At 44.6% G+C, this 140,403-nt stretch overlaps 8 protein-coding genes across 8 annotated transcripts; 3 read left to right on the top strand and 5 right to left on the bottom strand.

Moving 5' to 3' along the window:
* Positions 1 to 791: 791 nt before the first annotated feature.
* ctxn1 (cortexin 1) lies at positions 792 to 1,064 on the top strand (the record flags this gene model as incomplete). Its single annotated transcript, XM_080010909.1, has 1 exon — positions 792 to 1,064. One exon carries the CDS (start codon positions 792 to 794, stop codon positions 1,062 to 1,064), a length of 273 nt encoding a protein of 90 aa, XP_079867035.1.
* A 6,054-nt stretch (positions 1,065 to 7,118) lies between these two features.
* On the top strand, positions 7,119 to 12,777 carry LOC307237975 (ceramide synthase 2-like; the record flags this gene model as incomplete). The annotated part of the gene is made up of 10 exons (XM_080010793.1): positions 7,119 to 7,285; positions 8,275 to 8,392; positions 9,793 to 9,911; positions 10,315 to 10,372; positions 10,509 to 10,559; positions 10,684 to 10,776; positions 11,502 to 11,630; positions 12,083 to 12,192; positions 12,313 to 12,469; positions 12,574 to 12,777. 10 exons carry the CDS (start codon positions 7,119 to 7,121, stop codon positions 12,775 to 12,777), a joined length of 1,206 nt encoding a protein of 401 aa, XP_079866919.1.
* Positions 12,778 to 20,952: 8,175 nt separating this feature from the next.
* LOC307237840 (homer protein homolog 3-like) lies at positions 20,953 to 34,566 on the bottom strand. The gene is made up of 10 exons (XM_080010614.1): positions 34,179 to 34,566; positions 33,858 to 33,906; positions 29,433 to 29,589; positions 27,922 to 28,053; positions 27,291 to 27,395; positions 25,964 to 26,097; positions 24,425 to 24,581; positions 22,229 to 22,336; positions 21,293 to 21,373; positions 20,953 to 21,183 (listed from the first exon to the last, which is right to left on the bottom strand). Exons 2-10 carry the CDS (start codon positions 33,878 to 33,880, stop codon positions 20,998 to 21,000), a joined length of 1,083 nt encoding a protein of 360 aa, XP_079866740.1. The 5' UTR covers positions 33,881 to 33,906; positions 34,179 to 34,566; the 3' UTR covers positions 20,953 to 20,997.
* Positions 34,567 to 35,549: 983 nt separating this feature from the next.
* On the bottom strand, positions 35,550 to 62,431 carry LOC307238369 (regulator of nonsense transcripts 1). The gene is made up of 24 exons (XM_080011304.1): positions 62,066 to 62,431; positions 61,291 to 61,427; positions 58,989 to 59,078; positions 58,705 to 58,872; positions 57,858 to 58,038; positions 52,785 to 52,946; positions 52,104 to 52,191; positions 51,702 to 51,800; positions 50,801 to 50,909; positions 50,373 to 50,532; positions 49,607 to 49,725; positions 49,346 to 49,510; positions 48,241 to 48,355; positions 46,941 to 47,084; positions 42,962 to 43,175; positions 42,746 to 42,863; positions 42,493 to 42,649; positions 40,159 to 40,301; positions 39,862 to 40,036; positions 39,347 to 39,428; positions 39,011 to 39,172; positions 38,576 to 38,844; positions 38,306 to 38,428; positions 35,550 to 38,201 (listed from the first exon to the last, which is right to left on the bottom strand). The coding sequence occupies exons 1-23, from the start codon at positions 62,234 to 62,236 to the stop codon at positions 38,309 to 38,311; spliced, it is 3,348 nt and encodes a 1,115-aa protein (XP_079867430.1). The 5' UTR covers positions 62,237 to 62,431; the 3' UTR covers positions 35,550 to 38,201; positions 38,306 to 38,308.
* Positions 62,432 to 63,163: 732 nt separating this feature from the next.
* On the bottom strand, positions 63,164 to 66,888 carry LOC307237966 (pyroglutamyl-peptidase 1-like). The gene is made up of 6 exons (XM_080010783.1): positions 66,779 to 66,888; positions 65,975 to 66,027; positions 65,690 to 65,806; positions 65,251 to 65,483; positions 64,302 to 64,526; positions 63,164 to 64,185 (listed from the first exon to the last, which is right to left on the bottom strand). Exons 1-5 carry the CDS (start codon positions 66,807 to 66,809, stop codon positions 64,319 to 64,321), a joined length of 642 nt encoding a protein of 213 aa, XP_079866909.1. The 5' UTR covers positions 66,810 to 66,888; the 3' UTR covers positions 63,164 to 64,185; positions 64,302 to 64,318.
* A 2,498-nt stretch (positions 66,889 to 69,386) lies between these two features.
* On the top strand, positions 69,387 to 71,334 carry jund (JunD proto-oncogene, AP-1 transcription factor subunit). Its single transcript, XM_080011619.1, has one exon. The coding sequence runs from the start codon at positions 69,646 to 69,648 to the stop codon at positions 70,579 to 70,581; it is 936 nt and encodes a 311-aa protein (XP_079867745.1). The 5' UTR covers positions 69,387 to 69,645; the 3' UTR covers positions 70,582 to 71,334.
* Positions 71,335 to 74,713: 3,379 nt separating this feature from the next.
* Positions 74,714 to 86,570, bottom strand: LOC307237842 (ras-related protein Rab-3A-like). The gene is made up of 5 exons (XM_080010618.1): positions 86,460 to 86,570; positions 83,099 to 83,323; positions 80,604 to 80,722; positions 78,126 to 78,250; positions 74,714 to 74,948 (listed from the first exon to the last, which is right to left on the bottom strand). The coding sequence occupies exons 2-5, from the start codon at positions 83,321 to 83,323 to the stop codon at positions 74,758 to 74,760; spliced, it is 660 nt and encodes a 219-aa protein (XP_079866744.1). The 5' UTR covers positions 86,460 to 86,570; the 3' UTR covers positions 74,714 to 74,757.
* Positions 86,571 to 95,292: 8,722 nt separating this feature from the next.
* pde4ca (phosphodiesterase 4C, cAMP-specific a) lies at positions 95,293 to 119,156 on the bottom strand (the record flags this gene model as incomplete). Its single annotated transcript, XM_080011256.1, has 15 exons — positions 119,028 to 119,156; positions 105,715 to 105,906; positions 104,149 to 104,185; positions 103,057 to 103,130; positions 102,926 to 102,978; positions 102,351 to 102,463; positions 98,694 to 98,787; positions 98,144 to 98,319; positions 97,935 to 98,033; positions 97,681 to 97,845; positions 97,204 to 97,303; positions 96,473 to 96,627; positions 96,269 to 96,391; positions 95,966 to 96,148; positions 95,293 to 95,793 (listed from the first exon to the last, which is right to left on the bottom strand). The coding sequence occupies exons 1-15, from the start codon at positions 119,153 to 119,155 to the stop codon at positions 95,293 to 95,295; spliced, it is 2,193 nt and encodes a 730-aa protein (XP_079867382.1). The 5' UTR covers position 119,156.
* Positions 119,157 to 140,403: the final 21,247 nt, after the last annotated feature.

Genomic DNA, 140,403 nt, shown 5'->3' with positions numbered 1-140,403 from the left:
GTCATTTATTTTAAAACATAATTACTGTTTGATTTATTTCAAAAGGTCAAAAGGGTCAAAAGGAAGCGACTCGGTTCCCAGACACAGATCTCAGTCGGATGTCGACCGGGGAAGACGCCGCAACGGGGTCATGTTTTAAACTTCTGGTATTTGTACAGGCAACGTTTACTCATGCTTAGTGTTTTCTTGACCCCCCTCAGATGGTCCGCGGAGCGATCCACCGCCTGGAAAATCAGCTTAAAACATCTGCGGTGAATAACCAGAAGAATGAAGAGTTTCCAGATGGATGCAGAGCGGTCTAAAAACATCATGTTCCTCCAGCACAGTACGATCTAGTATATCTGCAACCATAAAGCTATAGATCGTACATGAAATATTATCCATTACTCTATTGATATTGCCCAGGCAACATCCCCTCGGCATTATTTGTTGCCAGTTCCTCTTGACGGAGGCGTTCTCCGGTGGGAGAGAAGACACCAGAACACAGCCCTGTTCAATTTAATTAGGGTTCCATGAGCACGTCCCAGCATGCTGCAACATTCACTAGAGAGTTTATTCATTTGTTGCCCTGACTGGGTTTTTTGAAACCGTGCTTTGGACAGCGGCGTATTATTCAAATCCGGTAAAAAAAAATGTTGGAATCAGTTGCATTGTTGCTTCTGTTCTCACCTCTTGATTAGGTTCAAATATCTGACCTTTCAAAGTTGTTGTGAAGCGTTTCTGTTTCTGCTGCTTTTCGGACACAGTCTCAGCCTTTTCTAAGAATACCAGTCTCTCCAACTCCCGCCGAGATGAGTGACACTAACTACTGGGTGGTGGACTACGAACTCTCGTCCCCCGCTCCAGCGGGGTTTCCCAGAGTACCCACAATGCAGCAGCCCGTGGTGCACGGCGAGCAGGGAACCGCCCTCTGCTTCGTGGGCCTGCTGCTGCTCCTGCTGCTCTTCCTCCTCGTGCGCTGCGTTCGCATCCTACTGGACCCTTACAGCAGCATGCCGGCGGCCTCGTGGACGGACCACAAGGAGGGGCTGGACAGGGGGCAGTTTGACTACGCGCTGGTGTAGACGGAGGGAGGGGCGGATGGGGTGAAGGGGTAGGTGACGAGTAGAAGTGGGGCGGTTTGTAATGAGAAGTAGACATTAGATACCTTCCATGCCTTTTTTTTTCTCTTCGTTGTAATATTTAAAGAGTAATAAAACACACTATTTTTTTTTTAATGTTAGCATCTTTGTATTCCCCCCGTATAAAGACAAGCATTTATTCCGGTCTTGATTCCCAAATTTTGTTTTTAACATAATGCAGTGAGAGAAACCGTCACACTTTGGCCCCATCCCAAGCGATATCATAGTTCCTCAAAGGAGGTACTATGATATCATCTGATACCAATGGCTACGTCTCAATGGCAGAGTCACCCACTGCCATTCTGCTCTATCCTTTTTACAATCTATCCACAAGATGCATTTTCCGGGCTAACACCAGTGTTTTATTCCTCTTTAAGTTTTTAATAATTTTGTTATTTGACCTGATAACATGTAAACAGCATATTTTGTTATAGACTAGCTGCGTCTCAGGTCTGTTAACGTTACTATACAGGCTTCGCAACCATTCCCTTTAGAAAATGCACTGGGTAGGAATCAGCCAGGGGAAGAAAGAAGAAAGGAATAATTGAAACAAAAGGTAAGGGGGGGTCTATATGTTTTTATGACAAATTTCACATGAAGATGAATTAACATGCTTGAACCAGGGAAGCAGGGAAGAGATGGAGATGCAGTGTTGGACCAGTAGAATGAGTCTTTGTTTCATTTTAGATTTGTGTTGTTCTTTGACGACTCCCAGACTACTACTACCACTGAGTGAGCGGGAGGCATCGAATGAGAGGGATATGACATGTGTTTAGGAAGTACCAGTGGAGGTAGTTAAGGGAGAACAACACTTATTACACATTATAGATTGGGAAGTAAGGAGAAGTTGTAAGTGTATGAATTTTTACTTGTTGAAAATATGTCAAACTTTAACATTTGAAATAAAACCTCTAAGGTGGCCTCCATAGTGGGGCATCTTTTTACAAATGACAAATGGACCAGAGGTCTTAAAAGATATCGTAGAAGTCTGACTCTATTCAGCATGAGTAATATAACATCAGCTCAGGAAAGTGTTCTGCTGGATATTTTTGCCTGAGATTTTCACCACATTTAAAGATAAGCCTCAGGTAAAACGACTTTTTATTTGGACAAAAAAGTTACTTTAACAGCCCCTGTAGTTAAAGGCACAGGGTTAGGGTCAAGGTCAGGGTTAGAGTTAGGGTTAGGGTTAGGGTTAGGGTTGAGACAAGTGCTCAATCAGTCTTTTTTCCAAATAATTTTTGACTAATTTCCTTTTCTACTGAATATTTCTCTGCCTGTAAAGTGCACATCTCTGAGCCGCAGGAGATGCTACAACACTATATCAAGTTACGGGCTTATGAATAAATGTTGTCATCCCTTTAAAGACCTTTTTTCACATGCGGTGTGAAGGATTGTTTGCTATCGCAGATAGCACAATATAATATAATATAATATAATATAATATAGGTCTAAATGATACCGTTTTCCTCACTTTCAGCTTTAGACTTCTCGCAGTGAAATCAGGTCAACAGTGCCTTTCATGGGAAACAAATAAAGTATTTTGTAGTTGGTGATGCAGGTTAAACTGTAGTTCTTCTTTCACTGCTCCTTTTGCTGAATGTAACTGTATTGTTTCCACCTTCGCAACCTGGATTTGAAAGTGTATCATTTTGTAAATGTTTGCAGAAACAGGTTCGTTTTGACTGTTAAATTTCAACGGGTCGATGATATAACCCATTCATGTAATTACATCAACATTACTGTGTCATTTCAAAATAATACCAAATGATTTGTATGTGGTCAAAATCCCGGATGTTGTTCACTTTCGTTACGTATTTCTAACTTTTGTTAAAAGCAAGTTTTCCCTTAGATGGAATTTTGTTTTGTAACGAAATAAAAGCTTTTGTCAGTCATTGTTGCTGGCAAGGTTTATTTCTTTAGTTTCCCGCACGCACGCACGCACGCACGCACGCACACAGACACACACACACACACACACACACACACACACACACACACACACACACACACACACACACACACACACACACACACCCATTAACTTTAATTCAAAGGGAGGCTGTCCCCGGCGTTGCCCTTAGATCAATATCAGTGAAATTTAGCGCAAATATAATCAATTGCATAATCAATTGGAGGCTCGTAAAAAGAAAAGAGAGTTAACTCACCAGCACTGGTCCTCACTCGGGCACATCGGCCCTGATGAAACATGAGCACACACTGGAGTGATTTAAAGGCCCCCCTGATGAGAGGGCCTTAAGAGTCCATGGCCCTCGTTTTATCGCACATGGTGATCTTGTGATGCCAAAATAAGGGATTAAATCCTCCCCGTGGTGACGTTATGCTGCCTGTTTGTTTATTTTTTATTTTTTAATCAGATCAGTTTCATTGTCTTTTTTTGTTTTCAAAATGTAAAAGAGCTCGAGCAAAGGCAGTAATATCTATGTTAAAAAAAAAAAAGAGAAATGTATTTGTTTTATATTTACATTTATGTAGAAATAAATATATAACATTAAATACATTTGGTCAACTGTGACTAAAGTGCCCAGCAATAGTAACCCTTACCACTACTGATCTCTAGTGGACGTTTACGGTAGTGCACCAACACCTGCGTAATTACCAGCCGTCACCATGCAGGTATATTTAATTTTAGCCACTCTATCGTTTAAATTCTTCTGTGCGGCGTCCATTAGCCAGATAATCGCACAGTAATGTTATATATTATACTATTTGCTTGTTTTTTAATCTGAATGTGAACGTGTTGCCGTAGCCTCGGCGCCCGACATGAGACCCCGTTTATAACTCCGCCCACTTCTCTATTCTATATATTAAGCAACTGTCACTGTTTATTTATTTTTTTACACAGAAACAGCTTTCAGATTGTATTGTGTACTTTCCTGGTTACCTTCATTTTTTTTTTTCTTCTATATAGTTGGTCCTTTGTAAACACACATATATCATCGTTTTCCAAACTCCAAAATGAATAGGTAGAGTAAAAAAAAACCACAAGATTAACATATAAGCGCAACCTCTCAGCTGTGTAAAATGATCGCCGTTAACTGTGGGTAGAGGTCGACCTCCGCGCTCCCGACCCTCTTAGTGCGCGAAGCGTTTGGCGGGTGAAAATGTGCCTAATTGGCACTTCCAACAGCGACCAGAATGGAGAACAAAGGCAACTCCCAAAAGTGGAGTCCCATTAGTGGTGGTGCCAGCAGCTCCGACAACGGCCCATTCATTCAGACAAACACACGTTTTATCCTCCGAGGAGACAATTACGGCTGTCCAGTTGTGTTTATAATCACACTAAGGCCAAGCAGGTAAATACGTGTCCTCAAAACCACGCCCATTTAGTAGCGCGTTTGCAAAACTGCACGCACACGCACACGCGCACACACACGCGCGCACACACACACACACACACACACACACACACACACACACACACACACACGGCAATCATACTGGGTGTTTATGCACTTCTCAAAACAAGTACAAAGCAACACAGTAAGATTAACCTATGTGTGTGTGTGTGTGTGTGTGCGCGTGCATATCTGTGTGTGTGTGTGTGTGCGTGCGTGTGTGTGTGCGTGTGTGTGTGCGTGCGTGTGTGTGTGCGTGCATATCTGTGTGTGTGTGTGTGCGTGCGTGTGCGTGTGTGTGTGCGTGTGTGTGCGTGTGTGTGTGTGTGTGTGTGTGCGTGCATATCTGTGTGCGTGTGTGTGTGCGTGCATATCTGTGTGTGTGTGCGTGCGTGTGCGTGTGTGTGTGTGTGTGTGCGTGCGTGTGTGTGTGTGTGCGTGTGTGTGTGTGCGTGCATATCTGTGTGTGTGTGTGTGTGCGTGCGTGTGTGTGTGTGTGCGTGCGTGTGTGTGTGTGTGTGCGTGTGTGTGTGTGTGTGCGTGTGTGTGTGTGTGTGTGTGTGCGTGCATATCTGTGTGTGTGTGTGTGTGTGTGTGTGTGTGTGTGTGTGTGTGCGTGCATATCTGTGTGTGTGTGTGTGTGTGTGTGTGTGTGTGTGTGCGTGCATATCTGTGTGTGTGTGTGTGTGTGTGTGTGTGTGTGTGTGTGTGTGTGTGTGTGTGTGTGTGCGTGTGTGTGTGTGTGTGACAATAAGGAAAGGAGAAAGCTCTGAGAAGCGACGATGCTATCAGCAGACGGGAGCCTGTTTCCTCGTCTCCCGATCATCACAACGCATAGAGGAGGGCGTGTGCGTGCGTGTGTGCGAGTGTGTGTTTTGTGGCTGGGGGAGATTCAAGGTAGGGGGAAGGGTGTCTGTTTATGTGCGGTCTAAAATGTCATTTAGAAGTGTGTCAACGGGCAGGCCGTATCTCCTGAATTATTTCCCATTCCCTGTCATTCCAGACTGCTCTCCCAGTAGCAAAAGCTGTTGACTCTCATTCTAACGTCACCCAATTTTCTCCTGGATCACTTCATAGGTAAACAAAAGTGAAAGGTTAAAGTTTATACCGCTGTCATAATGCTCTGGTCCTGCTTGGACTCACATTTGGAAAAAAAAGTATAATTAAGTGTGTGATCTGTAAGTACCATTAGTATATTTAGTATACTTTTTTGTAGTCACAGTTAATATACTCTGAGAGTTAAAAGGAAACCACTTAAGTTGTACTTACCGTGTTAGACACTGTGCTCAAGATGTGCTTAAATATATCATTAATATATTTTTGTGTATTTTTGGTAGATATTGACCAAAGGAACACACTTTTAGCAAGCGTACTAAAAAGTTAAAGTTAGGTTAATCTTTCTACAATTAAAACACAGCATATGATGACTAGTATACTAAATCTGTACTTTTAATTAGCATAGGCCTACATAAAAGTTAACAAGCGGAACGAGAAAAACACACCGGTAGTGTGCGCACAAAAAAAAAGTACAAATGTCTAGAAACACGCCTTCAACACACATCATCGAAACAAAACAAAAAAAAAATCATTTCATGTACGGATTATGATTATTTTTCCCGCATTCGGGCAATCAACGCCGCATATTTCTTATGGATCATACAGGTTCATGGTTCACGTCTGAACTGAAGGTGTCCCTCACGTCGGACTGTCGTCAATGAAATTGATTCGTATCGATAGCAGCTCGTCTCCGCGTCGGCCTCGTCGACGCCGTCGCCCAGACCCGCCCCCGTGCAGCCGTAGCCGCGCCCCCTCGCAGCCGAGCCGCATCACCTGCCCCGGTAGGTCGGGCCCAGTCGCCGGGGACGCGCACACATCTCTTGACTGTCCGGGAGTCGAGCTTCATTTGCACCAGTTTCCCGGTCATATTCCTCTTAGAGAAATCCACAGGTGAGCTTTTTTTTATTTATTTTATTTTTTTACGTTTTTTTTTTGTTTTTTTTTTACACTAGATCACCAGATATATGGAAATCATAATGTCGATAGAAATATGAATTGTTACGATGTGGAAAAGTGTTCACATCTTGTTTCAACAGTAACTGAAATGTGAGATAAGTAGAGTCACGTTTCTAAAACCATTTTACCAACCTGTAGTAGTAGATCACATTTTGAAGACCGAAACCTCTCTCTCTCTCTCGCTCTCTCTCTCTCTCTCTCTCTCTCTCTCTCTCTGTCTCTCTCTCTCTCTCTCTCTCTCTCTCTCTCTCTCTCTCTCTCTCTCTCTCTCTCTCTCTCTCTCTCTCTCTCGCTCTCTCTCTCTATATATATATATATATATATATATATATATATATATATATATATATATATGCACATGACAACTTCACAGTGACGTTGTTTAAGCTGCACTGAAGATTTTATCAGGTCATTGTCATGGCCTATCTCACACGGGTATCATCACTTCACATCAGACACCCTTACACGTCAGAGAGAGAGAGAGAGAGAGAGGGAGAGAGAGGGAGAGAGAGGGAGAGAGGGAGAGGGAGAGAGGGAGAGAGGGAGGGAGGGAGAGCAGAGAGCCTCTTGTTCTAGTTCCTGTTCACTGCCCTCTCTGTGTTTCCAGCTCTTCATCCCGAGTGGAATGGACCTCCTCCCAGACCCGTGGAAGCAGGAGTACTGGCTTCCTCCGGGCGTGACCTGGGAGGACATGGGGCAGCTGCAGGACTCTGAGCGCCCTCGACCCCAAGACCTCCTGGTGGCTCTGCCTCTAGCCCTGGGCTTCGTGGCCCTGCGCTGTGTGTTTGAGAGGTAGGTGGACACCACAGTTTGGGCTCTGCCCTGAACCTGATTTGCCTTTGTGTTTCATAAAGACCCAGCAACAAAAAAAACAACTCCCCCTCCTCAGCAGAAGAGGAGGTGTATCAAACACTTGACTTAATTCCTAATTGTGAAATAGCGAAAACAATATTGGATGGCATTATTATCACAAATGATTCATCATTATCGACAATAGAAACAAATCTCTCAGCAAGAGAGAAAAGCAGAGGATAAGAAAATGCAATGAAACGGAGGAAGTTTATGAAAGTGTTCTTCAAACCATTGGAAAGAACACCAACGCATACTGTATATTCACATGCAATACGTTGTTTTCCTCAAATGGTTATATCGGAATTAGACATGATGTCCTCAATTTCCCGCGGGGATTAAATAAAGTGTTATTCCATCTGAAGTTGCAATTACATGACGAAAACCTCGCGGTGCTACTTACGTAAAACGTTAAAGATACTGCAGAGAGCGAGCGAGAGGGGAAGGTGTTGGGAGCTAATGGTGCACGGACAGCAGCTCGCTGTCCCTGGGGATTCTCCGGGTTGGGGCTCCAGTGAATGGAAACAAATATGGCTGAAGCAAATTCAAACACCAAATTTGCTTAGCGTCTGAAAGTTCAGCCGTACACAGGAAGGCATTGTGTAGCTCTGGTGTATGTTGTGCTAACCCGCCGACCCTGCCCCCATCCTACACGCACGCACACACACACACACACACACACACACACACACACACACACACACACACACACACACACACACACACACACACACACACACACACACACACACACATGTGACAGTCTCTCTCAGGGGAACCCTGTTCCAAGGTGTTTGCATGCAACAAACACCACCCTACAGTATAAGCACACACTGTGTACTAGGGCAATGGGATGCATTTTAAGAATGGCACCCAGACTCTGCGCTTTGTCAACATTTGTGTAAGTCTCCCTTTGTTCTCTTTGCCCACAGGTTTTGTGCCCCTCCCATCGGCAGGTGTTTGGGGGTAAAGAACAGATTGCAAATCGCCGCAGTGGCTTCTCCAAAGCTGGAGTCCTTTTACGCCAAGCAGAGCAGACAGCCGTCCCAGGTCAGTACGGCGTGAATGACGCACAGTGGCAGATAAACGTCCTCTCAGTCCGGGAGACCGACGTCGTCCTGTTTCCAACGACCCCGATCAACACTCTTCATCTCATCGAAAAAGTGCAGCGAATGCAACACAGTGCAGGACATTTTCAAAAGCTGAATTGCGCAAAATTGTCTTTTACCCACAATATGAAAAACAACCTTCAAGTTAAAATCAATCAACCACCCGCTCACTCCTGCAGATCATTTCTGTCCTGAGTAAGAAGTGTTTGTCAACAGTAAACATTTAGTCCATAAGTGGGCTCACGTCCGACCAATAATGTGATTGCGATTTAGTATGCTTTTTTTTTTTTTTTTGTTCCTTATCTTCTGTATTATTCACTAAACACGAGCATTAAATCATTCTATAGTATGACCAACACAACATTGGACACAGTCATTAAATGAACTGTTCTTTCCTGTAGGCCAGGCCTACGTGTCATAATGAAATGTATTGATGCATGAATTGATATGAATAACATATCTTTATTTAACTATTGAGTTGTAAATCAAAAAACCTTCAATCTCAGTAGAATATCAGCTGATTGATTTCACTTCAAGCCTTGTAATTCTTCAATTAGTCTGAAAATTAACATTCGAAAATGTTTTAGTGTTTCAGCACAAATGTATTATTTTTTATTAAAATGTTGCGCGCATACATCCAATTGTGCTCAGGGACAGCTTTATACTCATTAAATAAAAAAATGCAAAGTAAAAAAACAAACAAACAGACGCATTATTCTCGAAGAGGCTCCGGATCTCACCAGGGGGCCCCGCGGAGGGTTAGAACAATCGCTATAGGCGGACCGGCACGGAGAAAGTGTCCCCATTATGCACAGTTTCGATTCCATTAAAATAAAAACACACTGTTCTGGCACGCCAACCGCACCTCATCGCTGGCGTGAGCATCACCACTGCCGTCGACCCTATTGGTTAGATTGTGTAACATAAAAAAACATCACTTCTTTACTATTATTTTTTTTAATCGCAGGCTTTGCGATTTGAAAATTGCGTTCGGCGTCGGTTTGAATTCGATCAATTGTTCAGCCCTGACACCAACCACGCCGAGGGGCAAAGCGGTGATCCACACCATGTGAACGCTGTGAACCGGCCTTATGCCTTCCACCGCGGCCCCAATTTTCTTCCGCAATCGCCTCCGTGCGAATCGACACAACAGCAGAAACACAGGCAGACATACCGCAGCCCAACTGACTGACCGTGCCGGGAGACATCTTGACGATTTGTTGCCACGTTGAGAGTTATTACATGTCATTACTTCAGCCGCCTCCTGACGCACGTTTGCGGTGTCTCCCGTCATCCCCCCTGCTCTGAATCTCACTCCTTTTCCGTCCATCTTGGCTCCAGAGTGAGATCGTTACCTTGATGTCCCAGTGCGGCCGGACCCAGAAGCAGATTCAAACCTGGTTCCGACGTCGTAGAAATCAAGACCGGCCCTCCCACGCCAAGAAGTTTGCTGAAGCTGCGTACGTTTTATTGATTTTGGGAACTGCAATGATATCTTATTGTGCTTATAGTGCAGCTGCAGTTTGTAATTGCCCAGCAGCGTGAAAGGCCTTGTTGGGACGGCAAAGTTGGCACACGGCTGCCTTGCAAATACATATCCAAATTTATTCCATCACCGCCCATTGTAAAAAGATAGGATCATGACCTTGAAAAACCCTGGGGGGGATGGGCAACGGTCATTTACCAACGGACCTTAGATGTGAAAAGTATTATGTATACCATGTTACAGTGCAGTTCATAAGTTAGCGCAGGGAGGAGGAAATGGTGTAGAAATTTAAAAGGAAAAAGGTCAAAATGCAGGTTGTTGCTTTGCATTGCTCTTTGAGTTGATGTCACTTGTAAAGCTGTTGCATTCGTTTTCAGCTGGAGATTCATCTTCTATATCACAGCCTTTTTGGCTGGACTTGCCTGCTTAGTCGATGTAAGTACTCCACTGCGATGTTTTTCAGGATTCTCCACAAAGTCTTTTCTGGCCAATGAGTCAGGTTGATATACACTTTAAACAAATCTGCTCAAATAATGGGAGCAAAAAAAAACTGTCTTTCGTCTCTTTCTAGAGACCGTGGTTCTGGGACCAAAAAGAATGTTGGAGCCATTATCCACTCCAGGTGAGAGCAACATCTAACTGTCAGTTAATGATATTTTGGAGTAAAAACAGTTAAAAACTCCATAAAATTGTTACTATATGAGTGCAGTGTTTGATTTTGTGTTTGGTCTGCATTGTGAAAACAGCCAATGGAAAGAGCCCATTACTGGTACTACATGCTGGAGCTGGGCTTCTACTGTTCACTGCTCCTACGGATCTCTGTGGATGTCAAAAGGAAGGTGAGTCCCTCTGGACCTAGACCTTGCCTTGGTACTGGAACTGTGTGTAGTTGGATATTTCACCGTTTTTCACGAAGAAAATCCTCCAGTTCTTTGAAGGAGTTGGCGTTTGGAAGCCACTTGGTTTTAGAACCTCTCAACTTCCCATAGAGGTCCATTGATGTTACGGTTTTGGAGGATTATGTAGGCCATGGGAGCTGGTTGTCTGCTTCTTGGGGTGGATGAAACCACTCTTGAATTTGTTCAGCCATATGTTTATAGGCCTTCTCATCATGGAATATGGTCATGAGAGAACAGTGGGACCCGCTCTTTTCAAATGGCCTCATAGTCCTGAGCTGTTCTGTGCATTTATTGGACCCAACGGCTCCCACAAGATGGCTTCCAATACCATTATAGCAATGTTAAGAAAGAGCTGAGGATCCTTGTGCAATATCCTGCACAGTATGACTTCAACATGGAAGAAAACCACCTGATCCCAAAGTCTCTGATGGTGTTTATCCAGCTCATGTTTCATACTCATGAGTTCCACCAAGTTCACTTCTGCTTTAATGAATAAAACAATACTTTGCACATGGTTTCATGGCTGGAACTGATGGAGAGGAAAAAAGGTTAAAGGGCCATTGTAAATATCTACCTCATTTGTGTTCTTTGGCGAGGAAGGACACACGGAAGCGACACAGTATTTTATCCATGGCGAGGAAACCCTGTTGCTACTCTCTTCACAGGACTTCAAGGAGCAGGTGATCCACCACTTTGCCACCATCTTTCTGCTGGCTTTCTCTTACTGCGCTAACTACATTCGCGTGGGCACCCTTGTCATGCTGCTGCACGACTCCTCTGACATCGTGCTCGAGGTAACGTGTGAAAGCTTGTCATGTTAAGCAATGTCCAATCATGTGAATATTGGCTTTCCTTTAGTCCAGCTAGAGGAAGTCATTCAGCCTGTCATCAGGCCGGGCTGATGTTGCAAAGTAAGAATCCTACTGTGGGATGATGTAATAGGCTCAGTGTGCATGTCCTGCGGCCCTGAATGACCACAGGTCACCCAAAAGTTGAGCAAAGCAGAAAAGTGAAGCCAAAACCATTTGATCTAATGTTGCTAAATGTCTGTGAAGGTGTTTTTCCTGGATATGTTCTGTGTCTGAACCCTACCCATGCTACAGTGCACAGCCAATGTCTATTTGCCCTTTTGCTTCATTAAAGCCTGCCTCTTGGTTCCTATGAACTATCTTTATTGTCATACCGTCACACATGGCATATTGCATTTATTTTTTTTGAGCTTCTTTTATTCTTTGCATTCCTTTAGTCTGCTAAGATGCTCAACTACGGCACCGGATGGAGGAAGACCTGTGACAGGATGTTCGTTGTGTTTGCGTCGGTCTTCCTTGTGACTCGCCTCGTGGTCTTTCCCAGCAGGTGAACTTCCTCTCCCCCCGTGACTCGTGGCTTATCCAATCATGAAGATGTAACAGTCACGCAAAACCAGTGCCTTGTGAATAAACCTATCTTCACGGACTTTTATGACTTCTACCGCAGGATCATCCACACCACCCTGGTGCTGTCCATGGAGGTCTTTGAACCCTTTGCGGGTTACTACTTCTTTAACATCCTGCTCACGGTGCTGCAAGCGCTCCACATCTTTTGGGCTGGACTCATCTTACGCATGGCCTACAAGTTCCTCTCCTTGGGCAAGGTGAGAATCCGTTCCAAAGCCAAATACGGGACCAAATAGCTTTGGTTAATTGCTTTTGAAATATGTAATGAATATCCAACCCTTTTGTTTGCCTCTGGCCACAGTTGGACAAAGATGAACGCAGCGATGAAGAAAGCGAGGGAGAAGACGAAGAAGAGGAAAAGGATAAAGGCGGAGAAGAGACCGAGGGCGAGGAGAACAGTTGGGAGAAAAGTAAAAATGCCTTGAATTCCAAGTTGTCCATGCTGACGAAAAGCTGTGTCTTGAACGACTTCACCCACCGTAGGGCTTCCGTGGCTGACAGGTAGCATTAAACCCAGTAAAGTTGAGGGAAGCGGCAGACATTCATTTTGGTTTTGACCAAATTTATACCCCAGCGCTGCTTCCCTCTGTTTTAAAACATAGAATGAAATAAGACGGATGTCGTTTTTGAACCTGAACCCGGTGCAGAACGCCTGTCCCAAGACTTCAGACGGCCAAATTGTTATTTCGAAATGGTGCCTTCTTCTTGCTTGCCTGTTCCTTGCCCACTTGACCCAGGAAAAGGGATATTTTTTGGAAATGTTCGCCCATATCAGACAATTTACTGACCACAAATAATTACGCTGAGTTATCAGATTCACCGTGACTGCCTTTCACATATTGTGTGTCCGAGCTTTACATTCTTGCCGGGAAAGGCGAACCCCGCCACCAACAACGGAAACAACATTTGCCCCTTTCCTATATGAATCCGTAACATTGCTGAATAAAAAAAAATCTGGCACAGGCGGTAGGTAGTTATTCCCACATTGGCCTCCTTTACAGAAAGGTTCTGAGTGGGAGTCTGTTCCAAGATAGATGACTGTTACAGATACATTACGTAATGCTCGCGCGAGAGGAGTTTGATATCACGCGAGAATAGACACCAAAATCGGTTTCCTTTTTAGACCGGCGATTTGATCCCCGTCTCCCTGCTTCTCGGGGAGACGGACTTGGTTCCCTCCGCTGACTGAGAGGGGACAGAGTCCCCGCCCCCCAGACTTAATAACCCTAAACCCAAAGTTAATACATCGGTGTGATCATTTTCAACCTGTCCTACACTCTCTGTCTCCGGAGAAGGAGCGTTCTCCACCTGTTCCACCTCTCCCTGTCCACTCGCTCCCTCCGGCTCCGTGCTGTGGTGCAGCCGGGTGACAAGGGAAGAGCTTGTCCCTGATGTCCCGGCACCGCACCCCTAACTGTAAAAGACACGTCTAGGGTCTGAGCAATATTTTTTAAGAATTTAAACAACCCAATTTAAGAATAGAAAGACCTGTCTTTGTAGAGACTGGACGCGTTTCTGTTTCTCGTCTTTGCAGCCGAGCACTATGGTTCGGATCGGACTCACCATTTTTCCGAATGTTTTTTTTTTCTTCCCGAAAACAAATAACTTTTAATATTTGTACGAAAAAAATATTCATAAAAACCTACTAATTGCGCTTTATCTGGATTCGTCTCCACCCCTACTTCACGGCAATGTTACTGCTCCCATTCCCACACAATTCCAGTCACAGCTGTACCAGCATTTCCCTGTGAATTATAATACTTGGCGAGTGAGGAAATTTACGGAACAACTTTTATGGAACATCGACACAGGCTCCTTTTCCCACATGGCGCCAATACGGAACATTGCCAGTAGATTAACAGCTTTCAGTGCAAATGGGAAAGGGGCATTATAGAGGAGCACATTGCATAACACAAATACAAACAATACATGTTTCTTATCAAATGTCAGTTAAAAAAAGGTATTTATGTATGTATCTATCTAATATAGGGGTTTTTTTTAAACAAAATATTCTCGTGGATTTCCATCTTAAATGAGAAATGAATAGAATGGTTCTATTTGATGATGCATTGATGAGGTTTAGAAAATATTAGCTTATGTCGCAGGATGGTTAAATCACTGGATAACAGGCCCAGAACAACTCTGCTCTACCACTCTGACGCTCTATCTGTCAGCAATAAGCATTTTTGAAACATACATATTTTAATGTAATTTAACATGTTGCTGCATTTATATTAAAATGAATAACATTTCAGTGTATCAATATTTTTTTTAATTCAAATGAATTAAAGGCAAATTAAAAATAAATGCATTTTTTTTAAAACAAGTTAAATTATATACATATTAATATGATATACATGTATGTGTGTATATATATATATATATATATATATATATATATATATATATATATATATATATATGATATCCATGTATGTATATTTATATATATATATATATATATATATATATATATGTGTGTGTGTGTGTGTGTGTGTGTGTGTGTGTGTGTGTGTATATATATATATATATATATATATATATATATGTGTGTGTGTGTGTGTGTGTGTGTGTGTGTGTGTGTGTGTGTGTGTATATATATATATATATATATATATATATATATATACATTTCTAACTAGATTTTATCAAGGAAATGTGCAGCGTTTGCAGTCAGTGTCTTAAAGTTTCAAGGAAATATTTGCTGCATGTCTAGCACACTTTATTCTGCAGTGAAGCAGTGTTAAAGAGGCTGGTGCAGTAGCTACAGTGCTAATGCAAATGTGCAGAGTTGTCAGAATCCTTGCTAGAAGGCTCAAAGCAGGATGCATGGAAGGCAACCTGGCCACAGTAGGTATATCCACATACCCACAGTTCAGGCGACAGAATAAAGATGCCGAAAGACAATAAAAGGAAATAGAATTAAGATCATTTTTTCCTGCCTGTACAACATTCTCAGGAGTTGTTCAGTTGTTTTGGGGGTTCCAACCCAGCTAATCACAGCTATGGAAATCCTGTTCAGCATTAGTGTATGTGTATGTATGTGTATTTATTCATCTAGCGTACATAATGTAATTTTGTCGTAAATGCAATCCACAAAACAAATAAACTGATTTAAAAATTACAAAATAAAATTGGCCTTCAAAACATAAAAAAAACAAAAAACGTTTTGTCGTCGTTGTTATTTGAATTTATATAGCTTGTATAACCTGTAAGAAATCACTTTCATTCACAGTTTTGTGCTTTTTTTTTTTTAATTGTTAAAAAAAACCGCGCAACACATGTTTATTGCCAGGTCACATACCCCATAGTTATATGCACTCCTCATCACATTACACAACCGTTCTTTTGTGGAAAGACTCAGATTTTTAACTGGATCTTTGTATTAGAAGTCAATGCAAGTGTCAGCAACTGGCGTCATTAAAGGAAAACTTGTTTTAAATGCTTTTTTAATGGTGTACTTTATTTTACTTTTAGATTTTTACTTTGTAATTTTTTAGACTAAAAAAAAAAAAAATCAGCTTTTGTTTAATGGAATTCTGTTATTATATTTCATACATTAAGGTAAGTACTCTATGTAAAAAGTGAGTGTTTTCGAAAAATATACAAAAAAGAAGAAAAATCTTAATAAAAAAAAAAAAAATCAGCTTTTGTTTAATGGAATTCTGATATTATATCTCATACATTAAGGTAAGTACTCTATGTAAAAAGTGAGTGTTTTCGAAAAATAAACAAAAAAGAAGAAAAATCTTAATAAAAAAAAAAAAAGTCAGCCTACTCGTGCGGCGCAACACGTATGCCCCCTGCTGGGAAACTATCTCAATGACCGAGGTCACGTGTTAAACTAACTATTTACAGCTGGTTAAGCGTTTTTGTTGATCCAAACATTTGAATATATTTATGCAAGAAAAGTGAAGGACGAAAATTAACTCATTTGCTCGGGGCGTCAACCGGATAAGCGCGTGTACCATAAGGGAACGTTCGTTCGACGGTCACTATGGGTTGCTATGGACGCCGGTCGCCATGTTTGGAGGATCAACTCCAATTCAATCGCGCAGAGAAACGGCTAAACTCTACGTCATGCACAGGATCGGAGAAAGGAAGGGAGAAAAAGAAGGGTCGAAGTTTCACACAAGACGGCTGCGAGATTTCTTGGGGCAGTCTTTTTTTTCCCCCACCTGACACCACTTCCGGGACGTATTCTACCTTAAAAAAAAACCCACCACGGTCAACGCGAGCGATCGTCCGAATACGGCGGCCTGCTCCAGCAATGTGACGTCATCTGCACGGTCCCTGACTTGAGCTGGCGTCCTGCGTGTCCCTTCTCTCTATCCCCCATTTTCTGTCTCTCTACAAAATAACAATACATTTGTTTCGTCGTGGATACATCCACTTTTCCTTGAATTGACGCCGATAAAACTTCCACCCGATTATATGTTATACCAACGAGGGCTCAGTTATAACGATAGTAGTGATGTCTCGACGTCAGTTGTCTCTGTGGCGCAATCGGTTAGCGCGTTCGGCTGTTAACCGAAAGGTTGGTGGTTCGAGCCCACCCAGGGACGGCGTCTTTTTTTCTTTTTTTTTTGTTTGTTTTGGGCAACCACTGTGTTTCATCACATTATCACTCCCACAACACACATGTGATAATAACTGTCGTTTCTGTGTCATTTAAGAGAGAGTTTCACGTCTGGTTTTCGTGGGGTATACATGGGCGCTCCGGTTTCACCTCCAAATCCAATTCAAATGACTCTCTTGAGTTTTTGGGATTTTCTCGCGGGGTCGAGTCATTTTATTCTCCCACGTTCAAGATCCAGATTAGCCCGGGCAGGGAGGGAACATCTCTGCCATGGCAGGAACCAAATGCCACTTCGTGTTACAATTCTGAAAAAAAACTAAAAAAAAATTTGTTTGAGTTTCAAGATGAATCTCAGAATTCCGAGAATTAAAGTCAAAATTCTGAGATTCATCTCTAAACTCAAATCATTTTTCAGAATTTTCAGAACTCTCGAATGAAAATTTGTTATAATAAATAAATAAATATATATATATAAATGTATATATATATATACCAAAGAGCTGTCAAAGAGCTGTCAAAGGACACCAGAAACAAAATTGTAGACCTGCACCAGGCTGGGAAGACTGGATCTGCAATAGGTAAGCAGCTTGTTGTGAAGAAATCAACTGTGGGAGCAATTATTAGAAAATGGAAGACATACAAGACCACTGATAATCTCCCTCGATCTGGGGCTCCACGCAAGATCACACCCCGTGGGGTCAAAATGATCACAAGAACGGTGAGCAAACATCCCAGAACCACACGGGGGGACCTAGCGAATGACCTGCAGAGAGCTGGGACCAAAGTAACAATGGCTACCATCAGTAACACACTACGCCGCCAGGGACTTCAATCCTGCAGTGCCAGATGTGTCCCCCTGCTTAAGCCAGTACATGTCCAGGCCCCTCTGAAGTTTGCTAGAGAGCATTTGGATGATCCAGAAGAGGATTGGGAGAATGTCATATGGTCAGATGAAACCAAAATAGAACTTTTTGCTAAAAACTCAACTTGTCGTGTTTGGAGGAGAAAGAAAGCTGAGTTGCATCCAAAGAACACCATACCTACTGTGAAGCATGGGGATGGAAACATCATGCTTTGGGGCTGTTTTTCTGCAAAGGGACCAGGACGACTGATCCGTGTAAAGGAAAGAATGAATGGGGCCATGTATCGTGAGATTTTGAGTGAAAACCTCCTTCCATCAGAAAGGGCATTGAAGATGAAACGTGGCTGGGTCTTTCAGCATGACAATGATCCCAAACACACCGCCCAGGCAACGAAGGAGTGGCTTCGTAAGAAGCATTTCAAGGTCCTGGAGTGGCCTAGCCAGTCTCCAGATCTCAACCCCATAGAAAATCTTTGGAGGGAGTTGAAAGTCCGTGTTGCCCAGCGACAGCCCCAAAACATCACTGCTCTAGAGGAGATCTGCATGGAGGAATGGGCCAAAATACCAGCAACAGTGTGTGAAAACCTTGTGAAGACTTACAGAAAACCTTTGACCGCTGTCATTGCAAACAAAGGGTATATAACAAAGTATTGAGATGAACTTTTGTTATTGACCAAATACTTCTTTTCCACCATAATTTGCAAATAAATTCTTTAAAAATCAGACAATGTGATTTTCTGGATTATTTTTTTCTCATTTTGTCTCTCATAGTTGAGGTATACCTATGATGCAAATAACAGGCCTCTCTCATCTTTTTAAGTGGGAGAACTTGCACAATTGGTGGCTGACTAAATACTTTTTTGCCCCACTGTGTGTGTATATGTATATGTGTATATATATATATATATATATATATAAAAACATTTTTTTTTCCCTCTTTTTTTACATATATATATTTTATATTCAGAATTCTGAAAATTCTGTACGATACAATTATATACAGTTATTCAACAAATGTCCCCACAATTCCAATGTAGAAATATGTAATGTAAATATACATAATAAATCGAATTTATTCCACATGAAAAAAGTTGGAAAACCTCCATAGTTGTGGTCTTTGCTTTTTATTTTCTGGCCGCCGAGCCAAAGATGAACATCCATTTTGAACAGTTTCAGAGTAAGGCTCGTTGAAAACACTACAGACATGGCCCCCAGGGACCACGTTAAACAGTACAGTCCTGGTAGCAAAGCTTTACATTTTGTGCAGTAGACGTTCTATTTTTGTTTGTAATGTTTTATTATTTCCTTACTGGTACAGTACGATACAACCACGTGGACAAGGCCTAAGGCAGAACCGCCCCAGCACAGTCAGATGTAAAAGTGAATAAAGTTCATCATGAATATCCAGTGTCTACATCATATCACAGCAGGGTGTGCGTCATAATATGTATTTACTATTGTTCAAGAGAAAGACAATGCATTGCTGTGGGCCATTGCTTTGACCAGTGGTATTCAAACTCCCCCCCCCCCCCGGGCCCCCCCTCCCTACAATTTCAAGGACTTGAAAATAAAATAAAATCAAATAAAATAAACAATAAAAAAACATAGTGTGTCATATGCAAACAGACGTAGTTAACGGGGGCAGAAAGTAATAACTAATGAAAACAGAACGAAAACAAATAATGAAACTAAATGACGATATGAACGAATTGTATTATTTTAAACATAAACGTTTGTCCTATTCGACTCAGAAACTTTAAATAAACATATTTCATGAAATGTAATTAGTCATGTCAATTTAGAGCTTAAAATATATATTTCATTTTTTATCTCATTTTCTCGCCCCCCCTTGCAATTCCTCCGCTCCCCACTAGGGGACGCGCCCCACAGTTTGAATACCACTGGCTTACACGTATTATTAATGTGTAGCACTATTTAATTATCTAATATATCTAACTGTTATCTAAAAGTCATTTGTATTCACTTCATAGCAACTCTAGCACTTGTAAATTTTAATCAACTGAAACAAAAGCTTATTTTATAGGTTAATACCACTTAAACGATCCACAATAAGTGGGTCAACTTATTAACTAACCTTAGAATGTTATATTTCCTAAAAACACGAACCAGCAAGTGAAATCTGACGAGTGTTGTTTTTTTGTTTTTTTTTAAAGATCGAAACGATGACCGTGCTCCTTCGCATGTGATCTTTGGTGTTTTTGTGCTTGCATGTGTGGACGTTAAGTAATAAAACGAATGCTTTATTCAGGCTATTATACACGCTCATGCACCGCCAAAATCTCCAGCATGCCTGAAACACATTTCTGTTAAGATCCATATATATGTTTTTATCCATCCATCAGTATCGCAACAGTGGACTGCGGCGACTACTCCGCCTGCCTTAACATAAAGAAGTGGCAAAGATGAGCTGTTGAATTCCGCGTACAAGTCCTACGTTAAGACTGAGCATGACTTCTAACTGAGTGTAATACAATAGAGGTGGTACGGTTCACACCGTCCGTCGTCCCTCAATCGATTGAAATCCTTTGACCAAATTATTTGAAATGGTCACTCTCCCACTCTTTATCAATATATATATATATATATATATATATATAGATATAGATATAGATCTATATATGTATATATATATATATATATGGATAGATTGTTCTTTACCAAAAGCGGCTCCACTGAGAAGTATGAAAGGCTACAAGCACCGGTTGGCGCCGTTCACAGTTTAGCACTTATTGCGTCGAGTGTAAGTTGAATGAAAGCCACGCGGGGGGAAGGGGGCGGTGTTTGGAACGGAACGCTGGAACGCGAGAAGCTCCGAGGTCCGGTTTTGGCCCCAGCAGGGACCCCCGGGGGGATCCGTCGTCGTAGCTGGTCCCGTTCCCCTCCAAGCGCCGGAAACCACCTCCGTCGTGTTCGAATCTCTTTAGTGTATTTCTAAAAAGGCTCTTCGGCCTCATCGGCCCCGGGTTCTCTCTCTCTCTCTCTCTCTCTCTCTCTCTCTCTCTCTCTCTCTCTCTCTCTCTCTCTCTCTCTCTCTCTCTCTCTCTCTCTCTCTCTCTCTCTCTCTCTCTCTCTCTCTCTCTCTCTCTCTCTCTCTCTCTCTCTCTCTCTCTCTCTCTCTCTCTCTCTCTCTCTCTCTCTCTCTCTCTCTCTCTCTCTCTCTCCTCTCTCTCTCTCTCTCTCTCTCTCTCTCTCCCCTGCAATTGATCATCCCCCTCCGTTTTTTCTTGGCAGCTTGATTTACTTCGCTTTTTTTTTTTTTTTTTTTACTTGTCGAGGAGCTTCACCAGGCTCTGCCGGAGGTCGTTGAGGTCGAAGATCTTGATGTCCAGAATTTCGATGGCCCGCTGGATCTCGTTGTCCATGCGGTCGCGCTCCTCCAGGGAGTTGTTCAGGTTCTGCTCGGTGTTCTGGACGCGCCTCTCCAGCTCCGAGTGACGCATCTCCATCTCCTGCGGGCGCCGGGGAGACGTTGATAAATGTCAGTCGGACAAGACGAGAGCCGCCGGCTCCGCGTTCTCTCACTTTGACTCACCCACACAGGTGGAGCAGCGGCCCTACCTGCAGCCTGTGAATGGCCTCGTCCCGCTGGTGTTCCATCTGGTGGTACTCCACTTTCTTGCTCTGCAGAATGTGGATTTCCTGCGAACCGACACGAAGGAATAGATGTCAACCGTCAGGGGGGCGCATGTTGGTTTTTTTTTCCCTTCCAGCAGCGGTTCCCAAACCTTTTATAGCAACGCATTTGGCATGTTAAACTAAAACCGAGCTGACAAAAAAATTAAAATCTCGCTACAAATAAACACCATAAAAAGTCCGGGTTAGTCGACCTATCTATTTGTTACATTGTATGTTATCTAAAAATGTAAAACAAAATCATAAATATTGATTTATTTGCGTCGGACCTTGTGCACTTCCTCCAGTGACCACTAGGGGTCTCTCACTCGCAATAATTACTCAAAAAGAGTAATTATTTGGAAAATGGAAAGAATGAAGCGACTAAGATGACTTAATACTTCCACCCAACCTAAACCTCCCTTAGGGCGGCCGGAGTGTCACAGAGTTCGTGTTACACACAGTACACAAGCGTATTGTCTGATAGAAACCCATTTACCAGTTGGGAGGACAGCAAACATTGGCGTTCAGGGACAGACACATTTTTCAAACACAGGATTTATTTGTCTTTCACTTATCGTTCTGTCATTTAATCCTTCCTGTACTTCTCTATCATGGCTTGACTGTATTTTTTGACTTGTTGAAGCCTTTACTGCCTTGACGTATGAAAGCAAACTCCTTTTCCGGGTCGACGTTGGAGACACTTTTGCACTGAGTATTAAGGACCTCATCACTTTCTCTGCTTACAGTACACCGCCTGCCCTCCCTTGCTGTGGCTGGATCAGCGGGGCCTTATCCCCCAAAAGTCGCCGCTTTGTTTACAAGTCTTCTCCGAGCGCTCCCCGCCCAGCCGGCAGCTGATCCGCAAGCGGCAGCACCCACCTCGTCCTTGGCTTTCAGCAGGGCCTCCAGCTCCTCCAGCGACTGTGTCAGCTCGTCCTTCAGCATGTCGCTGGGGCCGTGGCCTCCGTGCGCCTCCAAGTCGGACACCTTCCGACACCGGAAAAAAAAAACAACGCACAAATGAGAGCGGTTCCTCTTTGACCGGAGGCAGACTCCTTACAAACCTATGGCTGTCTGTTATTAGGAACGCTGTTTTTTTCAATATTATCGAGTAAACGCTGCAATTGCCCCGCCTCAATTTCACTGGATTTACTCCACCCCCACACATCCAGTCTATTTATTTGAATTTCCTTCCTCCCGTTATTCCACCAAAATTGAGAAACACCCATAAGAAATACAGTTGAACTGATACACACGAGCCTTTATTATGATTGCATTGTAGTCTGAGACTTTAGGAACTAGACAAGGTGGTGGGTGGGGGGGCACAGACTCTAGTGTGATTGAGGAAGAGATGTTTTTGCTACAGGGCCATTCCAGGGGGATCATTTCTGCAACAACTCAAAGATCGACATAAAATATGGGGCAGTGACAGAGCAGCGATTTAAATGACCGCTCCCGTCTTATCATCATCGCTTCCCGTTGCTGTCGACATTCTTGTTTGTTTTGTCATGATCTCATTTGATTTACGCCGCTTCACCTTCCTCCCCCCTGCTTTAACGCTCTCTTTTACAGTTTTACACCGGCGAGTGTAGCGCCAGAAATGACCCTTTTTATTTTTATGAACGCTACCTGTAAATAAAAAAAAAAAATTTAAAAGACCCGCTACAACCTTTCCCATAATGCTTAGGTTTCTGACAGTCCTTTCTCAGCCGGCGCTCTATCCTTTCAACTAGAGAGCCAATCCTCGCTGCGGTGTCCGTGAAAAAAAATAAAATAGAGCCAAAGTATAGAAGGACGCGTCTCAAAACGTCCCAGAGTAGAGTATTTTTAACTGTCTGCGGTTGGGACGGGGAGGTATGCCAGAGAGAGAGAGAGAGAGAGAGAGAGAGAGAGAGAGAGAAATATAAAAATAAATGAATAGCTGCCAGCTCCCTCTGGTGATTTTTCATTTCTGCTAACTGGGGCACTGAAAGTGGGATATCGCTGTCCTACAAACCCCTTCTCCCAACTCTCACACCGGCCCCCGAGACGTGAACCATTTCTCCGCCACCTGGTCCCTCGGCCCGCTGCAGATTGAGATCCGACTCATTTGGTCCTAGACTTTGTTACCAGAGCCTTCTTTAAAGAAGAAGAAGAAGAAAAAAAAAAAAAAAAAAAAAAAAGACATTTTGTTGAAATTTTAGAGCGGGTGATAATTACGAAGACGGGATCGATAGTGTACGGCGAGACAATAATGGAGGTTCGAATAAGCCATTAAACCGACGGATCAAAGCTGTGTTTAGTAGGCCAGGTTGTTGTTGCCTGAGGGATTCTCCTAAAAAAACAAAAACAAAAAAAAAAAAAACACTTATTGACGACTGGGGGGAGACCTGGGGCACTGGACATACCGGAAAACTCAAAAAGAAACAGAATAAATAAATAAATAAATAAATAAATAAATAAATACAACCCTCCGGAGAATGCAGCGTTTGTTTGGACAGCCCTCCCTCCTTTCATACATATTCCACACTGAAGCCGGTGTGTGTGTGTGCGTGTTTGTGTGTGTGTGTGTGTGTGTGTGTGTGTGTGTGTGTGTGTGCAGGCCCTAAAGCGGGGGGGGATCTTGTCACAGAATGATGAAGTGCGTGTACCCACCGACCGAGCAAACTTATAGCCTTTTGCCCCCCCCCCCAAAAAAAAGGAAATGAATTGCCTGAAAGCAGCGACCCAATAAAAATAAAAAAACAGCCAGAAAGGCCACGGGACCGAGCCCGTCCGGCTTCTTGGGCGTTGATAAGGAGGCGTGGCCTTTCCGCCCTCCCCCTATTCCAGCCGGAGTGAAGCAGTGGTTATGAACCCTTCTTATTACATTTTTTTTTAAGAACAACATTCAGGCTTTTTGGAGATACTTAAGTTGTATTTACAGCATAAGATTACCATGATACCTCCCCCCACCCTCATTGACACGCTTGTGTCCCACATCCCGTTAATCCCGCGTCCTGTAGAATCAGAGTTGGGGCACTAACGACCTCCTCCTCCTCCTCCTCCTCCTCCTCCTCCTCCTCCTCGGCAGGAGCGGGACGAAGGGCTCGGTACCTGGTCTCGCAGCCTCTCCGTCTCCTCCTGGTACGCCATCAGCTGCTTCTTCCACTGCTCCACGTTGGCGTTGGCCTCGTGCAGCGCCGCCACCAGCTTGCTGTTGCTGTCCTGCAGCGTGAACAGCTCGGCCTCCAGGTTCATCTCGCAGATGGAGCTGAGGGGCCAATTCCCGGAAAAACGGAGAGGAGGGCGGAAGGAGAAGGAATTCCTCGGTCAAATTGGACCAGTTGCACTAAAATATGATTGAAAATGTTTTCAGCCAGGCGGCAAGATGGGGGCTGGAGAAGATCTGAGGCCACAGCACCATGGATGTTTCGGGATGTGAAATCGAGTGGTTCCTCAACGGTCCGGAGATCAAACGCTCCTCACGTGGGATCGGTGCATCATTAATTTGCCCCTTTTCTGCCTCCTTTCTACCTGTTTTGGCCTCCTTTCTGCATTTTTTCCTCCTCCTTTATATTTAATATCTAAAATAAAATATAAGGATACAGTTTCATTGTGTTGTGTTTGGTTAGTGTCGATAGTTTTGCCAAGGCTGACATGGGCCAGTGTGTGTGTGTGTGTGTGTGTGTTTGGGGGTCATGGCCTCCCCTAGCGACCCACCACTGCACTTTGAGATGTTTGTTCATATGAAGAACACAAGTAGGTGAACGACAGAGGACGCCTCGTATAAAACAAATATTAAATCTCCAATGGCAACAGAGAAGCAAGAAAAATCCTCCTATTAGCGATCAAACTTCTTATTTGTCCTGCATGCCTTCATAGCGCAATACCCCATAATACCTCCTTAGTCCTTAATAGTCCTCCTTATGATCTTGGACAATTTGTGTAAAAGACGGGTCGGACCGTGGGTCTGTTAATCCCCTGGCCTTCCACGGGTCCGCCCCGCTCGCTCCATCGACAAAGCTTAAGGCTATTCCATGGCAACAGTTTACCATGGCAACCACTTCACCAGCACCGTTCGCTCACAGTGGAGCGGTGGGATACAAAGGCACGGTGGGTTGTGGAGTGGAGGGCTGTTTGCGAGCCTCGCGCCGCAGAACGCTGTGGGTCAACCCCCCACTCCTCTTGAGACGCCAGAAGCATTTCAAATTATGATCAAGCATAATTATAAGAAGGATTACCGATCGCCCCACGGCCCTAGAATTACATTTCTAAATGAAATATCACAAGATGTTTTTGACAAATTACCCAATATTGATTATTTCATGATTCATGATGTTGGGGATGACTGCCTTCCATAAGATATTACACGCAATAAACATCTGAGAAACTTTCATAATGTGGACCATTATGACCAAAGGCATTGATTAGAACAGTCGATGAACATGATGATATTATGATATGACCAAAATCCCAGGGGAGGTCTGGATGATTGGAACACGATTGTTCAAATTTCAAGCCAGAGCAATTTGTTTCCAACAACATCAAATTAGCTTCTGTGAAAAAAAGAAAAGAAAAAGTGAAGCATTTTCAGCCCCCGCCCTACTGTGCATCGTGCGTTGTGTGTGTGTGTGTTGTGCGACGGCAGGCTACCCTTCAGAAAGCATCTTCTTAATGCGCTCCTTCTCCGAGGCCAGGGTGATGTCGGCGCTCTGGCTGCGGAACATCTTGTCCTCCGGCCCGTTCACGCACATCACAGGCGGAGACTGGAGCTCGTCGGAGAGGTCCTGACACGGGAATAAACACCCTCGGATGTAAATACACTCTGAGGGACGTCGGCGCTCATAAACGATCCATTCATCCATCCAACCGGAGCGGATGCGCCGGCAGAACATATTTCACAGTAATATTTATGTTATTACTGGGTAATAACATTAGTAATCATGTTTTTACACACATCCCAGGGTGGTACATGCAGTTCAAACGAGAATATTTAACAACAGGGGAGGAAAACGGAGTGAGCCGCTTAAGGGACTATGGTGAGGAATCTACATCTCTAGTAACATGCAACGAGAGGTGGGCAATAGCAACAATGATCTATGAGGTTTTAGTCGTGTTTTACGTATCTGCAGGTACAGTGGATTTTCTTTGTTTCTAAGTTCAGCAACCTTAACCCCAGCGGTTGGCTGTGATCTGTGTGGTTGCTGATAGAAACTTGGCTTTTTATAGTCAAAGAGACATGAAACAACCCACCTGTGAGAACTAGATGGAATCGATCAGGTAGCAAAACAGACATAGAAGAAAACAACACATGTCAATTTGAACAGAAAAACATAGCAAGCATAATGTACGTTTTTTACTCTCGTTTGAAGCCTCATTTTCGTTGCAGTTCAGGAAGCAGAACGATGATTGTTGCAGATCACAGTTTGAAAGGGGGTTTTGGGTTTTTCCAATGTGCTCATTAAAGAGCTAAACGCGGCGGACAAGGGGGGTGAGACGCCGCTCGGAATCCCTTCAACCGTAGGATTAAAGAGGAGCGGCCATCTTTCTCGGGAGCGGGCGGATGTGACCGACGGGTAATTGTTCTCCATTGATCAAGAATTTACTCAACGCCGTTTTCCGCGGCCGGGGCCACGTCGAGAAAGGTTTTACACATTACAGATGGTGGCTCACCGAGCGATTCCTGGGCGGCTCCGGATAATTTTACTGGTGTCCTAGTTCTTCCTCAGTTCCGCTCCCCCTGGGAGACGAGTGACCCAGCCCGTACTTCTTCCACCTTCTTTTCCTACTCTCTCCGTTGTCAATCCCAATTCCTCTCTCTTGGTGGCCTACAAAGCAGCCTGTCCATAGGTGGAACTGGTGGAAAGTTAGCCTCCGCCCGACGTTTGGACACTTGGTTCCTCGAGTCCAAGACTCATGAGTCCTTCTCGAGAATCTTTAAACCCCCTCTACCACTCTGTGTCAAAGGTCGCCCACTCACCTGGGGGGCGGCGATGCTGAGGGCGGTGTTGGCCAACTCCTTGTCCTGCGACTTCTCTCGTGCCAGGCGAGCCGCATCCTTCACCTCCTTAAACTTATCCGAGAACTTGGGAAAGGATGCGGACGGAGAAAGGGGTCGAGGGTTGAAACAAACCGAAATAACTGACTTCCACGTCGGCTTTTTCATTTTGACAAGTTAAAGTGGCAATCCATGAGATCGTCTGCGATGGGCGGGCTGAGTCCCAGAATACCATTTGAAACGGCATTCGCCTTCTTCTGATGGATTATTTCGGGTATTGATTTAGTGTTTATTGTTTTCATCCAGGTTCACCTCCTCGCAATGATTTTCCAAAAAGGCGGACCCCGCCACCAACAATGAAAACGGCATATACCACACGCAAACACATTTAATTGCCGTTTCTGAGTGCCGGCTGAATAAAGTATAAAAAATGGGATTTTAAACAAAATAATCTCACTGATTACCACTTTAAAGAAGCTTGATATGAAAGAGGGATTGGAGCTTTGTTGGCATTTCAGAACTCAGGAAAGTATTATTTTTATGAAAAACGTAGTTGACTTGAGTTGACTGTTTTAAATGGTGACTTCGGGCAAACGGCCATCGCTTCATGTACCTGATGCAGCTGCTGCTCTGTCGCGAATCCCAGACCATAGACGGTGTTGGCCCGGCTGTCAGCCCACTGGCCAAACTTCTGGGATGTCTTGGTGAATGTCATGCTGGGAGTAATGGTGCAATTGATAATTGCCTGCGGAGCAAGAGACATAGCCTGAGTTTAATCAATAGAGGAAAAACTACCGACAGAATCTGACCGGGGGGCTCGAAATCCACGGGTGGATTTCACTTGTCAGGGGCATAATTAAAAAGAGTCTAAAAGTCCATTGTTTTTTGGGGGAAATTGAAGGGCATTATAACATCCCCCTGTGTAATTCTTGCAAGTATTGAAAAAGAGCAGCCATATAGAAACTACATAATCCTAATAAATAGTGAGATAACCTCCCCGTCCCATATGTTGGATGTAAATGGAGGCCGGGGAAACCTCGGTGCTAATTACTGAAACATATGTTTATGAATCCTCATCTGGCACTGGGGGATCGCTGCACTAAAACCAACACGTCATCAACCACATGCATGGATCCCGCTCGACTGAGGTGTGATCAGGAGCTCAGCTCTCGGGGGATACCATCAATAATTACCAGTAATAACGCCATATTTACGTCATCGGCAGTATTACGATAACGGAGCTGATTTAAAGTCCCAGCTGCAGCACAGGGGGGCTGGGGTGTTACAGCATTACGATTACGGGCCTCTGAGTGTGTATTGACGTGTGTATTACGTCACACTGCTCCAGCCAGACGCCCGTCTCCGCTGCCTGACGCCACCGCACTGCCTTCTGGGAAAAACGGCAATGTGGGTCAGACTGGAGGTGTTATTTTCTCAGATCAGAGTGGACCCCCCCGCCCCCCCGCGCCCCTCCCCCACTGGCCCCCATTTGCTTGCTCAAGTCCCAGTAATCCAAATCAGGACGCCAGCGTGGGGCAGATGTTCGCGCCATTTGATCTCTCTGTCGCCTGCATTGTCATTGTCCATTTTTTCGTTTTTTTTCGTCAACAGCATTTATATTCATATTGAGATTTAAATAAATGAAACATGTATAAATAAATGTAGATGTCGCTGCATATGGCATTTGGTGCGCACTGTGTGTCTTCTTTTATTGCATTCATTTTGTGTATATAGCTATTTTCTTTGTATATTTGGCAATTGAAGTTTTTTTATTTGACAATTTCCTTTGAATATTTGCCGATTTTAAGCCAGTTGTCTTTGGCGCAATACACCAATTCTCATCACGATTAATTTCTTGTATATTTGGCATTATTTTATTTATATATTTGGCAATTATTTTCCGACTATTACGTTTTTTTAAGCCAGTTGTTTTTATATCATTGCACCAATCTTCACTACGACAAATTCCTTCATATGACGATGTACTGGACTTGAATAAACAGATTCTGATGTATATCTTTATCCACGTCTATTGTCCACATATCATAGATAGAAACAGAAACACACATGTCGATCAGCCATCATTTCCATCGCCACCCTCCTGCTCCTCCTCCTCCTCCTCACCTTGGTCCCGCCCACACTGATGATGCGGTAGACGTTGCGATTGGAGTCATAGAAGAAGGAGACCGTGACGGCATGCTTGCTGGCGGGGATCCAGTTCCTCTTGGTGTTGGGGTCAATCTGGAACACATGAGCCCGTGCGCTGAAAATCGGCTGCTCCCTGGAGGAACGTCATAGAGAGAGAGAGAGAGAGAGAGAGAGAGAGAGAGGGAGAGAGAGAGAGAGAGAGAGAGGGCAGCATAACAGGATTACTCTCTTTCCCATGAGACATTTTGTGTTTTTTTATGGAGGCTATGAAATCCTCCTGATCACCTCGAGGCCACCTGGTCAGGCCAGTGACCGTCCACGTCACACCAACCTGATATATGAACTGGATACAAACTACAGACATGCCGTCGTCGTTTTGTAAATGTCATCACCGTCCACAGTGAGCATGCTTTTCCCCTCTAAAAACACGAACAACAGTCCCCAGCCTTGTATTACGAAACTCTCCAAGTTCTTGGAAAAACAACAAACGCCGAATTCCTCTGACTTGTACGACTGCCACCGGGGCACAGATGTTCACCTTTGGGCGGCTGTCTGCCACATTTTTTTTTCCTCCCCTTGGTACACGACGGATAAGTCTTACGGGAGCAGGGGCTTGGCTTGGCCGGGCTGGGCTGGCAAAATGATGTTGTCACGGCGCAGACCAAAACATTGTGAACCCTCGTCCAAATCCCCTTAACCCTCCACCCGCGCCACAGTATCCTAGATACGAGGTAAATACACCAAAGCAACAATGTGGCTGCTGATCTAGAAGTGCTCCGGCCGCCCTCGTGCAAGCCAGAGTTTCCCCACTCATCGGAACCGTGAGATTGGAAAAGTCTGCCCCCTCTCTCACCGCCCCCACCCCACCCCACCCCAACCCCCCCTCCCCAAGCACACACACACACACACACACACACACACACACATCACGCACACACACACGCGCACACACAAACACAGTCAAACAGCTGTGAAGAAAGACAGTTCTACTGGCACGTAAGGGCTGGACGTCCTCCCTTCTCCAGACAGGCTTGAAGTGGCCCGTGGATTAGACATCACTACTGCAGTATTTCTCAACCTTCCTTTTCTTCTAAACACTGAAAACGTCAGCAGCAAAATGTAGAACCGTGCTTATCATTGTGGTCGGGAGTCGGGAGTCGCTCCGGCCAAAGAGTGGGCGAGTGAGTCGACTCGCAAACCGAAAACAGTGGATGGGGATTCAATGAAGTCTGAGGAAAAAAGCGACCAATGCATTTGGCACAATTCATATTGAATGTGATTAATTCTTTGTATTCCACCAAAATGAATCATTTTGACAGAATTCAACAATTCTTGTGAGAATTCACAACTCAGAACCAAATGCACTCTTCTGACCCTCGTTCACTGTTCAGGAAGTAAATTCCGTCCTTCCACTCAAACCAACAAGGAGTCGGAAAAATCGACTCTTTTTAATGAGTGACTCGCCGAGGAACCCAATCTCAAAAAAGAGTCGAACCTTACATCGCTACGAACGGTCCTGATGCTCAGTGCCAAACTCGCTCGGGAACTGATGAATTGGTGCAGCCGTGCAATTTTGATCTTGCAACACAAGAGCCAACTTCCCTTCTTCGTTTTTTTTTTAACGTCAGATTTTTTCACAGGTTGCACAGTGCACGCGTAGGTTACAAAACTTTTGCTCAAGGGCAGTGACGAGCATGTATCCGGGCCAAATCAACAAAAAGAGAACACAGCGTAGCCGATCCACGCCTCCAGGTTGGTGTTTGCTGTATTCAACCCTTTGAAGAGGAGAAGAGGAAAAGCCTGAAACAGCAAAAACACTGGGAAATGTGGGATAATGCCATGTTCCCCGTGGGGATGGAAAGACAACTTTTTTTTTTTCCCCGACGCACAAATAGGATCGCAGGCTCCAGTTATTGTACAGAGGAGAAACTGCTGAGCTTTCAGTCAGGAACCTTTTCCAGGGCTTCCAGGGAAACGGCGTCGTCGGGCTCGGACCCACTTCACGGCAGGAGAGCCGCACGGGCTGGTGGGAATGATGCCATTTTGGACGCTCGGAATGTGCCAACGTCCTCTCACTGGGTTCAACTTTCTTTCTTTCTGATAAGTGTCACTTCTTTGACAGCACACTGACAACGGTGTTCTTTTTCGTCAAGGTCTTTCTTTCTTTTTTGGGTTACCGATTTCCGACGTCATACATCTTAACGTTGCCGTCGCGAAATGGTCAGAGGACCAAATGGGTCAATTTCAGCCAGTTTGGACGAACTGTTCACTGCTGCGACCATTTCAGCTCCCAACAGGACTGTTTTGGGTTGTTGTTTTTTTCCCGCCAGTCAACATGGATTTATATCTGACCTCTTTAGTGACATATAAATGCAGTAATGTTCTCTCTATCTGTACCTCTCATACTCTAAGAGGCATACACACAATGTATTGTTTGATTGCTCTTATTTCGGTCTGTTTTATCTATTTTCTGGTTTTATTTATTTGAGTTCATTTCTCATCGATGTTTGTTTTACTCGACAGGATCTCAATGCGTCATTCGTCTTGATCGGACTGCTTTCGGCCCCAATACGCCCGGGTAAAGTGCTCCGTAGTCTTGTTTTGTTTTCCAACTACCGACCATAAAGACGCTGCGTTAAACGGAGACAGTTTGATGCAGCGTTGGCCTTCTAAGTCCTCGTGGAATCGGCGCTATAATTCTCCCCGTCGTGCAGTAATCCTCCTTATCAGTGGATCTGACGCTTCGCCCAGATGACGCCGGGGGGAGAGAACAATACTGACACTTCAGTTCAGTCAATTTGAAGTAGAGAGTGAGATCTGAGCTTTCTGGCAGTATAAACCGCCATCGGTTCGTAGCGGAATTTGGGAAACCTATCGTGGAAAGTTGCATTCGGACATGAAGCCGAGGCTGCTGATATTTTACGAAGATAAAAAAATTACATTGTGCTTAGACCATGAGTTTTGAATTCTCAATTTCCAAATATACAGTTCAACGCCCCGTCACATGCCTGGTTTCTCACTGTCACCTCAGAGAGGCAGTGTCGAGGAGGCGGGTTTATGCAAATGAGGGTTCGAAGGACACCCAGCGGCCGAATCTGGATGGCTTGATTGGTATTGCGTTATTTCTCCGAAGGGAGTTCTGGGAAAATGACGCGTTGAGACACATTTTGCATCCCCGCCAGCAACACTGGGACATTACGACACAACGGCATTCGGGGAAAAATTGAACCTTGAAACTACTCCCCTCCTTCAGTTATACCACCGAACCCCCTTCACAGGACCAGTAGAGGCGGTTATAGCAGCATGCAGCGATGACTTACACTTGCCCTATTTATCCATGTTGTTGGACTCATTTCATCACCGGCAGGGTTAAAGGACTTTTATTTTCACGACCTTGCTTTCGGGCCGACGCGGGGCGGCTCTTCCACTGTGAATCTCTGGCTGTGGCATCGTAGCCTTGTTTTCCACGTGGTGATATCGCAGCAGTGTGCCCGAGACGCAGAGAGCTGACCCTCTTTTAGCTTTCAACGTGTCTACAGGTCAGGTCTATAGTCTTCGGAGACAGGGCCAATGAGGGGTTTCAAGCCACTGACCAGTCACAACCCCCGGCACAGTATGTTTGACTAAAAATGTATCTGAAGGAGGTGGGAGTTTTCCATCTTTGGGACTGTGTTGCTGTTAGTGCTGTGGTATGGTGGTCTGTGTGTGTGTGTGTGTGTGTGTGTGTGTGTGTGTGTGTGTGTGTGTGTGTGTGTGTGTGTGGGTAAGAGGTCTGATTGTATGGTGGTCTAAAGGACCTTTAACATTCATTGACCAGCGGGTGGATGTGGCCCGCAGAGCTGGTCGTTTCTAAGCAGAACACAGCCTGATAATAGCGATTTGATGTGGATTTTTGGACAAGGGTATACTTGGAGATCTCTCTCTCTCTCTCGCTCTCTCTCTCACTCACTCACTCACTCACTCACTCACTCACTCACTCACTCACTCACACACACACACACACACACACCCTCTTTTTCAGGTAGAATTGAAACACAGGTCGTTTCCCAGACAAAGCAATTACAAGTGGATTAAACAACCAGAAGTCTCTCATGTGTTACAGCAGCTCCACTACACTGCAAACAGAACAGGGTTTGCTTAATTTGAAAGGTAGACCAAGTCTGAAAGTAAAGCCATTAGAGCACAACTTATAATGAGTTAACTTTAAATTGAAGCTGTTCTTTTTTTTAATTTTTTTTTTTTTATTCCTACAACCATTTCTTTCTTCCTCTGGATTAAAACATCAGATGATATTTTCTACGTGCCTGATTTTCCAAGGTCACGGGAACAAAAGCAACCGGTGAAAGAAGGAGACTAAAATAAAATAAAGAAAGGAAGACAGTGGATTGAGAAGTTGCTTACCTTTCTCTGTGGTGTGGAAACATCTTACAAGGTCACCAAGGCTTCTTTTCTAAAACAATAAAATAAAATAATAATAATAAATGAACAAGAGAGATATTGAAGTATTTCAATGATGCCTGTCGAAGACAGAAAAACCCCAGAAATAACTATAAATCAAACGGGATAAATCCAACCTGTGGTCCTGTAGTTATAGTTTAGATTGTGCAAATACTCTCTCATACCTGGTCAACTAGGTTATTACAACGTTATTACAGTGTTATTGCCGTTATTACGATGTTATTACAGTGTTATTACAATGTTGACGGTGACCCAAACACTCACCCCATTTCGAGGTAAAAACCCGTACAGAGGTGTGTTTAATACAGAGATGGGGATCTTGTTGGTGTATCTGAATAGTTGCTATTTATCTCAGTCTTCGTTCTTTGCGTGCGTCTGGACGCTCTCCACTGGAACCACCACCAACAGCGGTGCGGAGCGCGGGATCTGACCGAAAATCGACGTCCTGTCTCGGTCACAGGGGGGGGGGGGGGTCGAGACGCCTCGGTCCTTTTATTCCTCCGTGTGGTTTTGTTTCCTCGGCTTTGTCTAAACACCGCCGCGGCCCCGTGTTGACATCCTGGAGTCGCTGCGGCTTCTACTTTTCAGTATCGCCGGCACTTTTCTCTGGGTTTTTCCCTCCTTCACGGACCGGACAGCGACGGCGGCGGTGGAGGGAGGTGTCGGCGCGACAGCTTCGCTCTCCGGCTGCGGATCGGCGGCGGCTCCGCGTCAAGCCGCTTTTCACTGAGGAGCTGCACGCTGCGCCACCTGCTGGAGGGTCGGGGGCACCTGCAGGCACCGGGCAGGACAGCCAGGGGTCCAGGAGCCGGGGATGTGGTGCCTGTGCAGTGGTTTCTCAACGTGGGGTTCGGGGGAGCCCCCGGGGGTCCTTCCAAGAGATTCCAGCCCCCCCGGCAAAATGATTAATAGTTCAACTTCTGTTAATTAGTTTACACACCAGAAGAGAATGTACAGAGAACACTGAGTGACTAACCCATTTTACTTTGTATCCTGAACTATAGTATACACACTTAATTATATCTAACAATAGAAATGTCCTCAGACTGGGGTCCCCGAAACTAAATCCCGGTCCTAATGCACATCAAATCGAGGGTCCTTGATACAAACAAGGCTGAGGATCATCACTGTTAGTGCGTGTTGAGCTCAATGAAGCCATTGTGCAGCAGGTTACAGTACAGTCGGAAGGCGATAAACTCAGTCATGATATTGTTTCAGGCCTGAAAGATCCAGCGTGTTCTATGAAGCTCCAGCAGGCAGCGGATATAAAGGAAACAGGGTCACTTTTTGTTGAAAAACCCAAGCCTGATGTAGGCCAAAAACTTCCATTCAATTATTTTTGTACCACAATTTGCTTAATTTGCGGATGAGGAATAACTACTGAACGGCTACTTGCATTTAAATGCTTTTATCGATCAAAAACTAGCACCTACAGATAGAAACTATTCTGTGCACTATTGTCAACGGACCTGATGGAATGCAGACTCTCACATGGTGCCATAATAGATAAACATCAAAGTTAAAAAGATAGACGTCGATCCGGCTTAGAAGGTTGATGTGAAAACAACGTTGAAACAACATTGACTGAAATGGGATAAACAAAGTCACTGTGAGGCAAAGAAAATGACTCTTTATTCCTGAAAGGACATAAGCAGGGTATACAGTGGCTCTTTATGTGCCAAACTCAATAAGCAAGGAAACAAATTTCCCACATGTCATTAAAGCAAACCAGTAAACTCAATTCAAAGACTAAGAAAACCAAACCCTTTACTCTCGTAGCACACTAAATGGAAAGTAGGAAAACATCCAAGTCACAACAAAGGATTAAATCATAAGGCAGCTTTAAAAAAAAATAAAATAAAAAAAAACCCTTCTGCTCCCCTTCGAGATCCAGACGCTCAAATTAATTTCTAGTCTGGACCTTTCAGCTCAAATCCATCATTACTCAGGCCTCTGATTTTACTTGTTTTTACCCCTAAAAAAAAAAATGCACCACTATTCCAGTATTATATAATTACTAATTTGATTGAACACCCCTCCCCCCCAGAAAAAAAACAAACAAAAACAAGCTGTCTCTACATTGATTAACTAGGTAATAATGGATATAATAGTGAACACAGGGTTCAAACAGTATGTTCATCCAGAATGCTACGGAAGTTGACATCCATAAATAAAGAACAATATGTCGCTCCTTCACAGGGAGTGCTGAGCCGTTCCTCCGGCACAGGAGGACGCAGATGGACCTTCGGTTGTTGAACAAACCGTTTTCAAAAGGTCTGAAGTTCGATCGGTAGTACGTCGTTCCGTTCCCGGATCCGTCAGCCTGCTTTGAGACCTGCCGTCAGGCCGTCGTAGAACGCTGCACACGTCACTTCCCACGCATTAGAGCAGGAATCGGACGAGCAGTCCATGGAGTGACGTGAAACATTACCAACTGGTCGTCTACAGTCAAAGGTTCTAAAGACGGTCGCTGTTGAACTTGAACTTGTCATGATATTCGGAGATATTGGCGAGATGCCAGTGATGAAGCAGTTTTTCGGAAAATGTGTACGGCAAATTAGAACTTAAAAATCGGGCTCAAATGAGGGGTTCGGGACAGGATTCGCCGCATGCACGGTACTCTTGGATAAAAGGACATAAATGGGGGGGGGGGGTTTAAAGCACAACAATGGGGGAAACTAGGCGTTCTCTGAAGTATAGAGCCAAGTCTCCAAGTCTATTTCAAATTCTTTCCGCCGTCCCTCTCAAACCTCCATCGTTGATGAAATGACCGTCACAGAACGCCAAGGAGGCTCCTCTTCATTAGTAACGTGTTCAGGGCGACCCAAACTCAAAACTCTTCCAACCTTTTGCTTCCGTCTCTTTTGTAGTTTCCAACTGGAACACGTACGCACACGCGGCTCCAGAAGACTAAAAACAATCCTAAATAATCGCTGAACACCAGTATGTTCTGCTCAGTGGCTTAATTTAATTCAATCTTTAACAACTACAGAGCTTTTGCCATTGACTTGATTTACGCCTGTAACTGTCTATCAACTTGCACGCACTCAGGGGGGGATTTAGGTCTGTGGTTATTCCCGTGGGAGGTCTTTCCCCTCCACATAATTTGGAAATGATCAGAAAGACCATGATGATGTCATAAAACCTTAGCTCAATGGTGGGACGGTTATGCTGCCTTTTCGGTTCCACCTATCCCGTTTCTACTGTTGAAAGATGTATATAAACACAGCAAAAATGGTCTCAAATAGCGACAGAACCTCGGCGTTTGACATCTTGAGACAAAGGTGTTTTTTCTTCTTTAATAGATATTTATAGATTTCTTTTTTGAAAATCCCACCACTTTTTAAGCTCGCAGACAGAGCTCTTGAGAAAGAACCCCGATATTTCGGAACCTTGGAAAAACTGACTCGTTCAGGCATCGAAGGCGGGGAAGAAAAGCTGATAATTCGCTGATGATTCTTCAGACTTTTCTTTTTTTTCCCCCCGTTGCGGCGTCCGTTTGAAAGGTGCCAAACCACGTCGACTTTTGAGTCTGCCGCCGCCGCACGTATCTCTCTCTCTCTCTCTCGCCCCCTCTCTCCGCCAGGACAAAAACAGAAAAGGTTTCCAATGTGTGACTGCGTCGAGACGAGTCACATCCTGTCCCCTCCCGCTTCACTTTCCCTCCGTCCGTCCGTCCCTTTCCGTTTTTCCGACATTGTGTGGAGTGAGCTCGAGGGAGAGCGGTGCGAGAACGCCTCCTCCTCCTCCTCCCCCTCGTCTTTTCCCCTCAGCCTTTTGGATCAAGGTTCCCCGAACCCTACCGCCGGAGAACCCCCCTCCCCGCCTTTTTTTTTGTGTGGGGTGGGTGCGAAGGAGGAGAATGTTGCAGGACTGCCACCCCCCTCTTTCTCTCTCCCTCCCTCGCCGTCTCAAATTCTTTTTTTGACTTCTCACTCTCCGTGACCCGTCGCCGGCCTCGCCTCTCCGACCGCGCTGCTCGGACGAAGGACGCGTCTCGTTTGTGAGCAGCAGTGTCGTCGCTCTTTCTTGCCTTCCTTCCTCCATCTCTCCTTCTCATTAGACACCCGCGACCTCTCGCTCTCCTCCTGTCCAGCTGTACTCCCATCGGTGCGCTCACTCTTGTGATTGGTTGGTTTCTCTCGGTCTCTCCTGTTACTTTCACACAGCGGTGCTTCAGTTGTAGCAGTGGAAAACGGGTATCCATGTTTGTTCTCTTTTATCGTTTACCCAGATTAAAATACCGACGAACTAAGCTCAGCCAAGGCCTCGCTCCTTTCCAGCAACCTGGAAAGGTCAGAGTAGGGGAAAAACAATCAGATTTAACGGCTTGGTACGGGCCACACATTTGGAATTCAGAGGAGGCTTGGTAAACACATAGGACGTCTTACAGTCTAGTACTGGGACAGTCCAGTCACACCCCCATGCTGATAGGCTCTCTCCCCCTGGTAGGTGGAGTCCTGCGACAGAGCCACGTCCATCTGGGACTTGAACTCGTCGCCGAGGTAACTGTCCTGGAGGGTCATAGCAACACAACAACAAAAGTCAGGAAGAGCTTGTTCATTCATTATGAAGTCTCTATTTCAGCCAGCAATTGTTGTTGTTGATGAAAATTGTCATATTTAGCAACCCAATGAATACGAATATCGACCGCGACAGACCTGCGAGAGCTCGGGCTGGGAGAGGCCGGGCTGGCTCATCTGGGAGGGCTGGCTCATGTTGATGTATCCCTGGGTAAGCGGCCCCTGCGAGAAGGGCTGGGATCCCAGGTCTTGGCTGGCCTGACTGCTGCTCATGTGGTTCCCGTGTGGCCCACGCTCTCCTACGCCATGGTTCCCCCCGGCGCCCCGGTGTCTCTGGCGGCCGCCGCGAGCGCCGCCGCCTCCCCCGATGGCGCCGCTCGCCTTGCCCTTCGAGCCTCCGCCACGACCTGGAAAGAGAAAATAAAATTACATTTTATTTTCACAGTAGCAAATTATGTGAAGCAGGCAGAAAACTGCTGCAATTTTAGAGCTAAAAAGGATAAGTATTTATTGTTTCACAAGCTCCTCGTTATATTGGAATCAGTAAATCCAAAAGCCTAATTTCCATCTCACCTGTGGTAGGCCCGTTGACCTGCCCCAGGTATCCAGGTGGTGGTATTGGGGGCATCACCAGGTTGAAGGGAATGGGGATGTTCATGGACGTCATGGGACTGTGGGCGGTACCGATCATGCCGATTTGGTCGTGGGTCTGGAAGTACATGTTGGACGTACGACCTGTGATGGGGGGGGGGGGGGGGGGGGGTGCTAGTTATTTTTAAAGCAACTGAATGACAAAGGATGCTACGAGTAATATGATAGGCATTATAGGCATTTCATCAAAATACACTCAGATAATAAAGAATAAGGAAAACTATGAACTAAACGAAATATGTCAAGTTGAGTTCTTACCGTTGCTGCTGCGGTCGTACACAGATCCTGGAATCAGAGCCTCCCTGGCATCGTACATGGCAGTGCTCATGAATCGACCTCCCTATAAAATAATGACAAAATAAGCTCCTCGTGTTCACAGAGGCTATCAAGTTAGCTTGTCATTCTGATAAAAACAGAAAAAAAACAAAACAAAACAAAACACATTTACTTAAAAAAAAGCTTTTGTTCCTATGATAATGGGTCAGAACCTAAATGTCATCATTAAAACACTCCCAAATAAGCCAAGACTTCCATTCTTGGTAAACCATGTTATGTTTCCATATTATGCATATCTAGTATCTAGAGTATCAATAAAGTCTGAGGCATTTGATCCAAACGTTGACAAGTAGGGAGCTAATCTCTCATTGAGTCAGAAATAAAACAGTCAGTTTTGTTTCCAAGCTCAAAATGACCTCACATAAACATCTGCATTATACCACTGCAAGGTGGCGTGTGAGGTGTTACGGCAAGTGTGTTTGTGGTGCTCAGCGTACAGGGTTGATGGTGTTGACCAGCTTGCGGGGCTTGCTGAACTGCATGAGGCTCTCCCTCAGGTTGTTGAGGGGCCCTTCCACCAGGACCTTCTGCTCCTTGTAGTAGTTGAGCAGGTGGTTCCACAGCGGCTGCTTGGACAGGGCCTTGGGGTTCCCTACGATGATCACGCCATACCTACGTGTGTGACAGAAAGGGCGACATTTAAAACATTTTAAAATTGCCTGTTCTTTTTTAAACTCCCTGTTGTGAGAAGCGGAGCACGGTGATGCAGTTGTCGTGTGGAAGTGGCGTGGTACCTGGCCCTGGTGAGAGCCACGTTGAGGCGCCGGGGATCGTTGAGGAAGCCGATGCCCTGGTGCTCGTTAGCCCTGACGCATGACAGGATGATGAAGTCCTTCTCTCTGCCCTGGAAGGCGTCCACACTGGCTATCTCAACCTCCTACAAGAGAAATAGAAAGAACCACGTTATCATTATAGGATTCTTGTATTGCAATCAAAATTAACATTTATCTAGGACAGTGCTTGAGAGCCGTGGTTCCCAAGCTGATGTCCAAGCCCCTCCTACCGTGCCAACAAACATTTGAGGGAAAGCCCCCCTCCAAGGTTGTCCAAACCACATTCAAAACTAATGTTGCTTAAATTATGACATTCTGGATAATTCATTTTACCTTTATAAAAAGGTTCATATTATATTAAGTATAGTAGAAAATGAGGGTGTAATGATTCACTTAATAGAAACCGGTTTTAACGTTAAAGATGTGACTACAATGCACATATGTGTATATACATAATAGCCTATCCCATAAAGTCTATTCCCTTTATTTATATTTTGTACCCCCACTCTGTATTACTTTGAGTTATTTTATTCCATATTATCCTATTTACTTTACTGCATTACGTTTTAGGAATGAGTTCATTTCAGTTAGTTGGTCAAGTAGAAACTAGGTTGCTATTGTGTTCAGTCTAGAACATATTGTGCATAATCACTGGGTGCGTTGCATTGACATTTCACTGCATACATGTTTGGAAGTATGTATATGAATGTGACAAATAAACCTCTTGAACATCGGTACGCAGAGCCCTGGATCCATGTAAATGTACCATGAACGATGGCCCAATTCTAAGGGTACGAATCTGTTGATTGAAGCTTTGGTGCTGATTTTACTTTAGCATAAACTAAGCTGCTGCGGTCAAGTTATGTAACAAGTCATGTTACTTTCAAAATAACACTAACTTGTTTTGTTTGGAGACATGGGGAACGGGGCGCACAGTAAACTGGAGATCACTCCTTCTCCATTACACAATCCACTGTCCTGACCAAGGTGAAGCGGGACAGTCCCTTCGTTGGGTTTCAAATATTTGTTTCAGACAAGTAGAAACTAAGGAAAATAAATAGATCTAAAATAAAAACACAGGAAAAATCGACACGGGAACTGCCAGGAGAAAGAAAAACTGCTCTCATTCTTTCAGTTAGGTTTACATTTTCCATACAAGTAAGAAATAAAGTAAACAAAATAAATCGAAATCTTTCTATTGATCCCTGTTCAGCCTGAAACCTGCGCTGCGTCTTAACATACCATTCAGAGCTTCAACTGATTATGATATTGTAACTTTGAGACGCCGGAAGGAGCCACACGGTTGTTATTACACACTGAAGCTTATTGTTACCTTCCACTTCTCCTTCCGCTCTCTCACTCCGTCTCGCCACACACACACTCACGCACCAGATCACGCGGGCACATTCCCTCTCGCGAGACTTGTGAACAGCCCGCACTAAAACACATTATAACTGACAATTAACAATACTCCAACACATCCAGCGTAATTACAATATTAAATATTACTCTATCAGAATCACAACATATTAGATATAATTTTTATATCTAAATGCAAAAAAGTACTAGACAAAAAATAGTTGGGATTCCCTGGTCTTTCATGAATTATATCTGAAAATATATAAATATATGAAATGTATATTTGAAAGTAAGCAATACCACTTTCACAGAATTGGCTTTTTGGAATTTATAATGGTAAATGTCTACATGAAACAAATGTCAAGAACTGTACCAGATGACATCGTATTGCATCGCACCGAATTGTTCCGTATTGGAACCTATCGTCCCTGAATCGTATTGTAGCCCATGTATCTAGATACGCATCAGATTGTCTTATTTGCGAGAGGTAAAAACTGAATCTTTTTCATGGTCCTATCAGGGCATCAAGCTACTCCCACGCAGAGCACCGCCTGCCAAACAACATTTCTAAGTGAAATACCACCATGTCTAAGAGCTTCCTCGTCAGACACAAAGCAGAAAGTTAGACTTAACTTTGCTTTTATATGAGTCACATTTTTTTCTTTTGATGAGAGTATTCATGTGCGTGTGGTGGCAGTTGGCACAGCATGCCATAGATATTAGAAGGGGAGAAAAGTGCTTGTTGATGTGTGAGAAAGCTAAAATGTCTCTACCGTGTTAGCACATGAACAGAAGGGCAAGGGAAATTACTTCATCTTAACAATTCTTAAACTGCAGATTCAGACAGTTGGATATTTCCTAATCTAATCCATCTCCATGAGTGGTTTTCAATGATTCCACCAAATGGACCGTCTTTCAAGCCGTTTGACAGCCCACCTGGTAGAGCTTGGTGTGCAGGGAGCCGCTGAACTGCATGTACTGCACTAGGTAGGACCTCTGGCCCTCATAGGGGGTGATGACACCAATCTGGTCCGGCTTGGCCCCGGCCTTCAGCAACCTGGTGGTTATCTTCTCCACGTTGGATGCCTCAGTTCTGGAAACAGCGAGGAGAGCGGTGAGATGACATTAAAAAAATAAGAATAATTTGTCGTTATTAAGGGGAGAAAACATGAGGCGGACGAGCTGTAACCTGTTCAGGTAGGATGTTCCGGAACTAGCGATCTCCTCCTGGCCCTGGGTGACGTAGAAGAACATGGGCTTGTCAGGTTGCGGCCACTGGAAGTCAAAGCCCTTCTTCACACGGTCCGCTGCGGGAAACACAAAGAATTTCATTAATTTAATCGTTCACAAGGAACAACGTCAAGATAACAAAGGCTTAGAAACGTTCTGTAAGCAGTTTCTTTACCCGCGGTGACTCCGTTCTGCAGGGATCCCTCATAGAAGATGTTAGAGGGGAAAGCGCTGAGAGCGGGGTGCATGCGGTACTGGACCTGCAGGCGGATGGGCCGGATCCCCAGGACTACTAACCGCTCAAACAGGGACTGAGACAGGCCCGCTTTGGCCGCCTTCTTACACATGACCACGGGCCCCAGCTGGCAGTGATCACCCACTAGGATCAACTGGAGAAAACAAGTGACAAGTGGGTTAAAAACAACAATCTATATGGAATAATGGAGTACGTAAAATGGAGATATTGTTTTATTGACAATAATCTGGTACATTTCTTTCTTAAGTAGTGGGTAAAATAAGTTAATAGATGGGTACTAATTAGTGCTATCAAACAATGGTTCGATATTCAAATGATACTCGAATTGCAAAATAAAAAAAAATAAAAATTTAATAAAAAGACGTTCAAATCTGAAAATTAACATTCGATGTTGTAACGCAGTGTTTCAGCAGAAATTTTTAATAAATATCTGTGCGCATACAGCCACATACATTCTTCCATGCACTCTGCTGCTCCATCCGCCACTCTCCGGCGTAGGCGTCTCGGCACCCCCGCCAACATGTGAATGAGGGGAGTACCCAGTGGTGTCACTAGGGGCAGTGTTTCCTATACATTGATTTATTTGTGGTGGTCCGCCACATACATTTTTTTTTTACTATTTTACATGTGTCTCTCTCTCTAAACATGATCATGCACGGGAGGTTTGGGTTTGGTTCCAAAACCACTATGGCACTGGTTCCTATACGATCGGCATCTACTGGACTGAATCGCAACACAGATTTCGGTGCTATGCCAAAGCTGCCGATTGAAATACCTGCCCTCTGGAGCTCTGAAAGCACAAGCACCTTCATTAAACATTACTGTTTGGAGCCCGCCCAAAAATAAGAATAAATAAAACTGCAGGAGCAATGCACAGGGTCCAATTTAGTTGTGTTAGCTATGTAGACGTTGTGAAGACTTCTTGTGGATTAATGTTGTTTTGCGTCCAAGTCTTCTGTAAGGTTACGATTTCATTAAACTCTTTCCGTGATTATTAAAAATTTTCTGGATACTATTTTTACAATCCAAAATATGAACCTTGTCATGAGCTCGCAGATTGTGTTTGTTGCGACTTCCGCAAATCCCACAAAGTAAGGAGGAACACATCTAACGCGTGTCTTTAACAAAACAACCAAAGAGATAAAATATCAATCTAACAGCCCCGTCGACTTCAACCATGTCAGACAGTACACAGACACACATGCGTAGTTTGTAACCTTTTATCACTACAGAGCGACAGACTCTACACCACGCACAACGCAAATGGACTTTAGGAACTACAACCTGCGCATTTATAAGGATTTTTCGAACATTGTCGTGTCGGTGATGCATGAATGATCAGCTACATCTGGTCAAATTTGGTCTGTTTTTCGCTAATTTCTGCTCCGTATGTATATCGATTTAGATGAAACTCGAACAATGAGATGTCTGCGACATCCCAGTTCTAACACCCCAACCACGTCCGTAGCTACAGTGGTTGTTCTGTTCCAGACCGTTTGAGCCTCAAAAAGTGCCAAGGAGAATAAAAAACAATAATAATCCGAACAATAATAATAGTGTTTCGGGTTATTGGGTTTTGAGTTATTGACCCTCTTGTTTTGGGTCCTCTGTGTGTCCTCTGAGGGAGCGATCGGGGTGCAATTTAAGTCCCTGTCTCCCTCACCATGTGTAATGGAGATATTGGACATTGTCTGGTTCCCTTTTAATAAAGCAAATTTAAGCATTGTTTTTATTTTAGATGTATTTTATTACACTCAATTTATATCTCCCCTCTCAATAAAAATCCCCGCTCCCCGCTGTAAAGCGGGCGGGCGTCCAGGGTGCCCAGAACTCGTCACTTCCCGGGCCCGTCGGACGCCAGGACTCTGGCACACCGTCGAGGCATTTAAAAAACAATTTGGTTATTGAGGAATGTGATTAACGGTTATAAATGGCTCTTAAAATATATGCAATATTTTTAATAATAAACACAATAATTTTTCATACTTTTAGAGTCGTCGACTTCATGCAATGTGCAGCCATGAAGTGAGCCATCTGTTAATTACTGGCAAAAGCAGCTCATTGAAACCTGAATTTATTCTTCTGATTTATTTTTGTTAAAATTTATTTCAAATTGAAAGCCCTTTCGCGTTTCATACACGGGTCCAGCCATATACACCGATCAGCCATAACATTAAAACTACCTGCCTAATATTAGCTGTTTTCGTACTGTGCTGTTTTTGTACCGCAGGAACCTTTTCAAAGTTCTAAGAACTTTTTGAAGGAACCGTCCTTTTTTTGTGTCCGCACTCAGGAACTAGGAACATTCGTAGTTCTTAGAACTCCGTTTTTAGGAGGTTTTTTTAGCTCCTACTCCAGGGCAGGGACTAACGGGCACAAGAGGAACCTTCAGTGACATAAGTGCATGGTGGTTGGTCCAGACCTAAGTCCACGATCCCTCGGACTGAGTCCACACGGTTGCATCGCTCTGGGTGGGGACCAGCCCATGACACTCAGCGGTAATAAAAAAATAACCAATAAAAAAAAAAAAAACTATAAAAACACTCTATTATTGTAGATGTATTTATTTCATTTACTGATGTTAATTGAATTAATTTACATGCGTCCCGTAACCCCCGTGTGGTGTTCAGATGCGAGTCCGTACCTTACAGGGTCGGAACAAACACCTTCATCATATGAGTGAAGATTCAGCAACTGGATTGCTTATTTTTCGCATCAAATTTGTTCAGAAACAGATTTCAGTGGACTGATAAGGTAAAATAAATGAAAGGTATGGAACTCACGGTAAAACCCCATGGGCTGACGTCACTTCAGAGTTCCAGTGCGATTCTAATACAACCAGAAAAAAAAGCCCTTGAAGGTATTTAGAAATCAGGGGACCTCCCCAATTCCTGGTTCCCCTTACGGAGTCCCCAGAACTGTTCGGTGCGAAAACGCCTATTGTGCAGCTCCCCCTGGTGCTGCCAAAACAGCTCTGACCCATCAAGGAATGGACTCCACAAGACCGCTGAAGGTGTTCTGTGGTATCTGGCACCAAGACGTTAGCAGCAGATCCTTTAAGTCCTGTAAGTTGCGAGATGGGAGTCCCATGGATCGGCTTGGTGTCTCAACACATCCAACAGATGCTCGACCGGCTTAAGATCTGGGGAATTTGGAGGCCAAGTCAACACCTTGAACTCTTTGTTATGTTCATCAAACCATTCCTGAACAACTTTTGCAGTATGGCAGGGTTCATTATACAGCTGAAAGAAGACACTGGCATCAGGGAATACCGCTGCCATGAAGGGTTGTACTTGGTCTGCAACCATGTTTAGTGGATCCTGGCGCCATCTCTTCTCCAGGTAAACGATGCACACGCACCCATCCAGCCATGCACATGATTGTAAAGAAAACATGAATCATCGGACCACGTCCCCTTCTTCGATTGCTCCATCGGTCAGCAAAGACACTCTCGCCGGTCTGCAGCTACGCAGCCACATAGGCAGAAAGCTGCGATGCACTGTGTGTTCTGACACCTTTCTATCATAGCCAGCATGGACTTTTTCAGCAAGTTGTGCTACATTCGCTCTTCTGTGGGATCGAACCAGACAGGCAAGCCTTCGCTCCCCATGTGCATAAATGTGTCTTGGGCACCGATAACGCTGTCGTCGGTTCACCGATTGTCCTCCCTTGGAACACTTTTGGTAGGTACTAATTACACCATATCGGGAACACCCCACAAGACCTGCCATTTGGAGATGCTCTGACCTAGCCATCTAGCCAATATTAACTGAAAGTAAGATAACTATGCAGTTTGTAAAGTATTAACTCAAAGCAACATGATGACTTTTGTGGTTAAACATGGGATCCTTTAATGCTGGGGCAGTGAGGTGGTCTTTCACTGTGGCAGTGTCCATACCTGCTTTGCTCCCAGGACGACAGGCACCATGCATTCGGGCTCAGTGGCCTGGGTGCTCTCATCGATCAAGATGGAGCGGAACTGCATCTTGGCCAGGCGCGGATCCCCAGCCCCCACGCAGGTACAGCAGATCACATCGGCATTCTGTGAAAGGAAAAATTAGACGAGACCCGTTATGTAAATAAATCTGTGGCATCCGGTTACAGACGTGGACAAATGTGTTGGTACCCTTACAGCTCATTGAAACAATGCTTCATTCCTCCTGAAAAGTGAAGAAATTAAAAGCTATTTTCTCATGTATACCTGCATGCCTTTGGTATGTCATAAGAGTAAAGCAAAGAAACAAGATAAAATATTGCTAAAGAGATCAATTATATTATAAAATGGCCTGGACAGATTTGTTGGTACCCCTTAGAAAAGATTATAACTGGATTATAGTGATATTTCAAACTAACTGTTTACTTTAACTGGTATGTCTTCAATCTTATAATCAGTCATTCAGCCTATTTAAATGGAGAAAAGTGGTCACTCTGGTGTTTGGTATAATTGTGTGCAGCACACTGAACATGGACCAGAGGAAGCAAAGGAGAGAGTTGTCTGAGGAGATCAGAAAGAAAAATATCAACAAGCATGTTAAAGGTAGAGGTTATAAGACCATCTCCAAGAAACTTGCAAATAATATTATTAAGTAGTTTAAAGTCCATGGGACTATAGCCAACCTCCCTGGACGCGGCCACAAGAGGAAAATCTACCCCAGATTGAACAGAAGGATAGTGTGAATAGTAGAAAAAGAGCCAGGGACAACTTCCAAAGAGGTACAAGCTGAACTCCAAGGTCAAGGAAAATCGTGCGTTCTTTTTTCATCGAAGGGTATCAACAAATTTGTCCACGCCTGTATATTCCGATACACCAGTTGATTAGAATTAGATCTTCTACTTCCAGGGAGAACATTTCAACACCTTATTTCACTCAAACGCAGGTCAAAGTTTAATTCAATAGACACCCTAGTCATTATGTTAATTTAAATTAACAACTTTTAAAAAATTCCACAGCCTAAGACTACAATAGGTGTTACCTTCCAGCTGCACAACATGTGTGGAAAGATCAACAGCTTTTTTTTTCCCCCCTCCTTTTACAAAAAATAAAAGTAGATCTTAATCTGGATTTCATTTGCACATTGGCACATAGCTCAAGTAAGAAAAGACATGGTTAGGCTCACAAATAATGCAATTTCAGTGAAATACATGTCGCGATTTATTTACTCAAACTGGGACCTCTTAATATGTTAGGATCTTGGTACCATGAGCAGCTCTCTCTCTGCGGTGCGTTTCAGAGCCCTGTAGCGCTTCTCATCTGAGGAGGAAAGCTCTCCGGTTTCATCCTTCAGCTGCTGCAGCTTCTGGAGCTCCGGCATGCTGCGGACACAAGACACAGCGAACGTCCTGAATTCAACATAACCACACTGGTAGTTGTGTTTTAAAGTACCTTTATACTATATTCACTGTTGCCCTAACATAGGTGTCACCGGGGTGGAAAGGTGGCTTGGTAGTTAGCTATGGCATCATGAAAACAGACAAACTTTAAGGTCATACTAATCATTTAATAAATGTTCCTGTGGTAATGGTGTTCTGATATCATGGCACTTTTCCACCGCATGGAACCGGCCTAACTCGACTCTCTGGTTTTCCATCTGGCAATAGCTGTGGATAGTACGCTGTACTTATTTTGGTACTGCCTCTGTCGAAGTTACAAGAGAGCTGAAATTACACTAAAATGTCACGTGAAAAAACTGCAGACTACTGATTGGTCAAAGAGAAAAGTCTACGTCACTATTGCGCGACAGGGGTAAAAGTGACTGAAAACAGGATTAAGAATGGCTCCCCCACACAGGGTTCTCATTGGTTTATTTAATTAGGACAATAAATACATCTATGATAAAAAAAAACACCCTATTGGTTTGTTTGGAGATATGGCGATACGCGGGATAGCTGAGCAGAGGGATCAGAGATTTGTTATTTCTAGAAAGCTTTAAAAATACGCTAGTTATCGTACTTGGGGTCTTTTCAAAAATGATGCCGAGTAAACAAGAAAAGCTTGTCCAGCAACACACAGAGAATCAAGGACACCATCCCGTCAACAGCCTCCTTTGTTCCTGTGTGTGTTGTGTTGAAGATGGTGTCACAGCAGTTTCATGTGGCGCTGCTATAGGTACTATCTGCAGTGGAAAACAAAGTACCTGGTACCAAATTGACCAGTGAACAGAGTCGAGTTGAGTTGAGCTGGTTTCATGCGTTGGAAGAGGGCCTTTATACTTTCTAAGGAAAACATCCAACTACCAATTGCAATATGTCTCTGCAAAGATGAAAAAATTCTAAGGTGATTCCGGCGGCAGCGGGCGTGGTCACCTGTCCATGTTCCGGGTCTGGTTGTGCAGGGCCAGGAAGGAGACAGGGGAGTCGATGGCCTCCCTGCTCTTGGCGCACAGCCGCACCACCTTCAGACCCGTCTGGTGGATCTTCTCCGTCAGCTGGTCCACCGCAATGTTACTGGGAGCGCACACCAGCACAGGTCTGGGGAGGGACATGCGTGTTATGTTACTACAACATCGACCATAATACATTTATCTCTGAATTTTAATTTGAAAAAATGTTTTCTTCCTGTCATACCCATTGCCTTGCCGGGCAAGGTGGTAGACAATGGTGGCAGAGGTGACGGTCTTCCCTGTGCCGGGAGGACCCTGGATCAGACTGAGGGGACGCTGGAGCACCGTCTTCACCGCATACACCTAAAGAAAGAAAAACAAATAATAACTCAAAGACAGTCGTTTGAACGCTGGGAGTAAACTCCCCGATGGCTCTCCCAAAACAATATGAGTGGGTTGTATACAGTAAGCTCTATAAAAGAGAATGTGTTTTTAAAATGTTCCTATTTTAGGATAGTATAGATTAGCAATTTATTTCAGCATCTTTGCACTCTGCACCATTGCCTTCCTGCTACAATTTCGTGTGTGTACATATATATGTATATAAGTGTGTACACACACACACACACACACACACACACACACACACACACACACACACACACACACACACACACACACACACACACACACACACACACACACACACACACACACACACACACACACACACAGTAGATAAATGTTTGTTTTAGCTCATTGACTTTGTTTTGGCTGTATGTCTAGTCCATGTTTGTACACTGAGAGAAGCCAAATTCCTTGTATGTATGTGAACATACAAGCTGATTATGATAGTAAATACGAAAGATTATCAATACCAATATTCTTGAACTGGAGTTCCCCAACTACTTTTTCGGCAACAGGCGCCACGTTTCAAACAGTGATGTCACCCGTAATTCTCCCCCCCCCTCTCTCTGGGGATTCTTTAAGTTTCACTTCCTCCGTCCCACCTGGGAGTGGTTGAGGTCTGGCAGGCCTTGGGCGGTGAAGCGTTTTGGCAGCTGGCACTTGATGACCACATCCTCCACCTCGTGGCCGAGCAGCTTGTGGTAGATGTACCCCGACACCGAAGTCTCATCCACAGCGAAGGTCTTCAGGGCGCTCTGCATCCTTCACAGCGGGAGAGAGACAGAGAAGAGGATCCATACCGGTGGCAAGGATAAAAGCCACTCTTTCAGGAAGAAATGTGGATTAGGCTCACGTGTGCATTTAACTGAATTTAATACATTTCCTCTGGGTGTGCATACATGTTGTTTTCAAGATTAACTTAATGTGACTAAGTGATGCCAGATGGTAGGTTTTCACAGAAACGCGAGGATGGAAATTACCATGGGGTAATTTGTGTGTGCTGGTGTGTTTTTTTTTTCTTTGGTACTACCTGTCAAAAGAAGTGGACTTCCACACAAAATCGACCTGGAAGTTGTGCGGCACCTCCACTGGGGCTCCTGCACTGCTCCTCAGCTCGATGGCAATCTCGTCGCCGTAATCTGATGTGCAAGTCACGGTGAACAACACGGGACTTGAACAGACGTGTCAATCTAAAAGCCGACAAGGCTTTTGCTGTGTAGCACAGCAAATGCATTAAACGACACCGTTTTAGTTCAGATTCAATTTGGAATTTCACCAAGATGTTTGAATGAAATTTAAAATAACAAAATACAATTAACCTGTTGCAATTTCAACCCAATTCCAATATCAATCGTAGGCTACTTTATTGAACTGGGTGTGATACTTAGCCGATCGAGCCTTTTAAGACAGATTTTCAAATAGCATAAACAGCATTAGCATTTTTTTTTGATACACATTCTCTCTTATTCAAGAAAGCATTGCAGGTAACGATAAAGGTGAGTACAATGTATTTGGTGATGAATAAAGCCGAGTATCAGCTGAAGACAGGGTAGGTTCAGACCCAGCTTATGGTTTTTATGACTTCAGAAATGCTGACTGTTATTCAGAAGAACATGAAATATATTGATACATCTGACAAAATGTTTATGATTTAATAAACTAAATTCAAATTTAAGAAGATTTAAATGACTTTCTAAAGGCATCCTATTTGTACAACTGAATTTGAGACATGTTAAAAGACTTTTTAAGGAGATGCAGACACCCCAGTGAGCATATGATATAATATAAACATACGGAAAAGCCTGAGCACCCCTGGTTGGTACTGGGATAACGGTATGATTCGATTCAGCTACAGTAAAGGGCTAAATATTTAAAAGAATCACATCTAGCCTCGTTCTTAAGAGTTGTTCTGCATTTAGCGCTGAGGATACTGTCGGGGACTTTGATCACGTGTCCGATGCCTTTCCACAGAGGGGCCAGGTCTCCTTTGTACCGCAGGCAGATCTCGTCACCCTGCATCAAACGCATGTCTAGAGAGAGGAAAGGCACACGTTAAGCGATACTGCACAGACTTAAGATTTAAAGCACAACATATGAATAAGAAAAGGTATGATAACATTTTTTACTAAATACACAACCAAAAGTGATATTCATGCATGTTTAAAAATATTTCACCACATGCTATGATAGATAAAAATAAATATATATATATATTTTTTAAATAAAAAGATACAATGTTGCAGTGAAAAAGACACTGGAGGGAATCGCTGATAGACAAACCATGACGATGACAATGACTGTGAGGGTAGAGAAAATAAAAATTAAGGAATTACCACCTGAATCCGTCTTGGGAAGTGTGAAATAAGCAATTCGCTTTTTATTGAGTCCCAAGTCCCATCTAACTGTTATATTGTCTTGAGTCTGTAAAAGGGAAAAAGAGAAGAAATGCATTCAAAACTGAGGAAGCTCAAGCAGGCCTGAATATGAATAAACTCAAAACACACCTGCAGGGCTTACAAGCAGAGAAAATACCATACTGCAAATATGGTACAAAGCAACCACTGTCACAGCAAGAGGACTTCACTGAGACCTTATCCATGTCACCTCTAAAACTAAGATATGATTACACTTGTTGCCATGACAAGCTTGTGAGTGATCTAATATCCGAGCGGTTGTGAATAATTGAATACAGATTTATTTTCTGTACATTAAAAAAAATGCCATGTCAATGTAAATTTTAATTTAACCAAAACCAACAACAATAACCAGCGCCTGGCAGATGCATAATTGTATTTATAATGTGTTCTTATGTGGATTTAACAAAAACACACATTTAATTCGGGCACATTTACACATAAGTCTTTAAAGCATACATTTTATTGCGCTCAATACATTGGACACAGCCTCAAACTGCCATCGCTACTCCCAACCCGTTGCTAAAAGGAATATGATGATGATGATCCTGCCCTGCACGCCGACACTGAGCTGTGTCAAGAGGTTCAACACTACGTCACCTGGGACTCTTTGAGCTTCTTGTCATAGTCGGCCTCCAGCTTGACCAGCGGGCCGAAGATGTTCTGGTACTGGTACGCGTCCTCGTAGCGCAGCAGCACGTGCTGCGGCTCCTCGTCCACACCGGGCTTCTCCAGGTCCTCCAGAGTCGCAGTGGGGTTTTCCTGATGGACGGAGGCAGACACACGCAGTGCATGACACAAATTAGTACAATCAGTTATTGATCAAAACTGTTCCATTACCGGAGCCCGACTTCTCTAAACAGACGGGGTAAGCGGGGCAACACACCTCAACATAATAAAGCCAAGTTGGCTCAGACTCCCCCCGTTCAGACAATTGTGAGTAAAGTCCCGATATTTTGATGGTTCTAAACATTAACGTGCAAGATCATCCTGTGGTGTGAGGTATGTCACAAATGTTTTTTTACTTCCCCGATCCCCAGAGAACCCCAGAGGACGAAGGCTGTGGATTGTCACAAGGCAGCTGTTGTGACAGCCAATTGGGAGCCAAGCTGCAAAGCATAAAGCTTGTGTAGAGTCCATGTCATCCATTGTTTTATTCTTTTTGCCATTTGGATTTCCCATAAAAGAAAAGTGCATAAAATAGCATTGGTAGTTCTAGCCTGTCCTCTGCCATGTTTGTTTACTCTGAGGTCACATTCGATCATATAAGATTTCCGGTTTAGAGAGTTGGGACTCTGGTAATGTCGCATAGTCATACCTTTCGTCAATTCTTTGGTGAACCTGCCAGAACCTGCCAGACCTGCCAACCTTGGTAAAATATTTTGAGTACCACAATACTGTAACAGGGAGTTTCGGTGGCGTTTTGAGTTACTGCAGCTAAATGACCATTTATTCACACTGTAGCTGCCTCGTTTACCAACACATCGCGTGTGCCACCAGGGGAGATCTAACTTTGGACCATTGTTATACACCTTACAAGAACGGATACAAGACCGCCTCGCACCCTGCTTTTGGGAAATCAGATCACGCCACGATTTCGCTGGTTCCTGTTGACAGGCCTCTGATCGCACAAGAATTTGTGGTGATGAGGGAAGTGAAGCGGTGGACGGACCAATCAGAGGCTGCGCTTCAGGACGCCCTGACTGACGTAGACTGGGACATGTTCCTATCAAGTACAAGTGATGTCAGCTAGTTTACGGACGTAGCGGTGAGCTTTGTGGCTACGGTAGCGGACCGCATCGTTCCCATGGTGAAAGTTTGGATATTTCCAAACCAGAAGCCGTGGATCGATAAATCCATCACCTGCGCTCTGAATGCTTGCACGGCCGCTTACAACGACGGTCTTGTATTCGGAAATATGGACAATTACAAAGCGGCGTCTTACAATCTGCGGAGGGGGGCGAAGGACGCTAAACGGACGTAGAGAGAGACTGTGGAGCTACAGATGGAGCAACGGGACACCAGACGCTTTAACAAACTACAAGGGCAGCTCCTCCCCAGCCACGAGTGTGGACGCCTCCCTGGCCAACGAACTGAACTCCTTTTATGCACGGTTTGAGTCTGGCATCAACACGGCTAGCCTGCCAGCAAATTGGAGTTACACCACTGGGGATGAGCGCCCTCTCTCAGTGTCAGAGCATGACATCAGGAGGGCTCTGATGCAGGTGAACACCAGGAAAGCTGCGGGCCCAGATGGCATATCTGGGCGAGTACTGAAGACCTGTGCTAACCAGCTAGCCCCGGTGCTCACTACAATATTCAACATCTCCCTGGCTGAATCAGTGGTCCCGTCCTGCTTCAAGAGGTCCACCGTTGTTCCTGTCCTGAAGATCGCCTCTCCAGCCTGCCTGAATGACTACCGTCCGGTGGCCCTCAACTCGGTCATGAAGTGTTTCGAGAGGCTGATTAAGGATTATATCTGCGCCTCCCTCCCCTGCACCTTGGACCTTGGACACCTTGGTTGCAGTTCGCGTACCGGCAGAACAGATCCATGGATTACGCAGCCTCCCAGGTACTGCAAACCACGCTCACGCACCTGGATGGCCGGAAGGGGGCCTATGTGAGATTGCTGTTCATCGATTATAGTCAGCTTTCAATACCATAGTCCCCACAAGACTGGCTGTTGAGCTGAAGTAGCTTGGACTGAACACTCCGCTGTGTGCCTGGATCCTGGACTTCCTCTCAGCCCGGCCCCAGGTGGTTAGGGTGGGGAAGCACATGTCCAGTTCCCTCACTCTGAACACAGGATCCCCCCAGGGCTGCGTCCTCAGCCCCCAATTGTACTCCCTGTACGCACATGACTGTGTGGCCAGGTCCAGCTCCAACACCATCATCAAGTTTGCTGACGACATCGTTGTTGTGGGCCTGATCACCGACAGCAATGAGAAGGCCTACCGCGAGGAGGTGGCTGACCTGAAACTCTGGTTCCAGGACTACAGCCTCCACCTGAACGTCAGCAAAACTAAGGAGCTGATTGTGGACTTTAGGTGAGGATTACAACCAAGGACGCACGCACCCTTGGTGATTAATAGGACTTCTGTTGACAGGGTGAGCAGCTTCAAGTACCTGGGAGTCCACATCAAAGAGGATTTAACATGGACTTTAGAAACAGACACTCTGGTGAGAAAGGCGAGGCAGCGTCTTTACCACCTCAGGCAGCTGAGGAAATTCAAGGTCTCAGTGAGGATCCTCAAGTCCTTCTACTGTGGAGCGGTGGAGAGCATCCTGACAGGCAACATCACTGCCTGGTTTGGGAACTGTACTGCTCAGGACAGGCGGGCCCTGCAGAGGGTGGTGCGTTCAGCTGAACTTACCACTGGAACTACACACCCCTCCCTGCAGGACTTATACAACAGGAGGTGTAGTAGCAGAGCCCGGAGGATCACGAAGGATCCTCACCACCCCAACAACGGACTGTTCCAGCTGCTGTAGTCAGGCAAGCGCCTCCGCAGTCACACAGCGAGAACTGAGGGACTGAGACATTGAGTTTTTTCCCGCAAGCCATTAGAACTGTCAAAGCTGACCTCACCAGGGGTCCTCACTGAGCCACACACATAGGCTCCACTACCTTCTGTACTGTATGTAGCATACTGTACCGCATACTGTGCCACTGTTCAGGGTTGTTCCGTGTTACTGTATTGCTGCACCGTACTGTTGTATACTGTGCTGTATTATCCCACAAACACTACCTCACTTTATTCACATGCCACTTTAATGCACAAATCTGTATATACATAATTAGCCTATCCCATATACATAAGTCCATACTATATCCATAAGCCTATTCCCTTTATATATTTTATTTTGATTTTATTCTATAGCATTCGACTTACTGCATTACGTTTTAGGAATCAGTTAGTTGGTCAAGTAGAAATTCTAAGGTAGCTACTGTGTTCAGTCTAGGACATATTGTGTGTAATCACTGGGTGCGTTGCATTGACATTTCAATGCATACATGTATGAAAGTATGTATATGTATGTGAAAAATAAACCTCTTGAATCTTAAGAGACTCTTCACCTCCTATGCAAGCTACTACAACTATATAAACACAAATTTATATCATTAGGATATAACCCTTGAAATGCATCATCTCGTAAAGTTACCGAACATGTTTACCAACTAGAGATGCACTGACTGTAATTTTCTTGGCTGATTCAGATGTCTGATCTTTTAAAAGACTGCTAATTGCTTCCGCTAATTCAGCTAAATTAATCTGCCTAATTAATTGCTGCCAATTCAGATTTACATTATTTTATGTTCGTAATAAAACAGACTATGAAATATATTTTCCATTGGTGTCCGATCATTTTGAACTTCATATCTGTGATCGGAGAAACACAATTTTCTTATCATTTTGTCTCAGTGAGTATCTGCTAAGTCAATGAAAAATACATCACGTGATCTGAGCAGGCTCATGTGATAGGACAGCTGCACATACGGACTACACTGAAATTTTGAGTTACCACAGTAGTAAGATTGCTGATTTTGATACTGTGTGTTTACAGCTGTTCGTTATTCACTATGGAACAATAATAGAACATGAAACTGTCCCTGAGTTCCAATAACATAAAATAGAACAGAACGGTCACTGAGTTCCAATAGAATATAATATGGGACTGTTACTAAGTTTTAGTATAATGCAACCTGTAACTTACCTACTAACTTTTAGTAGGACATAAAACATAACTACCATGGAAATTATTAATAATTCATAAAAAGTAATAATAATAAATGGCCGAATCTTCTTACTCTCGTTCCCTGGAACTCACCGTGCATTAAACCAACTGAATCAAATGGAACGACTTGTTTTACTGAGTGACTCGTCAAGAACCGAGTCTCGTAAGAGACAAAGCTTTCATCACGAGTGGAGCACATGCACCAGGAACAACCAGAGCAGACGCTCCGCTGTACTGACAGTGATAGATACGCAGTCTGCACAATTTTGGAATATCGTCAGGCCATCTTCATTTACCTTGAAGTAGTTTCTATATTTAGTAGTTTCTATCACCCTCTTTTCTGAGCGTCAACTACATTACCTTACGTTGGTATTGGGTTTGAGTTTTGGAGCATTTTTACGAGTACACGAGCACAGTATCGGGTGTGTATATTTGACACAGAATCGAATTTATCTGACACTGATCGGCTGGTCAATGTTTGGTATTGAGTGATTGTTTTCCACAATTAATTTACACTAGTATATATTTTTTGCGTTGTTTCAGCTGGTATTTCGTACCTGCCTATTTCGACCAAGAAGCGTGTGGTTGGTACACAAAATGCGTGCAGGTTGGCAGGTCTGTGAATGGAATCTGTTTGCGTGTGGTGCTGTTTGTGGAAAACGTTGCTCTCCACACACTATAGGAACAAAACTGTTAAATATATCGTGATATGTCGCTATGTGTGGAGTCTCTCACATTTTCAAAATCTGATAAGATTTGAAAAATCTTGTAGTGTGGGCCAAGCTGTAGGTATACAAAGGTAGGTCGGTAAACAGAGATAAGAATAGATAAATGACCCTGAAAATAAATAGGCAGGCACAGTTACACAGGGAAAGGATTTGGCTGGTTGACTTCAAATGAAATACAGTATGGCTCCACTTCAGACCAGCCGAGTACCTTCCAGAGCTCCTCCAGCTTGTTGATCTGCTGGGCAGTGATCTGGCGCGCCCGGAGCTGCTCCTGTTCCGAGGGGATCTTGACCAGCCAGGACAGGAAGCAGCGGTCCTGGATGAGTGGCTGCCACTGGGAGCTGTCCCAGTTGATGTCCTTCAGGCTGCTCTGGCTTGCACATGGCTGCCTGTGGTTTCATCAAGACGGACATCAGCGTCTCACTCGCTAGCGTCGCTTCTACGCTGTACACAAACTAAGTGAATAATTGACTACTTTGCGGCACTAATTCAAAAGGCTCATGTTTCCACACACACACACACACACACACACACACACACACACACACACACACACACACACACACACACACACACACACACACACACACACACACACACACACACACACACACACACACACACACACACACACACACACACAGATCTTCAATCAAGTCAACATGAAAACTGATATCGTTAACAGATACTAACGGTGCCTGAAAATTGGTCACGGATCAAAGGTCATAAATACAGTTTATTTATATAGACTAGAGTGAAGTGAAAGACCTTGTCAACACTTTCGGAATGAGTGATCTACAGCCTTCTATGGGAAAAGTTGGTGATGCGGGCTACATATCGTTAAGTAGATGAACATTTTAAAGCAGTCAGCTATAGATTGTATACTTTGAAACTGTCAACAAGGTATTTGACTTCTATCTAGTCTATATAAACAAACTATATTTGAAGGTATTGTGAAGACGAGGTGAACCCGTTCAAGCTAGTAGAGTGGGCATTATCCCAAAGTCCAGATTTGCCCTTTCCTCCATCCATCCATAGACAACGTTATTCCCCACCTGCAGAGCAGCACCACCACAGAGTCGGCCTTGGCAGGGATGAAGCCCAGCAGGAAGACGTTGCGACAGCCACAGTTGTAGCATTCCAGCACGGTCTCACCAAGCGGCCCGTCTTTGTGAAGGGTCACCTCCTTGGACTTGGCTCTCACCAGGTGGTTCACAATGTGACTGAAATACAAGCGGGTCGAGTTTCTGAATATGTTCAAAAGTGAATACCGCCAAGACACCTTACAGGGTCATTGTTGATATATGTAATCCCAGCAACTGGGCAAATATTCAATTACCTGCCAGATGTATTTCCACGACCATTACAAAACCACTTCTTGCTGGTGTTGCAATAGACCACACAGGCAGGATCATGAATTCCACAGTAGCTAAATAGAAAGAGAAAGAACATTGTAAGCTATATTAAGTCAACTATTTATAACATCAAGTTCATCGGGTTGTGGCAAGTAATTTTAAATTTCCAATAATAATGGGTAGGGCTGCCCCCGACTAATGATTTTCCTAGTCGACCATTAGTTGTCAGTTCAAGCCATTAGTCGACTGATCATTGCAAGTTTATGATATTAATCAAATTATTTAAATATATATTTGGGGCATCAGAAAATGGTTTGAGTTCTAGGACTGAGAAACAATGTTATAACTAACATTGCGAACACTGTTACATTACAGATAAATACAAAACCTAATAACCAGAAAGCCTTTCAAACATAAGTGTAATTTACAAGAGCTGTGCACATGACGCAAGCAGCCTGTTAATTACACAGGTTAAACTTATTAGGCCCTATTATTATTTTATTAATGTACATATTTAAATAACATATTGTAGGGCTCAACAGTGCAAGCGTTTCACTCGCATTTGCAACTAAAAAGTAGATGGTATAGTGTACAAACTGTAAACTGTATTTAAAATGTATTTAGGAGTATGTGCGCGAATAAAAATGATGACCTAAGTCAACCCAAGCAGCCTCTTCTGTTTTTCAATACAAAGGTTGAAAGGCCACGGTGAAAACACTTGAAGCCGCTGTGTTGCATCCACAGTTCATTCACAACATAGCGTGACGTGGTAACCACCGCCAGCAATCATAGATACCTCATTGGCCGCTGCTGTATGTTGCCGCTATGCTTCTGCCATATTAGAGCGGTCAACTTCTGCTCGTAAACCAATACAATATGTATTGAGAGATGCCGACTTCTCTACAAAATCAACTGTAACTCGCTTTATTCTGAACCGATCTAGAGGTGTTAATACCCTTTATGCTGTTTATACAGTTTAAAGCAAATATTAAAAAGGTATAAATACAGTTTGAAGCAGAAATAATTTAAAACCTAGTGTACTTCTTGTATTAAAATAAATTAAATCATTTTGCTTGTAAATGTCTCCTCATATCCCTTTATTAGAAACACATTATTTGATACATTTTCATTGTGCCCCTAAAGTTCTTAATGTGCTCCTACATTTTTCAACTTGCATGTGCTCCCTGGGAAAAATAGTAAGCATCAAGCCCTGTATCGACATAATTTGCACTGAAATGTGGCGGAGGGAACTTCCTTTTTCCGGTGTTGGCGTCCCCTCGTTAGGGACCCCTTGTCGGGCACATTTCCCGGAGCTGCGGACTCGGTTACTCGCTGCACTTTCCCCGTCCCTCCCCACTTCTGCCCGGTCCGTTGGAACATTTTAATATGATTTGGTTATTGAAGAATGCGATTAACGGTTTCAAATGGCACTTATGATATACACAATATTTTTAACAATATATGCAATCTTTTTCCGGACTTTAGAGTAGTCTGAGTTTAAAGTTCCAGTTAAACGTCAGGGAAATTTGTCAAATTAAATAAGGAACATCACTATTCTGAATGTGTCGGAACAATCAGCAAGGGGACTGAACATTTTGTTAATTTATCAGTAACACCAACACAATAACTTATAACCAGCCTTTAAAATATAAATAGAATTTACAAGCGCCGCGCGGCGCGCACACATGAAGCGAGCTGCCTGTGAATTATCGAATCAAAGGCTGTAATTATTCTTCTGAATGTGTCGGAACAACCAGCAAGGAGACTGAACATTCATCTTTGTTCAAATTTGTTTCAAATTAAAATCCCTCTAGCGTTTCATACACGGGGAGAGCCATACACAGTTGGTTTTAAGGTCAATTTTAACAAGGCGCAGCTCCTGAATGCAGTGGGTTTTTTTCCGCGAACCAACCGACCGGTGAAGATTTTGGCCAACTAAGACTCTTCTTGTCAACTAACATTTGGTTGACTATTTGGGGGCAGCTCTGATAATGGGTCATTTCTCATTTCCACCACACCTGCCGTTACAGACCAGCAGAGCTAGCACGATGAAACAGAGTCTATAGAGTAAATATTGAGGCATATTGCCTTTTTTTTTTATTAAGAGAACCATACAAGGAGATATATGTTCCATTAAAGTGCATTTACACTTTAAGCAGATGAAGCCGTGTTCGCTGTAGCACGTGTGGTGTTTTTAAAGAGTCTACTTTGTTGTTGTTGAAATGCAATAAGACGAGCAGCGTGGACGTGGGGACCCACAGTCCGCAGCCTGGGGAGTCCCAGTACCTGCAGGCGTGCACCGGCAGGTCCTTGGTATAGTAGGTGTCCTCCTCGTCTTCCTCAAAGTTGAGCTCGGCGAGCAACTGGCTGCCTTTCACCACCGGGTCATCGCCATTCTGCAGCACCCCGTCAGGACCGTTCACCTGAGCAGGCACAGAAAGAAGGAACCACATTGGAATTATCCTCATTTGCAAGTTACGCCCAAAGCGACTGACACTAAGTACGTTTTGTAGCTAGAACGCAAACCAGCTGGATATCTAGGAATAAGTAGCATTTGTAGGATTAAGCATTTTTTTGTTTTATTAGTAAAGGGAAATAGAGATGCTTATGATATCGACTTCAGTCTATATCAACTACTGGTCGAGCAACCACTTTCATATTCACCATCTTAAACTGGACGGCTGTCTGGACTACCGTAACAGCCGACTGTCGTTTTCATATTTTATTATTTTGACTTTAACATCACATACAAAGCACAACGTCTTAAAAAAAAAGCTAAACAAAAATCAACAATATTCTTAAATAAAAATACATTGAAAATAACGCACTGAACAACATACAACACCAACTTGCGTTTGTCGATATCAAAATCACAACGTTTGTGTTTTTAGCAGCAGGGTAGCTACCGCTAGTTAGCATGGTACCTAGCCGCCACACTAGCCAACGAGGAGGGCAGCTAGCTGCATGCTAACAACCCACACGCATCCGCTAACCGCCGCCTTGTACATTTCCCCCCCCCCGGTGCTCGTTTATCCAGGTGCATTTTGCAAAGCGCACGGACCTGGCTGTCCAGCTGGCTCTGCGTGTGGCCCTGCGTCTGCGTCTGGCTCGGCAGGGTGAAGTCGGTGAACTCGTACTGGGAGCCCTGCGTGTCGGCGCCCAGCAGCTCCGTCTCCTCGGTGTCCAGGAAGGTGAGCGGCTGCGAGCTCGGCCCGTACGCCTCCACGCTCATCTTCTCCCGCTCGACGCGCCTTTCGCTTCCGAAACAACGGATCGCGCTCGGTGACGGCGTCGGCGACCGTGTCGCTGCTGCGGGTGAAGCCGAGTCGTCGGGAGAGGAAAAAAAGACGGATTTTTTGTTTCAATTACCCTTTTTTTTGTTGTTATTTTAACCGAAGCGAATTAACCAGGAATTGACAACACTACATGCGAGAGCGCTCCGACTCCCACTCGGGTGGTGACGTAACACCTGGCCTGGCGTGGCTACGTCACAGAGAGGAGGGTCTGTGACGTCACTTTTTTTTTTTTTTGTACAGCAAGGAAATAAGTGAAAACATTTTAGATTTTTTTTTATTTTACGTATTCCAGGGGCCCTTAAAACGTGGTGCTGTTTGACAGGCGCTTCAAAATTCTGAGAATAAACTCGGAATTCTTAGATAAACTTTAGAATTCTGGGTTTTAAAGTCTGAATTTTTCAAATAAAATCGGAATTCTGGGATTTAAAACCTGAATTTTTATCTCAGGATACTGATTTTATTCGCAGAGGTCTATGCAGGAATTCTGCCCTTTTCCCTCTGAATTGTGATGTTATGTTGTGATTTGAGATTTATCTCTGAATGCAAATATATATATGTGTGAGAAAAAATATACATAAGCATAATTTTTTTTCCATGTGGCCCGAATCCTCTTCCGCACATAACGAGTTTTAAAAAAGATCCTGAAGTAAAAGTAGTTACTTTGAAAACCTATTAACTCGAGTATGAGTAAAAGAAGTTCTCCAAATAACAACTTGACTAATAAAGTATTTATCTGAAATGGTGGCGTGAGAACCGGTTACACCAAGTCAAATCTGTTTTAGTAGTCTAAGTCAAAAACGCAGTCTTAAATTCAGAACTCAAACAGGTGGTTTAAAACTTTTTTGGATGGTTTCGAATTGCTGTTTTCACTGTGTTTTATTGTTGGTGCTTCATAGTAAACGTGTTACTATACAGTTTAAGGGGGAAAATGACAACGGGGAATGAGGAGAGATGCAACAACCAAAACATGTTGTTTAAAAACGTATGAAGAAAAATCAGACTAAATTGTAAAATCTAAATCACCTCCCTTAAACATATACACAAGTAAAATAAGTAAAAAATAATAAAGTAAAATCTATACAGAATAGTACATTTTCTTGTTTAAGTGCATGTAACTAACAACACTAGCCATCATTAAATTGTATTGTGTCCAGATGTCAGGTGGAATCAATCAATGAAGTAAAAGGAGAAAAAGCATGCGCATATGATACGATGGGTTATGGATAATTTGACTTGTGTGATGTGCAAATCTGAAATTCCAATATGTTAGAAGGAAACAAGGACATTTCACTTGTCTATGAAATAATATGATTGCATCAGGTGCGATTAAATTCCCTGAGATAAACACATGGGCTCTTGCTCCGTCGCCGACTTTAGATTCAAACCCTTTGAAATGATCACCATCTGGACACAACTTCAAATTTGATAGGAAAGATAAAATACAATAACTAAAAGGACACCTTTAGTAACAGTGGAGATATATTGATATATATGAGACCCCACAGATTTGACATTGAGAATGATGTGGCTTGTGTAGCTTTCACAGCAAGTTGCATTTTCTAATTAACAACATGGAATTATTGCCGCACAGCCAAATTATGCCTTCTTAACATTCCAGACAATACAGCCATGTACAAATCCTGCTTTTATAAAGTGCTTTATACGGCCACCAATGTACATACGTTCTCCATAAAGGCCTACATTTTGTACACTGTACGTAGTGCATCTTACATCGCAGATTATAATTTTTCATGTTTGACACATCACAAAGATTTCACAAAATTTGGAGTCGAGGAACCGAACAGGTGACTGCGTATCACAGAAACGTGCAAACTGGCAGGGGGTCCCAAATCGCAGCCATATGGACATCAGTGGACGACCCCACCTTGAGGGGTTGAGACAGGGAAGAAAATTATCAGTCATTATCACTTAGACGGTCCCAACTAAAAAAAAAAAAAAAAAAAAGAACATAAGAACCAATTAAAATATCCCCAATTATACCGGTGATCTGGCCAGTGTTAGTGCCGGTGCTGGCAGCAGCGCCGGTGCACCTGGTTCTGCTCTTGGGTGTCTTGGAGCAGCTCCAGCATCTCCCGCACCAGGACCTGCAGCGCTCGGCCCAGGTCCTGGCTGCTGTAGGGCTTCCCCAACGGGGGCACGTGGACGAAGGCGCACCGCCCCCGGCCCAAGTGCAGAGACGTGTAGTAGGTGTAGTCACATAGGTACCTGGCAAAAGAGCAAAATAAACAATGGTAGCAAAATATTTTGGATGGTTTTATTATAGGCCTCAAGATTCAAGATTCAAGATTCAAGATTTTTATTTGTCACATACATATACATACTTCCATACATATATGCAGTGAAATGTAATAACATCAACAAGGACAGGAATGTTAGAGCATAAAAGCTGCTATAATAAAGTGAAAGTCTATTTGGCTGACTGGTTCCGGGGGCCTAGTAGTGGTCTGAGAGTTTGTCTCAAAAGGTCCTGAAATAACCTTGAACAAGATCCTGGACCCCTGTCTGCCCAAAGACCAACCCCCTCCACCCCATTAGAGGGTGTAATATGGAGTTTCTTCGTAAAGGACACAAAGATGGTTATTAAATTGGTTACATTTGTTTTTCTGTTATATTTTAAATAAGCGTGATTATAGATCCAAACACTGTATCAACATTGAATGTAGAATATTGTTTTTTTGTATTATTTTTTTTCCCTTTTCAAGAGAAGGAGAAATTTTTGGAAAATTATTTTCTTATTATATTATTACTATTTTTCTTATTTATGCACATTTATTATGCATGATAAAGACCAGGAAGAAAATATGAGATTAGGAACAATGTGCGTGATCGTTTTTTTTTTTTTTTTTTTCAATTTACTAAAACTACTTGAACAATATGAAATATGTATGCATTTGGTGGTGATGTTTCGGTCGTTATGGGCTTATCTGACCTGCCAGCGTCCTGGGATACAGATACGGAGACCTCCAGCCCGGAGTTGTTGACCCTCTGGCAGACAGCGTCCATGTCCAGCACCGAGTGGATGCAATCGGGGCCGCTCTCCACACAACACTGCGAGGCCGGGCTGAAGCTGCAGTTATCCGGACGCTTGTAGCCCTGGTTGTGTCCGCACTGCTCCAGAGTCACCGTGGTGGCCAACCCCGAAACCCCCACATGGACCACAAGCTGAAGAGGGAACGTGAAATAACCACAATGTATTCCCGTTTTACTGAATGATAAGCCTTGTTGGCTTCATTGTTACCTAGTTCATAGACTATAAAAGCTCCACATTGGAGGTTGTTTGGGTTTTGTTTACCATACATAAGCGGGAATCTAAATACAAATACGTTGTTGTGTTCTCTTGTTTCCACAATCCACGGGTCCTTTATCACCTGTGGCTGGTGCTGTTGCCATAGGGACGGCAGCAGACTCTGGACCGCCTGGTATTCCACCGGCACCTCACACACATAGAGGTCCACCTCCCCGCCCAGTCCCAACCGCTCCAGTTCCTGGAAGCTCAAGAAACAGGAAGTGCGTGTTAAACGGCATGCGCCATTTGATCAAACTGTAGTAATACTCTCTAACTTGCGGTTTCACACTGGTAAACTCTTCAGAGTTTTTGGGCAAGTTGTGTGATTTATACTGTACATACACAAGATAATCAATCCAGGAATTACCTGCACAGCCACCCAGCTTGAGTTGACTGCGTGCTCCCCAAAAGGCTCAAACCCTGCGAAAACAAAGAAAAAGACCTGAGTCAATAATCAGGTTGTCAGTCTTGTGACAAAAATACAACATTGCAGTTTATGAGTAAACACACAACAGACCTGAGGTAAAAGTCTAAAGGTAACCCCCAAGTTGAATATTAACACCACCGTGCACACACTTAACCCGTCATGCAGCTTTGTTTTTAATTTGATTGATTGGTGACTATAGGTCGTTTCTTCCATTAGATAAAATAATGCAGTTAATTTAAGACAACAAATTAATTGTTAATTCTTTCATATATTTTATATTTTAGTTTATTTATACGTTATTTAAAGTTATTTTTCTTATGCATAAATACACACTATACTACTTTATATACTATTATACAAATGTTTTTATTTTGGAAATGAATACTCAATCACTTTATTATTTTTTAAATGTAAAGTAATTGTTATTATATGTTGTATTATTTTTTTAATATGGAAATTATGACTTAATCACTTGTTTGTTTTTTTTAATTAAATATTAGGAAGACGTATTGATGAGTTATTTTCTAAACCGTAAAAATCGAAAACAATCAAACAAAACCGCGAATCATATGCACATGAACGCACACGCACGTTCGGTAGTGCGTCTGCAAAGCGCACACACGCAGCGTCACCGGCGAATAAACAAATACGTTCCGGATTATTCTCGTACGTTAACGTCCGGACTGTGACGCATACAGTTGCAACGCCAGCGACGTACGACAAACACATTCAGCCCCCACTCACCTGTTACTATCACTTTTCTTTTAGCGGCCATGGCGGGGCTGGTAAATCTTCATAGCAGATCGTGGAGCCGACCCCGTCTCTCGCTCGTCCTCACGCCATGTTGACTCCGGCGCTTCCGCCCACGCAAGCCACGGGCCCCGTGCGCAGCCTCGCCGCCGTACGGGCTCCTTTCACTTAAAGCGGAACGCACACGCCACCGAGCCAAGTGAAAGTACACCGCCACCTGCCGGACAGCAGGGCGCATTGCAACAGCGGCGCCGGAATGACGCTCACGTACAGTACAGGCGACGAGAAAGATAAAAGATACGAAGCTCCGGAGCGACCGAATGAAACATGTACCGGGAGGTCAAACGGTCACCTCTGTTCACCAGCAGCGGTGTATGACGCACAAAACATGTCATCGATCGATCTGGCAGTCTACAGAATGATATGGGATTGTAGGACAAGGACTAGGATGGCCTCGCTGTAAAAACCTCACGCCTGCTTGATCGGCTTAGCCCTCGCCGCGGATTAAATAATAAAACAAGGACAAAAATAACAAGGCACGTTCATTATCGGCCTCGCTTGATCTCTGGCGGCCATTTCATCCGGATTTGCTCCGACACCTACATCACAGGTGGTTACTCTGCCTTGAGGAGCTGCACTGTTGTGTTTCCACCGAGGCCCAGAGGCAAATCTTTCTTTTAATGAAGACCTTTGCCAAGAATAATATGTCCCCCCCCCCCCCCCTTCTCCTTCTTCTTCTACTCAGCGCACTCTATATAGTCCACGCCCTTGGGTTGTGAAATGACTCACACAGTTTTGGACGCAACTACTCGAGAGCAAGAGAGTGTGGCTCTCAGAGGCTGGCCACAGTAATTAAAGTACGATGAGTGAAAATGTGAACATAATGGAAGGATACATTCTCCCATGTTAGGAAAGAAAGCTCTAATTTCGACCGACCGCCAACTTTATACATGACATTTATCTCATTTTCACACTCGCCCACCTACACACACACAAACCTGCACTGCAGTCCCTAACAACCAGCCTTCCTCCCGCCCACAACTCATTCACCTTCCTCTCTCTCTCTCTCTCGCTCTCTCTCTCTCTCTCGCCTGCGTCACTGGCTATGTCACTGTTACCATGGAAACTGGTGATGCCCTCTGCTCTCTGTGGTGCTGATGTAGACAGTCTGCTGACGTCTCGATTTTCTGTGGGTGGAATAATAATATTCTGGTTTCCACCACAGGCATTATTAACACGCCAGCCAGGTCTTACTTCTTTATTTTTTCTGTCTGTCACCATCGTCACAAGATAGGATTCTATTCCTAAAAGAGGGGACTTTAAGAAATATGGGATTTTGTAATTTTGTCAAATGTAATGATTCTGTGATGTTGAAAATATCTTGCGTTGGAGCGGTAAACGACTCCGGGGGCCTTTTTGGAAAACAGACTGTGGTATATTTTAGCCACCTGGCAAAAGACTGGGATGGGTTTTTTTTAGTTTTTTTTTTAGAAACAGTAGCCGTCCATTTAGGACGACTATGAAGCTGCCGTTCAAGATTCAAGATTCAAGATTCAAGATTTTTATTTGTCACATACATATACATACTTTCATACATATGCAGTGGAATGTAACGTCAAACATTAGAGTCTCTGGCGAAAAGAGATGGTCCCCCCAGAGCTATTCTATTCCATTCTATTCCATTCCATCAGGGTGTGGACAGTTCAACACTTACCTTTCAGCCACAGTGAGTTAAGGGAATTAACCATCGCATTGTTTGTGTTTATGTGATGAGATACGCCCTTTTTATGCAACAGGTAAAAAGGTGGTATCTTATTAACCATTTCAGTCCTGAGGCAAAATGTTCCCAGCCACAAACAGAAGTGATTGGGAAAATCTCAAACAAGAACAAATACACAGTTTTATACGGTCAAACTACATTTATTTCATTGTATGTCACTTGAGGTAGTTGGGGATATTTTTGGATCCGAGGTTGCTGTTGTTTTTTTTTTCTAAATATTCATCCATAGCTCCAGGTTACTGGCCACAACGAGCTACGGCTGGTTTGTCCAGTTCACCGCGACTCCCTTTCACTTCTTGCGCATCTGCCCGGTCTTTGCAAGGCGGACCCTGCCACCAACAACAACGGAAACCGCATATAGAGGAGCACACACTGTATATCGCTGCAAATACATTGCGTGGCTGTTTCTTATAAAGTGGCAGCTAAGTAGTATGTCAAATATGGGATTTTTTTTTTTCTTTTTACAAAACAACCTCACGGATTACCACTTTAAGTCGGCCTCTAAAATAGAGCCCGGGATGGATGGGGGAACGGGTTCACTCCATTCTATTCTGTTCTTCTGGCCTGTTCCATGTTGTCTCGGCCTCAGCCCGTGTACCTTCCCCGCCCAGTCGCTGCTCCCTTCTAGCGACCCTGAGCTTTTTTACGCTATGACATCAAACCACAATGCACTGCAATGTTTGTAGTTTACCTACCGTCTCCATGGCAACAGGGGCCGGAGCCGCCTCTTATGCAAATCAAACCGGAAACGAACGTCATTTCGGGCCAATCTCCGCGCTCTGAAGTGACATAATGGAATTTTTGGGGCTAGAAGGCGAGCGGAGGGCTGGGTGTGCGCATAGCAGACGTACCATCTCGGAAGACTCGTTTTCACTTCTCTGGAAAGACGGACAGACCTTCAGGCAGGACTCGCCCAGCGGTTAGGTGGAGGAACCCAACAACAAAAGGCGGACGAGGCGATTAGATCACCTGAAATCCGGTTCGGTCGGAGGCTAAATCGTCAGCTTCGATCCGTTTGGGAAGGAAAAGAAACATTTTATTGATGCGCAACGCGCAGCGCTCCCTCGTGTGAGGGTGTAGAATGGAAACGATCCTCTGCCGAAAAGCCTCCAGTATCTACTCCCAAAGCAGCATGATGAAGAAGGAGATCAGCCTGAACCTGGAGGAACACCACCAGCACCAGCAGGACTCCGAGCTCAAGCCCAACCCGCTGCGCGACGCGGACGGGATCCTCAACTCCCCGGACCTCGGCCTCCTGAAGCTCGCCTCCCCGGACCTGGAGCGCCTCATCATCCAGTCCAACGGGCTGGTCACCAGCAGCAGCACCGGCACAACGCCGACCTCGCACTTCCTCTACCCCAAGTCAGCCAGCGACGAGCAGGAGTTCGCGGAGGGCTTCGTCAAGGCGCTGGAGGACCTCCACAAGCAGAACCAGCTGCACGAGGCGGCGTGCGTGTCCGCGGACCGTTTGGAGCTGCTCGGCTCCGGCGCGGTGTCCGCGGGGCTACAAGCCTCCGATCCCCTGCCTGTGTACACCACGCTGAACGGATACGCCGCCAGTCCCCTGGGCACCACGATCAACTACTCCACGGACACGGTTCCGTTCCCTCCCCCGCCGCCTCACCTCCCGCACCAGGCGGCCGCTGCCGCTGCGGCGGCGGCGCTGTCACGACTCCAGAGCGCCGGGGCCGTGAAGGACGAACCACAGACGGTGCCGGACATGCAGAGCTTCGGGGACAGCCCACCGCTGTCCCCCATTGACATGGACAACCAGGAGCGCATCAAGGCCGAGAGGAAAAAGCTACGGAACCGGATAGCGGCGTCCAAATGCCGCAAGAGGAAACTGGAGCGGATCTCCCGTCTGGAGGACAAGGTGAAGTCGCTGAAGACGCAGAACACGGAGTTGGCCTCCACGGCCAGTGTGCTCAGGGAGCAGGTGGCCCAGCTGAAGCAGAAGGTGATGAACCATGTCAGCAATGGGTGCCAGCTTCTCCCGAACCAGGTCCAGGCCTATTAGACATTGGACATCCCCACCCGATGGCCTCTGACCTCCCTCTGTTGCATTTCAAAGATGGATGTGATCTGAGTGTTACTCCAGACAAACCAATTTGACACCGACGTGTCTATGCCTTTCCAGTTTCACAACCTAGGCAGGCGCACACACACGTTGCATTATGTAAAAAGACTTCCAAGAATAATTCCATGAAACTGCAGGTAAACAAGGAGCAGGTTCAGGCAGCAGCCTATTGACTTTATTTCTTTTGGGGTGGGGGGGGGTTGGATCTAGCAACTCGCCATTGCATAACTTTGCTCATTTTGCTGCCCACAGCCATGTAGCAACTCAGCCATCCAGTGGACTGGACTAAGGGATGGCTTGACCTGCATCCAAGCCGGACAATCTGCAACTTAATACCCGGGTGCTGCACCTGTGTATTAGAATGCCTTACTTGTTTACAAGCACTTACCAATGAAAAATGTATATTTTATTTACTGAATCATATTGGTGTCTTATTTTACATAATTACACTAACTTCATGTTGTTCCTCCTTTAGCAGATGTGAAAAGTGCATGTTATGAAGCTTGTGTGTATACTGTAACAGATTCCATTTTCTATATAGTGATTCTCGTGTACGTACTTCTGCCATGTTTACTTCCTGCCACAAACTATTCTTGAATGTATGTATTATCTATGTGTTTACGTGCCAAGAAGCTTTATGTAGCCACGTGTACATGGTTTTTACTTCTCTCAATATTAAATTCACTACGTTAATACAGCTGCCTGTGTGTTTTCAGACTCCCAAACGACAGAGGACGACTTCAAATATTATAGAAGAAAATAAGAGTTTTGATCGGAACTGTAGAATCAATATAACATTCTGAATACCAAATAGTTGTCAATAACAATACTCCGGTGTCTGGGTGGCCATAATTTACTAGAATCTTCCCCGCGAACAAACTGATTCCATAGACTCATCATTCCAGGTAATTTTAAGATTCCATAGTTTATTGATTGCTCATTTTTAGCAAATCTGGCATTACAGAATTACAGCACAACTCACACTTGACTAGAACCCAAAAGGGCATAAAATCCTTATTTACAAGTGGTAAGACAGGGAGAGCTGAACAGTATCGACACACGTTCCTAAGTCAGAGGCAAGTTTACAGTTGTAGCAAAACAGTAAACAAAAAGAACAAAATCAACAGTTGAACCAATGCAATTAAAAAAACCCAACTTTTTTTCCTTTTGAGGAAGTGCTCACAGTATTCATCTTCCTTCCAGAATAATTTCCTTTTTCATCTTTGAAATCTTCACTTCTAAGATCTTAAAGGGGACCGATTATGCTCCCTTTTACACACTAAGTCTCTGAGGTCCCCAAAACATGTTTTAGAATTTTTTTTGCTGAAATTACCACTCAAGATCATGCATGAGAGCCATTCTAACATACCTCCATACCAGCCTGTTTGAAAACAGGCTATTTTTTGTGGGTGGAGCCAACCTCCCGAGGCCCCGAGTTCTGTGAGCCAATGGGGTGTGAGCAAAAATTCCGGGTTCTGAGGGCCAATTTTAACCTGAGCAGTCCACCAAACTCTGTTTCTGAATAAATTTGAGGTGAGAATTAAGAAATCCAGTTGCTGAATCTTCACTCATTAGATCTACAAGGCCTAATTTAAAAGTTAGTTGACTTTGTCAGCACAGCAAACAAAGTCAACTAACTTTTAAATTAGGCCTTGGAGGGAAACAGACATGGGACCCTCTGAAGTGGGGATTTTGTTTCATGTAAACATCAGAAAATACATGTAAACTAAAAACACTTTTTTTTTTTTAATATATTTTTATTTTCTTTCTTTTAAAAGATTTATTTGTTGAGTCAGATGGGGGGGCGGTTCTAATTCTACTGTGTCTCAATGTGACATAGGACTGAGACAAATCTGAAAGTTGTGTTTCACCACAATGTTTTCTGAAAATAGACAGCTCACACAAAAAAAAACAACTGACTTGTCTTGTTTCACAGTTTGTGTGTTAGTTAGCCCATCAGAGACCCAAATGTATATGCACAAGCATTGAAAGTGACTTCTTCATAATAGGTCCCCTTTAAAACAACGACCTACCTGATCTATTGCAACAAAAACACAGCTAGCGGGCGCTCGAATGTGAACATTTGACTGCTCTTAGGTTTCTATTCTAGATCTTTGGAAGGGGGGGGGACACAATAAGCAAATTTGCATAACACCTCATCACAAACAGTATCTTGTAACAGATAAACCATTAGTTAACAGGCTTGCTTATTTTATTTATTTTTTCCTGATATTTACCATTTGCTCGCACAGTGCCGTTAAGGGTTTGCTATTGCTCAGTGATGAATAGACAACCAATCGTGCAGAGAACACCGGGTTGACTTAAAAAGACAAGTTTCTAAGCTGGAATGTTTCATCTTTTGTTGAGGGAGGATCCTGAGCACAAACAATCTCGCTAATTAAAAATAATTCAGAAACAATTTTGCTACAACGTGAAATACTGTCATCCCAATTCTTACAAGCTCGGCACAGCACGACAGAGTGCGGCGCGCACTCTGTATTACTGGAAGACCACCGTCCCGGAATAAATAACTCATAAATACTGTATACAAATATATTTGGAAATAACTTAGGTAAAACAAAATAACTCCGGACATGCCGGTTCGCATCTCCCAATGCGTGACTGGCGGAATGATTTGCATTGTACGCAGCAGATCACTTTTGACATGCTTAAAAACACTTTCCCTGATGAAATGGATGAAAAGAAAAAATAATAATAAATTAAAACATTTTTTGAAACAGACTATGCTCAGGATGTTGGAAAATACAATTCCATGACGAACTGTGCATGTTCCTTGCATTACTATGATTGTGCGTTGTTTTTTTTTTTGCGCTGTTGAACGGTAGTGTATAAAGGTTTGTACTGTACATCGAACAAACATCTCCCCCACGTGCTACTTTCCAGTGTTGAGCTTGCGACCGATACTAGCAACCATCCACCGCCCACTCACACAGACTGGACAGACCATCACATGCCCAATCAACCCATCACAAGCAGAAAACAAACAAAACCAAAAAAACATCGACATGCACCTCTCACAAAGCACAGGTAGGAATACATCACCTCAAATCCCCTTTGTAATCATAGAATATCCATTCGTAAATATATTTTATATCTGCATTTCATTAAGACATTTAGACAAACCAGTCTATTATCGAAGAAAAGATTTCTGCGTTCCTTTATATTTCTCTAGTCCACTTCGAATAGAAAACAAATAGCAGTAATACAAAAAAGAACAGTTAAAAGCAGGATAGGGTGAATTTCATACGTCGGGATTGCCGCTCTCAAAAAAATAGAACATCATGACTGCTATGACTAAATCCTTTGATATGTCTTATGCTGATAGATTTCCCTTTTTCTCTGAAATGACTTGCGACGGACATGGACCGTGGACCGTGCAGCCGACGGAAACTCAAACAACACAGGGATGGATCACCGACTTGAAAAGATGCTTGATTCTCACAAACCACCCAGCCCCCTCAAAAGATTTTACAAACTCTATTCAACTCTACTCACGGCAATACACACACGCACACATTCGATGGGACTGAAAGCAAAACGATGCAGAGTGATCCAGATCCACTAAAGGTTTGAGGCAAAGTTTGGGGTTGGGCTGGGACGGCAGGGCTTGGGTTGGAACATCTACATTTTTTCTGAGTCAAACACCATGGACAAGCACACACGTCGACAAGACTGAGGAGTAGTCTCAACTCGACCCATAATATTTTACTCAAACAGTGGATTCCGACCTTCCTCCTCCGACCTGAGGACGATGTGTGGCGGCGGCAGATCTGTCAGGGTTTATATGACTGTGTGTGTGTGTGTGTGTGCGCGCCTAGCATTACACCTCGTGCTCTTCACCCTGTCTGAGTTAACACATCTAAAGATTGAACCGATTTCAAAAGGGACAAAAAAACAAAAAAAAAAACAATGTTAAGAGCGGACAGCTTTCTGAAGAAGCAACCTCTGTGGGAAGATGACTGCTCACTTTGTGTGTGTGTGTGTGTGTGTGTGTGTGTGTGTGTGTGTGTGTGTGTGTGTGTGTATGGCAGTGTTGATGCGTAACAGAGAGAGTGGTGTGCATCCGAGTGTGTGGGCATGTATAGAGATGTGTGTTTAGCATGCGCAGTCCTGGTGGGACCTCTGGGGCTGCTCGTTGAGCTGCGGCCCCTGCTTGGCCCCGGTGACGGTGGGGTCGGCGTTGTCCAGACTCTCCGACATCCTCTCACAGATGATGTCCACCAGCCGCTCGAAGGTCTGCTTCACGTTGATGTTGTCCTTGGCGCTGGCCTCAAAGTACTCGAAACCTGGCCAGAGCGAGAGCAAAGTAAAACTCTATTCCATGTAAGATTTGACGAGGGGTTTTGGCTCCGGGCCCCGACATGGCACTGCTGCCACTACTATGGGAGCTTACGAAACAGTTAAAGCCTGGAAACGATATGAGAGCTAAAGAAAAGGTTCCACCTTGCAACCTTTTTCTCTGGTTAAATAGAGTCCAACGGGGCAAACCTTTTAGGCATTTAAGATTGATCACAATATCGTCTGTCCTTATTTTATACCAGGGAAAAGAATGGTCACTATATCCGTGTCAACATAAGAGGCTAGAAACAGGAAGTTGCACTGCTTCCCCCAGAAAAAAAAAAACTACTTCAGCTAATGCTCTAATAAATTAAATGTGATATTACTATTATTAGAGATATGAGTATACGAGAGTGAATCTTTTTTTAGACTTGGAATTATGCTCTATTGGGCACATTTTAGCACATGACTAGGTTTCACAAGAAATAGTTAAGCATTCAGATTGTGCTATAAAGAGGTAGAATGACAGGAAGCAACATTTTAATAAGGCTGGGCTGAAAACTAGCAAACCCCCTCCTTTAACCTGTGGCTTAAAACTCCGCTAATTTAGAGACCTGCCCCGAACTAGCGTAGCACTAAATAGTGAACCCTTCATATGGTACAAATGGTGAACAACATAAATATAATTAATTGAATATTATTTGCGTGGACATGTGACCCTGTGAAAACAGAAACAGGGCATTGGTTGTGGGTCTGAAAAGCATCACATCAATGTTTTGCCACACCACAAAATTCTTTATGGGACATAGAGTCAAACCAATTGACCAGGTGTAAACTAGAAAATGAATGGCATTGTGGGACGAAATAGAGCTTAAAGATATCTTTTTTGCTTTTACAAGATTTAGACTCTGGACAAAGGGGAACTTTGGAGAAATGAGTCTGGAAACAAGTCTGTCTTTGTTTCCTCAAGGATCAGCTTTACAGTCTGAGCAATAAAGTTTTATCTCATCTGGCTGTCAAATGAGTGAGTGCAAGAGTGTGTAGACAGAACAGGGAAGTTTGCATATCTGAGCCTAATCAGCATCTAAAATTCTAGATACACAACCCAACTATTTGGCCTGAGAAGCATGCGGAACCGTGTTTAGAGCTCGAGATCAAAAAGCTAAATCTTTGGTCTTAAATTGAACGAAGAGATGCCTAGGTAAAAAGGTAACTTCATAAGCAAACAAGGGCAACATTTAAATTCATTTTAAACATTTAAAATGTTAAATAGTAATATTACTATTTAACATTTTAAATCAAGTGTCATGTTATAATGGTTGATTAAGACTAGGCAGGGGTAACTAGTGAGAAAAGTTAATATCAGATCTGTACCGGAAATTAGTTGCAACAAAACTATTATTTATATACAAATACATTAAACTGCCTTCCTCCATGAGGATCATTACTGGCAGTGATAGGCTGCACCAGTCACCGGACAAGTACATGGATGACTTGGTTCCTTCCCTTTCTGTGCCCATTCTGGAAATGAAACTGAAAGTATATCTCTAGCTATTACACAAGTTGAGATGTACCCAACACAAAGTGTTTACATCACTCAGAATCGGGTTCATGACGATGATCAGCGTTCAACCCAGCCTGATCTGACAAATGGGTCCGACAGGACCGGTGTAAGATTAGAAGATTCTGATCAAGGTTATCCCAGCTCTAAGGCTTTTCATCATCAGTTCAGGCTGGGTATGGAGTCAATGTAATCCAACAGTCAGAGGCCAACGGAGCCAAAGATAATTATATGCAGATCATATTTAAACATGATTGGATTAAACAAACTGCTTAAATTTAAATAACATGACACTCAAAATGTCAGTTTAAGCAGCACTATGTAACTTGGTGCTTGACACCCCTACAGTTTCTACGTGCAATTGCACCTTTACGCCGCTGTCGTAAAACTGGCGTCTGAAAATCATTCATTTTATTGGACAAATTTGAACCTTATCGGTCACGTTTCAATAACAGTCTATATTACAAACGCAGATATAATGTACACCTAGGTTACAGCGCCCATGCACAGACCTCGCCGCAGGGAGGGATCAGGTCCCCTGTTACCGGTGTAGGTACGAGATGTGCTCAGCCTGGCAGATCAGCATGCACACACGAGAGGTTGAAACAAACCCTGTGGCGCAAAGAAAGTGAGAGCCGCTGTGAGCGGCCTGAGGTGAGGTGAGATTGGGAGAAATTGGAAGGTGCGCGCCATCGCACAAAATTGCTGTGTGGCGTTGTCGCGAGCGCTGCATGACTAAATTAAATTTTTGCGGGCACTAAACGACACTACGGCTGCAAGGACTATAAACCAGGCTTCAGAGGGTGAAACTAACACCGTGGCCCAATGAAAGTGAGGGCCAGTGCCGGGCGCACCACTGGCCTGTCTCGTCTGCGCCATCAGGGAGGTGGAGTGGTTACCTTTTGTATGAGCATTATTACTGGACATTTTGACTGGCAAGTTATCATTTATTGTTTTGTTTTTTTAAATCATTTTACCAGGCAAAAGAACGGCAATTACCGGAGCCAAACATCAAGCAAGTGACTTAGTGCCATAAAGCATAACCTACCCGAACACCGTTCCCACCCACTCGGTGGGGTGGGTTGGAATGAAAGAGGTGCCAGTCTCCATATTATAAGTCAGTGTACAATCAAAATGATTCTGAAGCTTTAATTTTAAGGTTAAAAAAAGTTACTTGGTGTTGCATTAATTAAGAATAGCAATTGTAGACCTAACACACTAATTCATACAGACAACATTAGAATCTTTTTTTAAAACCACATTTTTACATCTGTGTAACTTTAGTTTGAGACCAAGTAATTTGACCAGATTTCTTAAGTGTTATGACAATAAAAAGCATGAAACTCTGGTCGCAACTGCGGGAAACTGTGGTGCCCAATAATAGAGCCACACAATCAACGTATCGGAAATGAGCCACATTATGGCGAACAGAGGAGGGCTGGCTAACTGATGAATGTATACATGTTTTAAGGGGTAACTTTATAACATATAAAATATGTGATATTCCTTCAGAATGGACCACTCCCTGTCATGTCCGATGGAGCCAGTTATGTTGCACGCTACTCTATGATTGATCTCCCAGCCCCACTGTTGCTCAAAAGTGGAATCTGGTTGATTGACCTACCCAGCTGTTCAGACAGCTGCCTGCCCCTCTCCGCAGCCACCACCCTCTCATCATCCATGTCGCACTTGTTCCCCACCAAGAGGACCTGGGCGTTGTCCCACGAGTACGTCTTGATTTGTGTTGACCTGCCAGGACAAAAAATAAACAAATAAATAAACAAACCCAAAGAGAACCATTTAATTATTCCATTAAGCAGCCTAATCAACCTGGTATTCATTCACCAGAAAATTCACCAAGAAATGTAATCAAAAGAGCTATTCATTGGTTTGTGACTTTCAAATGCAGGTGCAGCTGGATAGTGGCTAGTTAAAAGGCTGGTTTACACGTAAAGGCTGATACTGTAGAAGATAATTACTGTTAGAAAACTAGAAAGATCTACAATTTTGATACGGTTCATGTGATAAGCATTATCAGGATGCCCATAACAGGATCTTAGGATTTATATAGATATTCCATAAAGAGTAAATGTTGACGGGACACAATTCATGCACAAAAGATTACAGCCTTATTTCATCACACACACACACACACACACACACACACACACACACACACACACACACACACACACACACACACACACACACACACACACACACACACACACACACACACACACACACACATGATTATCTTATCATCACCAGTTTTTATGTATGAAATGTCAGATATGTTTATCAATTGCATGTACTTGTTTAGTGGGATTTGAAACTACATGGAATTATGTGAACCCCCAGCTGCATTGGTTGAGTCAAGCAGGTAACACACTCAGGTGAAACACATTTGGGTGCTTAACTATTCATTTAAGCAGACCAATGAAATGAGACATCCTTGGGAAAGGGAGAGATCAATGAAACCAACGAAACCACTGTGGTCCCATACAAATCAACAATGGCCAGAGCAAAGGAGATATCCGAGTACATGAAGAAGAGGGTAGTGACAGCCCATCAGTCTGGGGAGGGCTATAAGACGATCTCCAAAAGACTCCAGCTCCATCCATCCACTGTAAGACAAATAATTTACAAATGGAGGGCCTTTAACATGACAGCAACTCTGCCTAGAAGTGGACACCCATCAAAAGTATCACCCAGAAGCACCAGAAAAATAATAAATCAAATAAAGGCCAACCCCCACATCACCTCTAGAGCGTTGCAGACCTCTCTGGTAGCATCTGGGACAAATGTGCATGCGTCTACAATCAGACGAAAATTAAATAGCCATGACATTCATGGGAGGGTTGCTAGAAGGAAGCCTCTGCTCTCAAAAAATAACAAAGCTGCCCGTTTCAACTTTGCCAGAGAGCACTTGGACAAACCAGAGGCCTTCTGGAAGTCCATTCTCTTGACCGACGAGTCCAAAAAATAATTATTTGGTCACAATCAAAACCTCTATGTTTGGAGAAAAGCCAACCTTACATATGAAGAAAAGAACCTCCTCCCAACAGTGAAGCATGGTGGTGGAAATGTGAAGGTCTGGGGCTGCTTTTCTGCTCCTGGACGACTCCATATTATCCGAAGGAACCATGAATTCTCATGCATAGCGACAAATTCTTGACCAGAATCTCCTGCCATCATTCAGGGAGTTGAAGCTGGGATGAAAATGGATTATGCAACAAGACAATGACCCAAAGCATTCCAGCAAAACTACAAAGGCTTCAGAGAAAGGATTCGTACTCTGGATTGGCCCAGTCAAAGTTCGGACCTTAATCCAATTGAAATGTTGTAGTGAGACCTGAAGAAGTTGGTACATACCAGATGTCCCTCCAACCTCTCTCAACTTACTGAGTTCTGCAAGGAGGCGTGGGCAAAAATTCCCATAAGCCAATGCGAGAGACTGGTTAGTGGTTACAGAAGACGTTTGTTTTGGTTGAAGTAATAGCTGCGAAAGGGGGAGCTACAAGCTACTAATAAAAGGGTTCACATACTTCTGCACATGTTAAATTTTCAGTTTTTGTAGAATAAACCACCTTTGTTGAATTAAATAATGAAAATATATATATTTGTGTGTGTGTATGTCCATTATTTGGAAGGTGTGCTTTACAAATTGGGATTTGGATGTATGTTTAATAAGGTTATTTTAAGTTTTTTTTTTACAAAAACAGTGACCATGTCTGGAAGGTTCACAAACTTTCAAGCAGCACTAATTTTTTTTACACACACACACACACACACACACACACACACACACACACACACACACACACACACACACACACACACACAATGTATATTTAATTTAACAGACAATTCATTCTATTATATAATTATAGATTAAATAATCGTGGATGATTATATATAGATGATTGTGGCGCAACGCCTTGTTGCAGCCGCCTGCACAAGCGCCTTTGTCAATTACGCACATTTAAGTTTTTGTGTATTTAGAGCTTATAGGGTGTAATCACCGGGTGTCATGACATTTCACTGCATATATGTACTGTATGACCGTATGTATATGTATGTTGAATCTATATACACCTACCAGTCTTGTACAGCATTGAAGGAGTCCTCATTGGTGATATCATACATGAGAATAAAGCCCATGGCGCCCCGGTAGTAGGCCGTGGTGATTGTCCTGTAGCGCTCCTGGCCGGCTGTGTCCTACACATACACAAATGCAAAATAAAGGGAGGACTGAAATATGGTACAGGAGTCATTCCTGTTGTTGTATTTTCTATAGAGCATATTTTCCTTCGTCCTTCAACACAGAAATCACAGTTGATCTGAAGGATGTTTTTGCAATATGCAAACAGCAAAATGCCCTGTATCGAGATGCCATCGTTATCGTGGGAAATGACTTGTATTACAAGTTATCTGGCGATTCCTACCATTCTTCTGGAACTATATCATAGTATTGTAAGGTTCTGAGTAATTAGGAGCCTTACAAGTTTAATCCAATATAAATAAAACACCAAATTCCCTCGTTCTGATGTGTCCCGTCAGGATATCGCTTGTTCTAGGACTCTGGGCACATATCATGCCTGGATTATGATGTCAAACGTGCCAGTGGATGAATAATGAAATTCAAGCACTATGGAATATGAGGAAGAGGAAGGAAGGTGTTACGGACATGCATTATGCATGAGGCCTGATTAGTTATTATGGAGCAGAAAATCCTTCACCAAGACTGTGGCACCAGTTGATTTAAAAGGTCTGAAGCTCCACAGCTATTAGGTATTCAGACCACATGGAATGGAATCATCAGGTGCGGCGGGTCCAGGGTCAGGCTTTATGGTCGCATGTCAGAACACTTCAAGGGTACCACCATTACGCCAAAGATAAAGAGGCTCTGCAAAGGCTCTGGGGTGGAGGGCGGACCGCTCAGTCCACAAAGATGTGATGAGACCAACACAAAGAAGTAATTTTCATTTGAGGTGAAGGGCCCTAACACGCCTCGACAGAAATGCACATTGTGCATCTCGAGTAAGCTGCAAATCAAGCTTGCTTCCTCTGATCGGGTTTAGCTATACAGAGCTAAGAGGGGTAAGGGAGTGATGGTGAACGTGTCCCTATCATGCACAGTGCTTGTTTCATTACAGAAAGAAACAGAGTAAAATAAAATAACCTACTTCTAAAATAAAAATACTGTTTCGGTGCAGGTTCGCTGGTCCGCCATGGGCACAGTCGGTAAAGTCAGAGAGGGAGCAATTGGGGCACAGAGCCACGATTATTTAAAATTATATAGTTATGTTTCCAATGATATATTGAGGAGGACAACTGTTTTTCCCAGGAAGGGGGGTCCAGACCCCCCCCTGCCCCTTCGTGATTTCTGCCTCTGGCCATGCCAAATCAGATTTGACTGACAAAATTCTGAGTCGGGTATAGCCCTATAAATAATTAATAATAATCACACAAACAGAAATCTCTGATATGTTTAATGGACCGTCCCTCCTCCTTGCACACGCAAAGTGACAAGTGGAGCAACTGAAGAGTTTCTCCAGAAGACCTTGAACATAGGATGGAAGAGAGTCAATGATGATAACTAAACAATGATTGTGTTTATATTTTATATCCTCCTGTAACTTTCACAGTACAGTAATGAGCTCAATACCACAGTGACATCACAAAACTGCAATATTGCGGTAATGCAGTTATCGTCACAGACCTAGATGCAGCTAGTTTGTTTCCTCACAGTGCATCTCCTCCCTGGCCACCTGAGATCCAGCTGTCAGAGGACACGCAGGGGGATCTGTGCAGGCAAGCATGAGAGTCTGTGACAGTGCCAGAGTCTAAAAAGGGAACGCAAGAACCCAGGGAGCATTTTCTTTTTTTTTTTAATTCACAGAGCATCTCCTAGTAGCCATCACTCTGAATGAGTAATGGCATTGTCCGGAGTGGTCCGGTGTCCTTGAGAGTAAAATAAATCCTACTCGGGCTGCTACTTTGTAATCATGTGCAAAATACTCGGCCACATGATTACGCACAATTATGATTAGGCCCCTTGAATCCTCTGGTCTCAAGAGGAGACGGGTGCAGCCAGATCTTTACAGAATTGTTATCCTCTGTAAATAAAATTAAGTGCAGTTAAATGCCTTGGGATCTGCTCAAGTTCTCAAAATCCACAATGGACAGGTTTCCAAAGTAAAGAGCCAAAAAAATAAGTATTTTAAATGCTAAGTCATTCCAGGACTGCTGTAAACTCAATGGTTCACTATCCGGAAAGTGTAGTATAACTTGCAACCTTTAGTTTATGTCAAAGATTTCCTACATTTACCACGACCATTTCACACACACACACACACACACACACACACACACACACACACACACACACACACACACACACACACACACACACACACACACACACACACACACACACACACACACACACACACACACACACACACACACAGACACACACAGAGAGGTCCTGTTTTGACCGTCCTCAACAAATAGAGGTAGGCAAAAACAAAATGTCCAACTGATGAGCTCCGTAAGAGAGTGAGTGTATGTGCGTTTCATTCGGCTCCTCACCCAGATCTGCAGCTTTATTCTCTTGTCATTCCTGTAGATGGTCTTGACCTTAAAGTCGATGCCCACCGTGCTGACGAAGGCCGGTGTAAATGAGTCATCGGCGTAGCGGAACAGGAAGGAGGTCTTTCCGACGCTGCTGTTGCCAATGATGAGGATCTTGAACATGTAGTCAAAGTTCTGGTCTGAAGACTCCTTTTGTCCATAGTTGGCATTTGCTGACGCCATCTATGGAGGCAAGACGGTGAAACGCTAGTAACGTTAAAAAAATAAATAAAAACATTGGAGAAGGGTTGTGCTTCAAACCCTGAATTTCCAGATTTGTTGTTTACTTGGGCCTGTTTAAAACTAGGCTGGTCCCACGAGAGTAAAGTCTATTTTTACAAGAGAGACCTGGCCAAGAAAAGCAACAGCAGATGGAATTGCACAGATAATATTTAAGACGTACAAATCATCATTGGATGCAAGACATCCTATTGCCAAGCATTCACAATTTTTCAAACAGGCACTTTCAGACTTTCAGATTCTCCATAAAAGGCCTTGAAACGTGTGACAACATCCTGAAAAAAAAGCACCATAGTGACTCCGACCACTACTAACACCAAAGTAAACAGCAACAACCTATGTTAAGAAATGCCTAAGCTATTACAAAGCATCAGTTAATCCAGTACCATTATTGCCAGTAAAAACAGGAAGAAATATGGTTGCAGGCCGCAATAAACGGGGTCCAATTTAATCATGTTAGGTACGTAATAGAGTTTTCCGAGCTTCCGTAATAGCGAGATCAGACTACACAAATTTAGCCTGATTTTGACCCGATTTTGTCATGGACGACAAATTTCAAGCGTCTGGCCCGAATATGAAGGGTCATGAATGACGAACGGGCGTCTTCAACCCGTGTAGTGTGACATAATCGGTGATCACCCAGATGAAAGGTCTAGTATGTCTGATTTTTCTAAAAATGTTCTGCCTAGTCTGATAACGCTTACAACGCATTCCTTGATGTTGACCAATAGGAAGACAGAGTGCTCTCCGGTGCACATACTATGTAAACATGGCGAAGAGAAGTGGAGGGAAACAGGTCCGTCCGGGAGTTGCGGGGAAACGGGGAGGTGGAAACCGATTCAGATTGTACGTCTGTTACCAACAGATTGTCCAAATGATCGGATCGACACTGGAATGGGTCCACAATCTCTTTTTCGTTATTTTAGGATCACAAGACCGCCAGCTTCACACATGGCACTTCTATAGCCATGTTTGCTGACAGTTTCTTGACCCTCCCTCCCGACGACCTATGAACTGGCCCCTCCCACTATGACCTATGAAAACATGCAACAATGACTGGTCGGGGTCATACTTGTAGTGTTGCCAGTCTCCCAACCAAGACACTATGATGGCCTAACCTGACATGGTGACCATCCTGAAAGGCAAACATATTGTGTAGTCTGATCCCAGAATAAAAAACACACTCTTTCGTCGCGACGGTTTTCGGGGTTCTGTGAAATGCAGCACGAGTGACAATTTTCAGAGGTTACATTGAACACGGCATCGGCTCCTCCAATTTGTCGTCGCGAACAAGCATAAATGCTACGCGAAGCAACGAGGTCCACACAACGCAACTCGCCAAATGCGAACGAACACCCAGAGAACCAGACTTTCATAGCGTCAGATGATGTCACAAAGCACCCTAACCCTCAAGCTAAATGACGGTGTGCCAACGTTCTTCAACTTCCGGTAAATGTCTGTGCGTAGTGCGGTTGCCGTGTTTCTAGGGCTGGGTATTGTTGTGCAAAACCTTTAATGTACCAATTGAAATAACCCAATACCAAGTAGTATCAAAACTTCCAGTTAAACAATACCTGTATTAGATCCTCTTTGTACTCAGATCTAGGAAAAAAAACAAAACACTATTTGTATGGTTCGGCTCGCAGCCAATCACCGCACGTTTTTCGATTTAATGCAATGTGTGATTGGCTCAATACCGCAGCAGCTCCAAACCAGCCAATCACCGCAAGCGTTTCTTTGATTTAATTGGACATGTGATTGATTCACTACCCCAGCAGCAGCTACAACAGTGTGTTAAAGGATAGGTTCACAATTTTTTGGGTCTATCTTAAAACAACAGTCAGGTGTCCATATGAACAGTGAAAAGGTTCTTCCACTGCTGTAATCATTCCTCCTGCACTGGCTATTGGTTTAAAACTATACTGCCCAAATACTTCATTGTACAGTTTTGTACAGGTATTAAATACACATTAAAATCATTTTCATTATTTAATTTTAAAACACTTTCAAACTGTGTTAGTGTAAAAATATTTGAATGAAGTGGTGGTGTTTGATGCAACGGAATTCTGAGTCACATGATGGGTATAGTAGAAAAAAAGTTATCGAATGAAGTACTCTATTGGTATCACTTTGAGGGTACCGGTATTGGTACTACTCGTATCGTACATTTTTAAACAATACCCAAGCCTAGGTTCAGATACTTTTAGCCTGGAAAATGCCAAGAAGATGAATATTTATAAAAATCTGAGCAAAAACAATAAAGCAAGAAAGGGCCTTGAAGGAAAACCATCTAAACTTCTCCATCCCCCGCTTGTAAACATTAACTACAGTATATAAAAACGCATCATTGTTATCAGGCAGGATCGCGTCTCTCGCCAATTATTGCTCAGCCGGTCTCTGCAAGGATACGAGAATATGACAATATGATTTGTCGTAATGGGACCAATAAAACCCATATGATCAGGCAGGGGGTTAAAACGTCAAACTCAACGCGAATCAATCGGCGTACACACTGCGCCCCTTTATATTCCTGGGCGAACCATTCCACATCAGGAGAAAAGAAACACGGTGCAGCCATTTTTCCACAGTAGCAGCAGCAGCAGGACCCCGACTGTGTCCAAAATATCCAACCAATACAAAAGAAACGGCCGGGGCTTCTATCCGTTCGACAGGCATTGAATTTAATGTGGAGACAAGGTGGAGCAGCAGGCGCTAAGCAGGCGGAAGCAGCGCGGCTTAGCGGGCTAAGCGCCAGCCTGTTCCCGTTCGGAGGTGGACAGCCAGGCCTCTAGCCCATTATGAATGAACATATGGTGGGGCTGGAAACCTACCTCGTAGGCCCCGGTGCGAGCATTCACACGCCGAGGGGGCGCCGAGACAGCAACAAAAGCCCAGCGTACACCCGTTTAACGCCATGTGTAACGCTAACACCGCCACCCTGCCGTACCGTGCACGGTTATTACGGCGCCAGCTAGCATCCCCGCCGTCTATGTCAAATGAAGGTTACTCTTTCCCATCCACGGCCACATTCCCCGGCAATAAACGCCACGGTGAAACGCGTCGCAGGTTGTTCACGTACCCTGCGCTGCTTCCGCTTTCCTCGTATACCGTCGGGTGAGTAGAAACGGGCCCGGAGCTGACACCATGCACCCCCCGCTCGGTCCGCGATGCGCCTACTCCCGAGCGCTGCACCTGCAGTGGCCCGTGCGCCGCCTGATTGACTGCCGGGCCGAGGGGGCGGGCGCCAAACGCCGGCTTTACGAATGATGGGCAGTCCAGGCAAGCCAATCCGAGGATCCGAGGATCCGAGCCAGCCTGGCAGGCCTCGCCCACCCAATTATGCGTACGGCCCCCTAATTCTGTATTATTGATGAAGGCGATAAAAAAACGTCAGATGGTCATCGAGGTAGAAGCAATTTCTTTTGGCGTTATTTATATGCTTGGTCTTATTTATAGGCTTATGGCATTTTTAAATAATAATAATAATCGATCATTTTAGGAATCTGTCTGTCTGTATGTACGTATGTCCTTCGATTGCCTTGACAACCGCTCATCCGATCTACTTCACACTTGGCGGTTGTATCGCTGGGGACCCGAGGACGTGCAGTGTCGAATTTGGTGCAAGTTGGACATGCGTCACGCGTAATATTAGTACACTTTGACGAAACAAGCGAACAGCGAGCCTGGTGACATCATCCAATTCATCATCCAATTCCTCTAAGCACGGCGATCGGTGACGTCATCATCCAATTCCTCTCAGCACGGCGATCTGTGACATCATCATCCAAGATGTGAAGCACAGACGCACGCCTGGCAAACAACTCTGTGCGCATCATGAGGGCCGAGGACCTCCGACGTCACCGATGGCGAGCTGAGCCCCTGACAGTCAACAAGCGACTTATCATTGACTGAAGAAACCTGGACTCGACTGATCCCCCTGAAGTTCTAACATGCTTATATTGTCACATGTGGTGCTTGTTTTTTTGGTGCAAAGTTTTCCCTCCATTTTGTTATACTGTGCCATTTTGAACGGCCATGCAGGACACAGGACTGAGCCATTGACATTTTGTTCAACTATGACATTAAAATGTCTTCGATAGTCTTACATTTTTAACGGGCACCATTAAAATGTGTCAAACGTGTACTAGAATGTACTAGTTATCATAATAATAATCATAATCATAATGATAATGATAATGATAATGATAATAATAATAAAAATAGTAATAATAATAATTTTAGCTGCAGAGAGCAATACAGAAAACAAGGGGCGGCGCCACAATCGCGAGTCTAGGTTCTATAATTAATAATACAATGAATTGTCTGTGTTGTATTTAATATACATTTAAATCCTCCTAAAAGAAACGTAACTAACCTCGAGTACTTACGCGCATTTTAGTATTTTTAGAGCTTATGGAGCTTATTGTGCGTAATTACCGGGTGTCATGACATTTCACTGCATATATATATAACCGTATGTATATGTATGTGACAAATAACATCTTGAATCTTGAAAAGGGGGGAATTAATACCGTGAAATACCGTATACTGCGGTATTTTGGTAGATACCGTACCGTACTATGAAATTTCATACGCTACATCCCTAACATGCGCGACGTGAATGGACGTTAAGAACCACAACCTGCAAATTTATAAGGAATTAGATGACGTCACAAAGCGTCCTACATTTTTGGAACGTTGGCGTGGTGTTGCACAAAGGTTTGGCTACTTCCGGTCGAATGTAGTCGCTTTTTCACTAATTCAATTTGGATCAATTCACTGGATCAATTTGCATGAAACTTGAATCACAAAATGCCTGCGATGTCCCGGTTCTATCAACACCTCAACTGTGTGTAAATGTGGGTTACACATTTTTTGTTGTAATTGTAACAAATCATTGAGGCATCTGGAAGGGAACCCAAAAACACAAAAATAATGAAACAGTAATTATATTTCAGTTACTTTGTATACATTGATATCCCTGGAATGTCTATAAATTCTGACGTTGATATTGGGTTTTTATTTTTAATTTTAGAACTTACTCTGGTGAATGTCAGTTGTCCTCAGAAGGGTATATATATTTATGAGGTTTAACACACTGCGCTTTGTTTAATCCAATTGTGGTAACTTCTGGTAATACTTTAACTGACGGTTTTTCAAACATAAAGTTTAATAGTAATAAAATAATACCTGTCACTTTGTAACTTCGTATGGTTAAGAGTTTGTATATTGTTTTAATAAAAGTCCAATCGCAGTGCTATCACTTCATCAAACAAGCAACATGCATTTAATAAAAATAGGTAAATATTACAGCCTAATCAATCTCAGTTTTTGGTCATCAATTTAGACTGTGAAGGATCACTAACATTCTTCAGCAAATCATTTTCAATCATTATTTCTCTTGAATTACTAGTGTTGAATTATAAGTCTATAACTACTCCAAGCAAGTCTCCTTAAAGCTCCTAAATATTGGAAAAAATTATTTTCTTGTTCTTGTCCATCCATCCATCCATTTTCCTCCGCTTATCAGGGGCCGGGTCACGGTCGCAGCAGGCTGAGCAAGGAGCTCCAGGCCCCCTTCTCCCCAGCAACGTTTTCCAATTCCTCCTGGGGGACCCCGAGGCGTTACCAGGCCAGCTGGGATATACAATCCCTCCAGCGTGTTCTGGGTCTACCCCGTGGTCTCCTACCAGTTGGGCGTGTCCGGAAAACCTCCAAAAGAAGCCGCCCAAGAGGCTGATCAGATGCCCGAACCACCTCAACTGGCTCCTTTCAACACGAAGGAGCAGCGGCTCTACTCCGAGCTCCCTCCGGTTGTCCGAGCTCCTCACCCTATCTCTAAGGCTGAGCCCAGCCACCCTACGTAGGAAACTCATTTCGGCCGCTTGTATTCGCAATCTCGTTCTTTCGGTCACTACCCAGAGCTCGTGACCATAGGTGAGGGTTGGGAAGTAGATGGACTGGTAAATTGAGAGCTTTGCCTTCCGGCTCAGCTTCCTCTTCACCACAACGGTCCGGTACAACGCCTGCATCACTGCTGACGCCGCACTGATGCGCCTGTCCATCTCACGCTCCATTTTCCCCCTCACTCGTGAACAAGATCCCGAGAAACTTGAAATCCTTCATTTGGGGAAGCAACTCGCTCCCAACCCGGAGGGAGCAATCCACTGTTTTCCGGCAGAGAACCATGGCCTCAGACTTGGAGGTGCTGACTCTCATCCCGACCGCAAACAGCCCAGTGCGTGCTGGAGGTCACGGTCTGATGAGGCCAACAAAACCACACCATCTGCAAAAAGCTTGACTTTGTGCCGAGAATACGAACACAGCTTTCACTTTGGTTGTACAAGGCCCGGATGGCTCGTACCAACGGCCCTGGTACCCCATACTCCCTCAGAAACCCCCACAGGATTCCTCGAGGGACACAAAACGCTCAAGTTCCACAAAACACGTATAGACTGGATGGGCAAACTCCCACAACCCCCCCAGCAACCCTGCAAGGGTAAAGAGCTGGTCCACTGTTCCACGTCCAGGACGGAATCCACATTGCTCCTCCTGAATCTGAGGTTCGACAATCGGCCGGAGCCTCCTTTCCAGCACCCTGAAGTAAAATTTCCCGGGGAGGCTGAGTAGTGTGATACCCCTATAATTGGAGCACACCCTCCGGTCCCCCTTTTTAAAAATGGGAAACACCACCCCATCTGCCATTCCACAGGTACTGTACCCGACATCCACGCGACACTGAAGAGGCGTGTCAACCAAGACAGCCCAACAATGTCCAGAGCCTTCAGCATCTCAGGGCAAATCTCATCCACCCCCGGTGCCTTGCCCCCGAGGAGTATTTTAACTGCCTCAGAGACCTCTGCCAGGCATATGGACGAGACTTCCCCCAAGTTTTCAGACTCTGCCTCTTCCCCTGAGGACGTATTGGTCGGGTTCAGGAGTTCCTCAAAGTGCACGGGTCAGCAGTTCTCCTAACTGGCCGAACACAGCCTGAGCCAAGCCCTGCTTTCCCTTTCTGAGTCGCAGAACTTCCTTGAGGCCAACCGAAAGTTCTTCTCCATAGGCTCCCCAAACTCCTCCCACACCCGGGATTTTGCTTCAGTGACCGCCGAAGCCGCAGCCCTTCTAGCCTGCCGGTACCTGTCTGCTGCCTCTGTAGACGCCTGAGCCAGCCAAGCCCGAAAGGCCTCCTTCTCCAGTTTGACGGCTTCCTTCACCGCTGGTGTCCCCCAACGGGTTCTTGGGTTACCGCCACGACAGGCACTGACTGCCTTCCGACCACAGCTCCTAGCAGCCGCCCCTGCAATGGAGGTTTTGAACATGACCCACTCGGATTCCATGTCCCCAACCTCCCCCGGGATGCGCAAAAAATCCTTCAGGAGGTGGGAGTTGAAGACCTCGCGGACAGGGGCATCCACCAGGTGTTCCCAGTTCACCCTCACTACACATTTGGGTTTACCAGGTCTGTCTGGCAGCCTCCCCCGCCATCTGATCCAAGTCACCACCAGGTGGCGATCAGTTGACAGCTCTGCTCCTCTTTTCACCCGAATGTCCAAGACATATGGCCGCAGATCTGATGACACAACTACAAAGTCGATCATTGATCTTTGACCTAAGGTGGTCAGGTACCACGTACGCTTATGAGCCACCCTATGCTCGAACATGGCCAATCCATGCCTAGCACTGAAGTCCAATAACAAAGCACCACTCGGATTCAGATCAGGCAGGCCATTCCTCCCAATCCCCCCCTTTCCAGGTTTCTCTATCGTTGCCCACGTGAGCGTTGAAGCCTCCCAGTGGAACTATAGAGTCCCTAGGCAGAGCCCCTTCCAGGACGTCACCTAGAGACTCCAAGAATGCCGAATACTCTGAACTGGTGTTCGGTGCATTAGCACACACAACAGTCAGAGATTTCCCCTTAGCAACTTGTAGTCGCATAGAGGCGACCATCTCGTTCACTGGGGAGAACTCCAACACAGAGACACTCAGCCGGGGGCTCGTGAGTATCCCCACACCTGTCGGCGCCTCTCACCCTGGGCAACTCCGGAAAAGGAGAGAGTCCAGCCCCTCTCCAGGAGTTTGGTTCCAGAGCCAGTGCTGTGCGTAGAGGTGAGCCCAACTATATCTAGTTGGTATCGCTCCACCTCCCGCACCAGCTCCGACTCCTTTCCCGCCAGAGAGGTGACATTCCACGTCCCTAGAACTAGTCTACGATGCCGAGGATCAGCAGGCCCAGGCCCCCGCCTTTGCCCGCCGCCCGGCTGACATTGCACCCGACCCCAACGCCTATCCGCCAACCCTGACCCCTCCCTGCAGGTGGTGGGCCCACAGGGTGGCGGCTCCATGATATAAGACCCATGGGTCAATGCCCGGCCACCAGACTCTTGCCACCGAGCTCCCCTCCCAGGTCTGGCTCCAGGAGGGGGCCCCGGTTTCCGGGCGAGGTACCATTTTGCTGTTGATGTTTTTCATTGAGGTCCTTTGAATCACTCTTTGTCTGGTCCCTCCTCTGAGACCACTCTGCCTTGGAGACCCTACCAGGGGCTAATGCCCCCGACAACACAGCTCCCAGGGTCACAGGGACACACAAACCCCTCCACCGCGGTGAGGTGGCGATTCTTCGGGGTGCTGTTATAATATATAATAATATATCTGGTTAACTGACAGCAAATGACAGTTGTATATCACTTATCATATTAAAAATAACTGTAATAATAAAAATAATATAATGTAAAATAAGAATAATACACAATTAAAAATACACAATAAATGTTTAACATATAATTATTATAATTACTTATAAAACAATTAAGTAATATTATTTTTCTATAACATATAAAATACTCAATACAATAATAAATGAATAAGTAAAATACATAGCTATAGTGTATAAGTTAATATTATGATAAAAGTAAACAATGAAATTCTGAAAGCGTAATGCATTTTTGCTTTATTGGCGAGGTGGACAGTCAAGCATACCTACAATTACAGTCAAAGAGAAAACTAACACACCCGTAGTAATACAGCAGCTTTGGATTGTCAAGGCTGAAGAATCTCAACTTGTGGCCTGTGTTAATAAAACCTTAGAATAGAAATACTGATCTAGGGTGACTGGTCAAACCATTTACTGTATATATATTTTTTAAAGCTTTGCCAGGAGTCCCAACAGGTCCTGCATCGGCACATTTTCTGACCAGGTCCGGAGGTGTCGGGGTGGGGGGCCGAGACAAATAAAAAGAGACAAATGTTTTCAAAACACCCAGAAAAGTATCTTTGTTACTCAGCTATGTCTATACCTAGAAAAACCTGAAAATCTGAATATTTTTGCTTGTACTGTATAATGTATCAGACACAAATACACAGAAGGTACAAATGACAAGGTGGCGGAAATCGGTCATGTTTTTTCTCACTCCCATAGCTATAGCGCCAAAAAGAAAAGTACTAGGCCTCAGACCGTTGTCTCTGACAGCTAAAATTGGAAGAATAAATAAAATGTACACAAGTCACGGTGAGAGAAATATACCAAATAAAACAATAACTGACGGGCAGAGAGGAGAGGCAGACTGGGTTCGAAGTAAAATTAGTGTTAGGGTGATGTGATGCTGGTTTAGGTGTTAGAAGGCATCGTCGCGTGTCGGTCTGTTTGGTACTCCTAAATGGATGGATGGATGGATGGATGGCACATGTCATTCAGTAAGTAAATGAAAACATCTACCGGTAAAGAAAACCCTTCAAAATAAGGCGCCTATATGTACCAAATGGTGACAAAGGTAACATGTCAATCCTCTGTCAACCCCTCACCATGTTTAGATATTGTAGCCAATATCATGCATTACCCCAAGACATATTTTGCGCTACAGAGAGGAACATACTTCAATCCCAAACACATTGATGAACCACAGTCGTCCAGCCCGTTAACCCAAACTACTCAAAAAAAAAAAAAAAAAAAAAAGAACAAAACTAAATACTGTGATACAGTCACATCACACGTGTTCGGCTGTAATGGAAGTGCAGAACTTTAAAAGTACCGTTCAAAGTGCTTTGGTTTTTTTTTTTTTCTTAGCAAATACGTTGGAACAAATGAACCCAGTCATTAGTTCACTCAGACAACACCACCGTTTCTTTGCTTTTTTTTTTTTTTTTTTTTTTAAGACAGTTTTAGTTTTTCAGTTCGGTTTTTGTGGAGAAAAAAAAAGAGAAAGCGTAACAGGACTGAGGGTGAAATTGGCACACGGGGGAGCTCCCATCAACCGACTTCGTCGGTTGATCGATGGAAAGTAGCTCGTGGCAAAATGGAAATTACAGTAGGGGTTGTGTCATGCTTGCTTGGCACTTGTTTTGTCCCAGCGCAGATCAAATTATTGATGAACGACAGAGAGGATTAAAGGTGGCGGGCGTAGCAAACCCAACCTTCTCACGTATTTCACCTTTCGAAAAATGCTGGAAAAAAAAAACCTTCTTGTAATGAGCAACAACAATTTCATTCCAAGCTCAGCGTATATAGCAAATGCTGCTAATGTAATTTAGTGTGCTTCTCTGTTCATTTATAAATGTTTAATAATACCACCTGAGTACGATCCTGAATTGCTCTACATAAATATAATGTAACATCTGCTGAATGAAAATGATATCTTACCCTGCATACCCTGCTTATCTTACCCTGCGACATCAGCAGTAGTACTGAAGCACTTATTTTGGTCTAATTCCCCTCAGAATAATTGCAATTCCTCTGTCTTTTTCCTCTCATTGGCCATTTACCTGGCAGCCAATGAAAAATTGTTACTCAGTCATCTACCTCCAATGTATTTAAACAGGATGGTGGCTTGGCCACGAGGAAGTCTAAAGTGCGAAAAACTGAAGGCAAACGGATGACAAAGGTGCCAAAACATATTGACAATGGACCAAACATTAGCGAGGTATAAAACATCACGTCTCTCTCTCTTCAAAGTTAAACTCTTAAAATTGTAACATAACTGTTATCTTGGGAAGCTCTACAGCAAGAACATTGTTTTGGATCCATTTGTCAGTTTGGGGGGAGAAAAAAAAACCTAACTCCTGTCGTTATTGCAGCCTCTGATTCCCAAAGTGCAATTCCAGCCCCTGACCACCAGGAGGCAACAAGTGAACATCACACACAGCTTTGGACACCGGGCAATGCTGAGCCCAGTCTTCCTGCTATCACGTCACTGGAATAGTTAAGGTCAGGCTTACACATATGGGCGGGGTTGAAATGGTGAGAGAACAAGAGAGTATACGATGGCGATGATCTGCTACGTTACGACAATTTCTTTCTCTTCCCTCCGGTTTCCATTCCCCATCCGCTCCTCCAGCATCAGCAAGTTAACTCACGTTCGCTATTCTCGTTAATGCATGTGGTCCTGAATTAAAGATCAAAATAAAAAGTCAGGTATTGCACAGGTTTGGTGTATTGGCGCACAATACTTTGTTGTGTCATGTTTCATTCGTCACGTTCTCACGCTCTTTATAAAAGTCGCAAGCAGTCCAAAATAGGAAGACAGTTCTCTCGGTTGATGTAGTAGACCTTGTGTTGGCTGGGTGGCTTGCTGGCCAAACAAAAAACGCGCAAACAGAAAAATGGTTCGTAACTTTTGAAAAACAAGTTGCGTATCCACATCAAACGTTGTCCCGACTCGAAAGTCCAGCGACACCAACGATCTCCAGAAGCGCGAAAGTTTCCTGTTGTCCTCGGCCGGAATTGGGGAAACAGCGACTCGGTCTCCTCGTCTTTCTCCAGTGCAAGTGACTGCTGTGTATCCACACGGGGTCTGGCGTTTAGTGGGGAAGGAGGGAGGGAGGGAGGGTGAAGGTGAGGCACCAAAACAAAAACAAAATCAAAACAAAAAACCAAAACAACAACAAAAGAAAGAAGGCCAGCGAACGTGTGACAGGTGTTATGTGCCCAGCCTGTAGCGCGGCATCCCCCCGCCCCCCTCTCGCTCCGCCTCCATGTCCTCGGTCACATCTCTCTCCGAGTCCCTGGCAAACGTCCTGGAGGCGGCGTCCAGTCTCCCGCCGCCGTCAGTTCTAGAGAGCTCCGTCCTTCTGCTCCCCTGGAGCCCGTCCCCCTCCTCCGCATCCGACTCGCCCTCCTCCTCCAGGGTCAGCTCGAACTGGAACTTGTCCGCCGAAGTTGATCCGCCGCCACCGAGCCCCAGGAGGGCCGAGGCGCCCCTCGGCAGACTAGACCCCGTCTCCTCTTCCTCCTCCTCTTCCTCCTCTGCCTCCTCTTCCTCCTCCTGCCGGTCGGGGTTGGGTGACGGGCTGTGGGGGATCATGCTCTGGTACCACTCCCTGTTGTCCTCCAGCGTGTCCAGGATGTCCTGGGCGTCGGGGTGGACCAGATCGGCCCAGGTCTCCCATAGAGGGTGGACGATGTAGTCGATGAAACCCACCTGGAACAGAGATGAGATTGTCACTGCTAATTTCTCTCATTTCCATGTGGATATTATGACCAAGCCGGCGGAGCCGTTAAGTAGAACAGCTAGAACAGTCTACGATGTTCAGAAAAACGGCATTTCTTTACTGTAACGCAGCCTCAAATTTAACTACATGGACGATATGTACCTGGTTCTTCTCTATCGAGGCGTTGTGTTTGTCGCACATGGGGCTTATCTCCATGCCCTTGTCCCTCTCCCTGTCCCCCTGGGTGAAGAACTCCACCATGATGCGGTCCGTCCACTGCCTGTACAGCTCCAGAGGCTTGGTTGGGTTGCTCAGGTCCGCACAGTGCACCATGTTCTGCAAGACCTGTGTGAAGTCCACACAAAGTACTCAAAGACAGAAACCTTGGCTATCGGCAAGATACTTAACAAATTCACGACAATTTATCACTAAATTTGCTGAATCCTTACTGCAGATGGTTCATACCTGGATGCGGTCTGAGTAATTGTCCAGCAGTAGCATTCCAAGACTGGTCACTTTCTTAGTTTCCACCATGGTTTTCAGGTCGGCCAGCAGGTTCATGTGCTTGGACATGTCAGTGGCGAGGACCTGCAGGTAAAGCAACTCAGCATATTTAATAAGATTAGACTAGACTAGACTACAAATAAATTCCCACAGCTGGTATCTCACCATGTCGATGACCATCTTGCGCAGCGACTGCCGCTGCTTCTTGGTCAGGTTCTGGAAGATGTCACAGTTGTCCTCCTGCAGCAGTTTGAAGCCCACGGCCAGGTGGTGGTTCTCCAGCACCGACGAGTCGTTGTACATCAGGGCCAGCTCCGAGTCTGCAGACAGCGGTGTATAAATGTGTAGACACACACTTATAGATAGGCAGAGGTATAATGTGCCTGTACAGCAGTACGTTCAGAAATTGTAATAATTTAGTATAATTATATTGTATATCATTCAGTCATAGAAAAACTCACCTGCTATCAATGTCCATTTTATTGTACATATACATAATTATACATAATTATTCATCTGCACAGTAATATCCCAATTATATTCATATTTATACCAACAGCCAATACTAGCACCATACTGCAACTTATCCTCTGCCATAGCCTTTTATTGTACCCTGTGCATTTGATATATTTTCTTCTTTCTTTCACTGCTAAGGTTTTTTATGCAACTCGTCTATCTGTAAAACAATGCACCAACCCTCACAAGAAAAACTGCATATGAAAATGTACTTACAGTGAACACACACACACACACACACACACACACACACACACACACACACACACACACACACACACACACACACACACACACACACACACACACACACACACACACACACACACACACACACACACACACCCCTACACAATCCTTTAACTTCTGTGCAAACTCACTGGTGTTGATGAGGAATTGATTGGAGACTCCAGGATGGTCTACGTCATGGATGGCGCTCGCAAACAGTGCAGCCAGGATCTCCAGATCAGTAAACACTGCCTTGGAACACACACAGGAAAGACGGCGACTGTCAATATATGTTTGCATATCGGCGCGTTACATGTACTCCATGTACTGTGAGAAACACGTGAGAAAAATATGTATTTTTCATGCACAGGGCCCGTTGCATTCTAGAGAAAAATAAAGTAACTATAATTTATATAATACAATAATAATTATATATATATATATATATATATATATATATATATATATATACACATATGCTAAATTGTGACGATAAAATAACAAGAGGTACTGTTTTGTCGCATACAAGCGATGCAAGTAGCAGACACTGCTGCCAATGCCTGAATTTTCTTGTTGCATTTATTCAACTATTTATTTGCATTCTGAACGCTAGATCTGATGCTTTCTACCTCCAGTGCGGGCGTGGACAGCAGGACGTGCGTGGACTGCACCACGTCGGCGGCGTGGATGCTGTTGTGGTACGCCACATCGGCGTGATAGTGGTCCTCCAGTGTCATCATGAAGGTGATTAACGTGTCCGCCGGGATTTTGAAGGACTTCAGAAGGTCGCGCTCCTTTCATGGAGGGAGAAGTCCAATACCGTTAATACCGTTTCTGGCTTTTGTGAAAACCAGAGTAAAGTAGCGCAAGGTACAATATTCACCTGGAAGATAGTGTACATGGTGACAGTAAGTGGGCGGTTCCCGGAGTACTCAGAGACCTTGAAGATGTCGATCCCCCACATGTTGACATCCTCCATCTCCTACAGGAGACCACAACAGAAGAGAAAATGACTCCGTAACTCATTCCGGACAAATCCCCGTGCGCATTCTCACGCTGGGATCCTCCAGAAGACCCGCCTTCTCACACTACCTTGGCCAGAGCTCCTTCCTGGCTGGCGCTGACCCCGAAGCGGGGGATGGTGGAGGAGGGAGCCAGGCCGGGGCTGTGCGTGGCCTTCTTCACCCCACTGATCTGGGACATGGGGCGTTTCTTCTTGTCCTTCTCCTTGCTGGGCGGAGACATGATCTCCATGTCATGCTGCTTCTCTGCACGGACACAAGCACAGCGTCCACGAAGTCAACCGACACGCGGCGTTGCCACAGGATCGATGCTTCATGCTCCGTTTGCACTGGATAGCAACGAAAGCTGTAACCTGCTGTAGCTTTGACAACGTATCGTTTAGCGTGAACTACACAGCGAACTCACGCCTACTTTCACCCTGGAAGACACTTTCAAAAATCCTGAGTTCTCCTGTAGAGACAGTGAATTTACTACCTCAGGCGTGTACATAAGTAATAAACGCTTATATACACATATATATATATATACATATATATATATATATATATATATATATATATATATATATATATATGTAAAACACATCAATCTGAGTATACAAAAAGTATTATTCTTTTACCTAGGAAGGTGCTGGAGATGAACTCAGACACCTGGTTCCCTGAGCGGCTGGTTTCTGACAGCTGGGTGAGCTCTCGGTTCAGCATCCTTTTGAACTGGAGACACACAGCCAGCAGACATGTTTACTCACAAACACAAAGACCCGGTACCCGTTGGACGGACCCGATCCAGAGTTAATCCCCAGGGTGGGTAACAACTCCAAAACACCTGTTAAGTGATAAGTGTTTAAAAAGTTGGAACGTTGAATCTAGTTCCCTCTTATTACTAAAAAAAAAAACCCCACATCATTTGACTAAATCGTCTCGGATTTGACTTTCTTACAGAAACCCTTAAATAGCAGGGGCTGTGTCCAACACTAAGAAACAAAGCACTTCACAAAAGTGGATAAAGTTCAGTATTCATGAGTACGTTACTTTGTGTTGATGCACACAGCGTGTACTGTACGGTACGAAAAGTGACAACTGTGCTGCCTGCTCCACAGCGCTGGAAGCACACACTATCACTCTGAATTTGCTGAGCAATAGGCTTGCTAGTCTCTTTCATAGTAGCAGATGCTTTCATGGATTATATAATCCATGAAAGAATTGAGGAGTTGTCTCTCTTTCTCCCTCTCCTGCCCTCTCTCTGTGCAAAACCCACTGGAGATGACAGCGCTCTATCCGCACAGGTGGAGACTGGATACCTACATACACTCCAAGATGTGCATGTGTTTGTGTTGTTTCCCTATGTGTGTGTGAGTGCAGTTCCAGTACCAAAAGCAAGACACTTGTACAGACAGAAATGCCTGGCTGCAAGCATAAGTTGCCCACCACACCGATACATGAGCAACCAGTGTGTGTGTGTGTGTGTGTGTGTGTGTGTGTGTGTGTGTGTGTGTGTGTGTCTGTGTGTGTGTGTGTGTGTGTGTGTGTGTGTGTCTGTGTGTGTGTGTGTGTGTGTGTGTGTGTGTGTCCAGTCATACAACTTCCCTCCCCATTCACCCCCTTGTCTTTTTCCTTACCTGAATGTACATCCACGACATAGAAAACAAGTAGTCGGCTTCTGGCATTTCAACACAAAGTCAAGCATGGAAGTGCAAACTGAAGATGCTTTCTCCGATATCAGTCCTGTGACTTCAGCTCAACAACAGAGCGAGAGCGAGGGAGAGGGAGAGAAAAAGAGACGGCGGGAACTCTCTGTGCTTCTGTGCTGCTCGCCTGAGTATCTACAGAGCAAAAAAAAATCCACTGCGAGCAGACAGTCCACTGACTAGCGAGGGGGATCAGATCAGAGCTGGACGTGTATGGAGGGATGGAGCCGTGGTGGTGGTGGAGGAGGCATGGTGGTGATGAGGAAGCAGGGATGGGAGCGAGAATACGAGGCAGGGAATCCACTCGTGCTGCCGCTCTCTCCCTCTCCCTCATTCTCTCTATCCCTTCCCTGGCTGCTATCGGGTGTGTGTGTAAACAGAGGAGAGCACCCAGCGCTCCAGCCTCCACCTCCCTCCAAAATGCCTAAGAATAGCAGCCAATTGGGCCTCTGCTGCAGCAGAGACGGCGAGCGGTAGTGGGCCCTCATTGGCCCGGAGCTTCAGAAAGTGGGCTTGGTTTCGCGTTTTGTAGGCGGAGTCGGAGAGATGCACCATGTGCACCAAGTTTGAAGAATATGCGAAGGAAAAGCTTTGAATGGATGGGGGGTGGGAGTGTTCATTCATGTAGCCAAAAATAAAAATAGTACACCATGTACCACCACTGTAGGTTTCATAAATCACCACGCAGAATGTGATCATTAAAAGCAAGACACGGGACAAATGACAAAACAAAATGAATGTGTAAAAAAAACAAAAAACAGTGATGGTGTTATTACTTGTAACGCTCCCTATCCCTAACGCTGCCTATGCAGAGGGCGTTCCGTGAATCGTTCCGTATCCGCACCCTCGACTAAACAGGATGGAACGAGCACCTCCTCAGCTGAGATAATTACAATCAGAGGCATTTTGAGGATTCCCCAGAGCTCTGGCTCTCCTTCAAAGAGACTTTCTTTTTTTTCAGTGGTCATTAGAAATAGTCTTTCCACGTAACTGTTCGATAAAGCCTCAAGCGATGCAGAAGGGATGTTCAACCCAGGGGCGCCTTTCCGTGCAAAGCCTTTGTTCCCAAAGTGCCATGGTGGATAACCCAGTGGGGGGCTCCCAGTGAAAACTTTGCCTCTGCTGCCACGTGCATCCGTGGAGTCCGAGTGTACATATACAGGCGATTGGATGAAGGGTCTCGCTACTGTATACTGTACACATGTATGCATATGTTTGCATGAAGCACACGTGTATCGTCCGTGGGCGGGCTAATCACAGAATCACGTGAGTGCAGGGGATTCCAACCCGCGTGGAGGAGGGATGGGAGGAGATGGGGTGGGGCCGCAGGGATTCTGGGATGCCGTTCATCTCATCTCCCGCTACCTCATTCACATTTTTCTGCACGGCGGGGGGGGGGGGGGGGGGGGGGGGGGGGTGCATATATATGTTGCGTGTGTGTTTCTGGTCTCTGATTAGCATGCATGAGTCCTTCCCGCTCATTCATGTATGAGCTCCCTCTCGGAGTGATGGGAGATTCCATTCATATTTTCACAACCCGCTGATGGGTTCTCCGCATTAGACGAGCGCTCAAATCAGCTCGGGATCAGAAAAGGGGCAATTGCTCTCTAAGGACATCGCACCCAATCTCCGGGCTTTGTGTAGAACTTGGAACCCATTCTAATTTGGGTTACAAGCCAATATCCACTGCCAAAAAACTATTATTCATTAATGGAAAACTTTAATAACCTTGTAGGAAAGAATACACAGCCGTGTGTTCCCTCGTTGGATAAAATGATTTGACTCAGTAGATAGCACATTTTAATATCACATTGTTCAGTGGGGGATTTGATTCCAAATGAAAATCTCCAGAAAATTCCTCATTTTCTGGAGCGCACGGTACGACAGAGGTACGACGGGTTTGACTCACAGGGCAGCGTGGCTCGGCAGCATTGTACTTACTGTACTTTGTCAGGGAAGTGGAGTTTAACTGCACCGGACAATAGAAGGAGATTCACATGACTAACGTGGCACCCCGGGATAGTGAATCACACACAGTGTGCTCTACTGCAGCCCCATAGTACCGGGCGGTTTTGCAGACTTCGCTCCTACTTAAATTTATCCAGAATTTAAAAATGCCTTTTTGAGATGATAAATTAGATGTTGCTTGAGTTGAGATTGACGAGTTCTAGTCTACAAAGTCCTAGACTAAGGTCATGAAGGACTAATCAGCCCCTTCTGTCTAGTCTTGGTGCTGGTCTATGAGAATATTGTAAACCATGACTGAGAAAGATCATTTCAGTTACTCCAGATTAAAAGTGTGATTTAGTCTAAGATCAAGCCAAATCTGTGTCTTTGAAACTGCCCCTACTTGCTGTAAAGATAGGTCACCTTCAGTCGAGCTGGCCGAATGGTCACATGTGTTGTCCAACCGCGCCCTGGACTGGCTAAACAAGCTTCAGCGATTGCTATGCCAACTTTTGTGAACCAAGAATATAGTTGGCAAGTAGCCCAAGCATTAATACCGTTAGCGACAATACAGACTTTAATTATGGGTCATTCTGCGATTACACGGTGAGCGGCTGCGAAGACACTGAATTGGCGGCGTACCTTGTTGGAGGCCATCTCGCTGACGGAGTGTCGCGTCTTGAGGGTCTCGAGTTGCTCCAGACACCAGTCGAGCTCATCCAGGGTCTCGATGGCCAGCTGCTGGTGAGGCTCCTCTGTCACAGGGAAACAGAGCATTACATTATTATTATATTGTTACAATATCATAGATGAACACTTGGGGAACACGGAAGAATTACAACAAAACCATCTCTAGTTTGACGATTGATTAGGACCCAAAATGACTTATGGAGAATTATGGAGACCCAAATGACTAATGACATGGCTGAAGATCTAGAACCCCGCATTTAAAAAAATGAATTTCTCGTTCTACAGGTCGGAGCTCTGAATAACGAGCCAAGTGCTAGTGGTTCTTGAAGTATAACTTTGATGACACAATCTCTGGGCTAGTCATTTTGGTGTACCAACATGAGATGTACCATTGACCAATTTGGATTTAGTCATGGATCAACATTTCAATGATAAATTTTCCAAATTTGATTCAAGATTGCTGATGTGGTTATATTATCACTGGCCTTTATTAGTCATTGATTGCTAAACAAAACTAATATACTGACCTGCCAGGCTGGCGTTGCACATGGATGGCGGGTTGCTTCCAGAGGATCGCGTCCTATGGACAAAGAACCGATCAGTTCAGAACCAGATGACCACTTTACCACCTCCCACTGGACTCTTGCATTCCACTTACTTGCTGGCCATGCGATCATGCTGCCTGGTTATCACTGCAAAGTTACTCCTGACTGTCCGTAGGCTGGCCAGGACCTACCACGCAGGGATGAAAGTGAGCACATTGTTTCGTAAAAAACAGTTAGCATCTAATTATCAAGGTAATATAACACTCATTTGAGAACCGAAAGTAAACAGTAGAGTGTTGTGATCAAGATCATGAATACAGGATGATTACTTGTAAAAAACTGAAACATCTCTTGTCAATGATCTCTCAGTGTCGGTGTGAGCGGTTTGAAGGTGGGTCTGAGTAAAATGTATCTAAAATCCAAAATCTATGTACATTCCATCTGATCCTGTGAATCCACAAAAAAAGCTAAACCGCCCGTAAAAGCTCATAGAAATGACTGGTAGGAAACAATAACGAATAATAATTTTTATTGCACCCGAGCACTTACATTTGGCCACTTTTATCCACAAAAGCTGTAGAAAAAAGTAGAGATGGGCCAAAATGCCTGCCAGTCAAAACCTCCAGCAGGGACTGAGCGAGAAAAACACCCTGGAAATGTAACGCCTATGACCACTAAAGAGACCAAGACAGTTCAGCAGAATAGGGTGTTGACTCTTTAATAAACAGGCTTTTTGGATGTATCACGAAAGTTTCATTTCATTATCACCCCAACTCTAAATGTCGGAAAAGTGATTTATTTTTAGCAAGTTGTACAGCTTCCCAGCTCTCAGATCTGATATTGAGGTTTTAATTCTGCATGTGTACGTTCAAGCGCATATAGTCTCTCTCTCTCTCTCTCTCTCTCTCTCTCTCTCTCTCTCTCTCTCTCTCTCTCTCTCTCTCTCTCTCTCTCTCTCTCTCTCTCTCTCTCTCTCTCTCTCTCTCTCTCTCTCTCTCTCTCTCTCTCTCTCTCTCTCTCTCTCTCTCGGCTGCCAACCAACGGCCCATTATACACAGCATCAGCAGGTCAGAATATTTTTCATTCTTGCTTTAGATAATTCTACACCGAATATACATAGTTTCTGCTGACATGGAGTAGATGTTTGTTCATGAACATGAGACATGATTAGTGACATGATTATAAAATATTTGCAGAGGACTCACCTGTGCAAATGGCGTTACAATCATGTCTTCTGTATGTCTAAAACACAGCGGGAGAGTGAGGGGTAGGGGGTCATGACGATGAATAAAACTCATGGGAATCAGACATGTTATAACAGTGTAATAGGAAAAACAAAAACATGGGGGTGGGTGGGGTGTAGGAGTTTGAAGATGAAAAAACCATATATGATAATCAGCGTGATAATTAATTCTGCTGTTAACTCTCCTGTTTAGTTTTACAGTAAACCCTGCTCAGCACTCACACCTCTAAGCAAGGTGTAAACATACTACATCAAATACTACAACATACTACACAAACAGGAAGGCTTCAGGCTGTGGGGTTTGGTAAGGTTAGGTGGGGGCTGGGGTGGGGTGGGGTGTGGGGTCTGGGGTGGGGTGCTGGGTTGCCAACATAGTCAGGGAAATAAGGATACAGCATCTTAGTGCGCTGGTTGTCTCCAATCGGACATTACATGCAGGGATCGTGTTTAAACTCAAGGTTTGAGAGGGATTTAAAGGGGCCACAGATTAAAAGATAAATAAATATGAGGGGGGCGGGGGGACGGTACAGGTGGAACGCAGGACAGGCCATTAGGGGGCAAAGTCAGTGGATTTTCTTGGTTTTAGGTTGGATTTGGTATTCATTTTGCCACGTTCTCACCGAGACGACAACCAGTTGACTTCCCAGTGCTTCAAGCTTTCCTCCCTTCACAAAGAAAACAGGCAAGTGAGTCAAGATGAGTGACTGATTATTCCTAAAACCAGAGGGTGTTTGGATATGATGTGTGTACGTGCGTGTCCTTTTGGTATAGAAATAACGATGGGGAATGGAACAACCAGATGGCTTTGGGGCTGTTGTGACAATGGATTTTCCCAACAAACACAATTTGCAATATTGCAATATGCGCTAATAAAATAGCGGCTGTTTTTTTTTTAATAAAGTGCCAAGTGCACGCCTGCAAGCGAAATTGATTTTAACAATGGGAGTCCAATGTTGGAAAAGCAAAACAAACCAATTAAAATGGCGAAGGCCTGCTTAATTTCCCGGCTCTCTCTCTCTCTCTCTCTCTCTCAACCACTGGAACTGCTAAAATGCTTCATCAAATGTTGAGACCACGGCTGCCCCAATGTTCCCAGCAACTCACACTGAGATACAGATTATCAGTCACTTCTCGGAATTGAAGGACAAAGGAAAAAAAGGAGAGCGTCGGGGATCTGAGACTAACACGTGCCGGACTTTGGTATGAGTTCAGCAGCGACATGCTCTCATGTCGTCTAAAACCAGGGAATTTTCGGGAATTGCTTTTGTCTGGAAGTTTGTCAATTGGAAGATCCAGAGTGTTTTCTCTGGCATACTCCAGAGTCAGATCTCCCATACTTTATTTTGCAGCAACAGCTCCCTAAAGAACAGATGTTCAGCACAGTTTTTTTGTTTCATTCAGGAAACCTGCGTCTCCCTCACACTAGCTTAATGACACCAAAGGACCTCCGCTCCCCATCAGTTACTGTGTTACGGTACAAACAGGTAGAAAAGCCAAACGTGGAGGAGAGGGAGGAGGATGAACTTACAGGTCACTGGCCGTGGAGGAGTTTCTGGAGGGAGCCTTGGGCGAGAGGTCAAAGTCCGAGTCCGAGCGGTACAGGAAGGACTCACGCCTCTGGCTGTGGGGGAAGTTGGCCTGGATGACCATGCCGGAGCCAGGGCTGGCCTGGGGGTCCAGGGGGCTGCGGCCCACCGACAGTCCATTCTCCACATCAAAACTACAGAGAGATAGAGAGGTGCATGGACATTATTTCACAGTGTCAGTCTGGACAGTCGTCCAATCCACTGATCCATCATCAATCATATATATACACATTATATTAAATATATATTATATATGAAATTATAATATTCAATAATATAAAATGAGGAAGAATAATAAAATAAAATAAAAATTTGCATAATTGCAAAAGATAATGCAACAGCCATATTGTTACTAATTGTATTTTTTGTGGATCTGACCAAAGCTAGAAGAGAGACTTTTGCTCTGGATTTCTCTGCTGAACACGAAGGGTTGAAGGGTGAGGGACTGAGGGAATGTGATTATCCAAACGTTAAAAATATCACAAGCTTTCATCACCAGTTAAAGCTTTTTTTTTTGTCGGCCATTTATCCAGAAGCCAGGAAGGCAGTGTTGTACGAAAAGGAAGACATAAGCATTCTAAATCTGAGATAGTTCACAATGGGAGTTAAAAACAACCGTGTGGAGTGAAGTGAGGGTGAAGAACTGTGAAAGTTCAATGTGTGTGACACAAATGTGTCCCGCCAAAAGAACTAAAATTGAGCACTCTGTTACGGGAAAGTGACCAAAATGGGATTTTTCATTTGGTTGTACAATACATCCATAAACAAGACAAAAAAAATCACACACAAATCAAGTGTGGGAAGTGTCAGAAACTGAAATGGGAAAATGAATGGGCTCCGGTCCAACAGTGAATGAAGCTGAGCTCATGGTTTTCATCATCAACACCGTTCCGACAAAGCCACCATCCCCAGCCAACAGATGCATGGGCACGGGTCCCGCGGCAGTGACCGAAGGCACAGATCGAGATGGAATGACACTACTTCCATTACAGTTCGACCGGCGAGAGTGTAAAACTACCTGAGGGCCACTTAAGACGAGCTGTCGGACAACGATCAGCCTCTGTCGGGCGGGGGATCTATCTCAAAGTGGATTTAATCAAGTGCCTCTCCTAAAGGCTGAGGAATTTAATTTGCCTCGACCGGCTTGACTGAGAGCCGTTTTACTGATAAATTACTCTGCGGCCAATCACACCAAGGAGAGAGCGGAGAGTGTGTATGTGCATGTGTGTGTGTTTATCAGTGAGTGTGCATATAGTAATGATGTTCTGTGTGATTTTTGTGTGTGCTTGCACATAACTTTGATGTTCTATGTGTGTTAATGTGTGTGCGTGCGTTTGTGTGTTCAAGGAGTCCATGCCGTCCCTGTGTTTGTTGTTGCCTTTGTGTCTGCAGGAGAGCCGCTGGTGGACGGTGGGCGTAAAATTAGAATCGGAATATTGACGTCGGGGTTGTGTCTGTGTGAGTGTGAGGCTAAAAATAGCCCGGCGTGCAGGTGAGAAGGAGTTCCTCCTGATCAAACGTGACCCAACCCTTACACTCACACACACGCTCACACGCACACACACACGCACACACGCACACGCGCACACAGGCACACACACACACACACTCACGCACACACAGGCCGTCCTTAAAAGTCAGGGCACGTTTCAGTCGTGATCCAAATCTCCGACACGGCAGCCCCGGAGAGCAACTTGTGAGCATCGCTGCCTCACTAAACAGTTGGAAGAATTTGTGGTGGAAGTCAATGGGTTTTTGAGAGTAATGACAGGAATTTTAGATGGTGTAGGATGCATACAAGTGTAGTTTGGAGAGCAATAACACGTATAAATAAATAAAAAACGCACAAACGAACAAACAAAAGATATTTACCACTATGTATCCAGTTATGCAAACATTATATATTAATTTATTAACAATCGTTAGTACTCGTATATTATAACCAATAAGATAGAGGCATTGATCAGAACATGGAGAAAAGTCTATGAAGTTCAGGAAATTGCATTACTTTACCATAGTGCAGACTGATACGTTTAACTATATTGCGATATTACGATAACCAAAATATCTAGTCTCATATCACCATGTTGATATCACAGTATATCGATATACCGATTATGAGTATCACAGTTCTAATCTAGGATAGCTATGATATAATGATATGAGTAATAATAGAGAATAATTATAAAATATAAACAGAAAATTATTGAGATGACCTTGCGTTTTGAAACCCAGGACCCTTCATTACACACAGATATGGCCGTGATAACGGAGATATTGGTGGACTCGCATTACACACAACACACACAGCGTCTGCTTCACATTTTCTTTCATATTCTGACGTGCTGTTCTCATCATCCCCGGCCGCAGGTTCAAGGTAACAGTGTGAGGACTGATTAACACTCCTCTGTGGCAGCGGGCATCGTCGTCGTCGTCATCATCACCATCATCCATCCCATCCATTCATCCTCCTTTCCTGCCTCTGGCTCCTCCTCGCTCCGCTGTCCCTGCCTGGGATGCTGCATGAGGACAAGACGCTGGTGCATTACCGGCTCTTACGTAACGGCAGCTGAACGGAGCCAACTCCTCGCATCCCCGGTCCCCCGCTACCCCCACCCCCATCATGTGACTGATACAGATACTGCACTATACATTGCCGAGGAGGGGAGATCCAGAGCGACACACAGGGAAAGGAGGAAGAGAGGACGGGAGGGAGGGAGGTAAAGAGATGGTGGGAAGATGAGCGAAAGGCAAGAGAAGCGGTGCTGATGTGGCCTTATGCTGCAGTGGAAGTGTTTACATCATCTGTCTGTCTGCGCGAGTGTGTGAGAACCAGAGTGTAATCTTATGCGCTTGCTTGCGCACACACACACACACACACACACACACACACACACACACACACACACACACACACACACACGCACACACACACACACACACACTTGGAGTTTTGCAAAATATGTCAACAATTTTCCACCTGTATTGCAAGAAAAAACATTTTCTCTTTAAACAATAACCTAACAATGATCTAATAACAAACCTTTATTTTTATAGCACTTTCATATGCAACATGCAACTCAAAGTACTTTAAAAAAGCGAAAGGAATTAAATCAAATCAATATTAGACTCAAATAAAGTGTTTGGGTTATCATTTTGGACTGGAATTGGAATTACGATTGTTCCTCGGTGAATGATGAGACTACTCTGAGTGATTCTCAAAATATCCCTCACAATAGTTTAGGGCCCTTTTCAATGGATTCAACAGAGGGAGACGTGTTAGAGAATAGAGTCAAGATTGTGGACTCCAGAAGAAGAGTCCACATGACAAGTATTATTTTGTATATAGGAGTCCTGTATTGTGTACCAAAACATAAACAGAGCCCACATCACTGGCTCTGGATAAACATTCTACTTAAGCCTTCGTCCATCCATCCATCTCCTCATCCTCCCTAAATGACACTTCTCCCCTGGCTGCTCCTGTGTGCCCCGGCACGACACCCTCTTCTATTTTTGGTTTTTGGCTCACATGCTTCTGTCACTACGCAGCTAAATTTAGCTTCCCCATGCGTGGGGGGAATAGACTGGCAGCAGAGGCGATGTAGCTAAATATAGAAACTTCAGGTGGAGTGTGGCACTCTGTCTGCCTCTACTCTCCATCTCCCCCTCTGCCTCGTAAAGAGAGAGAGAGAGAGAGAGCAGATTCCTCCGTGGATTCATGAATATTTATGGATGGGTTTCTATTTGAAGCCGATGCCAAGCTAAATTTAGACCAGGCATCAAAATATCGACGCCCACGACTTTCCCTCACTGCCGCCTCCCTCCAAACAGTTTTTTTTTTTCTCTCTCTACTCTCGCTCTCTTTTCTCAGCTGTTCCGAGTTCAGAGCGAGGGGAGCGAACACAGAGTTCTAACTTATTCATCAATGTTGTTTACCGATGACTTTGTTACTATCTGGGTATGAGAGTGTGCGCTCTGTTTTTATCAGGAAAACACACACACACACACACACATACACACACACACACACACACACACACACACACACACACACACACACACACACACACACACACACACACACACACGCACACAATTACAGCACAGCATACCAACACTGATAAACAACAAGCATGCTAGATCAATGAAGAAAAATAATTCCTGTAGACCAGGGGTCTCAAACTACAGGCCCGGGGGCCACATCCGGCCCGGGAGACAATTTAATGTGGCCCGCTAGGGTGATAATATATTGATAAATCCGGCCCGCAAATATCTTTTTCAGACCACAATGCTTAATTAATCCACACAAATGTACTTAAGATTTTCAAAATATAAAACATAATTAAATATATCACAAGAGAGCTATTTCTAATAGGATTACGAGGCAATTCACGAGTGTTTGTGAGAAAAAAAAATGGCCGGTTTCCCCTTGAAGTTCAACACGGCCCCCCTAGAAAAAGACAACTTGGCCAGCGGTGTCCATGTCATTTGAGTTTGACCACTGGTGTAGACTGTCTACTATTTTGCCTCATTCGTACATACACGGACTGCGGCACACTGTGTGTTTTGCGGGGTCAAAGGTCGAGGTTCAGGCTTAGAGTGTGGAAGTTGTTGGGACAGGAAGCTCCCAGAGAGCCGTCACGACTGTTTGAACGTTTGGACTGGCAAAAAAAAAAAAAAAAAAAAGAGAGAAAGAAAAAAACAAAAAACACAACTTCCCATTGTCTACGGTCTTTCACATGCCAGCCAGTCGCAAAAAACACCCGCCTTCCCTTCTCTCCCGGTCAGTTTCATTCCCTCCTTCTTCTCACCACCAGCCTCTGCAAACACATTGTGGACAGAAATAAACAGAATGGAGAGGGGGGATGGGGGGGACGGTATTGCGTCGGTGGGTGTTGTCTCAGATTATATAGATAGAAGTGTTAGGGATTGGTGTGAGCTGCACAGAGGGTATTGTCTGGTGAAAGAAAAAGGAACAAATTCAGACGTAGAACACCATCCCTCTTCTGGCCGTCGTTGGAATTGCAGGATAGTTTCAAAAGCATGAAATTCCCTCTCTGTGTCTGTGGATGCATTGGTTTGTGTATAACACACACAAAAAAGGATTTCCATTAATCTAACATGCAACCAAGCAAAGATAAACACACACACACACACACACACACTTATCTCTTCCTCTATGCAACACAGACAAGTAAGCCAACAGTCCTGGGCGTAAAAAAAACGTCTTTAGGTGAAAATAAAAACGAAAAGAGGTGTGTGACGGCGTCTGCTGTTTAAGCAGCTGCCTGCTAAGATGTGTGATTGATGGCAATCTGTCCGTGGCCCCGCTACCTGACACCCGCTCTGCGTCACCGCATTTTCACGGCAACGTCAATCCCATCTGGGGAGCATTACAATACAGGAGCTCCCCCGGCCGCACCACTCAGGGCCTACAAGGGCAGACACAGAGCGGGGGAACGAGCGAGGGAGGGAGAGCGAGATAGACATAGACAGATAGAGGGCGAGGGAGAGAGAGACAGAGAGCGAGCGAGACAGAGAGAGCGAGAGAGAGAGAGAGAGAGAGAGATAGGCCTGTCATCCGAGCCTATATTCTCACCGCAAGTCCTCGCGGCGAGACCGCAACTGGTCGAATTAGTTACAGCAGAGTATGGACTAAGTAATCAAAGGGGGAGGGAAAAGAAAGGGAACAGAGAGAGAGAGCGAGAGAGAGAGAGTGTGCATGTGCTGTGATGACTGAGTGTAACTTTAATGTTTTAGGTAATTCGATGTGCTTTGGATTTCATTAGTAAGCATCCAATGATATCTTTCTATCTATCTATCTATCTATCTGTCTATCTATCTATCACAAAAAATAAACTCCACAATGTGAAAGCTCAACACAGACAGAAGTAAACCATAGACATAGAAAACAGTGTAAAATAAGGTGTATTCTCCAAGTTTGGGGACAACTTTTTTGTAAGTGCTTTTCCAGATGTGTTCTATAAGCATCAGTCGAAGTTTATAAGCAAAAGACATTTTATTTATATATTTATTTATTTATTTAAAATAAGTTGTTATTTCTCATGGCTTTTGTGCTGAGAACAAAAAGCTTTTTTTTTTTTGGATGATTTTCCTCCCCCCCATCATTCTGTTGTTGCACGTGAGCGGGTGTTTTGTTCTGACCTCTCCCATGGAGCGGGAGCCACCCAGTTTGTTTGTATTGCCCTTCCTCTCCTTTCCTGCGGCATTACTGTAGGTTATTTGGCCACAGGGAATCTCAGGGCAGGGGGTGGTGTGCTTGCGTCTGCAGGGATGTGTGGGAACATACGCGCTCGAGCAAACACTTGTGCGTGTGTGCGTTGCAACTTAAAAAAAAACTTGAGTCGGGTGTCCGGAACGATAAGCGACATTAGCTCCATTTCAGTAAATCTTTAAAATTGGAGGCATCACCTCCCAAAAGAGGTGTCAGATATACACTCTTAAATAAATGCCGTGAGTGACAGTCTCTGAGGCACACTTCAGTCGGCCGCTGGCTCTGCTTGTCGTTGCACGATTTCTATTGTTCAAAAAAACATTAAGGAAAGGTCTGGACGCCGTGCACTGCGGATGCCTACCCCCAAACCAGCCATAAAGTGCATCAACCGGGCGATTTCAAGAGAAGACTTGCATAGCAACTAAAAAAACAAACACTGGTTGAATCCTAACAGCTCTGTTGCGACAGACAAACATATATAGTGAGTGCCCAAAGTGTCCAAAATACATAAGTACAACTACCAAATATGTGCTCATGATTTGGAAACAGACAATTAAGAATGATATCCAAGGGGGAGACTGGAAGGTCATAAAGTTAAAACCATGGCCCATGGAATTCCTTACAAAACAAGTTTGCCAACGCCTAACGATGTGGGAATGGACACATTTTGTTGGAATGCAACGTTCGGGCAACAGAAACTGTTTCTATAAATTGTTATTGGCTGCTACTGGCCATAATGCGTAAGAAAAAAAAACTTTCTGCTACATTACGGCTGCCTCTCGGCGTGAGCCTTTGTGTGCTTGGACCACCTAGTGCCATATAATACCCCAGGCCAAAGGCATAATTGTGCTGAAAATGTCAGCGCAGGTCGGGTTTTTGAAGACGAGACCCACAAGGACGTCAGAGAAAACGGAGCTTCTGTGAGTTTTGCGTATGTGCGTAAGTCTGGTGTGTCCATTACGTGTCGTCCAAGTGCCTCGGCGCTCTGCTCCCGCTCTGATTTCAGCGTAAACACAGCGTCCCGGGACAAGTCTTTTCCTCAGATCTTTTCCTTTGAAAAACAAAAGCCGACGCCAACGCGGCGCCTGGAGATCGGGACGAGGACCGAGGACGCTCTGTCCTGTTTTACCTGAGTGAGAGCCGAACTGTATCACAGCGGCTGGAACCTCCACAACCGATCGAAACGAGTGACGGGGTTTTCAGGTGCAACACTCCCTTTACTCCCCTCTTCTCTTTCTCTGCCCTCCCTTCTCCACCCTGTTGAAGAGTCGTTTCCTAAATAATTACAATGATCACGAGGAAAGAAATTGTATTTCATGTCATGTGAACAGATTAGTAAAGTCCATCATCCCGAAGCCTTCGTCTTGTGCAGGACACTGATTAACGGCCGTCTGAACTCCATGAGAAATAAGAAAGCTGCTCTGGATGCGTGCAACATTGACAAGAGATGTTCACCATGCGACGGCGTAATTCAATTGTTGTCAAGCTGTGTGTGCATATGTAGCCAAAATTTCAAGCGCAATTAATTTTCTCTATTATTTTTTGGTCTACTTGCATTTTATGGGCTGGTTCTGTAGATGGGTTGATCTGGAAATCTGCAGGCGTGGTGTGGCAATGGTTGGTGAGAGACACGTTACATACCGTCCACGCTGCTCGGCCCTATGGCCAGCTGTGTAAGTGAGAAAAATGCACGGGGGAATAGACAAAGACTCTGACCAAGATTTCTCTTCCAGTTATAGTGTAAAGTAAGTGTGTTTGTAAAGGGGAGATCAAAAAAAAAGTTTGCACTGAAAATTCGAGAGATACATTTGTCATTGGAGAGTTCTACTAGTTATTACATTTCACTGCATATATGTATGAAAGTATGTATATGTATGTGACGAATAAACCTCTTGAATCTTGAATCTACTATCTACTATCTCTCGGTAGTGCAAGTTTGCGTTGCTTGATGTCTGATACGCTAGAAAATCGCAAGGTTTTCTCACAGAGACGAAAATACATACAATACATACATACAAATACATACAAGTGAGACGTCCTGTATGGGCGTGCAAGGTGCAACACTGACGCAAACATGAATGTGTCACATCTATAAATGTGAAATGTGAAGTATTCCTCTTAGCTATATGCTCAATTAACTGAAACTTCAAAAATATATTGTTTCCCATTAGATTCGACGTACCCTCAACTTGGCGTTTAATATACAGTATATATCAATACTTAAGGACAAATCCACACATAAAAAAAATCTATTACACAATCACTTAGGAAAATCCAGACACATGCGTGCACACACACATACACACACACACACACACACACACAGACACACACACACACACACACACACACACACACACACACACACACACTTAAACAGAGTTACACCATTTTTAATGATGCTATCAAAAAATGATTTCCATCTGGTGTCTGGAAATCTCCTTATTGGACGATGAAGTCACTGGGTATTAGGAAAGCGTCTAGCATCGTAAGCCCTTCACGCTGGAGCTGCCCGCTGCTGACAGAACGTCACCAGCAGCCCGGTAGAACATCAGAACAGAAATGTGTGTGTGTGCGTGTTTGTGTGTGTGCGTGCGTGCGTATGTGCATGCGTGTGTACGACAAAATCAACACCTCCCCTGGGCCTCCTTCCTCTTGTATATCAGAGAGATGAATGAAGTTCCACGACCACCAGAAAAAGCCGCCAAAATCACTGATTCCAGAAATGCCGTGAAACGGCTTCCAGACAAATTGATTGCGCCGAAAAGCCGCCCAGCGGCCCTCGAGGCCGGCTGAGTTATGCTGTGCTAAAGGAGGGCATGGGGGCTAATTCATCATATTTTCAAGAGTACGTTCACCACGCAAAAACGAAGATAATACCCAGGTCAATCTCAACGATAATAGCCGACGTCTAACAACTTATCACCGACCGAGCGTCCTCCCTGACAGTTTTTTGGCCCCTGAAAACTTCCGTGCTTGTCCCGAAATTCACACCGGGAGATGTTGATAAAACAAGCAGATGAGGACTTTGTCTTTCTTTCGTTCCCCCCATTCACCAGGTCGGGGTAAGTCGATGGACCGCCTTGTGCGGTTCTCCGGCACAAGGCCGGGTTACCTCACTTCGCCGGGCGGCCAAAACTGTCATCTCTTTAAGACCTTTAATTGGCATCCAGTTACCCAGCATATAAGTCAAAGTCTCGCTCCCGTCCAAACGCCGAGCCACCCCACAAAGCTTGCGCTTGTGTGCGCTGTCAATGTCTCATTTAGAGAAAAAGGCTCGGGCTCTTTAGGACTTTTCCATTTCTTTTACTAGCTGCCATAACTTGCATAATGCTAAATGTCATTGCCACTTCGCTCTCTGCTTGGCTTTCTGCAGGCGGTATTGAGGGAAATTAGATCAACAGTCTGCGGACGGGCCAGCGCATTACGAATAGAAGAGTGTTGAGCGGGGCAGGGAAACCAAACCAATTCCGTCGTTAATCAGCAATCCACTCGAATATGACAATGACCGCGTCCTCAAAACGCCTACGGCTGAGTCGTATTTGAAAGAAAATGCGAAGAAACGTACAGTGCGATAAGGGAAGTAAAGAAATCCGTTTCAGTATATTTCAGATAGAGCTGCAGTCGCAGGAATTCAGGAGGAATGCTATAAATTTAAAAAAAGCAGCTGCTGTCTTTATCAGTCGGTCCCGGAAAAGAGAAATGGAGTGAATGTGGAGTGAAGGTGTTGGACTTCAAGCACCTTTCTAAGGTATGTCTCGTCTGCGAGCATAGAAACACGTCTGCATCCTCACCACACGATGGATGCGGCCGCATCACCCTGTAGTTTCTGTAGTTCACTGTGACATCCGGGCTTCAGATCCAGGTGACGTAAGACTCTGAGGTTTGGCGTCGGATGTCAACTACTACTGGTTCGCCTCTTTTCTCTCTCTAGAGAGGAAGGGTCCACTATGCACATATTACACAATAGGGGCCCCCTAACTGGGACTTCATTAACTGGATCTTATACCGGTCCCCAAGAGGCCTGTGCTGCAGAAGGACAGGGAGGAAGTAGGACAGATTAAGAGAAAGACGCAGAGAAAGAGAGAGAGAGAGAGAGAGACACACTTTTCCCAGGATCGCACGGTGCGAGAGTCGGGATCAGCAGAGCTACGTAACAGTGGCGGAGGTTGGTGAATATGGTAGAGCGGGGTCGAGGACTTCCGACAGCCTGTCTAGGTAGCTCCCCTCCAGCGGACTCCTCTCACCTCCACCGGGAATAAATCATGTGACTCTCCTCACACCATCACCGGTGCAGCCCGGTTGATCAATACTCCGACCCACATACAGTTCAGCCGCTCTAGACCGTCCCTGCGGTAGCTCCCCTTCGAGGGCTTGTCAACTCAGTCCACGGTCGTTTCAAACTTCATCTCGAATGAGTTCAGGGCAAACTTCCGAACTTAGGGAAATATCTTAGTTTTACGTATACAAAGGAATATTACAATTCAGAGCAGCAGCCTTCGCGCAGATGAACTCATCAGGTTCTCCCATTCCCGAAACGATTCCCTCTATTCTTACACTCATCCCCTGGGTTATGACGACGCTGCCGAGGCACTCTCTTCAAGATAACATTAACGGCCGCCGCCGTATCCGTGCACTCTAAAACTAACATAAACGTTTCAAAGCGCTGTTGCGTACGTATGTGACAAACATAGAAGGTGGCTGAGAAAGAGGGCAGAGGAGGATAACGCAAACAAAACCAAATCTCCGTTTTACCAGTCATAACCTCCCCGCTAGCACCGAGGATCATGGTGGTTACTGACTGGGGGGGACTTTTACTGAAAGAGTGAAACTGGGAGTATGTGCGTGTTTTTATGTTTTATGTTATCTGATCTGTATTTGAAAAATCGGAATATGACTGGTGTCTGTCTGTCTCTCTGTGTGTGTGTGTGTGTGTGTGTGTGTGTGTGTGTGTGTGTGTGTGTGTGTGTGTGTGACAAATGACTATTGTTTTTGTGTGTGTTTGTGTCTGTGTGTGTGTGTGTGTGTGTTTGCACGCGCACTGTTCATCTGTGTACTATAGATGACTATGGGCAAAGAGAAAATGTATCAAGACATACATTACAAATACATAGCCATTATATATGTCACTTTTCTTTAAATTATAAATGTAAGGAAATGTATTTGATAAAAAAAAACAAAAAAAACCAACTATTTGATTTGTAATTTCAAACTACAAGAATTGTTAACCGAAAGCATAATGCGTTCATATTTTCTCTGCATTATCTGTGACACTTTCTTGTTCGTGGCAACCAGACAAACAAAATGTGTGAAATGAGGGATAAGATGTATCAAATAATAGTAAAATGTATTGAATTTCCTCTGAGCAAAAACAAAAAAGTAGTGTGACACAATATGATACATCATTTTCACTGTAATAAACTGCAAATTACAAAATACCCAAAAGTGATTAAAATACATAAGTATAAAATACACAAGGATTATACATAATTATTATGATTAAAATAAAAAAGTATGTAGGCTATTTCAGATATATGTGATTTAAATTCTCGCCATCCCGGTCTGTTGGTAGTAATGTGGCACTGTTTTAATTTGATATACTGTCAATTACACAAAATTAGTGGCAATAACAATCATTACTGGTCATGTCTGCTCCCAATTTAGGTTACAAAAAAGCTTAATGGTGGTTTCAACAAATTGAGTTTCCCCAATCCATTCTAATTATAATAGAACAGGTAATTCAGGTATTTTCTGATTTGAATATTTCCGTTCGTAAAACAGGATTGCAGTGCAAATATTTTTTCTAGGGTGCACTCCTTCCCCTCAACACATTTGCCAGCACGTTAGTGAAGAATACCTCTGGATTTACTGTTAAGCTCATTTGGGAATTGGCACAACACAAAGGGACGTTTTTTCACTTCCATTATGACATTAATTATGTAGGCTTTGGCAACAGTCGGCCGTTACAAGAATGTAGTGTTGTAGTGCACTTGAAAATGTTTATCTTTTTTTTTTTTTTATTCCAGACGAGTTAGATGTGTGCTTATATATTATATATTATTCTTTTTTTGGCTCATATTCACAGGTTATTTCATGTGACCGACATTCAGAAGACCTCAAAATGAATAGGTCTTGTGTATCTTTTGCGCTCTCAGAAATTGTAAAAAATAAAATAAAAAAAGGCTTGCTGGAACAGCTCCTATCCCAACCACAGAGGACACAACGCAGCAGTCAAGAGGACATACTGTATGACGAAACAAAGAACTTAAAAATGAGCGATAATAGCAAATTGGTGTCATTTTGTCAAAATTCACTAAATAAAGGGAAGGGAAAAAAGGTCACACATTTAGGAATCAGATAAAAGTTAGAAAAAAGTATTTCCCTGAAAGGTAAAATATATATTCCATTATAGATATTTAAGATATGTATATGTAAATATTCCATATATGTATGGAATGTATACAGTCCATATATGTATTCATTGTGTATATTCAATATATGTATATATGGAATATTCCATAAATTTAAACATTGTAAATAGATAGGATTCATATATACGATGTATACATACATTGCATATGTATTATATACAATGTATGCATTGCAATGCATGTATGATTACACCCAATATATTCCACTTATTGGGTTTAATGTCAGATAGAGTACAATGTGGGATCTCCACTGCATTTGTGCCATCAAAGTAATACTACGTTTTAATTTAGTAAAACAGATGCTTTACGTCAAGTAAGTCAACGCAGCATACTGGTGCAGCAAAATTCCCAAATGAGCTTCAGGTCTTACACCTAATTCATGTTTTTCTATGCACAGGATGAATCGGACATCAAACACATCCACTGTGATATATTGCATGTCACTGATAACACACTATTTTCCTTTTGTTTGCACCATGCAATCTTCCCCATGAGCCAAAAACTACATGAGAGCAAGAGAGAGAGAGAGAGAGAGAGAGAGAGATAGAGAGAAAGAGAGAGGGCGAGCGAGGTGCCAGATTGTAATTACCGCCTGCGTTTCTGAATGATGTCGATGGGCCTGTTGGTGGCGCAGGGCGATCCCCACATGTTGCCCCCGAGCACCACGATGCTCCGCTCCCCGGAGCAACACAATCCACAGTTTGTCGGTACGCTCATCTTTTCCGATCCTCGTCTCTCCCTCCTCTTCCTCCTCCTCCTCCTCCGCTCTGCCTCTCACTCTCACTTCGTCTTCTCCTGAGGTCTTCCTCCTCTTCTTCTCCTTCTTCTTCTTCTTCTCCTTCTCCTCCGTCTCTCGATCGTGCTCAGGCCGTGGCTGCTCCCATTCCCGTGGAGCCCGGCACGGCCCCCGCTCTGCCTCCCTGTGTCGGACTGTGTGCTTCTCCGGGACGCCTCTCCGGGATGTGTCATCACCTCGAGCGGCGGACCCCTCGGCCCGACGCTCTAGTGCCGCCAGCTCCCGCACAGAACCCGGCCGAGATCCTCTGCGCCCTCCATCATCTGTCTCCCCCGTCCCCTTGTCCTTAAGAGACAAGGGCGGCGCGCCGCCGTGCGATGCCTGCCTGCGGGGATAACGTGCTGTTTTCTTTTCGGCGCTCGTCTCATATGACACCGGCACCTGAGCCGATACCCCCCCCTCCCCGTAGGGGGCTGGGGAACCCACGCCTCTTCTCTTTCTCTTCCTCTCTTCTGTCTCTCCGTCCTGTTCCGCAAGGGGGTCCGTCTCAGCGTCTGTCCACAGGAAGAACCCGGGATGCCTCCATTCATCAGTCCACTGCATATGAGGTTCCCCGCTCCCCGAGAGTCTAAATGTGGCCTCCCCGTCTTGTTTTTTTTTTTGGCTCTTCCTTCCTCCTTACCCTCTGACGCTCTGCCGCTCTTGCTCTCTCTCTCTCTCTCTCTCTCTCTCTCCCCCTCTCTCCCTCTCTCTCTCTCCCTCTCCCTCTCTCTCTCTCTCTCTGTCTCTGTCTCTGGTTCCTTCTCTCCGTTGAAGCTGTTACACTTTAAACACACAGCAAATAGTGTGCTCTGCTCTGCCTGAGGTAGAGTTCGTAGCATGCAGCAGTCTGTCACACCAGCCCGGTGCTGTGTGTGTGTGTGTGTGTGTGTGTCTGTGTGTCTGTGTGTGTGTGTGTGTGTGTGTATTTGTGCGTACTCTTCCTGAACGCCGCACAGAGGCTGTCTAGAATCTGTGTGTATGTGTGTGTGTGTGTGTGTGTGTGTGTGTGTGTGTGTGTGTGTGTGTGTGTGTGTGGGAGTGTGGACAATTAGGCACGGGAGCAAGGGAGAAAGCATATGTGGGGGTCATGTGACTGAGCAAGTATGTGTGTGTGTGTGTGTGTGTGTGTGTGTGTGTGTGTGTGTGTGTGTGTGTGTGTGTGTGTGTGAGTGAGTGTATGTGGTGGGGCGCAACATACAAGGAACAAGTTTCGGAGTGAGGTCAGCACTAAGAAAGGGGGCGGAGTCAGAGTCAGCATGGTCGCTGCCTTCACTGAATGGTTTATCCGATTTAACCCCTTCCTGCCCAGGTGACAGGAAACAGCAGGGTGCACAAGCATACACGCGCACGCAAGCGCGCACGCACGCACGCACGCACGCACGCACGCACGCACGCACGCACACACACACACACACACACACACACACACACACACACACACACACACACACACACACTTCCAAGGTGTTAGCTTTCATCTTTTCATCTTCTGGATACAGTGTTGTTATCAATGCCAGGTGGGGCACATGCTTTGGTCAATAGGAGTTTTAGGTGTGTGTGTGTGTGTGTGTGTGTGTGTAAACCCTTGACACAGACACAGACACACACACACACACACACACACACACACACACACACACACACACAGTCTCACATATCAGCATGTAAGTTCAGCCGTAGCCAGCGGCAGCGTATTTCTGAGAACTAGAAATGTTTAAAAAAAAAAAAGATAAAGAGATACAAGATAAACATGAAACATTAGCTGCCTGACCTTCTCCACGGCTAATACGAAAACTTGAACAGGAAATATTTGACACAGGATCAGCGGACTGAGCTGGGAGCCAGAGTCTGGAGTCGGGTTCTGTTCCCAGATCCAGATTAAGCCTCGCGCTGGATTTAGAGGACCAAGAGGAAGAGCTGCGGAGGATTTCTCCAAAAATGTGGGGAAGGGCTGAAAATCCCGGGGCCGGATGAGCCCGGGCTTTTAGGTGTTGCCTTTGGACTGTCAGGATTTTATGCCCTGCTGTGACTTTAAACAGTTGTTTTTTGTTGAGTATCCCCAACCTGTTTTTGTCTAACCCGGACCCTATGAATTCCCTAAATGGACTTGAATTCCAAGCAACGTCTTACAAAGGATTCAGTGAAACCCCCGTGTCGATCGATATCTACCTCTCATGAACTTCCCGAACCCAGTTGAGATCTCTCATAAGATCCATGCTCATCTTGCGGTCATTCGATTTTTCTACATTCATCTAAACGCATCCTGAAGTTGGTAATAATTCAGTGTTTTGTTGCCAACTCCAAAGCTTTTTCCAATGTATATATCTTTTTTTGGACAAAACAAAAGCCCTGTGTCGGCTTAGTCGAGAGAACCGCCCATAAAAGGAAAGGTCAGCAAATCCTGAGCCTGGCTGGCCAGGGAAGTTGTGCAACTGCAAAATAAATAAGACACACTTCTATATGTTATTGCCGAATTGGAAGCTACGGCGGAAAGAGAATTGAAATGAGGTCACATTTACAAATCATATGGGGGCCGCTCGGCTTGGCGGTGGAAGCTTCCTGTCGGTGGAGGCCTTCCTGCAGCGGACGTTAAACCCCAACGTCAACAGAGGACGTTTATAAACCATTTCCAGGCTCCGCAGACACTCAGAGCGCTGCCGGACAAAATCCACTGCCGCACAGGCGGCGAAAGACGGCCGAGCCGGGTGACAAGAAGTAGAAGTCGCAGTTTGGGTGCAGTTTGCCCAAGGGCGCTTTCTACCGAAGGGAGCCAAGTGATCATCGAAAACAATCGCCCTCTGACTTCGAGACGACTCACCGTACCTCCTCGCGACGAGTTGAGGATGATCTACGACCATGTTCTCTCCAGCGTGGAGGTATTTTCCATTTGTAACTTCACCCTAACCAATAGATACCATGTGGTCCGTGAGCGCTGAGACTCAACAACTCTCCCCGCTCCCCCCAAAGGGAAGAAGTGTCTCCAAACTACGCCTGAGGAAGATTCACCATGAATTATTATTTGAGGATTAAGACCTCCAACAACGGGCGCGCACACTGACAAACACGCGTGCACGCACGCACGTACACACGCACACACGCATACACACACACACACACACACACACACACACCTACCTTCTGGTTTCAGCAGTTAAACGGAAGGAGGATTTCACAATCACAAAAGAGAGCAGATGTTTGAGCAAAGCCAGACGTTGCTGTGTCTTTCTGTTCCACGTCCCAACATCTTCTTATCAACGGACGGACAGGAGGACAAAAGGACCGAAGGACAGAAGGACACCACGCAACGTTGTGTCCAGTGCAGCACTTTCTTGCAGTGTGTGTGTGTGTGTGTGTGTGTGTGTATGTAGGCACGACTTAACACTGACTGGACCACGGCGCACTCAGGACGCTTTTGAAGTCCAAAGGAATGCGGCGGTCTGGAGCTTTTATTTTCGCAGCATTATGACCTGGTCAGGGAACGGATTCTCTGTTCGCGGCATCTGTTCAGGTTGAAAAGCCATTTTCTGCAGGACACCGTGTTGTTTAAGCAACTACGATGCTCCCGTTAAGTCCGTTCTGATTGTTTGGGTGTCTCATAACACTAACACTAAAGATGTACAGTGAAAGGGAAGACATCAATGCTGTATGCTGGAAAAACAATTTTAAGAAAATAAAAAAATATGATTATTTTTTTGAAACTATTTGATTTCCATCCCAGAAGGCAGTCTTTGAACCCAATTCTATTTGTAGAAACAATTAAAATAAATGGTGGCCAGTTGACAGTTGGCCTCCTGGTTCCGAGTCAACATCAGAAATTAATGTGCCGCAGATGATGCGGTCTTATCATTGCGATAAACGATATTGGCACAGAACACTGCTCCGCGCAAACAGGAAGAACTTTGTTTTATCTCTCAATCTCCTGACGGAAACTGAACACCTAGCTAGTACATAGATAATGCACATTGCGTTATTCAGAATCATAATGCTGTTTCATGACAACCTTTTAGCACTTGTTCCACAACGGACCCAAATTTTATCACAATATTGCCGTGCAGCGAAGAAGCTGAAGAGGGAAGAGGACACGCACGCACGCACGCACGCACGCACACACACACACGCACGCACGCACGCATGCATGCACACTTCACTTCAGTTATCTCCCCAGTTTAACCACAACCTTCTGCTACTGTTGGTCACCATAAGCGAGTCTTAAAAAAAGGGGGAGGGTTAAGGAACGAGTTGGATCGGAAACAACAAATTACACCACCAAAGTGCAATAACACGACCGTTTCCCTGTTAAACAGTAACTTGCACACCACGAGCAGGAATTGGTTACCGTGGTCAGTTGCAGCCATGATGATGATGTTTACAGTTGGGCACGGAATGAGAAGTCAAGGGAATGAGAAAAAAGTTGAACTGCATGGAATATGATAGGTCTGCAACCATACAGTACATACAGGTCATACATACAGTAGAATCGCAGTTTTGTTCTTATATTGTGTAGGGGACCTACACAATATTAGTGGTTATTAGTTGTGGTTTCAATGTTGTGGCTGATCGGTGTACACACACACACACACACACACACACACACACACACACACACACACACACACACACACACACACACACACACACACACACACACACACACACACACACACACACACACACACACGTACAGGTAGAGATGCAGGTATTCTTGGAAGGAGACACGCTCTCATTGTCACACATGGCGTTAGAAGGGGAGGTGACATCGCGGGGCAGATGACAGGCAGTGTCGTTTTTAATGGATGTCCCTGCATGTCGGGATAACCAGGCCTGAGAGGCGCTTAGCCACGGCGGCCGTGTCCCTGTGTTACCTCCCAGAGAAAGTCGGGGAAGCCTCTGTACTCATCCTTTATCCCTTAAGACTGTGTCTATGAGAGTAATTCTGTGTAAATATGCATAGCTGGGCGTGTGTGTGTGTGTGTAGCGAAACCTACAGTATACACTGCAGGTGTAAATGTCACCAGCATGTGCTGTGTTTACTTTGCATTAATCTGTGTGTAGTCATGGAAGTATCAACATTTTTTTTTTTATAAAATGGATGGGAATGGTTATCACAATGGTTATCATCTACCTCAAACTGTTTTTTTGTGTGTGTTTTAAGTAGACAGTAAGAATAAATAAAGACTGTGAAAGTCAGAATACATGATAACACAACTTCACCTTTGACTATAATTGTGTTTCTCAAATACCTTGAGTTGTCCAAGTACGACTGGGCTGATGAATTCATCCGAAAGTGGGAACATATTTATTAGGCGTTATTTCGTGGTTGTTCCCTAAACGACATCTTGACAACGTCCTTATTCAATTTAGAAAAAATAAATTGATACATTAAAAATTGAAAAAGGACACATGTCACATTACTGGAATAGATGGAGACTAAAAAGAAAAAAATATATATTTTGCCTGGTTTGTTCGCCACTCAGCCATAAATTTGGCACTTTCGCCCTCTAGTGGTTATAATAATAAAAATAATATAACAAAAATAATAATAATAATAAAAGAAAAAACGACTCTTTCTTAAAAGCATTAACTACTGTACTGTTCTATCCAACTATTTGAACAGTTTGATTTCTAATATGACATTTCCGCTCTCCTTTGCCAATTTATTCTACAAGGAAGAGAACATGCAATGCATCCGAGCAGAGCAGAAGAACTAAATTAGTTAATTATTGAAATAAAAAGAACAATACAATAATTTTCTGCGTGGTGTCATTATTCCTGTTGATGTTTCTGTCTTTGGAAGGTGGACCAGGTACCCCGATGCCTCTCTTAATCTCTTCACGCTGAAGCCGGGCTCTATAGCAGATAATTTGCTCTCTGGCTTTAAACTCGGGCCTCTGGTGTCTGTGCGGTCGTCCCATGCGGGCTGCGGTTCCCCGCTGCCGCCCCGCCAGCTACAGCCATCGATCGGGGCCGTGGAGGCGATCGGACAAATCAGTCATGCTGAAAACATGGAATACAGTGGTGACGCACAGAGCCGCCAGCCGCCCACAGTCACACAGGGCTTATTGACTATTCAGGGTTGCAGGGATGGTGTTGGAGCTGGAGTTGGAGAGGGGGGTGGGGGCTGAGGGGTGGGTATATCGGGACCACGGACGTCGACACTGTTGGTCTTTCCTTTGTGGCCCCCTGCCCCCCACCCACCGCGTGCCCGACAACCGAGCCTCTGTCCACATTATCTCTCTGTGTATCTCCTCGCTCCGGCTGTTATTATCTGTGGCTGACAGTGACTATCTCCACCCGCCACCCAACGGACTCCGTCTCTGCGCCGTCACCTCTTCTGAGCCTTTATCATCCGTTTTTCTTGTTTTAGCCGCTTGTACCGCCTCCCCTCTGCTGTGTCTGTCGCCTGGCGGCCTCCATTTCAGTGCATTGTCTCGCAGATAATGGCGTCCTTTAGGGCCGTCACTGAAAGGGGCCTCGCCACTCGTTAGTTCATGGACGCGCAATCGAAAACCCTACGACACCGGGACGCGGAGCTCTCGTCTTCAATGCAGAAGAGTCAGGGAGCTGAATCGACACGGTATTGGTTAAATGTGTCTTGGCGCCGGGGAAACAGAATAAAGCTTGACAGAGGAGTGTGTCTTTCAGTTTGTGAATTTGTCGCAGAGTGGAATGAATGGTACCAGGACACGGTTATTATGGCGGAGGACTACAGCTGTCTGTATTGTATCGGGCACATCTTGGATATAAGAGGCTGCTTTGTCACTGTGTGTGTGGGCGTGTGTGTGTGCATCTGACTTAACGCACAATAATAATTCACCCACTATCTCCCAAATTTCAATGTCCTGCTTAACATGCCCGTCAAAATAAATTGGGTCGCTTAATAGTCACCAAACGTAATTAGGACTGTCTTTTATTGGATCAGCATAAGTTAGAAGGAAAATATGCCGCTACTAATGTAGACGTTCGACTACTGCTGCTAATTTATGCAGACTATAAAAGCGTAACCCTTTAAAGTTTATAATAACCACTCATGTTGACAAAGGAATCAGTGTTCTCTTGCTCAGAGAGTTTACCACAGTAACCATGTATATCATTCAGATGTACAATGATTGTGTATGCATGACGGAAGCCTGACGCTGGATCTGCCATACATGATCCAATCGCATCGCTGAGGGGTCCTCGCCACGGATTCATATACGTTCACAAGCCTCAAATCTGCAGTCTGGCTTTGCACGTACGATAGTTCCTTCCCTGAAAAACGATCATTTTGTAGTCCTTGTACAATTTTTTGCTTTCGCCGTCTGCCAACACTGGCATCATTATACATTGCACGAGAGCTCAGCACAGTAAATGTGTGCGGTGGGGGTGGTGTGGTTTAAGCAGCCACACCTGTCTTGGATCAAGGTAATTGGACCTGGCATCAGAAGTGGCTGTACACCTGTTGTTCATCAGAGCAATCAACGACCGCGCACGCACGCACGCACGCACGCACGCACGCACGCACGCACGCACGCACGCACGCACGCACGCACACACACACACACACACACACACGAGGAGAGCCTCTGTCATGACGTGTTCATCTGCTCCCGGCTTGTAACATCTTGCCACTCTCTCCAATAAACTGGTGTGTTTGCAACATCTCTGCCTGTGTCTCTGTCTCGGAGGGCCCTGAAAACGCCGCCCGGGTGGCGGGTGGCGGGTAGAACTGCCACAATATGGTTTTCAAACTCAAGGCTATACAGTGGCATGGAGCTAAAGTTAGCGACCCATCCCTACATGTACGTAGCCCAAGTGCAGCCTATGCAGAAAAAAACAATTGAACTATGGCCAACAATTAACATCAGTTACCAATAATTTGCTTATTCGCGACCATTAGTCGCGGCACTAGCCATCCTTGGCAAAACTGAAACACTGCAAATTACTTGAAAACATAGTGGCGTGTTAACTTATCAATCAATCAGCCAATCTGGCTTTCTTTGGCCATTCCCTTCCTGTTAACTTTTGGGATCTGGAAAGAAATGTCCCAAATCGTCCCCGACCTAAGCGGGAACTGCTGGTCCCGGCGAGCGGCGAGCGGTGTGCCGGTGTGCTGAGCCGTACACTTAATGCACACTTGAATGTCGGGCTCAAAATGAATCAAAATGGCTCCTTGTAGTTCCCCCGCAATGCACCACTGTTCGGCTGAGGTCAGCGGACGCATGTCACTAGCACTTTTGCCACCACCGGCTACAGACGTAATCAGTTGGGAAATGAGGTTGAAAAATGTGTTTACTTCCACTGATACTTTAAGAGCTATTGAGGACGACACATATGTCCTTTAACGTTTACTTGGATCTCAAAGCGCCGGCAGCGACTTCAGCATGACACGTTTCAGGCCAAGCAGCGCCATGTGGAAGTCAGGTAATAAGGGAGACTTGTTCTTGCTCTTGGTTACATTCTCGCTGCGGTCTGAAACCTCTTTTGATCTCCTCATGATCGCAGCAGGCACATTGCTGGAGGAGTTTGAGTGCCACTCGTGAAGCACATGGCTTGTGCCCAAAGTTAACTCCGCCGCACAACACACTGTATACACACTATACAGGCCGCTTTATCCCCATCGCTGTGTGGTTTTTTTTTTATCATGTAACCTCGTTTATCATAGTGATAAATAACTTTTTTTCAACGTCAAGCAATAAACTGTTGTATGAATCGCGTAAACAAATTAAGTTTAACTGAGTTGAATTGATTCTCAACAACTCCTTTCTGTATTAACATCTGTGCTCTCTATCTGCTGTACATATCTGTTGCTGTTTGGCAGATGAGAGCTGCATTACTCTTTTCAGTTCACTGCACACTATTTCAAGTGTGTGCACTGACCTTTGCGGGGGTAATCTGTTAATGCGAGTGTGTTTCGGTGGTCGTTTTTGAGATGTGAAATCGCTCATCGGGGAGGGGGTTAAAAGGCATTGTTACTTTTTTATGCAACGGGGCTAGTAACACAACAGGAGATGAGTCCTACACCGATGCCATGGCCCGATTGGTCCGAAGGAAGGCCATCGCCGGACACGGGCCGGACCATCGATCCGCCGCACCGCCTGGGGGTGGGTCGGCTGAAACGCCGCCCACCCACCGCGCCACACCGACGGCAAGCGGCAAAAACACACCCATCCAACACCCATGCGCCATAGAATCCTCCACCTACTGTACAACATCATCAACTTACAGAATTCACTTCATGGCAGAGTTTTGGGGACTTGGGTTGGTTGCAAGAGGATCGTTTTCTAAAAGCAGAACGCATGTGCGTAGTTCATTTCCTTATGAACATTCCAGTATGCTTATCGAACACTAGGCCCACAATTCTCTTTTCGTTTCATATAACCACTGGAAGAAATGGAAAGACGTTGAGGAAACGCTTTGCAACACGGTGCAACAGTCAGCAACATTTTGCAAAGAAAACAAACAATCAAACAAACAAACTAAAATGGTAATTGTGCTGGTGCGACCAGCGTCCCACCAATTGAAATCCGAACAACACACACCAACACAGCTGCCAAGACGGACAAACCTACCCTATGCACGAATGCCTGCGCGTGGAGAAGTTGCCATGCGCCTTCCTCAAGAAGCGGGAATCTTTATTCATCATTTCAGTCGGCGGGTCGGCGAGAGAGAGAGCGAGAGAGAGAGAGACAGAGCGTGAGAGAGAGAGAGAGGGAGAGAGAGAGAGAGAGAGAGAGATGGAGAGAGAGTTTCGGTTCCAATTGGGATGGACGTTAAAATATCAAAGCGGCTTGGGAGGCGAAGGGACTTCTGCGTGTGAGTGACACGCACCCCATGCTGTCTCTCTGAGTCTCAAAACGGAGAGGTTGTGTCTATCTTGACGTCCTTTGAACTCTGGAGGGGTCACATTTCCGGGGAGACCGGGGAAGGGCCCGAAAATGTAGGACGACAAAGGAGTCAAAACGCAAAGCGACAGAACGCCAACGTCGAATCCACCGCAACGAGTAGAAGCGTCAGCGAGTACGGGCGGGAAGGAAGCCCCACTCTGAATCAGTCTTAGGTCGCGGATGGGAAGACTGTTGGCAATTGTCAGATAGAAATCACACCGATTCAAAAATAGATATCCAAGTTCTGTCCATTCATGAGTTGAAGCGAAAGCACGTGAAACCGTGAAAAACTGCTCAGCGACTCTTTTTTGGGATCAGCCTTTTAAAGATATGTCCATGTGCTGATGAGAAAATGGAAAAAATGAATTGCGTGTGTGTGTGTGTGTGTGTGTGTGTGTGTGTGTGTGTGTGTGTGTGTGTGTGTGTGTGTGTGTGTGCGCGCGTATTTTTTGGGGATGCACAAGCATGCGTGTCAACCACCTAAAAAGGCAAAGAGCCAGTTAGCATTTGGTCCCACTGTGAGGGGAACACACGGTGCCAATTCATATGAGGGGGATCTGAGGCGTTTGTCAGCTGTCTGCGCTCAGCTGGGACCCGCTCCCCTCCTCTCTCCACACCACCGCGGACGAGCCAAAATAATTTTTTTTTATCTCTCGCTCTCTCCCTCTCTCTACTTGTATTCCCTAAATAGGAAAGGCCAAGCTCCAATTCTTCCAAGTCACTTGCAACCTGACGAAACGGAATTCCTCCAGAATAGGATCCAGATCCTCTTTTTTCTTCTGGGCAAAAGTCCGACCTGTGTGAGAGGAGTTGTTATCCTTAGTGTAAAAACAAAGAGTGAAGGAAAAAAGTAAAAAAAAAAACAAACAAAAAAACCCCAAACAGTTTTATAATCCCATCAGATGCTCCCCGGAGAGGGCAGTCCCAGTCACCTCAGTCGTCCATGCTAAACTCTATCTATCTATCTATTCTCTTGAGAGTGGTGGGACCAAGCTCAGCCTAGAACAACAAACAACACCATCTCCCCTGAGAGAGAGAGAGCAAGAGAGACAGCGAGACAGAAAGCGAGAGAGAGAGAGGGGGGGGGGGGGGGTGGTTGGGCAGAGAGAGCAAATTGCACAGAGGGAGTGATAGAAGAGAAAGAGGGGGAGAAAGAGTGACTGTAATAGCAGGAGAAAGTGGCCCAGTGGAATGGAGCTGGGGGTGCTGTGGTACGATGATAAAGGTGAGAGATCCGCACAGTATTACGTAGTGCTATGGTACCACAATATAGTACCATAGTACGTTATTACTCTATATTATCTATTTTATAGTATATCACCCAACACTATACACTACGCTATCGTCGATTACTCTATAATGTACTCAACTACTCTATACTATACCACAATACACTATACAATACTATATCACACTATACTACGCTATAGTCGACTATTCTTTAGTACACCCAAGTATTCTTTCTTTTGTTTATTTTGAATTTTTATTTGTTTGTTTTTGTCCTTAAATGTAGTATTAATTCACTTTAAATAATGAATTACTGTAAATTATAAATTCCTAAATGTCTGTAAATCACTTTGCTATGTAAAGTTTGTATAAAAGGTGCTATACAAATAAATTATATAATAAATTATAATTATTGTTATTATTATTATTACTAATATTATAAACTACTCTATTCTTGACTATACTACAATACACCCTACTAAACTATACAATGATATATCATACTGCACCACACAATGTATATGTAACTAATACTACAATAGATTGTCTACGAAACTATACAATTCTATATTTTACTACACTACACTATGCTATAATTAACTACAGGTACTCCTCACTTAACGACCGAGTTTGGTTCCGAGGACCAAGTTGTTGAGCGAATTGGTCGATAAGCAAGGACCCGTGTTATTACACAGTAAGGGGGCCACTGGCCATTGTGAACGAAAGTGTAGTGAATACTGACAGACTGCGGGAATGAGACTGAGACTGAGAACGGTGATGAGATGTATATAGTATATATAGTATAGTGTATATAGTATATATAGTGTATACAGTGTATATAGTACACAATATATAGTATATAGTGTATATAGTATATATAGTGTATATTCAAGATTCAAGATTGAAGAGGGGTTATTATCAATTCAGTCATATACACAGTGCACAGTGCAATGAGATAACGTTTCTCAAAGAACCTTGGTGCAACACAGAACACTGTTGGACGACATGCTACATATAGTCTGGCGGAGTGTAAGAAACAACTGAGTAAAGTGACTTAAACAACATCTTGTTGAGTGGTTGCAGAAAGTAAAGTGACTTAGTGACTGGAATAGTACAAAATAGCAACGCGAGACCGCAGACAACATTTGACAGAGTTCAGAGTACGACACAGTACTACCAGGTGTGTAGGGGGAGATCAGATAGTGGCAATTGTCAACAGGCGGTAAACAGTAGTGTGGTGGTCAGAGTCTTAGTGCAGTGCAGAGTTTATATAGCAGCAAAGGGGGGTGGGGGTGGTTCAGATCAGTCCCTGAGCGTTGAGGAGTCAGATGGCCTGGGGGAAGAAGCTCTTGCATAGTCTTGATGTGAGGGGTGGGTGGGGGCTGCATCCGCAAAGCAACATTGCGGATGCAGCGTGTGGGGTAGATGTCTGAGATGGAGGGGAGAGGGATCCTGATGATCTTTTCAGTTGTCCTCACTACTCGCTGCAGGTTCTTACAGTCCAGGTTGGTGCAGTTACCGAACCGGGCAGTGATGCAGCTACTAAGGATACTCTCTACAGTCCCCTTGTAGAATGTGGTGAGGATGGGGGCGGGAGGTGGGCTCTCCTCAGCTTCCTCAGGAAGTAGAGACGCTGCTGGGCTTTCTTCACGGTGGAGCCGGTGCTGAGGGACCAGGTTAACTTCTCCTCCAGGTGGACGCCGAGGAATTTGGTGTTCCGCACAATCTCCACTGGGGAGCTGTCGATGTCCAGTGGTTCGTGGTCTCTCTGTGCTCTCCTAAAGTCAACAACCATCTCGTTGGTTTTGTCTACATTCGGCGACAGGTTTTTGACTTTGCACCAGGTTGTCAGTTGTTTCCTCATCTCTGTATGGTGACTCGTCGTTCTTTTCGATAAGACCCACCACGGTCTTGTCATCGGTGAACTTGATGATGTGATTCGAGCTGTGTAGCGCTATGCGGTCATGAGTCAGTCGTGTGAACAGCAACGGACTGAGCTCACAGCCCTGGGGAGCCCCTGTGCTCAGTGTGGTGGTGCTGGAGGTGTTGGTCCCGATCCAAACCGTCTGAGGTCTCCCCGTCGGAAAGTCCAGGATCCAATTGCAGAGGGAGGTGTTCACGCCCAGCAGGCTCAGCTTCCTGGTCAGGTGCTGGGGGATGATCGTATTGAATGCAGAACTGAAATCTATGAACAGCATTCGGACGTATGTGTCCTTTTTGTCCAGATGGGTGAGTGCTAGGTGAAGCGCGATGGCGATGGCGTCATCGGTGAAGCGGTTGGCTCGATACCCGAACTGCACGGGGTCTAGGGCGGAGTGCAGGAGCGTTTTATGTGCCTCAGGATCAGCCTTTCAAACCACTTCATGATGGTAGGGGGGAGTGCGACGGGTCGGTAGTCATTGAGGCAGGACACAGGTGACTTCGTGGGCACATGGACAATGGTGGCAGTCTTGAAGCAAGTTGGGACGGTGGCGCTGCTCAGGGAGATGTTGAAGATGTCCAAAAGAACATCTGCCAATTGGTTTGCACACCCTTTGAGCACACTCCCGGGGATATTATCTGGGCCAGCAGCCTTTGCGCAGGTCGACTGCGCAGTGTCTTTTCCACATCAGCTGTGGTCAGACATAGCACCTGGTCGTCGGGAGGTGGGGTGTACTTCCACGCCACCACATTGTTTTGTGCTTAGAAATGGGCATGGAACACGTTCAGCGCATCAGGCAGAGAGGTATCGCTATCACAGGCTGGTGTTGATGTCCTGTAGTTGGTGATGGCTTGGATGCCCCGCCATAGCTGCCATGTATCTCCGCTGTCACTGAAGTGGCCGTGCATGCGCTCGCTTTGCTTCCCTAATGGCCTGGGACAGTTTGGCCCTCGCTGTTTTCAGAGCCTCCTTATCTCCTGCCCTGAAGGCCGTATCTCGGGCTCTCAGCAGAGCACGTACCTCTGCAGTCATCCATGGCTTCTGGTTGGAGCGTGTGGCGATGGACTTGGTGACAGTGACGTCATCGATGCACTTACTGATGTAACCAGTCACTGATGCTGCATACTCCTCCAAGTCAATGGAGCCGCCAGTGGTTGCTGCCTCCCTAAACGTGCGGCAGTCAGTACACTCAAAACAGTCCCGGAGGGCAGAGATGGCTCCTGCTGGCCAGGTCTTCACCTGTTTCTTAGCAGTTTTGGAGCTTCTGACGAGCGGTCTGTATGCTGGGATCAGCATGACAGAGATGTGATCTAAGTATCCGAGGTGGCGGCGGGGCTTATACTACACTAGTCTACTACTACTCTATACTACCCCACAATACTCTATACTAAACTATACAAGACTATACCACACTAGACGGAAGGCAGTGGTCCTTTAACTATCCCTCGTACCAACTCTAAAGCAGGAGAAGCTGCCTTCTGTATCTATGCCCCAAGTAAATGGAACACCCTACCGAGGGGCCTGAGAGAGGCCCCCACACTGAATACTTTTAAAAGTGAATACTGACTGACTGATGTCTGTTTGTCTGTCTGTCTGTCTGTGTTGCTGGTGCTGTGGCTGCTGCTAACCCTATACCTTAACTTAACCCTCTCTAACCTAAGTGACTTCTCCCGTGAGAGGTACCACTTCCGGTTCCTGTGACTTCTTCGCTTGTGCGCTGTTGCTGCTACTATTGGTTGCTGCTGTTTTCTGTTACTGCTATTGTTTCTGCTGGTATTGTCACTGCTGGTGTTGTCATTGCTGCTGCTAACCTTATACCTAAATGTAACCATCCACCGTGACTGGATTAAGATGAGATGGTGCACACAGTTGAAATCTCAGTGTCTGGTGAGGGCTGCCACTTCCTGTTCCGATGACGTCTTTGCTGTGCGTTGCTTCCCTGAGAACTGTTGACTCAATACAGATGAAATTTCTGGTCCCGGTGAGAGCTACCACTTCCGGTTCCGATGACGTCTTCGCTTGTGTGCTGTTGCTGCTGCTGTTGCTGCTGCTATTGTTGCTGCTGGTATAATCGCCGCTAGTGTTGTTATTGCTGCTGGTGTTGTTGTTGGTGCTGCTAACCTTATACCTTAACTGGTGTTGTCATTACTGCTGCTAACCTTACACCTAAACTTAACCATCTCTGACCTTATTCCTTAACTTAACCATCTTGAACATTATACCTAAACATAACAATCCCTAAACTTATACCTTAACTTAACCATCTCTAACCTTACACCCTAATTTAAATATCTCTAACTTTGTATCTCGACTCAACATCTCTAACATCTCTAACCTGAGTGATTTTCCGGTTGCGGTGAGAGCTACCACTTCCGGTTCCGATGACGTCTTTGCGTGTGCGTTGCTGTTGTTGCTCCTGCTTTGGCTTTGCTGTTGTTGCTGCTGGTGTTGATGTTGCTGCTGTTGTTGTTGTTGTTTCTGTGGCTGCTGCTGCTATTTTTGTTGCTGTGGTTGTTTCTGTTGTGATATTACATTGAGAGGATCATAAGAAGGATGTGTTTTTGGAGAGAGTCAAAAAGATCTCCCTCCCGAGGTCTGAATGAAAACTTGACCCGTAATTTAGGGACGCTTATCAAAGGACTGTGACGGGATTAAATGAGATGGTGCACACAGTTGAAATTTCCGTTTCCGGTGAGTGTTACCACTTCCGGTTCCGGTGACGTCCTTGCTGTGCTTTACTTCGTTGAGATGAGATGGTACATACTGTTGACTCAACACAGATGAGGAGATTTCTGGTTCCGGTGAGAGCTACCACTTCCGGTCCTGGTGATGTCTTCGCTTGTGTGCTGTTGCTGCTACTGTTGCTGCTACTGTTGCTGCTGTTTTTGTTGCTGCTATTTTTGTTGCTGCTGTTGTCTGCTGCTGATATTGTCACTGCTGGTGCTGTTGTTGGTGCCGCTAACCTTATACCTTAACTGGTGTTGTCGTTGCTGCTGCTAACCTTATACCTAAACTTAACCCTCGCTTACCTTATAACTCAACTTAACGTAACCTTATACCTCGACTTAACCATCTCTAACCTCAGTGACCTTTCCGGGTTCCGGTGAGAGATACCACTTCTGGTTCCGGTGACGTCTTTGTGTGTGCGCTGCTGCTGTTGTTTTTAATGTTGTTTTGCTGTTGTTGCGGCTGCTGTTGTTGTTTCTGTGGCTGTTGTTTCTGCTGTTGTTGTTTTCTGTTGCTGTTGCTGCCACTGTGGTTGGAGTCGCTTTTATTGTTGTTTTTGTTAATTTGTTGTTGCTTTTGTTGTTGCTGTTGTTTCAGGGGCATTCTTTTGTAATGACTGGCTGACAACTATATTCTCTCTTTCTTTTTTGTATTTCTTTGTAAAGCACATTGTGTTGCCCTGGTATGAAATGTGCTCTATAAATAAAGCGTGACTTGACTTGACTAGACATACAATACTATATTATACTAAACTAGTCTATAATATACTAAACTACTCTATACTACACCACAATACTTTATACTAAACAATACAATACTAAATTATACTACACTGCACTAAACCATACTTAACTCCTCTATGAGTCAACTACTATATACTAAACTACACTACAATACACCATAATAAACTATACAATACTATATCATACTAAACTTATTTTTTTAAACCATGGTATCTATGTGTTTGCAGTATTGCTGAACAGACCTGTGTTCTAAGCCAGCAGCCCACTGGCGAACTGGTCGATTGGCAACTCAATATTGTATGTGCGTGTGTGTGTGTTTGGTTTTGATTCTCCTCCTATATCATGCAATCACCCATTCCAATCTCCTCGCTAGTGTTATAGCATGTGAGCAAACCCTGGATCAAAACAATAACAAATGCAAAATAAAGAAAATTGTCTGCATCACTAGAAGCCGTCAGATAAGTTATCATGTACCTTTAATCATGAAAAATGCAAAACAAAACTTCTGACGAATGAATTTTCAAGCATTTTCCCCCAGATAACTTTAATGTTAAAAACTAAACGGAACTGTTTTCTGTGTTGTTGCTTCCAACACTTTCCTTCATAAGATGTTCTCTCGTGATCTGCTCGTGACTTGACCTGCACAGATTTACACGTTGCTGTACACTATGGTTACAATAGTTAACACCTTACGATTGCAAATTAGTCACACATGCTCCAACTGAAAAGAATTAAAACAATTTATTTAAATATTCATATTTCTCATGACACTTTTAGGCCCGAATAACTAAACCCTGACAACAATATTCTAACTTGTTTCTGCTGAGCGCACGTTACAGCAGCCTCTCGTGGCGAGTAGAGGGAGCTGCAATCATTAAAATGTGTTCAGAAAGTTCAAAGTCGCGCTGTGTACAAAAGTTATGTAAGTTAGGAAGAAGTTTGCCCTTGCCGCTGAACAGGCAGGTGTTTCAGGCTGATTAGAGAATCTGTCATATCCATTATGCACTGGTCTATGACAAGGCCCTGAGGCCGTGAGAGAGGCTTCAAACACTGAATAATAAAACTTGTGGGAAAGTGTTATTCATAGTATTTTGTATTTTGCCGAGAAGCGGCAGTAACCCTGGAAATCTTGCCTTTTCCTCACACACACACACACACACACACACACACAGACACACACACACACACTCAATATAGTTTTATTCATCTTTAAGTATAAAGGAGTATTGGGAATATGAGGGACATTTCTACACTCGTGAACGTTTGCTGCTGCGTGTCCCACTGACTCCAGAAGGACTTGGGTTTGCAAGCTTGCTCATCAGCGCAACTAATAAAAATTAATTCTATTTTCAAAGCATTTTTCCGGCAGAACAAGGTGTACACAGTGCTTGTTTAACCTCCTCATCAGAACAAACGGGGACTACCAACTAACCTAAAATGCAGAAGACGGTGGGAGAAAACCACTGATCCCGGAAGTAACCCATGCAAACATGGGAAGAACATGCAAACTCCACTGGTACGGATACCGGCGAGGAGACACCCACAAACATACAAACCCACCGAATTTGAATGAAGGGCAATAATTAGAGCAATCATAAGAATAAAAGCTGAATAAAAATAGACAAGCGGTTGCTACAGCTGCCGGGACACAACAACAACCCAACCCACTGATGAAAACTCCAGCTCAGCAGGATAGCAGCTATGCGACAGTCAGGAGCGCAACCACCACAGGCACCCGGAGGCCCAGCACTGACAGGACAATCCAGCCGACACACCATCCAAGGACAAAACGCCTGATGCACCCGCAGCCGCTGCTGATAGGACGCTATTTGTGTTCAGGCGTGGAGTACAAGTGTACTTTCTGCAAAACTCCGTAGTATCAGCACTATCACTGTTGGTAGTTTTACTGCATCCACAGTAGAGTGATTAACAACTTGTGCCCCCTCGTGGGCGCCGAGGGTACTGCAAGCGGGCAACCAAATGAAGGCAGAACATTTAAATTCATTCATATCTATTTTTATAAAAATGTAAAAGCTCATTGCATGGTGTTTGTCTTTCTCTAACACATTTAAGAATGTAAATGAATCACCACTGTGACAAACCAATAGATACGTACTGACGGAACAATGCGTCCATCACCAATGTGGGGGGATGCGAGCCACATTTTAGAGATTTTCAAGTAAGTCAGAAAAGGTTGGGAACCGCGGATTCAGGATATCTGACGGGGGCTGCAACACACCTGACTGGAGGTTGCAGAACTGTCACACAGCAAAACACTGTATTTCTATCACCGCCTCGCATGTCAAAAATAATCGCCGAAATGTGTCTCTCAAATCAGGTCGGTGTGCTCAGCCCCCTTTACATTCTTTAATTTAAATTGAATTCTGATCCCCGATCTCATCTCCCAAAAGAGAGTTTGTCCGTCATACAAGTGCATAAAGCTGATGAATATGGACTCATTGCATTGTGTGTGTTTGAGAACAGCATGTTTGTGCAGCGTAATGGTATTAATAATGGTTAGTGTCCTTTGGCTAAGTTAGGAAATGGCAACATGAGTGGATATATATTTTCAAGTGTTTGTGCAAATATTATTCTAAATCCTGACAATACGTATCCCCTTCTGAAAGATAACATGTCACTCCAGCTGAAATTTGAAGTCAAATAACGACACAAACACTTATTAGACCAATAAGCAGCTGCTATTAACTCCCCCCTCCAACCCCCCAATAAAAACATTCTGAGCTCTCGCTCGGAGATGGAAAGAGAGCCGTTGATCACCCCGGACACTAAGTGAAAATAACTTTGCGGCTGTATACTGTACTTGAGCTTCCATCAGCGCTTATTTTCCGCCAGACTCCCAGTTTGTTTAATTCCCCCTTTTCGCCAGCCATCCTGCTATAACTCATCTCCCTCCGTTTCTTTCAGCTACGACACCATCGGTGGAGGGATGGTTCCTCTGCTTCCGAAGGCCTCCAGCCCGGAGGTGTACAAAATTAATCTTTCTCGGCGATACACTGTATATCAAGCGATTGGACTTTGAGACGCTGCGGATCGGGCCGCTTGACATCTGCCATGTCCTGAGATCGCCCACGGCCCCCCTCCCCCCACTAATATTTAGAATTTCGGTGGACAGCCTTAAATAAATGCAAGGTTGACGAATAAAACAGTACAGTCAGCCTTGGAAACGGAACGCATCCACAGGTTTCCTGGTTTTATGGCGCAACATCTCCGAGCCTGGCCCATTAAAGGACCGGGGCAAGGTGATCTCCTGCCTGTGGAAGTTTATAGAGGTGAATGAACTTGTAAACAAGCTTGGAATCTGCGGAGAGACTCCACTTTCATTGTAAATGTTTAAGACAAATCCCCAGCCCATATATATATATATATATATATAAAACCTTTCCTGTAAGCCTGGGACAGAGGTTATTTCAGGCTTTTTTATACTTTAATGTGACAGAGCTAGAGGTGATCTGACGTCTACAACATAGCAACAAAAGACAACACCCTGCATCAAACTGCACAGAAATGAAAAACAATAACGTTCATTGTAGCAGCTTAATAAAACCTTATCCCACTCCCCCCCCCCATGGGAAAAGGTACATCACTATGCAAAATGAGAGTCAAACTGTTTATTTTACACTCAAAGAAATTAAAGGTCAAGTATTTTTTTTTATTGATCACGCAGTCCCTCCTTTCCACGCGGCGGGCTTGGTAAATATTTGATAAGCATCATGCGGACTAATGACTAGTCCACAAAAAAAAAGAAGAGTGCTCATAAAACAAAAGCTATCAATAGCTCCCATAGAGGTTGGCGTACAGCCCTCCTGCAAAGCAGCTGCTCTCTCAGCAAACAAACTGCAATCAAGACGTCAGAGGCAGAACCCCTCCCTCCCTCCCTCCCCAAAAAATATAAAGAGTCGGAGCTGATTTAAAATAAACTACATGTATTTAGGGAGGGGGAAAAAAGTTTCAGTATGCGCTTCAATACATGCCGTTGAATATAACGGGGAAAATGAGGAGAGGGTTTGCAAAAAGGCAACTTAAAAGCGTGTTTACAGAGTGACTTTCCACACTGCGGGACTGGAAACAGCATGTAAAACTGTATCTACCAAACCAGCGGAGAGCGTCACCGCGTGTGATGGTTTACAGCTCAGCGCTTTCCTTTCTTTACGCCTTTACCCGGGTAACACTCCTCATTACTCCACAAGACGGAAAAGGTACAACGCATCATCTGAGTTGTCGCCAGTGTACGCCCTGGCCGACAAGAAAGCCTGATGGAGCTCTTTAAACTAAAATAATAGAAACTAAAAACAGCCCCTCGATATAGATCAAACGCGAGGGCACTTTCTGAATCCTCGTGTGCGAGACTTCCATCCCAAGATTCACACACACGGCATTTAAAGCCTTTCCTTGGGATAAAAGCCGATTTTATTCCATTAGAGGACAGTATGTTCAGTTTAAACACAAGGTTGGATAAGGATCTTGTGGTTGGTGGTGGGGGGGGGTTTGAATTTCATAACAGCAGCTTAAAGGCAACCATTTCTGCAGCATGAAAGGTTGCTGCGTGCACAAGGACAGAGCAGAAATAGAAAAAGAAAAGAAAAAACTCTTGCTGAGTAGGATTGCCCGCAGGCCGGCAGATAGTGAGGATCGCACAATTTGACAACACAAATTTCCATTTGATCATTCGCCATCGCTTTGTCAAT

This window comes from Zeus faber (genome assembly GCF_960531495.2).
Source record: "Zeus faber genome assembly, chromosome: 12".
NCBI lineage: Eukaryota > Metazoa > Chordata > Actinopteri > Zeiformes > Zeidae > Zeus > Zeus faber.
The sequence above is the reverse complement of the archived record's forward strand: the minus strand, read 5'-3'. Positions and strand labels throughout refer to the sequence as shown.

What these genes read in the sequence shown, in the direction of transcription:
- LOC307237840 (XM_080010614.1), bottom strand. Translation starts at nt 33,880, where the DNA reads ATGTTTCCACACCACAGAGAAAG. An exon ending in TCAGCATCGCCGCCCCCCAG is followed by an intron (nt 26,098 to 27,290) that starts GTGAGTGGGCGA and finishes TTCCCGTGTCAG; the next exon opens with GACCTCTCCGACGAGCTCCA. An exon ending in AAGAAGATGCTTTCTGAAGG is followed by an intron (nt 24,582 to 25,963) that starts GTAGCCTGCCGT and finishes TTGGCCCCTCAG; the next exon opens with CTCCATCTGCGAGATGAACC.
- LOC307238369 (XM_080011304.1), bottom strand. Translation starts at nt 62,236, where the DNA reads ATGAGCGTGGAGGCGTACGGGCCGAGCTCGCAGCCGCTCACCTTCCTG. An exon ending in CGTGGAAATACATCTGGCAG is followed by an intron (nt 58,873 to 58,988) that starts GTAATTGAATAT and finishes CTTGTATTTCAG; the next exon opens with TCACATTGTGAACCACCTGG. An exon ending in TCCCAAGACGGATTCAGGTG is followed by an intron (nt 51,801 to 52,103) that starts GTAATTCCTTAA and finishes TCCTCTCTCTAG; the next exon opens with ACATGCGTTTGATGCAGGGT.
- LOC307237966 (XM_080010783.1), bottom strand. Translation starts at nt 66,809, where the DNA reads ATGGCCGCTAAAAGAAAAGTGATAGTAACAG. An exon ending in CAAGCTGGGTGGCTGTGCAG is followed by an intron (nt 65,807 to 65,974) that starts GTAATTCCTGGA and finishes TTGAGCTTCCAG; the next exon opens with GAACTGGAGCGGTTGGGACT. An exon ending in GGCAACAGCACCAGCCACAG is followed by an intron (nt 65,484 to 65,689) that starts GTGATAAAGGAC and finishes TTCCCTCTTCAG; the next exon opens with CTTGTGGTCCATGTGGGGGT.
- jund (XM_080011619.1), top strand. Translation starts at nt 69,646, where the DNA reads ATGGAAACGATCCTCTGCCGAAAAGCCTCCAGTATCTACTCCCAAAGC.
- LOC307237842 (XM_080010618.1), bottom strand. Translation starts at nt 83,323, where the DNA reads ATGGCGTCAGCAAATGCCAACTATGGACAAAAGGAGTCTTCAGACCAG. An exon ending in TTCAATGCTGTACAAGACTG is followed by an intron (nt 78,251 to 80,603) that starts GTAGGTGTATAT and finishes TTGTCCTGGCAG; the next exon opens with GTCAACACAAATCAAGACGT. An exon ending in GCAGCTGTCTGAACAGCTGG is followed by an intron (nt 74,949 to 78,125) that starts GTAGGTCAATCA and finishes CGCTCTGGCCAG; the next exon opens with GTTTCGAGTACTTTGAGGCC.